Source organism: Tachyglossus aculeatus, chromosome 11, assembly GCF_015852505.1.
Source record: "Tachyglossus aculeatus isolate mTacAcu1 chromosome 11, mTacAcu1.pri, whole genome shotgun sequence".
In the NCBI taxonomy this organism is placed as follows: Eukaryota; Metazoa; Chordata; class Mammalia; order Monotremata; family Tachyglossidae; genus Tachyglossus; species Tachyglossus aculeatus.
The window spans coordinates 26,572,356-26,714,901 of record NC_052076.1 but is presented as its reverse complement, the minus strand read 5'-3'; the positions used below and the strand labels follow the sequence as shown (position 1 = coordinate 26,714,901).

The 142,546-nt window shown below is 50.7% G+C and overlaps 3 protein-coding genes across 5 annotated transcripts; 2 read left to right on the top strand and 1 right to left on the bottom strand.

The window, feature by feature from the left end:
* The first annotated feature begins 46,861 nt into the window (after positions 1–46,861).
* Positions 46,862–91,807, top strand: ITGA3 (integrin subunit alpha 3). 2 transcript variants are annotated; one of them, XM_038753353.1, is made up of 26 exons: positions 46,862–47,090; positions 68,332–68,459; positions 68,718–68,797; positions 69,466–69,715; positions 71,345–71,428; positions 71,609–71,816; positions 72,873–73,066; positions 75,208–75,296; positions 75,565–75,701; positions 76,044–76,130; positions 76,832–76,899; positions 76,989–77,125; positions 78,012–78,158; positions 78,260–78,357; positions 79,528–79,693; positions 80,037–80,105; positions 81,312–81,391; positions 81,534–81,611; positions 83,065–83,167; positions 83,258–83,434; positions 84,402–84,518; positions 85,701–85,814; positions 86,038–86,136; positions 86,532–86,657; positions 88,510–88,656; positions 90,141–90,216. In XM_038753353.1, exons 1-25 carry the CDS (start codon positions 46,903–46,905, stop codon positions 88,618–88,620), a joined length of 3,135 nt encoding a protein of 1,044 aa, XP_038609281.1. In that variant the 5' UTR covers positions 46,862–46,902; the 3' UTR covers positions 88,621–88,656; positions 90,141–90,216. The 2 variants fall into 2 exon arrangements, with proteins under 2 accessions (XP_038609281.1, XP_038609280.1); XM_038753352.1 differs by lacking the exon at positions 88,510–88,656 and having other exon boundaries at positions 46,903–47,090; positions 90,141–91,807.
* A 10,758-nt stretch (positions 91,808–102,565) lies between these two features.
* On the top strand, positions 102,566–120,552 carry PDK2 (pyruvate dehydrogenase kinase 2). 2 transcript variants are annotated; one of them, XM_038753354.1, is made up of 11 exons: positions 102,570–102,736; positions 105,980–106,121; positions 115,328–115,399; positions 115,501–115,685; positions 115,965–116,054; positions 116,604–116,681; positions 117,482–117,558; positions 117,691–117,789; positions 117,971–118,078; positions 118,375–118,488; positions 119,732–120,552. In XM_038753354.1, exons 1-11 carry the CDS (start codon positions 102,619–102,621, stop codon positions 119,870–119,872), a joined length of 1,224 nt encoding a protein of 407 aa, XP_038609282.1. In that variant the 5' UTR covers positions 102,570–102,618; the 3' UTR covers positions 119,873–120,552. The 2 variants fall into 2 exon arrangements, with proteins under 2 accessions (XP_038609283.1, XP_038609282.1); XM_038753355.1 differs by lacking the exon at positions 119,732–120,552 and having other exon boundaries at positions 102,566–102,736; positions 118,345–118,434.
* A 515-nt stretch (positions 120,553–121,067) lies between these two features.
* Positions 121,068–135,957, bottom strand: SAMD14 (sterile alpha motif domain containing 14). Its single transcript, XM_038753588.1, has 10 exons — positions 135,776–135,957; positions 132,055–132,106; positions 127,575–127,732; positions 126,426–126,768; positions 124,176–124,263; positions 123,871–123,945; positions 123,165–123,324; positions 122,839–122,952; positions 122,395–122,556; positions 121,068–121,479 (listed from the first exon to the last, which is right to left on the bottom strand). The coding sequence occupies exons 2-10, from the start codon at positions 132,092–132,094 to the stop codon at positions 121,324–121,326; spliced, it is 1,296 nt and encodes a 431-aa protein (XP_038609516.1). The 5' UTR covers positions 132,095–132,106; positions 135,776–135,957; the 3' UTR covers positions 121,068–121,323.
* Positions 135,958–142,546: the final 6,589 nt, after the last annotated feature.

The window sequence follows — 142,546 nt, the reverse complement described above, 5'->3', positions numbered from 1 at the left end:
TCCACTGAGCAACACTGCTTCTCATCTGTGAGGGTCTGCTGGTTGTGTGTACGATTGAATGGATATGTGTGAGTCTGTATGTTTGATGCATATATGCATATACATATATACACAGACACACATACAACAAATATTATATATATAATGGCATTCATATTTTGAATATGTGTGTTTGTGAGGGTCTGTGCTTTTGGTATGTGTATGTATAAGTGTGTTTGTGGTTATGTATGACTGTGTATGTTTGCTGTGCTTGTTTCTATGTGTGTTTGTGTGGGGCTGTATTTTTGGTATTATGTGTGGGTGCATGTTTGTGGTTCTGTATGTCTGTGTCTGCTGTAGCATGTGTCTATTTGTGAAATTTTTTTCCATGTGTTTGGTATGTATGTGTGGGAGTGTGTGTGTCTGTGTGTCTACTATGCATAAGCATATTTGTAGATTTGTGCATTTGGCAAGTATGTGTGGGAGTGTGTTTTTAGGCCCATGTCTGTTATGCATATATCTATCTGTGGATTTGTGTGTTTGTTTTGGTCTGTGTGTTTGGCATGTATGTATGAGTGTTTGTGAGTCCGTGTGTATGCATGGATACTGCACATATACCTATTTGTGGGTTTGTGTGAGTCTGTATGTTTGGTATGTATGTGTAGGGTTGTGTGTCCATGTGTATGGGTGCTATGCGTGTGTCTTTTTGTGGATTTGTGTGTTTGTGTGGGTCTGTGTGTTTGGTATGTATGTGTGAGAGTGTGTTTGTGGCTCTCTGTCTGAAAGTCTGTATCTGTATATGTCTGCTATGCACGCGCACGTGCATGTGTGTCTGTGAGAGAGAGAGAGAGAGAAGCCTGGATGGATTGATGGATTGATTGATTGCCAGAAATTTGAAAACATCCAGTTTTGGCAGGGGGAGGGGCAGCTGGGGGCACTGTGAGGTTAGGCCAGGGGATGGGGAGGGAGTGGGGTGACAGGATAACTTCTAAAGATTCCAACATGCAAGAGGTTAAACCTTCTTGGCCAGGGCAGGAGGTCCTAGGGGCTTTAAAGCCCAGATGAAGCCCCGGTCCTTGGGATCTTTCGGGCATAGATCTGAGACCAGAGGGGCACAGCTGTGCCAGGATGAGCCCTGGTCACTGCCAACTCCAGACCTCTATAGAACTCTGGGCCTTGGGGAGCTTGGCCACCACCTGTGTCAGCTGCCCAGCTTCAAGCCAGGCCCGGGGGCACCTGGAGCCATCTCAAGGTAACCAGGAATGGGGCGGAGGGTAGGAAGAGAGCAGGAGGTCCAGCTGGCATCCAAGTGGGCATGTTGGGACCGGAGAGCAGGAGCTGCTGGCTCTTGTGTAGAGCTTGTTTGAGCAGGACCCTGGGAGAGGCTGGTTGTCCAGAGCCGGCCAGGTCTTCTGGGGCAAGGCTGACAGGCCATCCAGGCCTGGCACCGCCAACACCATCGGCCCCGCAGCAGGGCACCTCACCCTGGTCCAGCCTGCTGAGCCGGTTCCGGGCCCACGGTCCTGCCCGGCCCTCCAGGGGCCTGAGGGAGGGAGGGTTTGAGGGACGGGGCCGGCAGTGGGGGGCCAGGGTGCCCAAGTGAAGAGGCTCCAGTCTGGGGAGCTTGAGTGAGATGGGTATCAACAGAGTGGGAGGCGGGAGGCCGGAAGGGAGGGGAGGAGGGAGGACTTGGATGGGAGGGGAGGAGGGAGGACTTGGACTGAGAACACTGGATGGTCTGAGGAGGCTGAGCAGGTTGTGGAGGCGGGGTGGGCTGAGGAGGTCCAGAGCGCTGAGGAGGCCAGGTGGACTGTGGAGGCGGGGTGGACTGAGGAGACCTGGCGGACTGTGGAAGTTGGGTGGGCTGTGAAGGCCAGTTGGCTGAGGAGGCCAGGTGGCTGTAGTGGCTTGGCTGGGCCGTGGAAGCCAGTGGGCTGTAGAGGCTGGAGGGCTGAGGAGGTCAAGAGGACTGTTTTGTTTTGTTGTCTGTCTCCCCCATCTAGACTGTGAGCCCATTGTTGGGTAGGGACCGTCTCCATATGTTGCCAACTTGTACTTCCCAATCGCTTAGTACAATGCTCTGCACACAGTAAGCACTCAATAAATATGATTGAAAGAATGAATGACTGTGAAGGCTCAGTGAGCTGTAGAGACTGTAATAATAATAATAGTAATGGTATTTGTTAAGCACTAATGTGTCAAGCACTGTTAATAATAATAATAATAATAATAATTATGGTGGTATTAAGTGCTTACTATGTGCCGAGCACTGTTCTAAGCGTTGGGATAGATACAAGGTGATTAGGTTGTCCCACGTGGGGCTCACAGTCTTAATCCCCAATTTCACAGATGAGGAAACTGAGGCACAGAGAAGCTCAGTGACTTGTCCAAAGTCACACAGCTGACAAGTGACTGTTGTAAAGCTCTGGGATAGGTACAAGCTAATCGGTTTGGACACAGTCCCTTGTGACACACCGGGCTTACAGGCTAGGTAGGCCGGGGAGGCTGGGGAGGCCAGGTGGGCTGACGTCGATCGGGCCTGGTGAGAGAGGAGCTGGAAAAGGTTAAGGCCAGACCCAGCTCCAGCTCCACCCCTGCGGGCACAGGTGCCAGCAGCCGTTAGAAATAATAATAATAATGATAGCTTTTGTTAAGCACTTACTGTGTGCAAAGCACTGTTTTAGGTGCTGGGGAGGTTACAAGGCGATTAAATTGTCCCACGTGGGGCTCACAGTCTTTATCTCCCATTTTACAGATGAGGCAACTGAGGACCAGAGAAGTTCAGTGACTTGCCCAAAGTCACACAGCAGACAATTGGCGGAGCTGGGATTTGAACCCATGACCTCTGACTCCCAAGTCCGTGCTCTTTGAATTGAGCCCAGAACTCACCCCAGCCCTGCAGGGGGGCCCAGGGGAGGAAATGGCTCATCTCCTGGCCTCCTCGGGTGCCCTGCTAGAGGACGGGGCATCGTGCCACCCGTGCAAGGCTGGGCCCAGCTCCTGTGGGCACTGCAGCTCCGAGGAGGCGAGGCGGTGCAGTCCCCGGGTGTCACCAGCAGCACAGGTGACCTAGTTTGGGACAAGACGCCCAGGGCCCTTTCCTGCTGAGGGCTGGGAAGGAGGTCCAGGAAGCTGGACAGCTCAGCCTTGCCCAGCCCGGCCTGGCCACCTGCCACCCGTTGTTGGGTAGGGACCGTCTCCATATGTTGCCGACCATTTCCAGCTCCTCCCTCCCCAGGCCCAGCGGTTAGAACAGTGCTTTGCACATAGTAAGTGCTTAACAACTACCATCATCATTATTATCATTATTATTGATACGATGAGCCCACTGTTGGGTAGGGACTGTCTCTATATGTTGCCAATTTGTACTTCCCAAGCGCTTAGTACAGTGCTCTGCACACAGTAAGCGCTCAATAAATACGGTTGATTGATTGATTGATTGACCAGCCTGGGCACGGTTGGCAAGGCTGAGGCCTGGGGCTGCAGTGCCACCTGCTGGGAGCGCGGGGGACGGCGCCCTCATTCATTCATTCATTCATTCATTCATTCATTCATTCGTATTTATTGAGCGCTTACTGTGTGCAGAGTACTGTACTAAGCGCTTGGGAAGTACAAGTCGGCAACATATAGAGACGGTCCCTACCCAACAACGGGCTCATCGTATTAATAATAATAGTAATAATAATGATGATGCTAGTTGTTAAGCACTTACTATGTGCAAAGCACTGTTCTAACCGCTGGGCCTGGGGAGGAAGGAGCTGGAAATGGTCGGCACCATATAGAGACGGTCCCTACCCAACAACGGGCTCATCGTATTAATAATAATAATGATGATGATGATGGTAGTTGTTAAGCATTTACTATGTGCAAAGCACTGTTCTAACCGCTGGGGAGGTTACAAGGTGATCAGGTTGTCCCACGGGAGGCTCACAATCTTAATCCCCATTTCACAGATAAGGTAACTGAGGCCCAGAGAAGTTAAGTGACTTACCCAAAGTCATACAGCTGACAGTTAGTGGAGCTGGGATTTGAACCCATGACCTCTGACTCTAAAGTCCTTACTCTTTCCACTGAGCCACGCTGCTTCTCTAATTAATTATAATTATAATTATAATTATGAATCGTATTTATGGAGAGCTTACTGTGTGCAAAGCAATGAACGCTTACCGCGAGCAGAGCACTATACTAAGTGCTTAGTAAAGTACACTATAACAATAAACAGAAGAAGCAGAGTGGTCTAGTGGAAAGAGTCAGAGGAGGTGGGTTCTAAACCCAACTTCACCACTGGGACAACCTGATTACCTTGTATCTACCCCTGTGCTTAGAACAGTGCTTGGCACATAGTAAGAGCTTAACAAATACCATAATTGTTTATTTTTTATTTATTCCCTGCCCACAATGAACTTACCGGGGTTGTTGAGACTTTCACATGCTTCTGGGCAGCAGAGACCTTGAGGGGTCATTTTATCCTCCCCATCCCCCACCCCAACTCCAGATTGGACTTTCCCCGTTGCCCATCGACCAGACAATCAATCAATCAATTGTATTTATTGAGCACTTATTGTGTGCAGAGCACTGTACTAAGCGCTTGGGAAGTACAAGTTGGCAACATATAAAGACAGTCCCTACCCAACAGTGGGCTCACAGTCTAGAAGGGGGAGACAGAGAACAAAACCAAACATATTAACAAAATCAAACAATCAATCAAACAATCAAACAATCAACAATCAAACAATCAATGGTATTTATTGAGTGTTTACTATGTGCAGAGCACTGTAGATTTTGACTGGAAGCTCATTTTGGGCAGGGAATTCATCCAACCATATTTATTAAGCACTTCCTATGTGCAAAGCACTGTGCTAAGCATTTGAGAGAGTACAATACAACAATAAACAGACACATTCCCTGCCCACAATGAGCTTACAGTCTAGAGAACGTGTCTACCAACTCTGTTGTACTATACTCCCCCAAGTGCTTAGTACAATGATCTGCACACAATAAGCACTCAATAAATACGATTGATTTGTTGATTGACTGTATTAAGCGTTTGGGAAAGTACAACTGAATTAACAGACATGTTCCCTGCCCCTAATGATATTACAGTCTAGAGGGGGAGAGAGACATTAATATGAATAAGTAATTTTTAATACAGAGTTTAAAGATATGTGCAAAAGTGCTGTGGGGTTGGGAGTGGGGCGAATATCAACTGTCCAAAGATCATAGATCTAAGTGCAATGGTGTCCCTTTCCTGGAAATCTACCAAAGGAAACTGTTAGCACCTCTTAGACCATTTTCAGGGCCCACCCTTCAACCCTGCCTCATGCTGTCTATCTTAAACACCTCCTGCTGCAGGAGCATTCACCTCTGCCAATCTAGGCCAGTCATGTGTCATGTTATGAAGCAGCATGGCTTAGAGGATAGACCACGGGCCTAGGAGTCAGAAGGACCTGGATTCTAATCCCGGCTCTGCCACATGAGAAGCAGCGTGTTTTAGTGGAAAGAGCACAGGTTTAGGAATCAGAGGTCGTGGGTTCTAATCCCTGCTGGCTCTGCCACTTGTCTGCTGTGTGGCCTTGGGCAAGTACCTTAACTTCTCTGTGACTCAGTTACTTCATCTGTAACATGGGGATTAAGACTGTGAGCCCCACATGGGACAACCTGATTACCTTGTATCTACCCCAACATTTAGAACAGTGCTTGGCACATAGTAAGTGCTTAACAAATACCATTATTATTATAATCGCTTAGTACAGTGCTCTGCACAAAGTAAGCGCTCTATAAATATGATTGAATGAATGATTGCTGTGTGACCTTGGACAAGTCACTTCACTTCTCTGGGCCTCAATTCCCTCAACTGTAAAATGGGGATTAAGAGTGTGAGCCCCGTGAAGGACAGGGACTGTGTCCAACCTGATTATCTTGTATCTACCCAGTTCTTAGTAAGCATTTAACAAATTCCATAATAATTATTAATTATTTATTATGTTGGGTTCTGGGTCTGGTGCATGTCCATGAGGAGGAGAAAATGGGTGTGGGCCTGGGGTTGGGTTGGAGGGTCCAGGAAGGGAGGGGAATCTAGGCTGATCTACAGAACCTCTTGGTCATAAACTATAGACTCGTCTCTAGACTGTAAACTCATTAAGAGCAGAGAGTGTGTCAGCTAATTCTGCTTTATTGTACTCTCCCAAAGCTTAGTACAGTGTTCTTCACATAGTAAGTTCTCAGTAAATACCACTGATCAATTGATTGATTCATAGGATCCCAGAAGCCCAGATTCCTGAAGAGTTCCATATTTTTCTGTAATTTATTTATTTTTTTCTATTAATGTCCATCTCCCCCTCTAGACAGTGAGCTTGTGGGCAGGGAATGTCTTTATTGTTATACTGTACTCTCCCAAGCGCTTAATACAGTGCTCTGCACACAGTAAGTGCTCAATAAATACAATCGAATAAATCTTCTAGACTGTGAGCCCATTGTTGGTTAGGGACTGTCTCTATATGTTACCGACTTGCGCTTCCCCAGCGCTTAGTACAGTGCTCTGCACTCAGTAAGCGCTCAATAAATATGATTGAATGAATGAGAGGTCTGAAAGGGCCCTCAGGATCATGTGGTCTGGCCTCCCCTTTTTTTAATGGTGTTTGTTAAGCACTTACTATGTGCCAGGCACTGTACTAAGTGCTGGGGTAGACACAAGCTAATCAAGTTGGACACAGCCCATGTCCCAGATGGGGCTCACAGTCATAATCCCCATTTTACAGATGCTTAGACTAGCGCCACTTGTGGGACAGGGACTGTGACCAATTTGTTTCATTCATTCATTCATTCATTCAATTGTATTTATTGAGCGCTTACTGTGTGCAGAGCACTGTACTAAGCGCTTGCGAAGTAAAAGTTGGCAACATATAGAGACGGTCCCCACCCAACAACAGGCTCACAGTCTAGAAGGGGGAGACTGTTTCTACCCCAATGCTTGGAGCAGTGCTTCACACATTAAGTGCTTAATAGTAATTATGGTATTTGTTAGGCACTTACTATGTGCCAAGTACTGCACTTAGATACAAGATAATCAGGTCCCACGTGGGGCTCACAGTAAAGCAGGAGAGAGACCAGGTATTGAATCCCCATTTTGCAGATGAGAGAACTAAGGTAGAGATAAATCAAGTGACTTGCATAGGGTCACTCAGCAGAAAAATGGAGGAGCTGGGATTAGAACCCAGGTGCTCTGATTCCCAGGCCTGTGCTCTTTCCACTAGGCCACATTGCTTTGTGCTTAACAAATACCATATTCATTCAGTCAGTTGTATTCATTGAGCACTTACTGTGTGCAGAGCATAATTATTATTAATGAGGATGATAGTGAATGCAGAGAACAGCAGGTCTGTGTCTTCATTCTATCGTATTTATTATGTGCTTACTTGGTGTCTTCCCCAAACAGACTTGAGGGTCCTGGGGAGGTTGAGCTTCCTGAGGACCCCCCTTTCCTGCACCCTGAGACGTCCCAGACTCATCCCCTCCCCAGCCAGGTTTGTCCAACACTGGATGGGCCTCAGGGAGGGCCAAACTACAGCTGGAGGAACTGAGGCTAGACTGCAAGCTCATTATGCAGTGTGGTTTAGTGGAAAGCGCCCTGGTTTGGGGGTCAGAGGTCGTGGGTTCTAATCCTGGCTCCTCCACTTGTCAGCTGTGTGACTTTGGGCAAGTCACTTAACTTCCCTGTGCCTCAGTTACCTCATCTCTAAATGGGGATTAAGACTGTAAGTCCCCTGTGGGACAACTTGATTACCTTGTATTTCCCCCAGTGTTTAGAACAGCACTTAACAAATACCATCATTATTATTGTGGACAGAGGATGGGTCTGTTATATTATACTCTCCCAAGCACTTAGTACAGTGCTCTGCATGCAGTAAGAGCTCAATAAATATGGTTGACCAACTCACTGACTGACCCTGTGTGTCCACCCTTCTCCCAGTGGACACAGGCTTCATGCCACTTGGTCATCTGAGCTGCTGGTGGCCCAGCTCGGGTCTCTCTGTTCCTTGGCCTCCTCGAGGGAGGAGGAAGTGACAGCCTATTCATTCATTCATATTTATTGAGCGCTTACTGTGTGCAGAGCACTGTACTAAGTGCTTGGGAAGTACAAGTTGGCGACATATAGAGACAGTCCCTACCCAGCAACTGGCTCACAGTCTAGAAGGGGGAGACAGACAACAAAACAAAACATGTAGACAGGTGACATGTAGACAACCTATTCATTCATTCAATCGTATTTATTGAGCACTTACTGTGTGTAGAGCACTGTACTAAGCGCTTGGGAAGTACAAGTTGGCAACATATAGAGATGGTCCCTACCCAACAATGGGCTCCCAGTCTAGAAGGGGAAGAGTATAACAAGAGAGTACTTATTATAATAAGTAACCAGGCTTTACTTATAAGTACCCGGGCTTTACTTATTATATTGATGTCTGTCTCCTCACCTCCAGACTGTAAACTCACTGAGGGCAGGGAATGTATCTGTTTATTATTGTATTGTCCTCTCCCAAGAGCTTAGTACAGTGTTCTGCACACAGTAAGCACTCAATAAATATGATTGAATGACTGACTGAATGACCGGCCAGTGGGTGACCAGGCGGGGAATATGGCTGTTAGATTGTTCTATTGTACTCTTCCAAGCACTCAGCACAGTGCTCTGCACAAAGTAAGTGCTCAGTAAATATGAATGAATGACTGACTGCAGGGTAGAACTTCCTAGCTGGGATGAGGGGTAACGGAATTCACAATGGGCGGACTCCTGGATTTATGGGTGGTTGACTCAGCCTGTCCCTGAATAAGGGGGCTGGGTGACATGACCCCTGGTAATCAATCAATTAATCAATTATATTTATTAAGTGCTTACTGTGTGCCGAGTACTGAACCAAGAAGCATGAACCAAGCAGTGTGGCTCAGTGGAAAGAGCACGGGCTTTGGAGTCAGAGGTCATGGGTTCAAATCCCAGCTCTGCCAATTGTCAGCTGTGTGACTTTGGGCAAGTCACTTAACTTCTCTGGGCCTCAGTTCCCTCATCTGTAAAATGGGGTCGGGATTAGAACTCATGACCTTCTGATTCCCAGGCCTGTGTTCTATCTGCTACCCCATGCTGCTTCCCGCTCCTACTGTTCATTCATAGATTCAATTGTATTTATTGAGTGCTTACTGTGTACAGAGCACTGTACTAAGCGCTTGGGATGTACAAGTTGATGACATCATCATCATCATCATCAATTGTATTTATTGAGTGCTCACTGTGTGCAGAGCACTGTACTAAGCACTTGGGAAGTACAAGTTGGTAACATATAGAGACAGTCTCCACCCAGCAGTGGGCTCACAGTCTAAAAGGGGGAGACAGAGAACAAAACCAAACATACTAACAAAATAAAATAAATAGAATAGATATGTACAAGTAAAATAAATAAATAAATAAATAGAGTAATAAATATGTACAAGCATATATACATATATACAGGTGCTGTGGGGAAGGGAAGGAGGTGAGATGGAGGGGATGGAGACGGTCCCTACCCAACAACGGGCTCACAGTCTAGAAGGGGGAGACAGACAACAAAACATGTGGACAGGTGTCAAGTTGTCAGAATAAATAGAATTAAAGCTATTAACAAAATAAGTAGGATAGTGATTTTGAGCCCCACGTGGGACAGGGACTGTTTCCAACCTAGTTATTTAATCGATACCCCAGAGCTTAGTACAGTCTTTGGAACGTAGTGCTTAACAAACACTATTTATTATTATTATTAGTAGTAGTAGTATATGCTGTCTCCTTACTTCCCCAATGCCTCCCTCTGATTTTTCTCTGCAGTTCCCCCTAAAGCCGCCAGGAGGAGGCATATACCCATTCCTAAGAAAGATAATCATAATAATTTTGATATTTGTTAAGTGCTTCCTATGTGCCAAGCACTGTTCTAAGCACTGGGGGAGATACAAGGTGATCAGGTTGTTCCACGTGGGGCTCACAGTCTACATCCCCATTTTACAGATGAGGTAACTGAGGTACAGAGAAGTGAAGTGACTTGACCAAAGTCACACCGCTGATAAGTGACAGAGCAGGGATTAGAACCCATGACCTCTGACTCCCAAGCCCGGGCTCTTCCCACTGAGATGGTGCGATGTGCGGGGCATGGGAGTCCGGCGGGGTTCAAGGTTTCTTCTAGATTGGAGGGGTGTCTGCAGAGACCTTGGCCATGCAGAGGAAGGGGCCAAAGAGGAGGAGAGATCTGAAGGATGCCTACCCACCCTGAGCTCGAAGGGTCCTTGAGAGGTCATTTTATCCATCCTCCTGCCTCTGCAGGGAACGTTTTTGGGATGGTTTTTTTGGTAGTATTTGTTAAACGCTTACTGTGTGCCAGACACTGTACTAAGCACTAGGGTAGGTATAAACTAATCAGGTTGGACATAGTCCCTGTCCCACAAGGGTCTCACAGTCTCAATCCCCATTTTACAGATGAGGCAACTGAGGCCCAGAGAAATGAAGTGACTTGCCCAAGGTCACGCAGAACACAAGTGGTGGAATCAGGATTAGAACTCAGGTCCTGCTGACTCTCAGGCCCATGTTCTACCCATTAGGCCATGCTGCTTCTCAACTTCACGATCTTTCTTGGTTCCTGGGCCCAGGGGACCTGCTGTCTTACTGCAATCCTTCCTACTGTGAGCTGTAAGCCCTTATCTTTTGAGAAGTCAGGGTGTGGACAGCCCCACTGTGGCACTGTATATTGTTATATAGGGGAAGCAGTGTCACGCAGTGGATAGGGCATGTGCCCTGAAGTCAGAAAGACTGCCTTCTAATCCCAACTCCGCTACTTGTCTAGTGTGTGGCCTTGGGCAAGACACTTCAGTGGGCCTCAGCTACCTCATCTGTCAAATGGGGATTAAGACTGTGAGCCCCACGTGGGACAGGAACTGTGTACTACCTGATTGACTTGTATCTCCTTCTCGGGGGGGATGGCCACAGGGACAGGTCACCTGGGCGGTCAATCCAAAGTTGCAGTGGAGACTGTGTAGGAGAGGGGACACTTGGGACAGGGGCACTGGGCGGCCAGTCTAGCTGACCCGGTACGTAGAGGTGTTCTTGGGCTCTGTGCTGGGCACACACCAGTCACCTTCCTCCTGGATTGCCTGGCAATGGCGCCAGGCGGACCTTGTTGTACACGGGCAGTCGCTCCACTGAGTCTGTGGACAGGGCCTGAGGGGGTGGCATGAGGGGAACAAATGGGGGACCGGCTTCGGTCCCGTGGTCCCTGCCCCCAGCCTCCCCTCCACCACGTCCCTCCAGCCTCCAGCCTCTGCTCCAGCATGGCTTAGTAGATAGAACATGGGCCTGGGAGTCCAAGAGATGTGGGTTCTAGTCCCGGCTCTGCCATATGTCTGCTGTGTGACCTTGGGAAAGTCACTTCACATCTCTGGGACTCAGTTGCCTCATCTATAAAATGGGGATTGAGACTGTGAGCCCTGTGCAGGACAGGGACTGTGTCCAACACAATTACCTTGTATCTACCCTAGCACTTGAAACAGAGCTTGGCACATAGTAAGTGCTTAACAAGTACCATAATTATTATTAATAATTATTTTGTGCATATTTGTTGTTATAATGTACTCTCCCAAGTGCTTAGTACAGTGATTTGCACACAGTAAGTACTCAATAAATACAATTCAATGAACAGTGCCTGCCACATAGTAAGTTGCCAACTTGTACTTCCCAAGCACTTAGTACAGTGCTCTGCACACAGTAAGTGCTCAATAAATATGATTGAATGAAAGAATGAATACGATTGAATGAATGAATACCCCCAATGATTTTACAACCCTTCAGAGTCCCACCCCTGGATAGTCCACTCCCAGACTCCCCTGAACCCCATTCCTTCAGAGACCCACCCCCAGACTCCCCAGAGCCACAACCCCTCAGAGCTCCAACCCTTCAGAGCATCACTCCTTTGGGGCAAGGGTTAGGAGAAGCAGCATGGGCTTTGGAGTCAGAGGTCATGGGTTCAAATTCCGGCTCTGCCACTTTCCAACTGTGTGACTTTGGGCAAGTCACTTCACTTCTCTGGGCCTCAGTTCCCTCATCTGTAAAATGGGGATGAAGACTGTGAGCTCCATGTGGGACAACCTGAACACCTTGTAACCTCCCTGGCGCTTAGAACAGTGCTTTGCACATAGTAAGCACTTAATAAATGCCATTATTATTATAGTAAGTGCTTAACAAGTACTATAATTATTATTAATAATTTTGTGCACATTTGCTGTTATATTGTACTCTCCCAAGCACTTAGTACAATGCTTTGCACACAGTACGTGCTCAATATATACAATTGAATAAACAGTGTTTGCCACATAGTAAGCTCTTAACAAGTACCATAATTATTTTTATTATTATTGTATTGTTCTCTCTCAAGCACTTAGTACATGCTGTGCACACAGTAAGTGCTCCTGTAGATGGTGAGCTTGCTGTGGGCAGGGATTGTTACTCTTTATTGTTGTATTGTACTTTCCCAAGTGCTTAGTACAGTGCTCTGCACACAGTAAGCTCTTAATAAATATGGTTGAATGAGTAAATATGATTGATCGATTGGCATTCCACCAGGAAATCCCGCTAGCAGTGTGGCTCCGTGGAAAGAGTCCAGGCTTGGGAGTCAGAGGTCATGGGTTCTAATCCCAGATCCGCCACATCAGCTGTGTGACTTTGGTCAAGTCACTTAATGTTAGTATGTTTGGTTTTGTTCTCTGTCTCCCCCTTTTAGACTGTGAGCCCACTGTTGGGTAGGGACTGTCTCTATATGCTGCCAACTTGTACTTCCCAAGCGCTTAGTACAGTGCTCTGCACACAGTAAGCGCTCAATAAATATGATTGATTGATTAACTTCTCTGGGCCTCAGTTACCTCATCTGTAAACTGGGGATTAAGACTGTGAGCCCCACGTGGGACAACTGGATCACCTTGTATCCCCCCAGTGCTTAGAACAGTGCTCTGCACATAGCAAGTGCTTAACAAATACCAGTATTATTATTATATTTCTTTCAGAGCTCAGGCATCTGAACAAGGACAGGGGAGGGCCGGACTGCTGTGTGGCGTGGGACAGGACCCCTCCCACGGAGGGGTTTCGTGGGGTGGCAGCTTCCCCAGCGGTGAAGGAAGGAAGATTCCACCTTGGGGGATCCCCCCTCAACCGCTGCGGCCCCTAACCAGTCCCAGGGGATGGCAAATACTCTTCCCTCTTTCACCACTTCTCCGGCAATTAGCAGAAGAGGATCCAGTTTTTCTAACCTCAAACCACCAGCCTCCCCTTCCCCTCCCCCGTCGCCCTCTCAGGGCCTTGCTCAGCAGGGGCCTGCAGCTGCCCACGTTTGGTCGAGGGGCCTGGCAGAAGGACTCCAGACCCCCCAGGAGTCGCTCCCACCTCCCACCCCGTCCTGTCCCTGTCCTGCACAGGGCCCACAGTCTCAATCCCCATTTTACAGATGAGGCAACTGAGATGAAGTACCTTTCCCAAGGTCACATAGTGGGTGGCAGGTGGGCAAGTGGGCCCCTGAGATAAATGAGATTGGCTCCGCTTGGCACTTTGAGATCTGCTCACCTCCTCCAAGAGGTCTTCTCAGACTGAGCCCCCTTTTTCCTCTCCTCCTCCCCATCCCCCCACCCTACCTCCTTCCCCTCCCCACAGCACCTGTATATATGTTTGAACAGATTTATTACTCTATTTATTTTACTTGTACAAATTTACTATTCTATTTATTTTGTTGATGTGCATCTAGCTTTACTTCTATTTATTCTGATGACTTGACACCTGTCCACATGTTTTGTTTTGTTGTCTGTCTCTCCCTTCTAGACTGTGAGCCCGTTGTTGGGTAGGGACCGTCTCTATATGTTGCCAGCTTGTACTTCCCAAGCGCTTAGTACAGTGCCCTGCACACAGTAAACGCTCAATAAATATGATTGAATGAATGAATCCGTGGGGGCCAGGCCCTGGAGGGCGCCTTGAGCGCTGAGACCACCCCTCTGCTCCCTTCTCCCCCTACCCTCCACCCAGACCTGCCCCCTGGTCACCACCTGGGTGGATGTCCTGGGGCACAGAAGTGATGCCATTATGGGTTGAAGCTGGCACATTGTAAGTACTTAAACAATACCACACACACAGAGAAAAGCTGGAGGGAAACAGGGCAGACTAAGCCTCAGACTGGCGGTTGGCATACTCAGTAGAGGGTGCTTCTCTCATGCTGCCAGCCCAGCTGGTACCTCTCTCTTATCTCTCTGGAGGGGGCCCCCGCAGGGGTTCAGGTTAGCTTGGGCCCCTTCCCATTATGAGTCTGATTCCTCCCCCTCTTGGTCCAACTCACCCCTCCCACCTGCTCTGGCCCCCTGACTCACTGGCCTGCTCACCCACATGGCATGTGCCACTTGGGTCATGCCCGCCAGCCTGGGCAAACTGCCCATCTTCCCGGGGAGACGGGGGGAGAATCTCCCTGCCCACCAGACTGGACCTGGCTTGGAGTCCCTCCTCCTGCCTCTCTCCAAGACTCCAGAGTGGGGCTTTCCCCAGGACCCTGCCTCTGGGAGCTAGGGACCCCCCTTCCTTCCTGCCCCCTTCCCTCTGCCTAGGTGGGTGGTAGAGACCAGGATCTTATCAGCTCATCACATTCCCAGCATTCCAGCCCTGCTGAGGGGGAGAGATGTGGGGAGGCTGCTAACTTCTAGTATACTGTGTGTGCCACTCTGGCCCCTCCCATGCACCCCACTCCCGGCCTCCCACCTCCTTTCTCCGCTTTCTCTCACTCTGAGACCTTTTCCTCCTCTGTTTGCCTCTGTCTGCCTCTTCTGCCTTCCCCTCGTTACTCCTCTGCCTCCCAGACAGGGAGCACTGTAAATCAAGCAGTCTTGACTGAGCCAAAGCCCTAGGACCTGTCCCTGGGGAGAATAATAATAATAATAACAATAGCTATTATTGTGGTATTTGTTAAGCACTTACTATGTATCAGGCACTGTACTAAGCACTGGGGTGGATCTGAGCAAATCGGGTTGGACACGGTCCCTGTCCCATGTGGGGCTCACAGTCTCAATCCCCATTTTACAGATGAGGTAACTGAAGTACAGAGAATAACAGTAATGGTATTTGTTATGCATTTACTATGTGCCAACCACTATTCTAAGCACTGGGTAGGTACAAGGTAATCAGATTGATCCACGTTGGGCTCACAGTCTTAATCCCCATTTGGCAGATGAGGTAACTGAGGCACAGAGAAGTTAAGTGGCTTGCCCAAAGTCACACAGCAGACAAGTGGAGGAGCCAGGATTAGAACCCTTGACCTTCTAAATCACAGGCCAGTGCTCTGAGTTGGCCTCAGAGAACTACCTCTCTGAACAGGGTTGGGGGAGGGCCCGACCCACCCACAGACATGAATGATAGTAATAATGATGGCATTTGTTAAGTGCTTACTATGTGTGCACCACTATTCTAAGCACTGGGATAGATACAAGGTTATCAGATTGGACTCAGACAATGTCCCACGTGGGGGTCACAGTCTTAATCTCCATTTTACATATGACAGAACTGAGGCAAAGAAGAAGTAAAGTGATTTGCTCGAGGTCACACAGCAGACAAGAGGTAGAGCAGGGATTAGAACCCGGCTCCTTCTGGCTTCCAGGCCTGGGCTTTATCCACTATGCTACTATCCCAGGACTGGCAGGTTGAGTTTCCAAGTTGGAGATTTGGGAAGGCTTCCTGGAGGAGGAAATCTTGAAGGAGGCAGTGGCACAAGGCCGCCGGGCTGGTGTGGGGCTGGAACTGGGGTTAGGAGTTGGGGGCTCTTTGAGGGCAGGGATTGTCACTCATTGTTGTATTGTACTTTCCCAAGTGCTTATTACAGTGCCTCCAGGAGGCCTTCCCAGACTGAACTCCCCCTTTTCCTCTCCTCCTCCTCCCCTCCCCCCCGCCCTACCCCTTTCCCCTCCCCACAGCACTTGTGTACATTTGTACATATTTGTTACTCTATTTTATTAATGATGTGTATATAGCTATAATTCTATTTATTCTGATGGTATTGACACCTGTCTACTTGTTTTGTTTTGTTGTCTTTCTCCCTCTTCTAGACTGTGAGCCCATTGTTGGGTAGGGACTGTCTCTATTCATTGATACGTACAATTCATATGATTGATGATTGTCGATTTGTACTTCCCAAGTGCTTAGTACAGTGCTCTGCACACAGTAAGTGCTCAATAAATACGATTGAATGAATGAATGAATGGCGGAGGGGGATGGGGGTTTGGGAGAGCCAGCCAGAAGGGTGGGAGCTTAAGGTCTGGGGGTCTTGGGCACTTCTGTCTCTGTCCTGTCCTGTCTTTGTCTCTGTCCTGAGGCTGAGGCTGTCCTGGGCCACAGAGAAGAAACCCACTTGGAATGGGTTTCTCCAGTTTTTTTTATGGCATTTATTAAGCACTTACTATGTGCAAAGCACTGTTCTAAGTGCTGGGGAGGTTACAAGGTAATCAGGTTACCCCACATGGGGCTCACAGTCTTAATCCCCATTTTATAGATGAGGTAACTGAGGCCCAGAGAAGCTGACAATTGGAAGAGCCGGGATACGAACCCATGACCTCTGACTCCAAAGCCCGTGCTCTTTCCACTGTGCCATGCTGCTTCTCTACTTCCTGCCCTGTCCTGTAGTCTTGATTTCCTGCCCTGGCTTCCCAACGCCTCAGGTCTTTCTGTAGACCTTAGGTGGTGGGAAGCAGCATGTTGTAGTGGAAAAAGCACAGGCCTGGGAGTCAAAAGGTTGTGGGTTCTAATCCTGGTTCCTCCACCTGTCTGCTGTGTGACCTTGGGTAAGCCACTTCACTTCTCTGGGCCTCAGTGACCTCATCTGTAAAATGAGGATTGAGACTGTGAGCCCCATGCGGGACAGGGACTGTGTCCAACCGGATTTGCTTGTATTCACTCCAGTGCTTAGTGCAGTGCCTAGCACACAGTAAGCACTAATAATTAATAATAATAATAATAATAATAATGGCATTTGTTAAGTGCTTACTATGTGCAAAGCACTGTTCTAAACGCTGGGGGATACAAGGTGATCAGGTTGTCCCACGTGGGGCTCACAGTCTTCATCCCCATTTTACAGATGAGGTAACTGAGGCTCAGGGAAGTGAAGTGACTTGCCCAAGGTCACACAGCAGACAAGTGGCGGAGCTGGGATTCGAACCCATGACCTCTGACTGCAAAGCCCGTGCTCTTTCCCCTGAGCCATGCTGCTTCTCAGCAGCGCTTAGAGCAGAGCTTGACGCATAGTAAGCACTTAACAAGTACCATAATTATTATTATTATCTAGTCCAGGGCTCTCTTCCCACCCCCTCACCACTAGAGGTGGTGCCCATTCTGGCTCTGCCCACCTCCCACTTAGAATCCGCTGTCCCCTGCCATGGCCTCCATTAGCTAGGGGCTTCCCTTGTCCTTCACCTGGTGCAGTCAGAAGGACCTGGGTTCTAAACCCGCCTCCTCCAAATGCCTGCTGGGTGACCTTGGTCAAGTCATTTCACTTCTCTGGGCCTCAATTCCCTCATCTGTAAAATGGGGATTAAGAGTGTGAGCCCTATGTGGGACAGGGACTGTGTCCAACCTGATTAACTTGTATCTACCCCAGCGCTTAGAATAGAGATTGCCACACAGTAAGCACTTAACAAGTACTATAATTATTATTATTATCTTGTCCAGGACTCTCTTGCCACCCCCTCCCGGTGCTTGTCCTGGGGGCAGGTTTACACAGTAGGAAGAAATCTGAAAGAGCCTTGAGGGAGGACATTTTAACCAAATTCCTAGCCCAGCCCCAACCCTACCCACTCTCACTTCCAGGCCCAGCCCAGGCCAGCTCAGCCCCAGCCCATTCTCAGTCCAGTCCAGGTCTTGCCAGTCCCAGTATGAGGGCTGGACAAGGTGAGGCTGAGGTGGGTTTAGGTCTGTCTGCCTGCCTGTCTGTCTGTCTAAGAGCCTGGAGGAGAGAGGGAGAATGGGGCAAGGGGACCACTCACCAGACCCTCATGTTGCTCTTCTGGTTTCCACCCTTTGCTGCCCTTTGCCAACCTCAGTCTCCTCTCCTCCAAATTCCCTTCTTTTTCCCCCCTTCTCCTCCTGCCATGCCCACTGCCAACTGCTTTTGCCCTCCTTCTCCTGAGCTAATTTTCCCCCTCTCTTTTCCCCCTTCCTTCCACGATCCCCTGTGTGCCTTCAATGGACCTCTGGGACCCTCTCCTGAGGGTTAGAGCCAAACCCTGGGGCCCCAGTTTCCCATATCTCCCACCCGAGAGCCCCCCTGCCCTCACCGTCTCCACCAGCCTTGGCAGGTCCCATTTCCAGATGGACAGCCTGAGACCCAGATAAGTTTAGTGCCTTACCCAAGTCCACATAGCGATTCAACTCGAATCCAGCCGGAACCCAAACACGGGGTGGTAGAGCCCAGAGGGGCTGCCCTGCTGCGGACCCCGGGGAGGGGGAGAAAGCTAACTAGGGAGAAGCTAAGGGGAAACTCCGGCCCTGGAGGCCCTAGGAAGCCAGGCTAGATTTGGACCGGAGGGGCCATGGTACTGCTCTGTGGTCTGGGCCGGGGTAGGAGTCTGCGATCTGTTTACCTGGGGGCTGGAGAGGGGCTGGACCAGTCCCAACTTTGGCTTCTTAAACAAAGCAAAGGGCCCTTGTTTGCTGGAACTCCTTCCTCCCAAACCACCCAGGACGCCGGCTAGAGGGGCCTAGGGAAGGGGAGGCATGGGACTTGGGGGAGGGACATGCACTGTGACATGGAACAGTTGGGGGATTCCGCCCCAACTTCTTGACCTCAGCTCCCTCCCACCCATTCCAGAGAGCTCTCCCCACCCCGCCTTCACATCCCCACCCCTACTTCTGAGCCCGTCTCCCAGTCTGCCCCTGCCTCTACTTGTCTCTGCCTAGGCTTGCTCCTGGAGGGGAGGAGGAAAGGAAAAAGGGAGGAGGGGAGCAGGCTGCTTCTCAGGAATGTGTGTGTGTTTGTATGTGTGTATGTGGTGTGTGTGTGTGTCTGTGTGTTGGGAGGGGGTTCTGCAGCTGTTTAACTCCCTGGATCCCAGGCAGCAATCTAGTACCCTCCCACCACTGCCCTACCCTCAGCCCACTTTCTCCCATTTACCCCAGGACCCTAGGACAGGCCCCTAGGACTGACCCGGCTCTTGGAATGATAATAATGATGGTATCTGTTAAGTGTTTACTATGTGCAAAGCACTGTTCTAAGAGCTGGGGAGGTTACAAGGTAATCAGGTTGTCCCAAGGGGGGCTCACAGTTTTAATCCCCATTTTACAGATGAGGTAACTGAGGTACCTTGCCCAAAGTCACACAGCTGACAGTTGGTGGAGCCGGAATTTGAACCCATGACCTCTGACTCCAAAGCCCATGCTCTTTCCACTGAGCCATGCTGCTTCTCTTGGAAGCTGAGGGTGGAGAGGGTGGGAGTGTTGGTAGGAGAGAAGCCCAGGACCCACCCTCTCCTGTTCTCTCTGATGGGATGAGGAGCAGCATGGTGTATTGGATAGCACATGGGCCTGGGAGTCAGAATCAATCAGTCAATCAATCAATCGTATTTATTGAGCGCTTAATGTGTGCAGAGCACTGTACCAAGCGCTTGGGAAGTGCAAGTTGGCAACATATAGGGATGTTGCCATATAGGAAGGTCATGGGATCTAATCCCGGCTCCACCACTTATCTGCTGTGTGAACTTGGGCAAGTCACTTCACTTCTCTGGGCCTCAGTTACCTCATCTGGGAAATGGGGATTGAGAATGTGAGCCCCACGTGGGACAGAGACTGCGTCCAACCTGATTTGCTTGGCTCTACCCTAGTTCAGTTCCTGGCACATAGTAAGCGCTTAACAAATGCCGCAATTATTATTGTTATTACTAAGTGCTTGGAAGAGTGCAATATGACAATATAACAGAGTTGGTAGACACATTCCCTACCCACAGTCTGGATGGGGAAAACACTGCCAGGCATTGTAATTAATTAATTAATTGTGATATTTGCTAAACACTTACTATGTGCCAGGCACTGTATTAAGTGCTGGGGTAGATACAAGCAAATTGGGTTAGATACAGTCCCTATCCCACATGGGGCTCACAGTCTCATTCCCCATTTTACCAAAGAGGTATCTGAGGCCCAGAGAAGTTAAGTGACTTGCCCAAGGTCACACAGTAGACAAGTGGCAGAGCCGGGATTACTAAACCCTGGGGTAGATACAAGCTAATCAGGACGGACATGGTCCATGTTCCACATGGAGCTCACAGTCTTAATTCATCTTTCCCAGATGAGGGAACTGAGGCACTGAGAAGTTAAGTGTTTTAATGACAATAATAATTGTAGTATTCGTTAAGTGCTTACTATGTGCCAGGCACTGTACTAAGTGCTGGGTGGATGTGACCAAATGTGGTGGACACAGTCCCTCTCCCACGTGGATCTCACAGTCTTAATCATTCATTCATTCAATCGTATTTATTGAGCACTTACTATGTATAGAGCACTGTACTAAGCGCTTGGGAAGTACAAGTTGGCAACATATAAAGATGGTGCCTACCCAAGAATGGGCTCACAGTCTAGAAGGGGGAGACAGACAACAAAACAAAACATGTGGACAGGTGTCAAGTCGTCAGAACATTTTCCAGATAAGGGAACTGAGGCACAGAGGAAGTGAAGTGACTTGCCCAAGGTCACACAACAGACAAGTGGCAGAGACTGGATTAGAACCCAAGTCCTTCTGACTCCGAGGACGATGCTCTATCCACTAGGCATTTGTGGATGCCAGCTGTGCTACCTTTCTAGGAAGTGGTGGCAGGGGTTTATATGGAAGTAGAGGCCGGGGATAATAATAATGGCATTTGTTAAGCACTTACAATGTGTCAGGCACTATACTAAGTGCTGGGGTGGATACAAACAAATCAGGTTGGACATGGTCCCTGTCCCTTACAGCGTTCACAGTCTTAATCCCCATTTCATAGAAGAGGTAACTGAGGCACAGAGAAGTGAAGTGACTTGTCCAAGGCCACACAGCAGACTAGTAGCGGAGCAGGGATTAGAACCCATGACCTTCTGGCTCCCAGGCCGTGCTCTATCCACTACACCATGCTGAGAGAGGTGTGGGTGGGTGTGTATGAGTTTACAATCTGTTAGGTTGTAAACTTAATGAAGCCAGGGAATGTATCTATCAACTCTTTTGTGTTGCATTCTCCCAAATGCTTAGCCCAGTGCTCTGCACACAGTAAATGCTCAATAAATGCCATTGATTGATTGATTGATTAATCAGAGGGACTATGTGAAGGTGCATGGAACTGAGTGGGAGTTTGGTTCTCTGTACGAGGATCTGTAGGAGTGTGTGATGGCCTCCGTGTATGTGTGTGAGCGTGTGGGGTTGTTTGTGTTGTTTTGGACTGTTTATTCAAGTGGGTAATTGCATGGATATGAGACTGGACAACTGAGTGACTTTTTGTGCACGTACGGATGTGATTCTGAGTGTCTGCCTGTGTGTGAATGAGGGTCAATGTCATGGTGTGTGGGAGCGTGAGTCTAATGTGTGACTGTGAGTGCCTGTGTGTATGTGCGGCATGTAGTGGGGTGTGTGTGTGAGATTACATGTGTGAGAGTGGGTGAGTTAGTGTGCAATTGTGGGTGCAAGTGCCAAAGACTGGTTGTATGTGCACTGGGTTGTATGAGTATGAGTTATAATAATGATGGTATTTGTTAAGCGCTTACTATGTGCAAAGCACTGTTCTAAGTGCTGGGGAGGTTACAAGGTGATCAGGTTGTTCCACGGGGGGCTCACAGTTTTAATCCCCATTTTATAGATGAGGTAACTGAGGCCCAGAGAAGTGAAGTGACTTGCCCAAAGTCACACAGCTGACAATTGGCGGAACCAGGATTTGAACCCCTGACCTCTGACTCCAAAGCCCGTGCTCTTTACACTGAGCCACGCTGCTATGAGAGCAGCAGCATGGTATAGTGGCCACAGCATGGGCCTGGGAGTCAGAAGGTCATGGATTCTAATCCTTACTCCACCATTTGTCTGTTGTGTAGCCTCGGGCAAGTTACTTCATTCTCTGGGTCTCAGTTCCCTCATCTGCAAAATGGGGATTGAGACTGTGAGCCCCACGTGGGACAGGGACTGTGTCCAAACCGATTTGCTTGTATCCACCCCAGCGCTTAGTACAGTGCCTGTCATATAGTAAATGCTTAACAAATACCATAATTATTATTATTGTGTGTGTGAGAGTGGGTGAATGTGTGTGCAAGTACCAGAGACTGTGTGTGTGTAATAAGTTATGTGAGTGTGAGTGGGTGAGTGTATGTGCAATTATGTGCGTGAGTGCTAGAGACTGTGTGTGTGTGTGTGTGTGTGTGTGTGCATGTGTGTTTGTGTGTATGTGCACGCACAGACCCACAGGAGGTGGCTGTCAGGCTGAGGCAATGCAGAACTGGTTCTCGGCAGGCCTGATGAGGTTTTCTTTCCTTTTGGTCCTGTCTTCCAGAGTCATCCCATTGGACACAAACCAGGTGACCAGAAGCCCATCTCCCAGCAGTCGGCCCCCAGTGCCCTGCCCTGGGTCCCCAGCCATTGGTCACCAGGTACCGGCCCCCGGCCCTCGCCCCTCAGCGATCTCTCCCAGGCTCGGATCAGGGCTGTGACCTCCCTCGGGCCCCTGGTAAATACCGGTGATTGATTGAGCACACCTGGCCCCCTGCCCACAGGGAGCTCTCCAGTCCGATGGGGGAGACAGGATGGACCCACGGCCGGGCCCCGGCTCTCCCACTTGTCTGCTGCGTGACCTTGGGCAAGCCACTTAATTTCTTCCTCATCTGTAAAATGGGAATTAAGACTGTGAGCCCCACGTGGGACAACTGGATTACCTTGTATCTTCCCGGTGCTTAGAACAGTGCTTGGCACATAGTAAGTGCTTAACAAATACCATTATTATTATTATTATTGTTATTATTATTATTATTATTATTATTATTATTATCGTGGAGGAGCAGCGTGGCTCAGTGGAAAGACCCCAGGCTTTGGAGTCAGAGGGCATGGGTTCAAATCCCGGCTCCCCCACTCATCAGCTGTGTGACTTTGGGCAAGTCACTTAACTTCTCTGCGCCTCAGTTACCTCATCTGTAAAATGGGGATTAATCAATCAATCAATCAATCGTATTTATTGAGCGCTTACTATGTGCAGAGCACTGTACTAAGCGATTAAGACTGTGAGCCCCCCATGGGACAAACTGATCACCTTGTAACTTCCCCAGTGCTTAGAACAGTGCTTTGCACATAGTAAGCACTTAATAAATGCTATCATTATTATTATTATATCCCCACAGATGGACATGGTCAGGGTGGTGGGGGGAGAAGGCGGTGGGGATGAGCTACTAGGGGTCAGGGTGAATCCAGGAGGTCTTCCTAGAGGGGTGATACTGAGCTGGGGTGTATAGGAGGGGAGGGAGGATGGTTCCAGGTAAGAGAGGACCAGGAAGAAAAGGCTAGAAGCCGGGCTGGGGGTGATCCAGGTGTGGGAGGGGGCTCTGGCTGAGCCAGGTCTGGGAAGGGACTGGAAATCTGGCTTCAGGGAGCCTGTTTCTGGAAGGAGTTGTAGTCTGAGGCAGATGGTTGAGGGGGGCCTCCTTCTTCCCTCTGGGTTCTCTTTGGAGGATGGTGGCCCAGAGACAGGGTTACTCACCTTATGTCACACAGCACTTCAAGAGAAACAGCGTGGCCAAGTGAATAAAGAACTGGCCTGGGAGTCAGAAGGAGCTAGGTTCTAATCCTGGATCCACCACTTGTCTGCTGTGTGACCTTGGGCATGCCAATTAAATTATCTGGGCTTCAGTTACCTCATCTGTAAAATGGGGACTAAGAGGGTGAGCTCCATGCGGAACTGGGATTGTGTCCAGTCTGATTAGCTTGTATCAATCCCAGGATTTAGTACAGTGCCTGGCACATAGTAAGTGCTTAACAAATACCACAGGTATTATTATTAGAAGCAGACCCAGGCTAGAACTCAGAAGTCCTATCTTCCGGCCCAGGTCCCACTGCTGGTTTCCTGCCCACCATCAGCACCTTCCCATATGAGCCCCTACCCCTTTATCCCCTCCCCCCCAGAGCCAGCTGGACCTAAAGGACCCCTGGGCCCCAGCCCACCTCTCCCTGGAGACAGGACTGGGTCCCGGACAGCACCTCCATACCCCTATCGTCTTCCTCATCATCCAGTCACATTTACTGAGGGTCATTTTGTCCATCCCCCTGCCTCAAGGCAAGATTTCCACCAGGCAGTCCCAGTCTCCGGAAGCCTCCTGTACTCTTATGACACTGGGGAGATTGAGAAGCAGCGTGGCTCAGTGGAAAGAGCATGGGCTTTGGAATCAGAGGTCATGGGTTCTAATCCTGGCTCTGCTAATTGTCTGCTGTGTGACTTTGGGCAAGTCACTTAACTTCTCTGTACCTCAGTTCCCTCATCTGTAAAATGGGGATTAAGACTGTGAGCCCCCCATGGGACAACCTGATCACCTTGTATCCTCCCCAGCACTTAGAACAGTGCTTTGCACGTAGTAAGCACTTAATAAATGCCATTATTAATTAACCTGGGTTCTAATCCCAGCTCTGCCACTTGTCTGCTGTGTGACCCTGGACAGCAAGTCACTTAGCTTCTCTGGGCCTCAGGGACCTCATCTGTAAAATGGGGATTAAGAGTGTGAGTCCCACCTGAGACAGGGACTGTGTTCAACCTGATGACCTTGTATTTACAGAGAAGCAGCGTGGCTCAGTGGAAAGAGCACGGGCTTGGGAGTGAGAGATCGTGGGCTCTAATCCCACTTCTGCCACTTGTCTGCTGTGTGACTTTGGGCAAGTCACTTAACTTCTCTGTGCCTCAGTTACTTCATCTGTAAAATGGGGATTAAGACTGAGCCCCATGTGGGACAACCTGATTACCTTGTATCTACCCCAGTGCTTAGAACAGTGCTTGGCACATAGTAAGCACTTAACAAGTACCACTACTATTATTATTATTATTATTATTTACCCCAGTGCCTAGAACAGTGCTTGGCCTATAGCACTGTGCCAACACTTAACAAATACCATCATCATCATCATATTATTATTATCATTATCATTATTTTCAGGACTCAGTTCAGCCACCCAGGCCAGCTACCTTTCAGACAGAGGTCAGGAAAGTGAGGAGGTTCTGCCCTGAGACAGGGAGCAGGACAAGATAGTAATAATAATAATGATAATACTAATAATAATAATAGTATTTATTAAGCACTTACTATGTGCCAGACACTGTACTAAGCACTGGGTAGATACAAGTTAATCAGGTTGGACACAGTCCCTGTCCTATGCAGGGCTCACAGTCTCAATCTCCATTTTACAGATGAGGGAACTGAGGCACAGAGAAATTAAGTGGCTTGCCCAAGGTCACGCAGCAGACAAGTGGCGGAGCCAGGATTAGAACCCATGACCTTCTGACTCCCAGGCCCGTGCTCTGCCCACTATGCCACACTGCCTCTCAAGATGACCTGACCTCGGCCAGGCAGGGGGGCGGTTGGGGTCCTGTTTCCAGACAGGCCGCTCTGTCACGTCCCCTCCCCCATCCCGCCCCAACTCCCCCCACCCCCTCTGCCCATGGCTAGTGGTCAACCAGTTAGGACACCTGCCACAGATAACGAATTTCTGGCCTCTTGACCTTTCCACCCTCCCGAGTGTCTGTTCGTTCCTTCCCGGCCAGGCCCTTCCGCCCGCCTCCTCCATCCTGTGCCTCCCAGGATCCAGGAAAAGCCGTCTAAACACAGCTGGCCTACGTTGTACACCATCTCCTCTCCGGTTGCTTCCTGCAAAGGCGGGGTCCCCGCCCCTGAGGCCCCCCCCCCAACACACACACATACACACTGTGCTCTCCCCCGACTGGCTACTGGCTCATCTCCAGGCCTGGCCCAGGGGCCCCTCTCCCCTTTAGTCAATCAATTAATAGTATTGACTGTGCTCCTACTTTCATTCAATTGTACTTATTAAGCACTTACAGTGTGCAGAGCACTGTACTAAGTGCTTAGTTTACTTGTTTTGATGTGTCTACATTTATAATTCTATTTATTTATATTTATGCCTGTTGGCTTGCTTTGATGTCATCTCCCCCATTCTAGACTGTAAGGCCAGTGTGGTCAGGGATAGTCTCTCTTTATTGCTGAATTGTACTTTCCCAGCACTTAGTACAGGGCTCTGCACAGAGTAAGCACTCAATAAATACAATTGAATGAATGAATGAATACCATACAACAATAAATAGTGACCATCCCTGCCCACAACCAGCTCACAGTCTAGAGGGGGGAGACAGACATCAATACAAATAAAAAGACATCAATATATACCTATGTGTTGTGGGGCTGGGAAGCGGGGAAGAGCAAAGGGAGCAAGTCAGGGCTAAGCAGAAGGGAGGGGGAGATGAGGAAAAGTGGGGCTTAGTCTGGGAAGGCAATTGAGCCCTGTGCTAAGTGGTTGGGCGAGTGCAATGGAGAAAATAACAGTAATAATAATAACGTTGGTATTTGTTTAGCGCTTACTATGTGCCAAGCACTGTTCTAAGCACTGGGGGGAAACAAGGTGATCAGGTTGTCCCACGTGGGGCTCACAGTCTTCATCCCCATTTTACAGATGAGGGAACTGAGTCCCAGAGAAGTCAAGTGACTTGCCCAAAGTCACACAGCTGACAAGTGGTGGAGCCGGGATTAGAACCCAGACCTCTGACTCCCAAGCCTGGGCTCTTTCCTCTATGCCACGCTGCGAGTGCAATATAGTTGATGAGATCTCTGCCCTTAAAGAGCTTACGGTCCCCTGGCTAATAATAATCAATCAATCAATCAATCAATCAATCGTATTTTTTGAGCGCTTACTATGTGCAGAGCACTGTACTAAGCGCTTGGGAAGTACAAATTGGCAACACATAGAGACAGTCCCTACCCAACAGTGGGCTCACAGTCTAAAAGGGGGAGACAGAGAACAGAACCAAACATACCAACAAAATTAAATAAATAGGATAGAAATGTACAAGTAAAATAAATAAATAAATGAATAAATAGAGTAATAAATATGTACAACCATATATACATATATACAGGTGCTGTGGGGAAGGGAAGGAGGTAAGATGGGGGGATGGAGAGGGGGACGAGGGGGAGAGGAAGGAAGGGGCTCAGTCTGGGAAGGCCTCCTGGAGGAGGTGAGCTCTCAGCAGGGCCTTGAAGGGAGGAAGAGAGCTAGCTTGGCGGAGGGGCAGAGGGAGGGCATTCCAGGCCCAGGGGATGACGTGGGCCGGGGGTCGACGGTGGGACAGGCGAGAACGAGGTACAGTGAGGAGATTAGCGGCAGAGGAGCGGAGGGTGCGGGCTGGGCAGTAGAAGGAGAGAAGGGAGGTGAGGTAGGAGGGGGCGAGGTGATGGAGAGCCTTGAAGCCCAGGGTGAGGAGTTTCTGCCTGATGCGCAGATTGATTGGTAGCCACTGGAGATTTTTGAGGAGGGGAGTAATATGCTCAGAGCGTTTCTGGACAAAGATAATCCGGGCAGCAGCATGAAGTATGGATTGAAGTGGAGAGAGACACGAGGATGGGAGATCAGAGAGAAGGCTGGTGCAGTAGTCCAGACGGGATAGGATGAGAGCTTGAATGAGCAGGGTAGCGGTTTGGATGGAGAGGAAAGGGTGGATCTTGGCAATGTTGCGGAGCTGAAACCGGCAGGTTTTGGTGACGGCTTGGATGTGAGGGGTGAATGAGAGAGCGGAGTCGAGGATGACACCAAGGTTGCGGGCTTGTGAGACGGGAAGGATGGTAGTGCCATCAACAGAGATGGGAAAGTCAGGGAGAGGACAAGGTTTGGGAGGGAAGACAAGGAGCTCAGTCTTCGACATGTTGAGCTTTAGGTGGCGGGCGGACATCCAGATGGAGATGTCCTGAAGGCAGGAGGAGATGCGAGCCTGGAGGGAGGGGGAGAGAGCAGGGGCAGAGATTTAGATCTGGGTGTCATCAGCGTAGAGATGATAGTTGAAGCCGTGGGAGCGAATGAGGTCACCAAGGGAGTGAGTGTAGATTGAGAACAAAAGGGGACCAAGCACTGAACCTTGGGGAACCCCCACAGTAAGAGGATGGGAGGGGGAGGAGGAGCCTGCAAAAGAGACTGAGAAAGAATGACCGGAGAGATAAGAGGAGAACCAGGAGAGGACGGAGTCTGTGAAGCCAAGGTCAGATAGCGTGTTGAGGAGAAGGGGGTGGTCCACAGTGTCAAAGGCAGCTGAGAGGTCGAGGAGGATTAGGACAGAATATGAGCCGTTGGATTTGGCAAGCTGGAGGTCATTGGTGACCTTTGAGAGGGCAGTTTCCGTGGAATGAAGGGGACGGAAGCCAGACTGGAGGGGGTCGAGGAGAGAGTTGTTGTTGAGGAATTCTAGGCAGCGCGTGTAGACAACTCGTTCAAGGAGTTTGGAAAGGAATGGTAGGAGGGATATGGGACGATAACTAGAAGGTGAGGTGGGGTCAAGAGAGGGTTTTTTTAGGATGGGAGAGACATGGGCATGTTTGAAGGCAGAGGGGAAGGAACCAGTGGAGAGTGAGCGGTTGAAGATGGAAGTTAATAATAGCAATAATGGTACTTAAGCACTTACTGTGTGCCAAGCACTGTTCTAAGCACTGAGGTAGATACAAATTAATCAATTTGGACACTCCCTGTCCCACGTGGGGCTCACAGTCTTAATCCCCATTTTACAGATTCGGCAACTGACGCACAGAGAAGCGAGGTGGCTTGCCCAAGGTCTCACAGCAGACAAGTGGCAGAGCCAGGATTAGAACCCAGGTCCTTCTGACTGCCAGGCCCATGCTCTACCAAAAGTCCATGCTGCTTCTTCAATAATTGTGGTATTTGTTAAACGCTTACTATGTGTCAGGAACGGTACTAAGCACTGGTGTAGACACAAGTTTATCAGGTTGGACAAAGTCCCTGTCCCACATGGGGCATACAGTCCCAATCCTCCTTTTACAGATGAGGTTACTGAGGCACAGAGGAGTGAAATAACTTGCCCAGGGTCACATAGCAGACAAGTGGTGGAGTCAGGATTGGAACCCATGACCTTCTGACTCCCTAGCCCCTGCTCTGTCCACTACACTGTGCTTCCTACCCTCAAGGAATTTACAGTCTCTGGATACTGAGTTATGTAGTGAGCACTTGGAAGACAGCAATAGAATCAGTAGATGTAGTTTCTGTCCTCAAGGAGCTGGCAATCTCTTCCATGCAGAACACTGTACTAAGCAGTCAGGAGAGTACAATATAGTGGGTAGACACGATCCTTGCCCTCAAAGAATTTACCGTGTAGCAAAGCAGACAGACACTAAAATAAGTTACAGATGGGAGGAAGGAATAGAGCTTTAAGAAACACCTCTAACTGCTCCCATGGGTTGTGAGCACTTAAGTGCTTAGGAGGCATGGAAGTGCTCAAGTGGTGCCTGGGAGAGATGGGGTGGAAGATTATAAATCCTCCCGGGAAGGCCTCCTGAAGATGGGAGAAGGGTTTAGGTTTAGCAGGGGTCTGCAGGTTGGAAAAGGGGGAAGGGGCTTTGGGCAAGAGGGTCAGGGGAGGTAAGCGAGAGGGGGGTAACACTGTTCTCTGCCTCCAGGGGGCTTGAGGTGGGCAAGATTTGGGGCCTGCCGGAGTCCTGGGGAGAGAAAGAATGGCTCTTAGTCGTTGGCTTCATTCATTCATACGTTCATTCAATCATATTTATTAAGAACTTACTGTGTGCAGAGCACTGTACTAAGCGCTTGGGGGCATCTCCCTGGCAGGTGGTGGTTGGGCAGGAAGGTGGGTGGGGTAGGGTCAGGTGTGAGAAGGTGTGCAGGGGCTTAGTGGGATGGGGTTGTGTACTGTGTGTGCCTCATTGCAATATGGCAAAGTGGTTAGAGCCCAGGCCTGGGAGTCAGAAGGTCATGGATTCTAATCCCGGCTCTGTCACTTGTCTGCTGTGTGACCTTGGACAACTCACTTTGCTTCTCTGTGCCTCAGTTACCTCATTTGAAAAATGGGGATTAGGAGTGGGAGTCCCATGTGGGACAGGGATTGTGTCTGACCTGATTAGCTTGCATTTACCCTAGTGCTTAGAACAGTGGTTGACACATAGTAAGCACTTAATGAATACCATTATTATTATTATTAGTTGTATGGAAGTTTATCTGTGTGTACATGTGTTCCCGTATGTGTCTGGGGGTTGGTAGATGTTGATTCATTCATTTAATTGAATTTTTGAGCGCTCAACAGTAGGAATATGTCTGTATGCAAATGAGCCTTGGGATGTGTCAGGAGAGTATGTCAATATGTGTGAATGTGTGCAGGGTTAGGTGTACAGGAATGTGTATGAGGCTGTGTGGGGGAAGAGTGTGGGTTAATAATAATAATAATGATGGCATTTGTTAAGTGCTTCCTATGTGCCAAGCACTGTTCTAAGCACTTGGGGGATACAAGGTGATCAGGTTGTCCCATGTGGGCTCACAGTCTTAATTCCCGTTTTACAGATGAGGTAACTGAAGCTCAGAGAAGTTAAGTGACTTGCCCAAAGTCACACAACTGACAAGTGGCAGAGCCAGGATTAGAACCCATGACCTCTGACTCCGAAGCCCGGGCTCTTTCCACTGAGCCATGCTGCTTCTCTGTGCAGGGCTGAGGAAAGAGCACAGGCCTAGGAGTCAGAGAACTTGGGTTCTAATCCTGGCTCTGCCGTGTAATGATAATTATAATTATGGTATTTGTCAAGCGTTTACTATATGCCAGGCACTGCTCCAAGCATTGGGGTGGATGCAAGCAAATTGGGCTAGACACAGTCCCTGTCCCACGGGGGGCTCACAGTCTCAATCCCATTTTACAGATGAGGTCACTGAGGCACAGAGAAGTGAAGTGATTTGCCCAAGGTCACAGAACAGACAAGGGACGGAGGTGGGATTAATAATGATAATAATGATGGCATTTGTTAAGTGCATACTATATGCAAAGCACTGTTCTAAGCACTGGGGGGATACAAGGTGATCAGGTCGTCACACATGGGACTCACAGTCTTAATCCACATTTAACAGATGAGGTAACTGAGACTCAGAAGAGTTAAGTGACTTGCCCAAAGTCACACAGCTGACAAGTGGCAGAGCCGGGATTAGAACCCGAGACCTTCTGACTCCCAGGCCCGGGCTCTAGCTACTAGGCCATGCTGCTTCTACCTGCTGTGTGACCTTGGACAAGTCAGTTAAGTTCTCTGTGCCTCAGTTCCCTCATCTGCAGACTGGAGATTCAATACTTGTTATCCCTTTTGTGAGCCCCGTGAGGGAACCGATTATTTTGGATCTACCCCAGCGCTTGTGCTTGGTACAGAGTAAGAGCTTGACAAATGCCATAGTTACTATTATTATTATTGTTATTATAACGATTATTATTATGTGTGCAGGTGTGTGTATGTTTGTATGTGCAGGTGTGTGTGTGTTTGGTTCTTAGTGTTGAGGGGGAAAGGGTGTGTGAGGGGGTTCTGGCTCAGAAAGTGTTTTGATTGGGGGGTGCTGAGGTCAGAGTGCAGATGGGGTGGGTGCTCTCTGGTGAATGTGGGGTCAAGGGCCAGAGGTCATTGGGTCATGGAGGGTCATCCCCAACTCCACGACCCACCAGTGGCTGCTGGACTTAATGTGTTCCTGTTCCGAACCCAGGGGGTATGTGCCCCCCCACAATCCCTCTCTCCCAATCAAGCAATGATATTTATTAAGCACTTACTGTGTGCAGAGCACTGTACTAAGCACTTTAATAGACTGCATCCCTGCCCTTAATAAGCAGGATGGCCTAGTGGATAGAGCATGGCCCGGGTCTAGGAATCAGAGGACCCAGATTCTCATCCCGGCTCAAGTACCTGTTGGGTAACCTTGGGCAAATCACTTCACTTCTCTGCGCCTCAGTTACCTCATTTGTAAAATGGAGATAAAATACCTGTTATCCCTCCCTGTCATCCCCAGGCGGGACAAGGACTATGTCAATTTGCTTATATTGTAACAATCTCAGAGTTTAGCACAGTGCTTGGCACATAGGAAGCTCTTAACAAATACAATTATTATTACAAACAACCTCTAACTTCTAGTCAATCCTGGGGCAGCCATCAGGTGAGGACACCCAGATAATTATAATAATAATTGTGGTATTTGTTAGGCATTTACTATATGCCAGGCACTGTACTAAGCGCTGGAGTAGATAATAATAATAATGGCATTTATTAAGCGCTTACTATGTGCAAAGTTCTGTTCTAAGCGCTGGGGAGGTTACAAGGTAATCAGGTTGTCCCACAAGGAGCTCCCAATCTTAATCCCCATTTTACAGATGAGGTAACTGAGGCACAGAGAAGTTAAGTGACTTGCCCAAAGTCACACAGCTGACAAGTGGCGGAGCTGGGATTTGAACCCATGACCTCTGACTCCAAAGCCCAAGCTCTTTTCACTGAGCCATGCTGCTTCTCCAAGATTCGAGGTAATCATGTTGGACACAGTCCCTGTCCCACATAGGGCTTACAGTCTTAATCCCCATTTTACAGATGAGGGAACTGAGCCCCAGAGAAGTGAAATGACTTGCCCAAGGTCACACAGCAGACAAGTAGTGGATCTGGGATTAGAACCCAGGTCCTTCTGACTCCCAGCCCCATGCTCTATCCACTAGGCCATGTTGCTTCTCAGGTTTGGAGGCTGAAGGGGCATGGGGGTCCCCCTTCTTTCCCATAAGATTCCCACTCCCACAACCCCTCTCCTTCGTGCCCACCAAGGCCACCGGGACTGCTCCCCTAAATCCATATTCCGTGTGCCCCCTTGGGCTCAACCCGCCTCTGCTCGTGTGCACCTCCCCAGGGGAAGCCAGCTGGGTGGGGCAGAGAGGGAGAAGAATTTGTTTTGGGGGGTTGGCGCTGGGTGGAGAGCCGGGGGAGAGGGAGGGGGCAGTCACCATTACTCATGGGCATGTCGGCTCGCGAAGGGGTGGGGCCGGGGCATGGTAGAAGGAAGTGAGTCAAGGGCTTGAAAGGAATGGCTAGTTCCCAATGCAACTTTCCTTTTCCAAATCGGCCAACGGGGCCAGGAAATGACCTCGGGCCGGATGGGGAAAGGGCGGGAAAGGGAGGGTGGGGGCCGGATATGAGAGACATACAGGGTCTGGGCTGCCCCTTGCCCACCTCGGGCAGAGCTGGCACCAAGCCCTGCTATGGGGTCTGCCCAGACAATTGTGGTACTTGTTAAGGTCTTACTATGTGCCAAGCACTGTTCTAAGCTCCGGGGTAGATACAAGTTAATCAGGTTGGACGCAGTCCCTGTACCACATGGGGCTCACAGTCTTCACCCCCATTTTACAGATGGGGGAACTGAGGCCCAGAGAAGTTAAGTGACTTGCTCACTGTCACACAGAAGATATGCGGCAGAGCTGGGATTAGAACCCAGGTCCTTCTGACTCCCAAGGCTATGCTCTATCCACTAAGCCACATTGCTGGCTGAAGGAGAAGGTGTTGTGGGGGGAGGGGAATGATGGATAAGGGGTCCCAGCCTGGACTCAGGAGCTAGCAGTGGGGGGTGGGGGTCTGAGCAAGGCAGGGAGTGAGGACTTGGGGGGTGATCAGAGTTGCGGGGGGAGGTGAGGCAGGAGGGCTGACTGGATCCAGCCGGAGGAGGCTGCTCCTTGGGACCCAGAGGGAACTTCACTTCTCTGTGCCTCAGTTCCCTCATATGTAAAATGTGGATTAAGACTGGAAGCCCTATGTGGGACAGGGACTGTGTCCAACCCGATTATCTTATATCTACTCCGGCGCTTAGAACTGTGCCTGGCACATAGTAAGCACTTAACAAATACTGCAATTATTATTATCATTATTAACTACAGAAGAACTGGCTTCCCCTGGTTCCTCTGTAGCCCCCTCCAGACTGACCAGACTCCTGGTAGAGGCAGGAGGGGCCTAAGGTGATCACAAAACCAGGGTAGCTGGGGTGGGAGGAAACTGAGATACTGATTGGGGTCTTCCCTGAGGGAGAGAGAGCTGGGGTCCTCCATCAGCCCAGGATCAGGGGTAAGAGCGACCAGCAGCACCGATCTACAGGATGACTTTCCTTCAAGGAAGTCGACGAGCCTCAATAGCGGACCAGTCCAGGAAGGGGCCACTTACTCCACCCCGCTGCCTTCCACGGAGTCAGACCCACTGCCCCAGCCCCACATACTTCACTCCTCTAATGCCAACCTTCTCAATGTCCCTCGATCTCGTCTATCTCGCTGCCCAACCCTCGCCACATCTTCCCTCTGGTCTGAAACGTCCTCCTTCCTCATATCCAGCAGATAATTCCTCTCCCCTCATTCAAAGCCTTATTGAAGGCCCATCTCCTCCAGGAGGCCTTCCCTAAGACCCTCTTTTCCTCTTCTCCCCCTCCCTTCTGCGTCACCCTGACTTGCTCCCTTTATTCATCTGCTGTCCCAGACCCACAGATCTTATGTCCATATCTGTCATTTATTTATTGATATTAATGTCTGTCTCCCTCTCTAGACTGTAAACTCAATGTGGGCAGGGAATATGTCTGTTATGTTGTTATATTGTACTCTCCCAAGTGCTTCATACAGTGCTCTGCACACAGTAAGTGCTCAATAAATACAGTTGACTGTCTGGCTGACCCTGGCTCCTGGAGTCCAGCCAAGCAGAAGGTCAGGAAAGGCAGATCCTGGAATGCAAAGCCCTGGGAATTTTGGAGGTTCAGGCTGGAGGGCACCTGCAGGGGCAGAGATCTTTCATCCAGTGACCTTGGGGAGAACCACATAACCTTATCTCATCAAACCACCTGCCTCCAAGCAGGTAACAATAACAGTGGTATTTGTTAAGTGCTTACTATGTGCCAAGTGCTGTGCTGAGTGGGGGTGATACAAAATGATTAGTTCAGCCACAACCTCCATCTCAACATGGCACTTTCCATCTAGACTGTAAGATCACTGTGGGCAGGGAATGTGTCTGTTTATTATTGTTTCGTACCCTCACAAGCTCTTAGTACTGTGCTCTGCACACAGTAAGCGCTCAAGAATTACGATTGAATGAACCATCTAAAGGGGAGGGAGAACAGGTATTAAATTTCCATTTGACAGATGAGGAAACTGAACCACAGAGAAGCGAAATCACTTAACTTTTCTGAGCCTCAGTGATTTCATCTGGAAAACGGGGATTAAGACTGTGAGCCCCATGTGGGACATGGATTGGGTCCAACCTGATTAAGTTGCATCCACCCCAGTGCTTAGAATAGTGCCTTGCAGGCAGTAAATAGTAATAATTATGTTATTTGTTAAGCACTTACTATGTGCCAAGCACTGTTCTAAGTGCTGGGGTAGATACAGGGTAATCAGGTTGTCCCACATGAGGCTCACTCTTTTAATCCCCACTTTACAGATGAGGTAACTGAGGCACACAGAAGTTAAGTGACTTGCCCATGGTCACACAGCAGACAAGTGGGGTAGCCGGGATTAGAACCCACATCTGCCAACCCCCAGTCCTGGGGTCTTCCCACTGGTCCAATCTGCTTCCAAGCAGATAATATCACACACTTCCAGGGCAGGAGGGCATCTGTCCTGGATTCCAACAACTCCAACGGCAGAAATTCCTTGCTCTAGGGCTTCTGTCAATCAATCAGTCAACCAATCAATTGTATTAATTGAGCACTTACTGTGTGTAAAGCACTGTACTAAGTGCTAGGTAGAGTGTAATATAACAATCCAACAGACACTTTCCCTGCCCACAACTAACTTACAGTCTAGAAGGTGACAGACATTAATACCAATAAATAAAATTACAGATACAGACATAAATGCCAAGGGGCTGGGGGGTGGTGAATAATGGGAGCACGCCAGGGTGACACAGAAGGTAGTGGGAGAAGAGGAAAGGAGGGCTTAATCAGGGAAGGCCTCTTGGAGGAGATAGGCTTTGAAGCAGTGGAAGAGTAATTGTCTGTTGGATATGAGGAGGAAGGGTGCTGCAGGCCAGAAGCAGGATGAGGGTGAGAGGTCTGCGGAGAGACAGATGAGATCGAGGTATATTGAGAAGGTTAGCATTAGAGGAGCGAAGTGTTTCGGCTGGGTTGTAGTAGGAGAGTAGTGAGGTGAGGTAGGAGGGGGCAAGGGGATCGAGTGTTTTAAAGCCAATGGTGGGGAGTTTCTGTTGGCTGCGGAGGTGAATGGGCAACTGCTGGAGTTACTTGAGGAGTGGGGAAACGTGGCCTGAACATTTCTGTAGAAAAATGAGCCGGGAGGCAGAGTGAAATATGGGCTGGAGTGGGGAGAGACCGGAGGATGGCAGGTCAGCAAGGAGGCAGATCCAGTAATAAAGGAGGGATAGGATGAGTGATTGGATTAACATGGTAAGAGTTTGGATGGAGAGGAAAGGGAATATTTTACTTTTACTTCTGTTATATGTTTCCAAGATCCCAGAATGGTGCTAAGTACACAGTAGGTGTCTAGTACAGTGGTTCTGGACATCTAAAATGCAGAGCCCTGTACCGAGTGTCTCCTGAGAACATCATCATAATAATAATTCATTCAATAATAATATTAATGATGGCATTTGTTGAGCACTTACATTGTGCCAGGCCCTGTACTAAGCACTGGGGTGGATACAAGCAAATTGGGTTGGACACAGTCTCTGTCCCACGTGGGACTCACATTCTCAATCCCTATTTTTATAAACAAGGTAACTGAGGCACAGAGAACTGAAATGACTTACCCAAGGTCACACAGCAGACTAGTGGAGCTGGGTTTAGAACCCATAGCCTTCTGACTCCAGGCCCATGCTCTATCTACTACACCATGCTGCTTCTCCCAATACAGTGCTTTACCTCCAGTAGACACTCAGTACAGTGCTTTGTACAGAGTCAGTGCCAAGTTCAATACTCTTGCCCACAGTAGGAACCCTTTATAGTCCTCTGTCCCAGTACAGTGTTCTACACCCAGTAGGTGACCAGTACAGTGCTCTGCATATAGTAGGAGTCCAGTACAGTGCATCGCAAACAATAGATGCCCTGTGCAGTGTTCTGCACTAAGTAGGTGCCTAGCAGAGTTCCCTGCAGCCAGATGGTGTCCAGTACAGTACAGGATGAGAAGCAGCATGGCATAGTGGATAAAGCATGGGCCTAGGTGGCAGAAGGTCATGGGTTCTAATCCCAGATCTGCCACTTTTCTGCTGGGTGACCTTGGGCAAGTCACTTTACTTCTCTGTGTCTCAGTTCCCTCATCTGTAAGATGACGATTGAGACTATGAGCCCCACGTGGGACAGGGACTGTGTCCAACCGATTGCTTGTACCCACCCCAGTGCTTCATACAGTGTCTGGCATATAGTAAGTGCTTAACAAATACCATAATAATTATTATTAATTATTAGGAAGGGTGGGGAGATGTGTGCCTACCCCCAAAGCACTTATGTCCATATCTGTAATTTATTTATTTATATCAATGTCTGTCTCCTCCTCTAGATTGTAACTCCTTGTGGGTAGTGAATGTGCCTGTTTATTGTTGTGTTGCTCTCTCCCAAGTGCTTAGTATAGTGCTCTGCACACAGTAAGCACTCAATAAATATGAAAAAATGAATGAATGGACATCTACTCTAGTGTACTCTCCCAAAGGCTTAGTACCATGCTCTGCTCACAGTCAGTGGTCAATATGTGAGGGTAATTGATTAATTGGGATTGAGCAGGTGATTGATTCAATCCATCATATGAAAAGCAGCACGGCTCAGTGGAAAGAGCCCGGGCTTGGGAGTCAGAGGTTGTGAGTTCTAATCCCATCTCTTCCACTTGTCTGCTGTGTGACTTTGGGTAAGTCACTTAACTTTTCTGTGCCTCAGTTACCTCATCTGTAAAATGGGGATTAAGACTGTGAGCCCCACATGGACAACCTGATTACCTTGTATCCACCCCAGTGCTTAGAACAGTGCTTGGCACATAGTAAGCACTTAACAAATACCATCATTATTATTATTATAAATACCATCATTATTGTTATTATTTATTGAGTGCTTCTTGTGTGCAGAGCACTGTATACTAAGCACTTGGGAGAGTACAATAGGATTGGGAGCAGGGAGGCAGGCGTTCAGCCCTCCTGGGAAAAGAGGAGACGAGTGTTTGAGTGTGAACTTCCTTCCAGGAGACAGCTGGGCCGGAGGGGAGAAGAACAGGGGACTGGTCAGTTGGAGAATCAGAATAGCGAATAGGAGAGGAGGTGCTGACATCCCTCACTCAAGCCGGTGGGCTTCCCTGGGTGGGTAAGTCCTGGTCGGGCAGGCTTGGAGCTTATCTGCAAGGCTGCTTTCCCTTCACCCCACTTGGCCATTTGTCTGCTGTGTGACCTTGGGCAAGTCACTTCACTTCTCCAGGCCTCAGTTACCTCATTGTAAAATGAAGATTAAGACTGTGAGCCCTACATGGGATAATCTGATTACCTTGTATCCTCCCACCGTTTAGAGCAGTGCTTGGCACATAGTAAGCGCTTAACAAATACCATTATTATTATTATTCTCTGTGCCTCAGTTACCTCAGCTGTAAAATGGGGATTAAGACTGTGAGCCCCACTTGGGACAACCTGATTACCTTGTATCCCCCTATTGCTTAGAACAGTGCTTGGCACATAGTAAGTCCTTAACAAATACCATTATTATCATTATTATTCTCTGTGCCTCAGTTACCTCATCTGTAAAATGGGGATTAAGACTGTGAGCCCCACGTGGGACAACCTGATTACCTTGTATTCCCCCACCACTTAGAACAGTGCTTGGCACATAGTAAGTCCTTAACAAATACCATAATTATTTATTATTATTATTATTTGCCCTGCTTCCGTCTGGCCTGGTGGTGGACTCCTCTCCTGTGATGAGAAGCTTCCCGACACCCCTTCCTGCTTCGGGGGGGCTCATAGGGATGCGGATGTGGCAAACATTCTTACCTCACATGGTGAGAGAGAGAGAGATAACCTGGGTTAGGGGTGGGGCTCTGCCCCTTCCCGCTGCCCCCCACCCCTCATTCTTCACTTCAGGGGTCGGACCAACTCTCAGCAATCCTAGCCTGGAAGTTATCATCTACACCCAGGGTCGGGGGCAGGGGGACGATGAGGTGGGATGGAGCAGGGGTCTCCCTCCCATCTGCCTGTGGTGGCCTGGGGCTACAGCCTTGACCCGACCAGCCAAGGCCAAGGGGTTTTTATGATGGCACTGTAGCAGCATCCACTGCGAGCAGAGGCAGAGCTGGACACTCGGAGAGCCTTGGTCCCTGTCCTCGAGGGGCTGCCAGTCTTTGGGGGAGACAGGGCAGACACACACACGATGGGAGGGACAGAGGAAGGAGGAGACATAATCCCTGCCCCTAAGGGGCTACCAGTCTGAGGAGGAGACAGGACAGATTCAGACACCTAGAAGTGAATATATCACAGATGCAAAAATCTAGACACATAAGGACATGCAGGATGAGGAAGTAATTACCTCGAGGATTTGGAGTGAGCAGCACTGGCGGGGAGGTTAACCTAGGAAGGCTCCTTGGAGAAGAAGGATTATGGTAGAGTTTTGGAGGGAGAGAAGAGGAGGAGGAAGGGCATCCCAAATGGTGGGATGGCTTGGGGACCAGTGGGTGAGGATCCTGGCTTGGCCGAAAGCGTGAAGCGTGATGCTTCCTCCGGAAGCATGAAGACCAGCACAGGTACGGGTGTGGGGGTAGGGGTGAGTTCAAATCATTTTTCTAAAAAAAGTTCAGTCCACATCTCCATACTCCTTAAGAACCTCCAGGGGTTGCCCATCCACCTCTGCATCAAACAGAAACACCTTATCACTGGTTTTAAAGCACTCAATCACCTTGCCCCCTCCTACCTTGCCTCCCTGATTTTCTACTACAACCCAGCCTGCACACTACATTCCTCTAATGCCAACCTACTCACTGTTCCTAGATCTCATCTATCTCACAGCTGACCCCTTGTCCAAGTCCTGCCCCTGGCCTGGAACTTCCTCCCCCTTCAAATAAGTTGGACCATCACCCTCCCCACCTTCAAAGCCTTATTCAAATCACATCTCCTCCAAGAGGTCTTCCCAAACTAAGACCTCATTTTCCTAACTTCTTCTCCCTTCTGTGTCCCCTTTGCACTTGGATTTATATTCTTGAATCAATCAATCAATCAATCAATCATATTTATTGAGCGCTTACTGTGTGCAGAGCACTGTACTAAGCGCTTGGGAAGTACAAGTTGGCAAAATATACAGTCCCTACCCAACAGTGGGCTCACAGTCTAGAAGAATCCCTTGATAGTCACCCCACCATCAGCCTCAGAGCATTTATGAAAAGCAGTGCGGCCTAGTGGATAGAGCACAGGTCTGGGAGTCATTCATTCATTCATTCATTCAAATCAGAAGGACTTGGGTTCCAATCCTGGCTCCGCCACTTGTCTGCCATGAGACATTGGGCAAGTAACTTACCTTCTCTGTGCCTCAATTCCCTCATCTGTAAAATGGGGATTAAGACTGTGAGCCCCACGTGGGAAAGGGACTGTGTCCAACCTTGCATCTACTCTAGCGCTTAGTTCAGTGCCTGGCACATAGTAAGCACTGAACAAATACCACAATTACTATTACAAATCCGTAATTAATTTAGATGTCTGTCTCCCCCTCTAGACTACAAGCTCCTTCTGGGCAGGGAACATGTTCACCAAGTCTATTGTATCGTATTCTCCCAAATGCTTAGTATAGTGCTCTGCACACAGGAAGGACTCAACAAATATGATTGATTGATTAATTGATTGTGGTGGATGGAGCCTGGAAGTCTGAGGCTAGCTTGTCCATTGGAGCAGCCCCCAGAACTAATAATAATAATAATAATAATAATTATGGTATTTAAGTGGTTACTGTGTGCCAAGCACTTTTCTAAGCCCTGGGCTAGATACAGGGTAATCTGGTTGTCCCATGTGGGGCTCACAGTCTTAATCCTCATTTTACAGATGAGGTAACTGAGGCACAGAGAAGTAAAGTGACTTGCCCAAGGTCACTCAGCAGATGAGGTGGAGGCGGGATTAGAACCCACGTCTTCTGACTCCCAAGCCTGTGCTCTTGCCACTAGACCACGCTGCTTCTCCGCATGCTAAGCTAAGCAAACCTGAAGCATGCTAAGAAGCAGTGTGGTCCAGTGGATAGAGCACAGGCCTGGGAAACTGAAGGACCTGGGTTCTAATTCATGTTCCGCCACTTGTCTGTTGTGAGACCTTGAGCAAGTCATTTAACTTTGGGTCTCAGTTCCCTCATCTGTAAAATGGGAATTAAAGTGTGAGTCCCATGTGAGAAGTGGACTGTGTCCAACCCGATTTTCTTGTATCTATCCCAGCGCTTAATACAGTTCCTAGCACATAGTAAGCACTTAAGAAATACCATAAAAAGAGAAAAAAGAACAGAGGGCCTGGGACAAGATGAGGTGTGCCAAGCACTGTTCTAAGAGCTGGAGTGGATACAAACAAGTCAGGTTGAACACATTCACTGTCCTACATGGGGCTCACAATCTTAATCCCCATTTTACAGATGAGGTAACAGGCACGAAGAAGCAAAGTGATTAGCCCAAGATCACACAGCAGACACATGATGGAGCCAGGATTAGAACCCAGATCCTTCTGACTCCCCAGCCTGCGTACTATCCACTAAGCCACACTGCTTCTCTATTTCTCTCATCTCCTAATACTATATCCTCTTACTGTCTCTTCAGAATTCCTATGCCACTTAAGCACTTGAGTGCTCAGACTGCCCTCTCCATCACTTATGTGCAAATCTTTATGCTTTATTGTTTGGTCCCCACTGTAATCTATTTTACCCCATTAACTCTATTGTACTATCCCAAGCACTTAGTTCAGTGCTCTGCACCAGGTAGGCACCCAATAAATACTTTAGATTGGTGGACTGATTGATAGTCCCTGACTGAGGCTTCAGGACTCATTCCAGGAGCTGAATCCAACTGGAATTCCTTCCTCCTTAGGCAGATAATAATAATAATAACAATAATACTAGTATTTGTTAAGTACTTACTATGTGCCAAGCACTGTTCTAAGCACTGGGGTAGATACAAGGTAAACAGATTGTCCCACAGGGGCTCGCAGTCTTAATCCCCATTTTACAGTTGAGGTAACTGAAGCCCAGAGGAGTTAAGTGACTTGCCCAAAGTCACACGGCTGATAAGTGGCGGAGCTGGGATTAGAACCCACGACCTCTGACTCCCAAACCCACACTTTTCCCACTAATCCATGCTGCTTCTCAAATGAGGAAAGAGAAACAGCGATGTGCTGGAAGAAGCATGGCCTAGTGGATAGATCCCAAACCTGGGAGTCGGAAGGACCTGGGTTCATTCATTCATTCATTCGTATTTATTGAGTGCTTATTCACTCATTCAATTGTATTTATTGAGTGCTTACTGTATGCAGAGCACTGTACTAAGCGCTTGGGAAGTACAAGCCGGCAACATATAGAGACGGTCCCTACCCAACAATGGGTTCACAGTCTAGAAGGGGGAGACAGACAACAAAACAAAACATGTGGACAGTGTCAAGTCGTCAGAACTAATAGAATTAAAGCTAAATGCACATCATTAATGGCCCTGCTGAGAGCTCATCTCCTCCAGGAGGCCTTCCCAGACTGAGCCCCTTCCTTCCTCTCCCCCTCGTCCCCCTCTCCATCCCCCCCATCTTACCTCCTTCCCTTCCCCACAGCACCTGTATATATGTATATATGTTTGTACATATTTTTTACTCTATTTATTTTATTTGTACATATCTATTCTATTTATTTTATTTTGTTAGTATGTTTGGTTTTGTTCTCTGTCTTCCCCTTTTAGACTGTGAGCCCACTGTTGGGTAGGGACTGTCTCTAGATGTTGCCAATTTGTACTTCCCAAGCACTTAGTACAGTGCTCTGCACATAGTAAGCGCTCAATAAATACGATTGATGATGATCATTAACAAAATAAATAGAATAGTAATCCTGACTCCATCACGTGTCTACTGTGTGACCTTGGGCAAGTCACTTCACTTCTCTGGGCCTCAGTTATCTCATCTGTAAAATGGGGGTTAAGACTGTGACCCCCACGTGGGACAGGGACTGTGTTCAACCTGATTAGCTTGAATCTATTCCAGAGCTTAGTGCAGTGCTTGGCACACAGTAAGCACTTAACAACTAACATAAATAATTTGGGGATTATCATTATAATCAGTGGTATTTACTGAGCACTTACTGTGTGCAGAGCACTATACTAAGCACCTGGGAGAGCAAGATACAACAGAGTTGGTAGACACACTCCCTGCTCAGCATTAATTTACAGTCTAGAGGGCAGATGAGGAACAAAATAAGACAGTATTGATGGGTCAACTCTGTGATCAATTGATCGATTGATTACCCCAACCCTTCTCTCCCTTCTAGGTCACCTGGACCAGGGTCTCACAGCCTGATGGGAAATTCTTCCTGCTGTCTAATTTAAGTATCTCCTAACACAGACCAAGCCTACTTCTTCTTGGGCAATCCTCTGTAGAATGGGAGACCAGCCAATGGCCTCTGCCATGTAATAGGCCTTCAGGGATTTAAATATCTTTTCCATCCCAGGAGTCCCATCCTCAGCTTTGCCTTGAAACAGAAAAGAATAGGTATCTGAGTGAGTGTGAAGAAGACAAGAGAAGGATAATAATAATTATGGTACTTGCTAAGTGCTGTGTGCCAAGCACTGTTCTTAGTGCTAAGGTACCTACAAGTCAATCAGGTTGGGCGCAGTCCCTGTCCCACATGGGACTCACACTCTTAATCCCCATTTAAAGATGAGGTGACAGAGGCCCAGAGAAGTTAAATGACTTGCCCAAGGTCACGCAGCAGGCACACGGCAGAGCGGGGATTAGAACCCAGGTCCTTCTGACTCACAGGCCCGAGCCCTATCCACTAAGCCACGCTGCTTCTCATAAATGGGACAGACCCATTTTCCTTGAAATGTTATTTGAGATTCTGTTTGGAGTCCAGGGTTTTAGTGGAAGTACTAGCATTTATCAAGGACCTGTTGCGCAAAAAGCTGTGTACTAAGTGCTATGGAAAACTGCACAAACCTCCCCCCCCTCCACCATGATGGGTTTTTAAACCTGATCTAAGAGGCCTTTGCTAAGCACTTTGGAGTTCACATGTCCTCAACCAAGGGCAGGGGTGGGTGAGCCTGTTCCGGAGAGACCAGAGAGGGACAGTGGCCCCGAGGTTCACACAGCCATATGCCCGAGCCCGGGAGCCACAGACCCAGGCACCTTGGGAGGGCAGAGAAGAAAGTCAAAGTGGAAAGCCACCGTCCAGATCCAGAGAGATTTTTCGACGGTATTTGTTAAGCACTTACTTCATGCCAAGCATTGTTCTAAGCTCTGGGGTAGATACAAGGTGATCAGGTTGTCCCACGTGAGGCTCACAGTCTTCATTCCCCTTTTACAGATGAGGTCCAGAGAAGCAATGTGCCTTAGTGGAGAGAGCCTGGCCTAGGAATCAGAAGGATCTGGGTTCTAATTCCGACTGTGCCACATGTCTGCTGTGTGACCTTGGACAAGTCACTTTATTCTCTGTGTCTCATCTTTATCTCATTTGTACAATTACCTCATCTGTAAAATGGGGATTAAGACTGTGAGCCCCCAGTGGGACAACCTGATGTCCTTGTAATAATAATAATAATAATGGTATTTGTTAAGCACTTACTATGTGCCAAGCACTGTTCTAAGCACTGGGGTAGGTACAAGGTGATCAGGTTGTCCCAAGTGGGGCTCACAGTCTTACTCCCCATTTTACAGATGAGGTCACTGAGGCCCAGATAAATTGTATCTACTGTAATGCTTAGAACACTGCTTGGCACATAGTAAGCGCTTAACAAATTGTATTTGTATTTGTAATAACTATTATTAAGTGAAGTGACTTACCCCAGTAGACAAGTGGCAGAGCCAGGATTAGAACCCACGTCTTCTGCCTGCCAAGCCTGGGCGTGTGCCACTAGGCCATGCTGCTGCTGCTTTAATAATAATAATAATGGTATTTGTTAAGCTCCTACTAATAATAATGGCATTTATTAAGCGCTTACTATGTGGCAAGCACTGTTCTAAGTGCTGGGGAGGTTACAAGGTGATCAGGTTGTTCCACGTGGGGCTCCCAGTCGTCATCCCCATCTTACAGATGAGGGAATTGAGGCATAGAGAAGTGTAGTGTCATGTCCAGAGTCACACAGCTGACAAGTGGCAGACCCGGGATTTGAACCCATGACCTCTGACTCCAAAGCCAGGGCTTTTTCCACCAAGCCACGCTGCTTCTCTAACTAAGCTGCTTCTGCTTACTATGTGCCAAGCACTGTTCTAAGCGCTGGGGTGGATACAAGCTAATCAGGTTGTCCCATGTGGGGCTCACAGTCCTCATCCCCATTTTAGAGATGAGGTAACTGAGGCCCAGAGAAGTGAAGTGGCTTGCTCAAGGTCACACAACAGACAAGTGGCGGGGCTGGGATTAGAACCCATGTCATCTGGCTCCCAAGCCCGGGCTCTTTCCACTAGGCCATGCTGCTGCTTTAAATAATAATTAAAATGGCATTTGTTAAGCGCTTACTATGTGCCAAGCACTGTTCTGAGCACCAGGGTGGATACAAGGTAATCAGGTGGTCTCAAGTGGGATTCACAGTCTCCATCCCCATTTTCCAGATGAGGTCACTGAGGCCCAGAGAAGTGACGTGACTTGCCTAAGGTGACACAGCAGACAAGTGGCGGTGGCAGGATTAGAACCCACGTCCTCTGTCTGACAAGTCCGGGCTCTTTCCACTAAGCCATGCTGCTGCTGCTTTAAATAATAATAGTTAAGCACTCACTATATGCCAAGCACTGTTCTAAGCGCCGGGGTGCATACAAGGTAATTCATTCATTCATTCAATCATATTTATTGAGCGCTTACTGTGTGCAGAGCACTGTACTAAGCGCTTGGGAGGTTCAAGTTGGCAACATATAATAATAATGGCATTTATTAAGCGCTTACTATGTGCAAAGCACTGTTCTAAGCGCTAGGGAGGTTACAAGGTGATCAGGTTGTCCCAAAGGGGGCTCACAGTCTTAATCCTCATTTTACAGATGAGGTAACGGAGGCCCAGAGAAATGAAGTGACTTGCCCAAAGTCACACAGCTGACAATTGGCAGAGCCGGGATTTGAACCCATGAACCTCTGACTCCAAAGCCCGGGCTCTTTCCACTGAGCCACGCTGCTTCTCTCTAACATATAGAGACGGTCCCTACTCAACAGCGGGCTCACAGTCAGGAAGGGGGAGACAGACAATAAAACAAAACATATTAACAAAATAAAATAAATACGTACAAGTAAAATAGAGTAATAAATATGTACAAACATATATACAGGTGCTGTGGGGAGGGGAAGGAGGTAAGGCGGGGGGCAATCAGGTGGACCCACGTGGGGCTCACAGTTTCCATCCCCACTTTCCAGATGAGGTCACTGAGGCCCAGAGGAGTGACGTGACTTGCCCAAGGTGACACAGCAGACAAGTGGGGGAGGCGGGATTAGAACCCACGCCCCCCGGTTCCCCAGCCCGGGCATTTTCCACTCAGGCCCGCTGCCTCGTAGCCGGCGGCTCCGGCGATGGGCGGGTGGGTGGGCGGGGGGCGGTCCCGGGCCCGGGCCCTTTAAGAGCCGCCAGCCGCCCCCCGCCCCTTTTCCCCGGAAGAGCCGCAAGGTGGAGAGGCGGGGTCCCCGGGTCCAGCGGGGGTCGGTCCGGAGCCGGGCCGGGGGGCGGGTGGCACCGGCCCGCAGCATGGCAGCCCGCGCCCCTGCCCTTCGCGCTTGGCACCTGGTGGTCTGCGCCGCCCTGGGCACGGCCGCCGCCTCCGCCTTCAACCTGGACACCCGGCTCCTGGTGCTGAAGGAGGGCCGGGCGGCCGCCGGCCTCTTCGGGTACTCCGTGGCCCTCCACCGGCAGACCCAACGACGGGCCCGCTACCTGTGAGTGGGGCGGGGGGCACCACTCCCGCAATCCCACCCACCCTTCGCCAGGACTCAGTTTAGGCCCCCCCCCCGTGGGACCCTGGATTCCATTAGCGCGGCCGGTCCTTTCTATCCTGAGACCCAGGGTGGGTGGGGATCGCGGGAGACCCTCCACCTCGCATCCCGGCCTCCCCCCACTTTCGACAGATTCAGTTTAGGCTTCCCTTCCCCCCACCCTTGTGGAATCCTGGATTCCATTAGCGCGGCCGGTCCTTTCTATCCTGAGACCTAGGGTGAGTGGGGGTCGCGGGAGACCCCCCCCACACACTTTCCACAGACTCAGTTTAGGCTTCCCTACCCCCTCCCGTGGGACCCTGGATCGCATTAACGCGATAGGTCCTTCCTATCCTGACCCCCTCCCCTATTGTGAGTGGGGGGTCGCGGGGGACCCCCCTGCATCCCGGCCCTTCCCTCACTTTCCACAGACTCAGTTTAGGCTTCCCTCCCCCGCACCCCCCACCCCCGCCGTGGGTCCCTGGATCCCATTACCGCGACAGTTCCTTCCTTTCTTGAGCCCCTCCCTCATATGGGTGGGGGTCGTGGGGGACCCCTCCCCCCCGAATCCCGGCCTCCCCAATGTCTCCCGCAGGCTCAGGTTTGGGCTTCCCTCCCACCCACCCCCATCCCCCGTGGGACTCTGGATCCCATTAACGCGACAGGTCCTTCTTATCCTGAGCCCCTCCCCAATGTGGGTGGGGGTCGCGGGGGCAGGGAGTTGAGGGATGTGCTGCAGAGATGGGGAGCGGGGGTGGATAGGGGAGAATGAATAAACCCAAACCTAAGCTGGTCAGCTGCAGGGTGACCGGTGTGCGCGAAATCCGCTGCCCCCCAATGCGGGAGGGCAAGGTGGGGGCACCCACCCACCCCCACACGCTCTTCAGCCACCTGCGCCCCGAGCCTGGGACCCCCCCCCCCACCTACCACCGCCCCCTCCTGCCCCTCGGGGTCCGGGTGGGTATTATACAGCACAGGCCCAGACCTGAACCTGTTGAGCCTTGACCGGCGGGCCGTGGGCCGGCGGTTGCTGCCCCCAAATCATGGATTAATCCCCCGCATCTCCCTCCGGCAGGTCCAGACCGACCCCGCCCCTCTCATCCTGCCAGCCCGGGCTTCTGTCACACACACACACACACACACCCAGCTTCCCCCGACCCCCTTCCCACCCCCGCATTCCTCGGATTCATTTGGAAAACGCAGGATGGAGCGGGTTTGTTTGGTTAGAGCCTGGTGGAAGGGTGGCTCCGCCTGCCTCCAAGTCTTTTGGGGTCTTCGAACCCCCCCAACGGGAGGGGGTTTCCAACCGCCCACCCCTTTTACCTCCACCCCACTGGACATAGGGACGAACCCGCCCTGCCAGCCGCCCGCAGGTCCAGCTGAGAGGGGATAATAATAATAATTATGGTATTTAAGTGCTTTCTATGTGCCAGACACCGAACTAAGCGTTGGAGTGGTTAAAAGCAAATCATGTTGGACACAGTCCCTGTCTCATGTGGGGCTCACAGTCTTAATTCCCATTTTATAGATGAGGTTATTGAGGCACAGAGAAGTGAAGTGACTTGCCTAAGGTCACACAGCAGGCAAGTGGCAGAGCAGGGATTAGAACCCAGGACCTTCTGACGCCCAGGCTCTATCAATTATGCCAGGAAGCCATCCATTATCCATTATGGGGGAAGCCAGGCGTGGGGACCATGGAGGTTGCCCAGGCTCCTATCCCTGCTGAGGGTACAAGGTCTTGGGAACCCTCCAGGGCTCTGGGCGGTCAGCATAAGGTGCCAAGGGGAAACTCTCGGACAGCCAGTAACAAAGGACACCGAACACCCCAATACCACCAGAAACCCAGATTTGTTTATTGCCAAGTGTCAGTGCCATTTCTGTTGGGGTCGGGATATGGGAGCGCTTAGCCCACCCCCATGCCCCTTGGGGACATCTGTGCCCCTCTGCCTCTCTGGCCCTCTCTCATTCTGCCCCCTAAAGGAAGACACTAGCCTGGCACAGGGTTTGGAACCAGTTGCTAGCCAGGGCAGATGGGTGGTCCCTCTACTCAGATAAGAATTATTATGGTCTTTGTTAAGCACTTAGTACAGTGCCTGGCACCAAGTAAGTGCTGGGAGGGGCGGTACAACCAAATTGGGTTGGACACAGTCCCTGTTCCCCATGGGGCTCACAGTCTCTTAAACCTCATTTTAGAGTTGAGGGAACCAAGGCCCAGAGAAGTTGCTTGCCCAAGGTCACCCAGCAGACAAGTGGTGGAGCCGGGAGTAGAGCCCGGGTTCTTCTGACTCCCAGGCCTGTGCTGTATTAAAAAAAATAATAATAATGATGGTTTTTAAGCGCTTACTATGTGCCAAGCACTGTTGTAAGTGCTGGGGTAGATCTAAGGTTATCAGGTTGTCCCACCTGGGGCTCACAGTCTTAATCCCCATTTTACAGATGAGGTAACTGAGGCCCAGAGAAGGTAAGTGACTTGCCCAAAGTCACATAGCTGACAAGTGGCAGAACTGGGATTAGAACCCAAGACCTCTGACTCCCAAGCCTGTGCTCATTCCACTAAGCCACGCTGCTTCTCAAGGAGGAGTGAGTATGAGGCCCAGGGAGAAGGAGAGGCCAAAGCCCGGCCCCCACCCCAGAGATGGGCTTTGCCCTCCTTTCCCCGCTCCGGGCCTCATATCCACCACTTTCTTATCCTGGCTGATGTCTTCCTTCAGTCAGACAGTCGCATTTATTGAGCACTTATTGTGTGCAGACCACTGTACTAAGGGCTTGGGAGAGTACAGTACAACAAGTATATTCCCTGCCCAGAGTCAGACTGAGAGAGGGCTTGACAAGGCAGAGGTGCATAGCTGCCCTGGAGGCTGGGGTAGGGGTGGGGGGAAGGGGAAAGGAAACTGAGCTCTGCCCTCCCAATACCCCCCAGGAATAGTAGCTGGAGAAATGGCCCCGAAGCTTTGCGACGAACAAACCTGGGGTTCTGGTGCCCTCGGGGTGTTTCTTTTTATCATTTTGTTGAAATGGTATTTAAGCAGTAGTGCCAGTCACTGTACTAAGCACCAGGGAAGATACAAGCTAACCAGGTTGGATATAGTCCATGTCCCACATGGGGCTCGCAGTCTTAATCCCCGTTTTACAGATGAGAGAACTGAGGAGAGAATAATAATAACAATAACTGTGGTATTTGTTTAGTGCTTACTATGTTTCAGGCCCTGTTCTAAGCACAGGGGTGGATACATGTGGGGCGCACAGTCATTTTACAGATGAGGGCATTGAGGTACAGAGCAGTGAAATGATTTGCCCAAGGTCACATGGCAGACATGTGGCAGAGCGGGGATTAGAACCCATGTCCTCTGACTGCCAGGTCCGGACTCTTTCCACTAGCCACCTGTTTGAGGGTGGGGCCGAGCCCTTGGAAATGAGGTAGACTCCATGCTGCTTGTCCCCCTACCCAGTCAGTGCTCTATAATACTGCTGGGCCCAGGATTTAACCCTAACTCCGTACCTCCCCCGGCCCATGTTTTGAGGATGATTTGGTGGGGGGGGGTCGTGACTGAAACATCACTGCCCCCACCCCCCAAAACCACCCTACTTGGGCAGCCACCATTCACCCTCTGTGGGAAGCTCCTTTGAGCGGATGACTGGGCCCTCTCCTTTCCCCATCCCAGCAGTGACTGCTCTCCTCTCCCCTCAGGGTAGACGTCCAACCTCTGCCCCCCTACTCCCTCCAATCCAGCAGTGACTGGTCTTTATCCTCCTGACTCCCTCTCTCCTCTCTCCTCTCTCCTCCCTCCTAGTGCTGATATCCAGCCCCTGACTCCTTCCCCAACCCAGCAGTGACTGGTCCTTAATCCTACTGACCTCCCTCCCAGCAGTGACTGGTCCTTGGCCCCCTGACCCCTCTCCCCCCATTGCTAACATCCAGCCTCTGCACGTCTGCCTCCCCTCCCACTTCCTCCCAGTGGGTGGGGTCTCTGAAGGGAGGGCACTGTCTTCAAGACTGGGGCTTGCCTAGGGAAGGCTAACTTCCCCCAGGAATCCAGGAGGAGACCAGTTCGCCCCCACCCTAGCCATCCAGCCTGGAAGGCAGAACACCTGGGTTCCGAGCCCAGTTCTTCCTCCCATCCCAATGAGATACTTCTGACCTCATGTTGACAGAGCCACCACCATTCTACAGCTGGGGAAACTGAGTCCTGGGGCAAGGCCTGTGGGAAGGCTGACAGTCCGAGGGTGAATGGGAAGACCATGAGCTCATGGACCTTGGGTTGCTGCTGAGATATTCTTGGACCCTGGTCTTCACTCCGGGCCCCTTGTCTCGTGAGGGCATATGCTTCAGCCTCTGGGCTGGCCAATGCTTCTAATCAGAACTAATGCATGACTCTTTTGCTTAAGAGCCAGTCTGGCATGGTTTCCCCTTCCCCCCTCTTAGCACCCCTCTTTCCCCGCCTTTCCCCTTCTCTCCCCACCATTTCTTCCCCTCTTTTCCCCCTCTTTCCCCCTCCCTTTTTTTTAATTTGTATTCAGCACTTACTATGTGCCAGGCACTGGGATAGATACAAAGTAATCAGGTTGGACACGTCCATATCCCATATCTTAATCTAGACTGTAAGCCTGTTGTGGACAGGGACTGTCTCTATTGCTGAATTGTACTTTCCAAGTACTTAGTACAGTAAGTGCTCAATAAATATGACTGAATGAATGAATCCCCATTTTACAGATGAAGTAACTGTGGCATAGGGAAGTGAAGTGACTTGCCAGAGGTCACACAATAGACAAGTGGCAGAGCCACGATTAAAACCCATATGCTTCTGATGCCTAGGCCTGTGCTCTATCCACTAGGCCGCGCTGCTTTTCCACTCCTTTTCTCTCCCACTCCCAAGTCTCTGGACCTGCTGCTATTCCTGTGTCCTGTAGTCTGTCAATGGGGGTCTGCTGCAGATTTCCGCCCAGATTTGTATAAATAATGTCATTTGTGAATTGCTTACTGTCAATCATATTTATTGAGTGCTTACAATGTGTAGAGCACTGCACTACTCTCTGGGAGAGTACAGTATAACGATTAGGCATGTTCCCTGCCCATAAGGAGCTTAGACTCTAGAGGGGGAGACGGGCATTAATATAAATACATTACAGAGATGTACATAAGTGCTGTGGGATTGAGGGCGGGGTGAACAAAGAGTGCCAATCCAAGAGTAAAAGCATCGCAGAAGGGAGTGAGAGAAGAGGAAATGAGGGAAGGCCTCTTGAAGGAGATGAGTTATGTTATGCTCTGACACTTTTAAGTACCAGAGTATAAACAATCAGGTCAGAAATCCCTGACCCACATGGTGGGTCATGGTCTTAAGGGGAAAGAGAAAGGCAGCATGGCCTAGTGGATAGAGCACAGGCCTGGGGGTCAGAAGGATCTGGGTTCAAATCCTAGCTCTGCCACATGTTTACTGTGTGACCTTGGGCAAGTCACTTCACTTCTCTGGGCCTCGGTTCCCTCATCTGTAAAATGGCGATGAAGACTGGGAGCCCCATGTGTTACAGGGACTGTGTCCAAGCTGATTAGCTTGTATCTACCCCAGAGCTTGGTACATAGTAAGTGCTTAACAAATGCCATAAAAAGTGTTTTATTTACATATGAGGAAGCTGCATTGCAGAGAAGTGAAGTGACTTGTCCATGGTCATGCAGCAAGTGGCAGAGACATTAGAATCCAGTTGTATATTGTGCTCCAAGCCTGACCTCCTGGCTGTTGTAAGCAGAGTTGGGTGGTGTCTGGGAAGGTGAACCCCGAAGTTGGGTCTTGGAGACTTGAATCAATAAACATGATTGATTGATTGAGCCCAGAAACCAACATTGGGAAACTGCAGAGGGATTCCCAAGGCCCGCTGTCTCTCTGCAACTGGGAGGAGCAGAGAAGGCAGGCCTAGATTCCCAGCTCCTTCCCAGTGTCTTCCTCCGGAAGCCCCTCCCCCATTCCTCCTCTTTGGGTGCTGTCCCAACCCCGTGGAGAGGGAGAGAGAACTTGAACCAGGAAGCAGTTGTGGAGGGAAGGGTGGCTGACTCCAGCCCTGGGGGAAAAATACCTGCTAGGTGTCACCACCCCTGCCCCCCTTTTCTCTCCCACTTCCGGTAAACCTCCTCTGGTGTGCTGTCTGGACCTTGAGCTCGTTCACATAGTCACCTCTGAGGCCATTCACACCGTCAGCCAGATGGTGAGATAATGATTGGGATATTCGTTAAGTGCTTACTATGTGCCCAGCACTATTCTAAGTGCTGGGGTGGATCCAAGAAGATTGGGTTGGACACAGTCTCTGTCCCACGTGGGGCTCATAGTCTCAATCCCCATTTTGCAGATGAGAACTGAGGCACAGAGAGGTGAAGTGATTTGCCCACGGTCACACAACAGATGTGTGGCGGAGCCGGGATATAGAGTTGGGGTTGTTTTGTGCCTGGAGAGAAGGAGCTGGGGGAAACAAACTGAATCACCAACTTTCAGTCTCTAGAGTTCTTGTGTGTGACATCAGGGATCTGCTGCTTTCTATTTCCACCCTTGCAGCTGGAGGATTCAAGTCACACCTCAGGAAAGATTTCCTGATTGTATAGCCCTGGGAAAGGGCGGAGTGTGGTGTTCAGATTTGCTTCTTTGGAGGCCTTTCAGTCAGTTAATCATATTTATTGAGTGCTTACTGTGTGCAGAGCACTGTATTAAGCCCTGGGGAGAGTAGACTATAGCAGACACATTCCCTGCCCAAAGTGAGCTTACAGTCTAGAGGTGGAGGCAGATATAAACAGAAATAAATAAATGACAGATATGGACATAAGTGCTGTGGGGCAGGGAGGGGGGAATGAATGAAGGGAGCAAGTCAGGGCGACTCCTCTCCTATTTTGTCTGATTTGTCAGAGGTCAGGGGGTGGGCAGAATGACTTTTTTGTGGTATTCAGCTTTTACTATGTAAGCACTGGGGTAGATACAGGCTAATAAGGTTGGACGTAGTCCATGTCGCATGTGGGGCTCACAGTTTTAATTCCCATTTTACAGAGGAAGTAACTGAGGAGAAGTCAATCTCCAGAGGCTACCAGTCAACCTACACATCAGGCAAAAACTCCTCACCCTCGGCTTCAAGGCTCTCCATCACCTCGCCCCCTCCTACCTCACCTCCCTTCCCTCCTTCTACAGCCCAGCCCACACCCTCCGCTCCTCTGCCGCTAATCTCCTCACTGTGCCTCATTCTCGCCTGTCCCACTGTCGACCCCTGGCCTGGAATGCCCTCCCTCTGCACATCCACCAAGCTAGCTCTCTTCCTCCCTTCAAAGCCCTACTGAGAGCTCACCTCCTCCAAGAGGCCTTCCCAGACTGAGCCCCCTCCTTCCTCTCCCCCTCCTCCCCCTCCCAATCCCCCCCACCTTACCTCCTTCCCCTCCCCACAGCACCTATATATATGTATATATGTTTTGTACATATTTATTACTCTACTTTATTTGTGCATATTTATTCTATTTATTTTATTTTGTTAATATGTTTTGTTTTGTTCTGTCTCCTCCTTCTAGACTGTGAGCCTGCTGTTGGGTAGGGACCATCTCTATATGTTGCCAGCTTGTACTTCCCAAGTGGTTAGTACAGTGCTCTGCACACAGTAAGTGCTCAATAAATATGATTGAATGAATGAATGAAGGTCACAGCAAACAAGTGGCAAAGCTGGGATTAGAACCCAGCTCCTCCTGACTCCCAGGCCCGGGCTGTATCCACTAGGCTTCCTCTGTGTCCTCCACCGTCCTTTCATTCATGGACGTAGATTCTAATCCCAGCTCTGCCACTTGTCTGCTGTGTGCCTTTGGGCAAACCACTCAGTTTCTCTGTGCCTTAGTTTCCTCATCTGTAAAATGGAGATGAAGACTGTGAGCCCCACGTGGGACAACCTGATCACCTTGTAACCTCCCCAGCACTTAGAGCAGTGCTTTGCACATAGTAAGCACTTAATAAGTGCCATTATTATTACTATTATGAATACAAATAATCAATGGTATTTATTGAGCACTTACTATGCGCAGAACACTGTACTAAGTGCTGGCATAGATACAGCCTAATCTGTTTGGACACAATCCATGTCCCACATGGGGCTCACAGTCCCTGTCCCACATGGGGATAACAGTCTTAATCCCCATTTTACAGACGAGATCATTGAGGCACAGAGAAGTCAACTGAGTTGCCCACACAAATAAATTACAGTCCTGTCACCCTCCCTTCCATGGGCCCGAGAAACCAAGAGCCCAATCCATCTAGCCCGTTCCAGTCCCAAACGTCTGTCCCCGATCCACCCCCACGAGGAGGCCAAGTCATAGAGACTCGGAGGAGAGGGAGAGCCAGTGCCTGTTCGCTGCTGCTGCAGGGTTTTGAGTTTATGGCTGAAACAGGAGCTGATGGTTCTTCTCTGCACCCCCACCCCCAATCCCCCAGAGAGAAGACTAATTCAGGAAATGCAGGCAGCTTGCAAGAAGCCAGAATCCACGTGGTGAACTGCACCCTTTCGGACCACCCCTGCCCCCCTCCCTGCCTTCCCAGAGTCGGGACTCTGGCTTTCAATCAGTGCGGGTGTCAGGGGCTTTATTTATTTATTTATTTTTGTGTGGGGGCATCCATCGGTTTAGACGAGCTATTGATTCCTTTTTTGAATCAGTGGGGGTTTGATTTTTAGGACATCAAAGGACCTGGGTGAGGCAGCTGAGGGGGAGACTCAGAGGCAGGGGCTGATGGGAGGCCTGGCGTTTTATTAACAACGATAATCATTCCTTGCGCTCAGACGGGGCTTTTATTTCCTCAAAGTGCTTCCATATCAATGATCTCATTTCATCCTTACAAACAGCCCTGAGAGACAGGGAGAGACAGGTTTTATTACCCCTATTTTACAGAGGAGGAAAGTAAGATCCAGAGAGAGGTTGAGGCAGAGAAGTGGCCTCTACTACAACCCAGCCCACACACTTCATTCCTCTAATGCTAACCTTCTCACTGTACTTGGATCATGTGTATCTCACCACAGACCTCTCACCCACCTTGTGCCTCTGGCTTGGAACGCCCTCCCTCCTCATATCAGACAGATAATAGGTGCTGAATGTGGCTGTCTCAGGAGAAGTTCGTACCTGAGAGGTCTCAGAGAAGTGAAGTGATTTGCCCAAGGGCACACAGCAGACAAGCGGCGGAACTGTGATTAGAACTCATAACCTTCTGACTCCTAGGCTGGTGCTTTATCCACTAGGCTATGCTACTTTTCAAATTCACTGTTCTCAAAACATCATTGTGGAAGTGGAGATTGATTACAGGGTGCACCAGTTTTGTTCTTCAATTTGAAATATTATTTTGAAATTTGGTTATTTGACCCAGAAACATGGTGCAGAATAGGCTTTCTCTGGAGATACTAAAAAATGCTCTTTAAATGAAAGGTCTTAAGAAGTAGTGTTGGACTGGACGACACATAATTCTGCTCTAACCTAATTCACTCTTGCTGCAGCCTAAACCCTTGTTCGTTCCTGATGGCATAGTGGAGGTGGAGAGTAGCCACGTCTCATCCCCTGAGCACCAAGCTCATGAACCAAGCAGCATGGCTCAGTGGAAAGAGGATGGGCTTTGGAGTCAGAGGTCATGGGTTCAAATCCCGGCTCCGCCAATTGTCAGCTGTGTGACTTTGGGCAAGTCACTCAATTTCTCTGGGCCTCAGCTCCCTCATCTGTAAAGTGGGGGTGAAGACTGTGAGCCCCCCCGTGGGACAACCTGATCACCTTGTAACCTCCCCAGCGCTTAGAACAGTGCTTTGCACATAGTAAGCACTTAATAAATGCCATTATTATTATTATTATTATTATCTATGTTGTATTGTTCTTGCCCAAGAGCTTAGTACAATGCTCTGCACACAGTAAGAGCTCAATAAATGACTGATTGACTCTTACACTGTTCCCCTGGCTTGGAACTCCCTCCCTCTCCACATCAGACTGTGAACTCACTGTAGACAGGGAACATGTCTATCAACTCTGTTCTATTGTACTCTTCCAAGCACTTAGTACAACACACTACACACAGTAAGTGCTCAATAAATATGCTTGATTTTGATTGCTCAGACAGACCCTCCTGGAAAATTGCCTCCACCAGCATGCCTTCCCTGATATATTCCCCCTCTAGACTATAAACTCATTTGGGGCAGGGGACGCGTCTACGAACTCTGTTGTATTCTCCCAAGCTCTTAGTACACTACTCTACACATGGTAGGTGCTCAATAAATACACTTGATGATGAATAATGATTCCCAGCATCCCGAGTCATGTAAGTTTATCAGCCACTCTTAATCCAGTCTCAGCATTTGTTTATATGTTTATTCGATTGTACCTTGAAATACTTATTTTGGTTTGTACAATCTCTTTTGTCCATTGCCCTCCATTAGAGAGAACAACTGGAGAAGCAGCATGGTGTAGTGGGCAGAGCACGGGCCTGGGAGTTTGAAGGTCTTGGGTCCTAATTCCAGGTCCACGACTTGTCTGCTGTGGGACCTTAACTTCTCTGTGCCTCAGTTACCTCATCTGTAAAAAATAGGGATTGAGAGTGTGAGTTCAATGTGGGACAGGGACTGTTTCCAACCTGAATAACTTCTATTTATCCCAGTGCTTAGAACAGTGCTTGGCACATAGTACGAGTTCAACAAGTACCATCATTATTATTAAAGGGGAAGCTCCTTGTGGGCAGGGAATGTGTCATGTGCTTGTTTTGTTCTTCCCAGGCACTTAGCACAGGGCACTGTATCCAGTGGATACTCGATAAATACCTTTATTACTATTACTGTGCCTGCCTAGCATTCCTCCAGAGGAATAAGAGGTTTAATCTCCTCTCAATCTTCACGTCCCCACACTGAAAAAGCTCACTGCCCATCCCCCAGCCTCCTCACCTCTTCCATTACCTATTGCCTTCCAAAATAATAATAGTGATATTTGTTAAGCGCTTACTGTGTGCTAAATGCTAGGCCAGACACAGGTTAATCAGAGACTGTCCCAATCTAAAGAGAAGGGCGAGTAGTTATTTAATCCCCACTTTATAGATGAGGAAACTGGGCCAGAGAAGTTAAGTGATTTGCCTAAGGTCACATGGAGTAGCGGATAGCGCACAGGCCTGGGAGTCAGAAGGTCATGAGTTCTAATCCTGCCTCCACCGCTTGTCTGCTGTGTGACCTTGGGGCAAGTCACTTCACTTCTCTGGGCCTCTGTTTCCTCATCTGTAAAATGGGAATTGAGACTGTGAGCCCACGTGGGACAGGGACTGTGTCCAGCCCGATTTGTATCCACCCCAGCGCTTAGTACAGTGCCTGGCACATAGTACGTGCTTAACAAGTGCCATTATTATTATTATTATTATTATTATTATTAGGTAAGTGACTGAGTTGAGATTAAAACCCGCAGGCAGCTGCAGCCAGCCCAGTGAATGATCTGGTGAGGCAAAAAGACCCCAACTTGGTCCAAGATGGGAGGGGCCTTGAGGTTGCTCTCCCCCATTTCAAAGCCCTGTTGAAGGTATATCTCCTCCAAGAAGCCTTCCTTTACTAACCCCTACTTTCCTCTTTGCTCACTCCCTTCTGTGCTGCTCTTACTTGCTCCTTCATTCTCCCTCCCATCCCCACAGCACACATGTATGTATTGTTATTTATTTATCTATTTATTTATTTATAGTAATACTTGTCTCCCCCTCTAGACTGTGAGCCAGTTGTAGGCAGGAATGTGCCTATTATATTACCCTCTCCCAAGCGCTTAGTCCAGTGCTTTGCACACAGCAAGCACTCAATAAATATGATTGAATGAATGAATGGATGAAAGGTCATTTGGGCCATCCTTTGCCTCCCAACCACAAAAGACTCTTTTCTGTCAAGTACCTCTAAGGGTGCTTCACCCCCTCACTTAGTCCATTATCTGTTGAGAATGCTTCCCCTGTTCTAACCCCTGTCCCTCCTGCTGCATCTTGAAGCCAGCTCAGGGCACCCAGGGATTGAGGGAGACCCTTTCTTCCCAGGCATGGCCCTGCCAGTGGGAGCTAAAGACAGGCTGCTCCTGTTCTAGTGCCAACCTTCTCCCTGTACTTCTATCCCTCTGCAACCTCTCACCGATGTCCTGCCTCTGGCCTGGAATGCTACCCTCCCCATATCCAACAGACTCTCCTCACTTCCCTTCAAAGCCTTATTTTGAAGGTGTATCTCCTCCAAGAAGTCTTCCCTGACTAAACCCTCCTTGTTTCTTCTCTCACTTCCTTCTGCATCACCCTGACTTGCTCCCTCTATTCTTTCTCCCCTCCCAGCCCCACAGCACTTATTTACAAATCTGTAATTTATTTCTGTTAATATCCATCTCCCGCCCTAGATTGTAAACCCATTATGGGCAGGGAATGTGTTGGTTATATTGTTATTCTGTACTCTCCCAAGTGTTTAGTAGAGTGCTCTGCACACAGTAAGCACTCAATAAATATGACTGACTGACTTTTTTTAAAAAATGGTATTTGTTAAGCACTTACTATGTGTTAGGCACTGTTCTAAGCGCTGGGGTAGATACAAGCTAATCAGGTTGGACACAGTCCCTGTCCCACATAGGACTCACAGTCGTAATTTCCATTTTACAGGTGAGGTAACTGAGGCACAGAGAAGTTAGGTGATTTTTAGACTGTGAGCCCACTGTTGGGTAGAGACTGTCACTATATGTTGCCAACTTGTACTTCCCAAGCGTTTAGTACAGTGCTTTGCACACAGTAAGCGCTCAATAAATATGATTGATTGATTTGCCCAAGATCACACAGCACACAGGTGACTGTTCCGTTCTCATCAACGGTGACCCTTCTGATCGTCCCCTGCCATGCCTGGTCCAGTCTGGCCTCTCCCCATCTGATGTGGGAGCTGGGCTCCTAATAATCCTGGTATTTGTCAAGTGCTTACTATGTGCCAGGCACTATACCAAGCACTTGGGTGAATACAAGCAAATCAGGGTGGACACAGTCCCTGTCCCACGTGGGGCTCATGGCCCAGGGGTGCTGCCTCTGGGTGGAGAACGTGGGGAATCTAATTCCCAGCCTGTGGGTTGGTCCCACCCTTCACGGCACACAGATTCCAACCGGATACGGGGCTCAGTGGCTTCCCCTTTGGCTCTGCTACTTCCCTCCTGGGCAAGTGGTGATATTGGGTAGGGGCGGGGGCATCTGGGAGCACTGGCATTATTGGAGGGGGTGGCAGTGCCTCTCGGACAGACTAGCTTCTTTCCTCCTGACTTGCAGGGCCCTCTAGGGGTCATCTCATCCAACCCCCTGCCTCCAGGGGGATGCCTTCTAATGAGGTTTTTTTTAAATTACTTTTGTGGTATTTAATAATGATGGAATTTAAGTGCTTACTATGTGCAGAGCATTCATTTATTCAGTCAGTCATATTTATTGAGCGCTTACTGTGTGCAGAGCACTGTACTAAGCGCTTGGGAAGTACAAGTTGGCAACATATAGAGACAGTCCCTACCCAACAACGGGCTCACAGAAGGGGGAGACAGACAACAAAACAAAACATGTGGACAGGTGTCGTCATCAGAATAAATAAAAATAAAGCTAGATGCACATCATTAACAAAATAAATAGAATAGTAAATATGTAAACTGTTCTAAGCGCTGGTTTTCTGAGCTCTAAGTGCTTAGCATGGCATAGTGGATAGAGTATGTGCCTGGAAGTCAGAAGGTCATGGGTTCTAATACCGACTCTGCCACTTGCCTGTTGTGTGACCTTGGGTATGTCCCCTAACTTCTCTGGGCCTCAGTGACCTCATCTGTAAAATGGGGATCGAGACTGTGAACCCCATGTGGGACAGGGAAAGAACCCAACCCAATTTGCTTGTATCCACCCCTGTGCTTAGTACAGTACCTGGCACATAGTAAGCGCTTAACAAATACCACAGTTATTATTATTACTATGTGCCAGGCACCGTTCTAAGTGCCGGGGTAGATACAAGATACAGTTTGGACACAGTCCATGTCCTGCATGGGGCTCTCAGTTGTAATCCCCATTTTACTGGTGAGGTAACTGAGGCCCAGAGAAGTGAAGCGACTTGCCCAAGGTCACGCAGCAGACATGCGGTGGAACTGGGATTAGAACCCAAGTCCTTCGGACACCCAGGCCTGTGCTCTATCCACTGTCACGCTGCTTCCTTCCTCCCAACTTGCAGGACCCTCCATCCCCCTGCCTCCAGGGGATGTCTTCCAACCTGTTCTTGAAATGTTGTGGTCATGACCCTGAGTCTGCTCTTCTGTCCATGTTCCTGTGCTAAACTGTAAGCTTGTTGTGGGCAGGGAATGTGTCTATTGTTGTACTCTCCCCAGCGCTTAGTAAAGTGCTTGGCACACAGTAAGCTCTCAATAAATAGAAGCAGCATGGCTTAGTGGCAAGAGCACAGGGTTGGGAGTCAGAGGTCCTGGGTTCTAATCCCAGCTCCACTACTTGTCTGCTCTGTGACCTTGGGCAAGTCACTTAGCTTCCCTGTGCCTCAGTTACCTCATCTGGAAAATGGGGATTAAGAGTGTTAGCCTCATGTAGGACAGGGACTGTGTCCAAACTGATTACCTTGTATCTATCCCAGTGCTTAGAACAGTGCTTGACTTTAGTAAGCCCTTAACAAGTACCATAAATATTATTTATTATTATAATTATTAATAAATATGGTTGAATGAATGGAGGGCTGAGGCGGTGTATGCTGGGTGCCTGCTGGGAGAAGCTGGATTCTTTGAGCCTAGATTGGAGGGGAGCAAGATGGGTCGACTTCTCTCTGGCCCTGGAGATTTGGGGTGCCCCATAGGGGATAGGAGAGAGGACACACGTGCAGAACCAGAAACCAGGACCCTACCTGATCCCTGACCTCCCTCTCTCCTCCCCAGGAACCCCTGTCCCCCGCACTCTCCCTAGCAGCATAGCCTAGTGGAAATAATAATAATAATTGTGGTATTTGTTAAGCGCTTAGTGCATACCGGTCACTGTACTAAGCATTGGGTGGATACAAGCAAATTGGGTTGGACACAGTCCCTGTCCCACATGGGGCTCACAGTCTCAATCCCCATTTTACGGATGAGGGAACTGAGGCCCAGAGAAGCGAGAGGATTTGCCCAAGGTCCCACAGCAGACAAGCGGCAGAGCCGGGATTAGGATCCATGACCTTCTGACTTCCAGGCCCGTGCGGCTTCTCAAGAGCCCTGGCCTGGGAGTCTGAGGACCTGAGTTTTAATCCTGGCTCTGCCTCTTGCTTGCTGTGTGACCTTGGGCAAGTCACTTAACTTCTCTGTGCCTTAGTTTCCACATCTGTAAAATGGGGATTAAATCCTACCCCCTCCTACTTGGACTGTGAGCCCCATGGTCGACATGGACTGCGTCCAACCTGATAAGTGTATATCTACCCCAGCACTTAGAACAGTGCTCTACACATAGTAAGAGCTTAAAGGAATACCATAAACTCCTTGTCCTGAACTCCTTGTCTTCCCTCCCAAACCCTGCCCACTCCCTGACTTTCCCATCACTGTTGACGGCATTACCATCCTTCCCTTCTCACAAGCCCGCAACCTTGGTGTCATCCTCGACTCCGCTGTCTCGTTCACCCCTCACATCCAAGCCGTCACCAAAACCTGCCGGTCTCAGCTCCGCAACATTGCCAAGATCCGCCCTTTCCTCTCCATCCAAACCGCTACCCTGTTCGTTCAAGCTCTCATCCTATCCCGTCTGGACTACTGCATCAGCCTTCTCTCTGATCTCCCATCCTTATGTCTCTCCCCACTTCAATCCATACTTCATGCTGCTGCCCAGATTGTCTTTGTCCAGAAATGCTCTGGGCATGTTACTCCCTTCCTCAAAAATCTCCAGTGGCTACCAATCAATCTGTGCATCAGGCAGCAACCCCTCACCCTCGGCTTTAAGGCTGTCCATCACCTTGCCCCCTCCTACCTCACCTCCCTTCTCTCCTTCTACAGCCCAGCCCGCACCCTCTGCTCCTCTGCCGCTAATCTCCTCACCGTGCCTTGTTCTTGCCCGTCCCACCATCGACCCCTGGCCCACGTCCTCCCCCTGACCTGGAATGCCCTCCCTCTGCCCATCCGCCAAGCTAGCTCTCTTCCTCCCTTCAAGGCCCTACTGAGAGCTCAGAGCTCACCTCCTCCAGGAGGCCTTCCCAGACTGAGCCCCCTCCTTCCTCTCCCCCTCGTCCCTCTCTCCATCCCCTCGTCTTACCTCCTTCCCTTCCCCACAGCACCTGAATATATGTATATATGTTTGTACATATTTATTACTCTATTTATTTATTTTACTTGTACATATCTATCCTATTTATTTTATTTTGTTAATATGTTTGGTTTTGTTCTCTGTCTCCCCCTTCTAGACTGTGAGCCCGCTGTTGGGTAGGGACTGTCTCTATATGTTGCCAACTTGTACTTCCCAAGCGCTTAGTACAGTGCTCTGCACACAGTAAGCGCTCAATAAATACAATTGATTGATAAAACAAACTAACTCCTGTCTCCTGGCTTCCCCAGTGCTTCAGGGAAGAATGGGTTTATGACAGGATGGAGAGAGAGAGCTCATTTACCTTGCCCCCTCCTATCTCACCTCGCTACTCTCCTGCTACAACCCAGCCCACACACTCCGCTCCTCTAATACTAACCTTCTCCCTGGGCCTCCATCTCGCCTATTTCGCCGCTGACCCCTGGCCCATGTCCTGCTTCTGGCCTGAAATGCCCTCCCTCCCCAGATCCGACAGACAATGACTCTCTCCCCCTTCAAAGCCTCATTGAAGGCACATCTCTCCAAGAGGCCTTCCCTGACTAAGGCCCCCTTTCCTCTTCTCCCACTCCCTTCTGCGTCACCCTGACTTGCTCCCTTCATTCATCCCCCCTCCCAACCCCACACCACTTATGTCCATATCTGTCATTTATTTATTTGCTTTAATGTCTGTCTACCCCTCTAGACTTTAAGCTCATTGTGTGCAGGGAATGTGTCTGTTTATTGTTCTATTGAACTCCCCCAAGTACAGTGCTCCTCACACAGTAAGTGCTCAATCAATACGATTGAATGAATTTACAGGTTGTTAGCCCCTGACCCTCCTCAGGGCCCCTGCCCACTTCCCCCACGCAGAATCCCTCGCTCTGGGTGACGGGGGAGAATGGTGAGGGAGCAGGGATAGAACGGGCCCACCCTGAGAAATCAGCTGGATGGCTGATCCCCTGGGATCCCAGATTCAGGGACGCTGTGCCCCCCACCCCCGCCTCCCCCTGCTCAAGGCTCTGACGCTGCCATCATCATCTGGAGGTTGGGCCCTGGCCAGAGTCTTTGGCGGCTCTGCGTGGCAAGGCTGGATGCTAAAAATACCAGCCCCAGGGGAGAGGCAGAGGCCGAATGGGAGGGATCCCGAAAGAGGTGGAGGGAGCCCAGCTGGAGGGGCTGAGCAGGCTGGGGCATGCCTCACCTGGGAGAGGAATAGGCTGCCCCAGGCGGGAAAGCTGGGCAGGGAGAGTCTCCCCACAGGAAAATTCATCCTGAGCCTCTCCCTATGCTGCCTGCCCAGCCCCCACTCCGGGACTGTCTTAGTGGATAGAGCTCATGCCTGGAAGTCAAGAAGGACCTGGGTTCTAATCCAGGCTCCGCCAATTGTCAGCTGTGTGACCTTGGGCAAGTCGCTTCACTTTTCTGGGCCTCAGTTACCTCATCTGGGAAATGGGGATTAAGACTGGAGCGCTGTGTGGGAGAGGGACTGTGTCCAACCCAATAATTACCTTGTATTTACCCAAGTGCTTAGTATAGTGTCTTGCACATAGTAAGCATTTAACAAATACCCCAATTATTATTATTATTGTTATTATTATTATTGATGTGACCTCGGTAATCTGAGCTGGCCTCTGGGGCAGGGGCGGGGTTCCTGGTGTGTGCATCCACCACAGCCCAGATCTTAGGTCACAGGATTTTTGGTTTGGTAGGTTGCTCCTGGGGTTCTCCTTTCCATCCCCCAGCCTCTGGAGCCTGGGCTGTTTTTCTGCGCTACCAGGCTGGCTTTTGTAAGGAACTCTGGGGCCTTACGGGAAGGGCCTTGTTGAGCCCCAAGGTCTTCCGGGGTTTGGAGTTGGGCAGGGTTTCCTGTTGTCTCACCACCATCTCCTGCTGCAGTTTCGGCCTGCATCCTCCTGCAGTGTCCCCAGGGGATAAGGAGATAGTTTGCCCCCCCTTTTCCCCCACCCCATGCCATTCTGTGATCCTCTCTCTACACCCTCTCCACAATCCCTCCAGACGGGGCTTGAGGCCCGAGTGTGGGTGACGTGAGATGAGCAGAGCCGGGCCCTGAGGAGACCACCCCCAGCGGAGACATAGTCCTCCTGGTACCTGGCACTGCCAGTGAGGAAGGTGGCAGGGCTGGCATAAACCCCCACCCCCTCCCTGGCCTCCTCAGCCTCAGAGATGGACGGCATCCAGAGCTCTGAGCTGGGCATGACGCCAGTGCTGGCATCATAAGCCCCCGGGGAAAGGGGCGAGGCCCCCAAGATGCCGGGAAGAGGGGGCAGGGAGAGAAGGGGAAGGCATCCATGACAGCCGCCTTCTGCTTGGTGGGGGGTGTGGAGAGCTTGGGGACAGAGCTTGGCATGAGTCTGGCTCTGGGGTGTGTGATAATAATAATAATAATAATAATAATAATAATAATAATAATAATAATGATGGCATTTATTAAGTGCTTACTATGTGCAAAGCACTGTTCTAAGCGCCGGGGAGGTTACAAAGTGATCAGGTTGTCCCACATGGAGCTCACAGTCTTCATCCCCATTTTACAGATGAGGGAACTGAGGCCCAGAGAAGTGAAGTGACTTGCCCAAAGTTACACAGCTGGCAAGTGGCAGAGCTGGAATTTGAACCCATGACCTCTGACTCCAAAGCCCATGCTCTTTCCACTGAGCCATGCTGCTTCTCCTAACCCTTGCCCCCGAAGGAGTGATGCTCTGAAGAGTTGGAGCTCTGAGGGGTTGTGGCTCTGGGGAGTCTGGGGGTGGGTCTCTGAAGGAATGGGGCTCAAGGGGAGTCTGGGAGTGGACTATCCAGGGGTGGGACTCTGAAGGGTTGTAAATTCATTGGGGGCATTCATTCATTCAATCGTATTTATTGAACGCTTACTATGTGCAGAGCACTGTACTAAGCGCTTGGGAAGTACAAGTTGGCAACATATAGAGACGGTCCCTCCCCAACAACGGGCTCACAATCTAGAAGGGGGAGACAACAAAACAAAACTTGGACAGGTATCAAGTCATCAGAATAAATAGAAATAAAGCTAGATGCACATCATTAACAAAATAGAATAGTAAATATGTACAAGTAAAATAGAGTAATACATCTGTACAAACATATATACAGGTGCTGTGGGGAGGGGAAGGAGGTAGGGCCAGGGGGGATGGGGAGGAGGAGAGGAAAAAGGGGAATGTGTCTGCTATATTGTTGTGTTGTAGTTTCCCAAGCGCTTAATACAGTGCTCTGCACACAGCAAGCACTCTGACCTCGGGCGAGTCACTGCACTTCTCTGGGCCTCAGTTATCCCATCTGTAAAATGGGGATTGAGATTGTGAGCCCCATGTGGGGCAAGGGACTGTGTCCAACCCAACTAGCTTGTATCCATCCCAGCACTTAGTACAGTGCCTGGCACGTAGTAAGCACTTAACAAATACTATAATAATAATAATTAGTGTTAGCAATAATAATAATAATAAATATGATTAGATTGATAGACACTCTGATGGGGCCTGGTTCTGTGGAAGTGTGGCTCTGAGGGGGTGTGACTTGGAGAGGTCTAAGGTGGGCTATGTGAGGGTGGGGCCCTGAAGGGGCATGGCTAAGTGGAGGTATTGCTCTCTGGGAGTTGGGCTCTGAGGAGGTGTGACTTTAGGGGATTCTGGGGGTGAGCTATGCGGGAGTGGGGCACTGAGGGGGCATGGCTATGTGGAGGTGTGGCTTTGAGGGAGTTGGGCTCTGAGGGGATGTGTCTTTGGGGGTCCTTGGGGTTGGGCTATGAGGAGGGGGGGCTCTGAGGGGGTGTGGCTACGTGGAGGTTTGAGCACTTGGTATTCACCCCACCTTAAATCCCACTGCATTTATGTCCATATCTGTAATTTATTGATATTAATGTCTGTCTCCCTCACTAGACTGTAAGCTCTTTGTGGGCAGGGAATGTGTCTACCAACTCTTGTATTGTACTCTCCCAAACGCTTAGGACAGTGCTCTTTACACAGTAAGCAATACGTGCCACTGATTATGGTTCGGGGTGGGAGGGGGGCTCTGAAGGGGTGGGGTTCTTGGGGTGGGCTGTGTGGAGGAATAGCTCTGAGGGGCGTGGCTTCCAGAAGCAGAAGCCTCCACACCCCTAAGTCGGCTTTCAAAAAGCCCTTGGCTGGCCCAGGTAGGGGAGAACCAAGCTGGTCAGGATTTTTTTTTCTCTCAGAGTCCTTCAGAAAATGGGTTGCCTTGCCTGGGGCCTTGGGGCGAGGAGCCTCTGTCCTGGCCCCGAAACCCCAGTGGAGGGGAGCCCTCCAGGCTGCTGGACTGGGCCAGGGTTGACTTTAGGGGAAACAGAACATGGCGGGCAGAACATGGCGGGGCCTAGAGCCAGAAGCAGTCAGGGTGGAAGGGGAAGGGCACTTACCCTCTGATCCCACCAGCCTCCACCCTAGCCACAGAAGTGCCCATGCTGCTCCCAAAGCTGGCTTTGTGGGGGCAGAGCCATCACTTCTTGCCTTCTCAGGGCTGACCCGTTGGGGCAGACCCCGGCCTGCGGACCTGGGTCTCGGAGACAGGAGAGGGCAGGTGAATGCACTGTCCACCCAGATGGCCGGTCGCCAGGGGTCACAGAACAATTATGCACTGGGCTGGGGCGACATCCGTGGGCACATCTTGCTGTGGCAGATCACCATGGTAACCAGCTAGCTGCTGCCAGGGGAAGCTTCCCGGGAGCCAGAGGAGGGACTTAATCTGGCCACTCTGGAGTGGCCGGGGTTCTGAAGCATCCACTGGCCTTGGGGCAGATGGGGAGGGAAACAGGCACTGCAGGGGGGGACTCCAGGCCCATTGGGGTGTCCTTAGCAGGGCCAGGGCCTCTGTTCTCCCCGGTCACATGAAAGACTCAGGTTCCCCCCTCTGCCTCCTCTGCTCTGCCCCCCTTTGCCCCCTGCTGACCCATCCAGGCTTTTAGCTGGTGCTCCCCAAGACCTAGCACCCCCCGATGGAAACACCAACCGCACGGGAGCCGTCTACCTCTGCCCCCTCAGCTCCAGGACGGATGACTGCGAGCGTGTGGACATTCATGAGATCAGTGAGAGCTGGGAGGCAGGGAGGGGACAGGGATGTTAGATGGGCAGGGGGGTAGGGATGCAGAACCAACGGAAGGGAGGGAGGAGGGATATTAATTTGAGGAAGAATCTGTCATCTCTCTGTTGCTGCCATCATTATCGTTACCAGGTCTGGGCCGTCCTGCTTGGGCGGAGGGGCAGGCCATGGGTCAGATCGAGCCAGGGGTGTCGGGCACTTGGGGTGTCCACCAAGACTTAGGCTCCTTGCCCCATGCCCACAGGTGACCCCCAGCAGCACATCATTGAGGACATGTGGTTGGGGGTGACAGTGGCCAGTCAGGGCCCCGCCGGACGAGTGTTGGTGAGTCGGCATCCCCTGCCCTGGGCGTATCCTGCTCTGCCCTAGATCCGGGTCTGGTGCCAGGGGGCGGAAGAGAAGCCAGAGCTGAGATCCAGCCCCCAGCCCCAGGGGCTTCTGCTAGTGTGGCTGGAACTTCGGACCCCTGGGGATGGTTCTGGATGTGTGTTAGCGTGTGTTTGCATGTCCATGTCCAGCAGACAGATAAATTGGATGAGGTTCTATCTCTGCCCATTCAGGGAAAAATAAGCCCCTTGGCCTTGGGATGACTTTCTGTCTCTGCCGTCAGCAGGAGGTGGAACATCCCGGGGAGCAGCCTCTGTCCCCTGGACCCTCCCTTCCCCAAATTCTCCAGGGATCCCCCTCCAAAGCCTTCTCCACATCCCCCTTTCCCCACCCACTTTGTCCCAGAGGTCTTGCTGCAGCCCCACAAGCAGGGTGAGCGGAGAGAGCGGGCTAGTGGGCGGTGGAAGAGAGGGTGCCTGGGCCAGCCGACCGTGGGGGTGGAGGCCCAGGCCGGAGATGGGCAGTGGTGGTTCGGCGATCAGGGGAGGTCCGGGCCAACAAAGAAGTGGATGGGAAGCAGGCCCTGGAGTCCCAGGTGGCCACAGCTGGGTGGGGCCCTGGGGCTCCCCTAGCCTGGGCCCTGATGCGAGGGCACTGTCGGCCAGGTCTGTGCCCACCGGTATACCAAGGTGCTGTGGTCCGGCACGGAGGACCAGCGCCGCATGGTGGGCAAGTGCTACGTGCGGGGCAACGATCTGGGGCTGGACCCAAGTGACGAGTGGCAGACGTACCACAACGAGATGTGCAACAGCAACACCGACTACTTGGATACGGGCATGTGCCAGCTGGGCACCAGCGGAGGCTTCACCGAGAACTCCGTGTACTTTGGGGCCCCAGGCGCCTACAACTGGCAAGGTAAGGTGTTGGGAGGGGATGGCATCCAGTTCTCCCGTCTCCTGGGGATTAGGGTATTAAGGCCTGTGCAAAGTGCTGGGGTCGACACAAGGTAATCAGGCCCAACACAGTCCTTGTTCTATAGAGAAGCAGTGTGGCTCAGTAGAAAGAGCCTGGGCTTTGGAGTCAGGTCATGGGTTCAAATCCTGGCTCCGCCGATTGTCAGCTGTGTGACTTTGGGCAAGTCGCTTAACTTCTCTGGGCCTCAGTTCCCTCATCTGTAAAATGGGGTTTAAGACTGTGAGCCCCCTGTGGGACAACCTGATCACCTTGTACCTCCCCAGTGCTTAGAACAGTGCTTGGCACATAGTAAGTGCTTAATAAATGCTATTATTATTATTATTACTATAATAATAATAATAATAACAGTGTAAGGGGGAGAGAGAAATAGTATCAAATCCCTGTTTTACAGATGAGGAAATTGAGGCACAGAGAAGTGACGAGACTCGTCCAAAGTCATACAATCAATCAGTTAATCAACCAAGGGTATTTATGGATGACTTACTGTGGGCGGAGTAGTGTACTAAGCGTTCAAGAGAATCCAATACAGTTGGCAGACCTGAACCCTTTCCTCAAGGAATTTACAGTCCAACAGGAGGAACTTGGTTTTTTTAGCTCGTCTCTAGACTGTAAGCTCATTATGGGCAGGGAGCGTCTCTGCTAATTCTGTTGTATTGTACTCTCCCAAGTGCTTCATACACTACTCTGCACATAGTAAGCGCTCAATAAATGCGATTGATTGATTACAGGCAAATGGTGAAGCCAGGATTAGATACTAGGTCCCCTGACTCCTAGGTCCTTGCTCTTCCCACTAGGCTACCCTGCTTCTCAGTTTGATGACAGAAGACAGCTCCCCCCCACTTCTCCCTCCCCACTTTGCCCCTCCCTCTGCTCTGCCCCTCCTTTACTTGAACCCACAGGGCTGGATTCATCTACCCTGGTTTAGCTACAGGCAGATTTATCAAGAACAGCCAGATTTCCTGTCCTCTCCCACTGGCTGTGGCAGGGAGCAGGATCTCCAGTTCTAGTTCCTCCTGACCTTGGTATCCCTGGCTCTGTCCTCCTCCTCCCCCTCCTCCTCAGTCAGCCAGTCAATCATATTTATTGAGCACTTACTGTGTGCAGAGTACTGTACTAAGTGCTTGGGAGAGTACAATATAACAATGAAACACATTCCCTGCCTATAACAAGCTTACAGTCTAGAGGGGGAGACAGACATTAATATAAATAAATAAATTCCTCCTCCACCTCCCAGCAAACCTAGGCAGCGAGCGGAGCTTACCTCACCCATCAGTCATCTGTGGCAACTGGGAGACCCTGGCCGTCTACCACAGAGAGACACCCCCATTGCCAGGGCGGGTGGCCCTTCTGGAGGGCAAAGAAGAGGCAGCCGCCCTTAAGCCAAGCGGCAGTGGGTCATGAGTTCGAATTTGGACCCCAAGGCCTCATCGGCGGCTGGAGTTGCTTTCTGGTCGTAGGCTGGATGGCACTGTATTCTTCCCAGCAGGGGCCAGCAGGCTGAGGGAGAAGCTGGAGGGCAGAGGTGCCAAGTGGATCCAGAAGCTAATATGTCCCATTCTGCCCATCTAGGAACAAATTACATGATCCAGAGGAAAGACTGGGATCTGTCTGAAGCCAGCTACGCGAATGAAAAAGAGGGCAACATCTATATTGGTAAGGCTGGGCATGAAGGGGGAGAGGGGGCTCTGCCCCTGGCTTGCTCACTCTCCCCATAGGCCCGTGAGACTTAGGGGTGGGCCAGGAGCCCAAATCATGCCAATGGGATCTGCAGGGGGAGGCAAGGTGCACCCCCCAACCCTAGGTGATGCCCACCACCTCCACCCCCCTCACCAGGGTACTCGGTGCAGATGGGCAGTGCCATCCTGCACCCCCAGGACCTCACCATCGTGTCAGGAGCCCCCCGCCACCACCACGCAGGAGCTGTCTTCCTGATGAGCCATGGGGCAGGCAAGGACCTAGAGAGGAGGCAGGTCCTGGAAGGGAAGCAGGTCGGGGCTTACTTTGGCAGCTCCATTGCCCTGACGGACCTCAACAATGATGGGTGAGCATGCTGGGGTAAGGGCAGCGCTGGGGCGGCGGGTGGGCTTGAGAGTTCCCCGCTTCTAGCCTAGGAGAGTGGGCAGAGGCGTTGAGATTCAGAGGACCCCGGTTCTAGTGCACCTTCCCTCCCAGCTCTACCCCTGGCCCTCTGCTTGGCCTGGGCTAAGTCTCTTAACTTCGGTGGGCTTCAGTTTCTTAATCTGGAGGATGGAGAGATTAATCCTGCCCTGGAAAGATGTAGACTGTCAGCTTGTTGTGGGCAGGGAATGTGTCTGCTTATCGTTCTATTGTACTGGAAGCAGCGTGGTGTAGTGAATAGAGCATGGGCCTGGGATTCAGAAGGTCATGGGTTCTAATTCCGGTTCTGACACTTGTCTGCTGTGTGACCTTGGACAAGTCTCTTCAGTTCTCTGGCCTCAGTTATCTCATCTGTAAAATGGGGATTGAGATTGTGAGCCCCACATGGGACAGGGACTGTGTCCAACCTGATTTGCTTGTATCCATCCCAGCGCTTGGCAGTACAGTGCTTGGCACATAGTAAGTGCTTTACAAATACTACAATTATTATTATAAATACAATTGGATGGATGAACGAATGAATGCATAATGAGGACAGGAGGAGGTAAGGAGCTTGGCAGCTCCACAGTTTCTCTCTAAATCTGGTCCTGCACTTGTGGGCGAAATGGGCAGCAATATGCAAATTCATGCACCTCTGCCCACTCACTCTCCACCCATTGCATGGTAGGCTTGAAATGCTATTAGGAAGGGTCAAGGTCTAGAGCACAGCTCTGGAAGTCAGGTCATGGGTTCTAATCCCAGCTCCCCTACTTGTCTGCTGTGTGACCTTGGGCAAGTCACGTCACTTCTCTGTGCCTCAGTTTCCTCATCTGTAAAATGGGGATTAAGACTGTGAACCCTATGTGGGACAGGGACTGGGTCCAACCCGATTATCTTGTATCTACCCCAGCACTTAGCACAGTGGCCTGGCACACAGTAAGCGCTTAACAAATGCTATAATTATTATTATTTTGCATAACTATAGCTGCCATCCCTACAGGTGGCAGGACCTCGTGATTGGAGCCCCCTACTACTTTGAGCGAAAGAAGGAGGAGGGCGGAGCCATCTACGTCTTCACGAATGAGGGGGGCACCTTTGCCCCAGAGCCCACCCAGACCCTGCATGGCCCCAGCGGTTCCGCCTTTGGTTTCGCCGTGGCCAGCATTGGGGACGTCAACCAAGATGGCTTCCAGGGTAGGGTTCCGGGGACTGGTGTGCCCCATTCATTCATTCAATCCTATTAAATGGTTACTATGTGCAGAGCATTATACTAAGCATTTGCGAAAGTACAAAATAACAATAAATAGACACATTCCTTGCCCACACCAGTCGTCTGGGCCTTGCCTCCCAAAGTGCATTGCCTCCCAGAGTCTCCAGCCCCATCCCCTGCACATTTAGGCTCCTCCCCCTGGGCTGTCAGTCCCTGCTTTGCAGTCCTATTCCAACAGATCAATCAATCTGTGCCTTGTCCATATAGCTGTTTGATCCTCCCCAAGTGCCCAGAGGCACCAGGCAGTCCTCCAGTAGTTTCCATGAGAAGCAGCTTGGCCTAATGGCTAGAGTGCAGTCCTAGAAGTCAGAAGGACCTGGGTTCTAATTCCAACTCCACCCCTTGTCTGCTGTGAGGCCCTGGGCAAGTCACTTAACTTCCCTGTGTCTCAGTTTCCTCATCTGTAAAATGGGGATTAAGACTATGAGCCCCATGTGGAACATGAACTGTGTCCAACCTGGTTAGTTTGTATCTATCCCAGCGCTTAGTACAGCACCTGGCACATAGTAATCACTTAAGGACTACCAAAAAAAGTCCAGCTCTGGGAATCAGGAGACTTGGGTTCCAGTCCTGGGTTCCAGTCCCCGCTCCTCTTGCTGGGGCTGGGCAATCAACAGGGCGGGTTTCAGGTGTTCTGCGAGGTGGACGGGTCTGGCAGGAATCCTGGGGCCTAGCTGACCAACGCAGGCAGCAGAGACCACAGTGGCTACTGAGCCCATCCCCCCGCCGGATCACGGGGCGTTGGCCCCGGGCCGCAGTCCCTGCACCTCAAACCCCTCCAAGGACACTTCATCACTATCACTCATCAACAGTACTTAATAATAATAATGGCATTTATTAAGTGCTTACTATGTGCAAAGCACTGTTGTAAGTGCTGGGGAGGTTGCAAGGTGATCAGGTTATCCCACTTGGAGCTTACAGTCTTAATCCCTATTTTACAGATGAGGTAACAGGCATAGAGAAATTAAGTGACTTGCTCAAAGTCACACAGCTGACAAGTGGCGGAGGCCTCAGGATCTCTGACTCAAAAGCCTGTGCTCTTTCCACTGAGCCACGCTGCTTCTTTTATTGAGTGCTTACTGGGTGCAGAGCACTGAACTAAACATTTGGGAAAGTAGAATACAACAGACTTGGTAGATACATTCCCTGCCCATTACGAGCTCATAGTCATAGCACACACTTCGCCATGTGCTGCGTCCCTGCCCATCTCCTCTCTTTCTGCCCTCCAGGCCCTGGTGGGAAAACAACGGGCACAGATGAGAAAACACTTACGACACTGGGCAAAAATTGGGAAGCAACAAGTCCTAGTTGGTAGTCAGGGGTCCTGGGTTCTAATGCCGCCTCTGCCACTTACCTGCTGTGTGACCCTGGGTTTGTCACTTAACTCTGTTCCTCAGTTTTCTCATCTGCAAAGTGGGGATTCTATACCTGTTCTCTATCCTACTTACTTTGTGAGCTCCATGTGGGAGCTGGTTATTCTTTATCTCCCCTAGCACTTAAAACAGTCCTTGGCATATACTAAGCACTTAACAAATGCCACAAGTGTTATTATTATTGTTATTGTTATTATTAATAATAATAATACTTGTGACATTTCCTGAGTACTTATTACTGCTACTAATAATGATGATAATAATTCCTCCCCTCAGGAACTCGTTCTGAAGTCTCAAGACCCATCACCCAACTTCACCTCCTCCCTTTCCAATCTTTTCCCAGAAGGCCCCACCCCCAGCTTCCCTCCACTTGCCCAGTAGTAGGAGTATTTATTGAATGCCCATTTGGAGGAGTGCTCTATACTAGGCACTTGGATAGTAGAGAATGAAGAAGTGACCCGTTTCCTGCCCTCAAGCAGCTTCTACTCTCCCAGGGGAGACAGACTGGGTGGATGGACTTTCATTCATTCATTCAGTTGAATGTATTGATTGCTTACTGTGTGCAGAGCACTGAACTAAGCGCTTGGGAGGACTGGGCTCCCCAGCCAGATGAGGTGAGGTGTGGAGGGCTGAGGGCAGGGTAATGTGCGCTGGAAGCTGCAGTCCTGCTTCTGCCCCTTCTCTGCTTCCAGACATCGCCGTGGGTGCCCCTTTTGAAGGCTCTGGTCGTGTGTACATCTTCCACAGCAGTTCCACCGGCCTTTCCCGGAAGGCCCAGCAGGTCGGGGGTCCGGGCAGGGAGCCCGTCTGCCTGAATGTCTGACCGTCTGCCCCTCTGTCTGCCTTGTCCCCTCCTCCCCAACGTGTCTCTCACCCGTCCACTCGTCCATCTGTCCACCGTGCCCGTCCGGTCCTGCCCCCATCCGTATCCCTACCTCCACCCCCTGCCACTCTGGGTCCCTGGGCCTGGGGTGAAACCCACCCCCGGCTGCCCTTGAGATGGGTTGGTCCCCTCACCCACCCACCCCCTGCCATGCCCCCATCCCCAGGTGATCAGCGGGGAGGAGCTGGGGGTCCCGGGTCTCTCCACTTTCGGCTACTCCCTGAGCGGGCAGCTAGATGTGGACGACAACTCATACCCGGACCTGCTAGTAGGCAGCCTGGCCGAGAGGATCGTGCTACTGCGGTGAGGGGGAGGGGGATAGGGTAGGGGTGGGGAGAGGGGAGTCCCCCTGTGTGCCTGCCCCCCCCCCCAGCCCCCAAGGATTCCTAATGATTCCCAACTATCTCCCTATCCTGGTCTTTCTGCCTCCTGCAAGGGCTGACCGCCTCTCTCTGTCGCCATCTTCCTGCCTTTCCATCTCTGTCCCTTTCTGGCCATCTCTGTCGTCATCTGGTTGTCTCTCAGTCTCTGTCCCCGTCTGGCTTTGTTTTAGCCCCCCTGCTGGGTGCCCCCATTGGCCTAAGACCCCAAGGTCTGCCCAGTGGGTGCTGCCACTGGAGCCCGCACCCCCTCTCCACCACACAGGGCCCGCCCCGTCATCAACATCCTGAACAAGACCCTGACGGTGAAGCCCACCCTCCTGGACCCTGCCAGGTGCACCCCCACCTCTTGGTGAGCAGCCCATTCACTAGTCAGTCAGTCATATTTACTGTGTACTTCCTTGGTCCAGAGTAGTGGACTAAGCATTTGGGAGAGTACTATGTAACAGACACATTCCCTGCCCACAACGAACAAAGGGAGACAGACGTTAATGTGAACAAATAAAATGACATATATAGACGTAATTGCTGTGGGCCTGGGAGGGGGGATGAATAAAGGGAGCAAATCAAGGTGGTGCAGAGGGAGAGGGAGAAGAGGAAAGGAGGGCTTAATCAGGGAAGACCTCTTGGAGGGGGTTGCACTGTACTGAACTCCTCTATGTGCAGAGTACTGTACTGAGTGCTTGGGAAAGTGCAATAGAATTATTATTCATTTATTTATTGAGCACTTGGTGTGTGCATAGCACTGCTCTAGGCATTTGGGAGAGTACACTATAACATCAAACATATTCCCTGCCCATGAGCTCTCAGTCTAGAGGGAATTAGTTAGCCTAATCGCTACCCTCAGGGAGTTTTTATAATCTAGCCAGGGTCTAGTCTACCCTTAAGAAAATGGCAGACCGGAAAAAGGGATAACATGTAGAGAGGTGTACATATGTGCCCTGGGACTTAGGAGCTGGGGTTCAGGGCTCCTGGCTCCTTTTTTGCAGGGGTGGGAGGCAGCAGGCCACCCCTGACCCCCTTCTCGGTCCCTGTGTCCCCCTACCACTCCAGCCTGCAGGTAGAGCTGTGCTTCTCCTACAACCAGAGTGCAGGGAGCTCCGGCTACCGACGGAACATCAGTGAGTGCCGTGGGGGCAGTGAGAGATGGGATCAGGGCCGGGGGGCAGGGGCTGGTCCCCTCTCTGACCCCTAGCCACCTTTCCCCCAGCCCTAGCTTACACCCTGGAGGCGGATCGAGACCGCCGGCCCACCCGGGTCCGCTTTGCCCAGAGCCTCTCCGCCGTCCAGCACGGCTTCTTCTCAATGCCCGAGAGCCGCTGTCACAATCTGCACCTCCTGTTGGTGGTGAGTCGGGGGCCCAGAGGCCACCCCCCGGTGGGTTGATTCCGGCAGCTTGGGGTTGAGGGGAGGACCCCAGGACAGGGAGGGGTGAAGGGTGGGCCTCGGAGAGAGACAGAGGAGGGAGGGAACTTGGGAGGTGAAAGTGAAGGACAGGATGGGACCCTGGTATGATGGGGAGGGGGCTCAGAGGAGGGTGGCACTTGGGAGGGAGGGGGTAGAACTTGGGGGGAAAGGGAGGGATTGAGGAGGACAGACCCAAGAGAGAGGAAGGGAGGGGGATGGGACCCCATTTGGGTGGGAAGTCGGGGGAACAGAACTCAGGAGAGATCTTGTCTGTTATGTGGCCTTTGGCAAGTCACTTCACTGCAACTGTTCCCTCATCTGTAAAATGGGATTAAGACTGTGAGCCCTGCGTGGAACAGGGACTGTATCCAACCCCATTATCTTGTATCTACCCCAGTGCTTAGACAGTAAGCGCTCAATAAATGAGATTGAATGAATGAATGAATGAACAGTGCCTGGCACATAGTAAGCACTTAACAAATTATTATTATATCATATTATTATATATTGCTATATATTAACATTAATAATTGGCAATATTACTGTTATGTATAATATAATAATTATATGATTATTATTATATGATTGTTATTGTTATTATTAAGGAGAGAGGAAGGGAGAGGGACGGGGCCCAGCAGAGATGGTGGGGGGGACCCCAGGGAGGGGTGGGGAGGGGATGGGACTCCAGTGGGGGGGATGGAGAGGGGTGGGACCCAGAAGAGAACGAGGGAGGGAGGGGGATGGGATTCAGGGGTCTAAGGGGCTCCTCGGTTCGGGCCCCATTCCTCCCTTCCTCCCCTTCCCCTTCCCCATCCCCACCGCCCAGGACAACATCCGCGACAAGCTCCACCCCATCACGCTGTCCATGAACTACTCTCTGCTGGAGCGGGACATGAAGCCCAGGCTGGGACCCCGCTCCCTGGACCCTTACCCTGTCCTCAACCAGGCCCAGCCCCGCGAGAACCACACTGAGGTGACAGGGGTGGGGGGCTGAGGGGTTGTGGGGGGTGAGAGGAGACCCAAACAGGCTACAGCTGAGCCTGGAGACCCCCCCTCCTGCCCCCCACCCTTCAGATTCAATTCCAGAAGGAGTGTGGGCTGGACAACATCTGCAAAAGCAACTTACAGCTCAAGGCGGCCTTCGTCACGGAGCACATGCAGCCACTGGCCAGGTGCCGTAGGGGCGAGGAGGAAGGGACCTGGGTGACTGGGTGGGGCTGGGGTCTTGGTGGGGGATTGGGGGCGGGGCCTGTGGAGGGGGGTGGGGGGTGGCCAAGTGAATTTCGGGGGCAGGTCCCCTGTGGCTAGGTGAGACTGGGGGCTAGGCCTGTGTGGTTGGACAAGGATTGGGGGTGTGATCTGTGTGGGCAGGGGGCATGGATTATGTGGCCAGCTGAGGTTGGGAGGGGTGACCAGTGAGGTTGGGATGGTGCCTGTGTGGCCAGGTGAGGGGGGTGGGGCCTGTGTGGCTGGGCAAGGGCCCGGGGGCATGGCCCATGGGGCAGCTGGGGCTCATTCATTCAATCATATTTATTGAGTGCTTCCTGTGTGCAGAGCACTGTTTTGAGCACTTGGGAGAGTACTATATAACAAGAAGCGACACAGTCTCTGCCGTCAGTGAGCTTACAGTCTAGAGGGGGAGGGGGAGGGGTGTGGCTTATGTCTCCAGCTGAAGTAGAGGGAGCAAGACCTTTGTGCCCAGTTCATTCATTCATTCATTCAATCGTATTTATTGAGCACTTACTGTGTGCAGAGCACTGTACTAAGCGCTTGGGAAGTACAGGTTGGCAAAATATAGAGACGGTCCCTACCCAACAACGGGCTCACAGTCTAGAAGAGTTGAGGTTGGGCGCAGGGCCTGCATGGCCGGGCTTGGGCTGAGGGGATGAGGCTGAGCTGTTTGGGTGAGCATCCCCCGCACCAACCTCCACCCCATCGTGCCGCTCCCCTGGGCAGGAATGTATCTGTTTATTGTTGTATTGTATGCTCCCAAGCACTTAATACAGTGCTCTGAACACAGTAATAATAATAATAATAATAATGGCATTTGTTAAGCACTTACTATGTGCAAAGCACTGTTCTAAGTGCTGGGGAGGATACAAGGTGATCAGGTTGTCCCACGTGGGGCTCACAGTCTTAATCCCCATTTTACAGATGAGGGAACTGAGACTCAGAGATGTTAAGTGACTTGCCCAAAGTCACACAGCTGACAATTGGTGGAGCCAGGATTTGAACTCATGACCTCTGACTCCCAAACCTGTGCTCTTTCCATTGAGCCACGCAGCTTCTCAGTAAGCGCACAATAAATACAGCTGAATGAATAAATGAATGTTCTGACCCAGGATCGGTGGGATCCAGGTGTTCCAGTACAGCCGGGACGTGAGGAAGCTGTTCATGAGCATCAACGTCACTAACGAGCCCAGCACTGCACACAACGGGGAAGATGCCCATGAGGCCCTGCTCAACCTCACCGTCCCTTCCGCTCTGCTGCTCTCCTCTGTGCGCCCTGTAAGCACTAGCCCCCCACCCACCCCCCATCTCCACTACCCTTCAAGTCAGTCCCCTGCCGCACCCCCTCCTCGGGGACCACCCCCCTGCTGCACCCCAGCCTCCCACCCTAGAGGCCTTTCCCCTACTGCAGCCGCCCCTAACCCGAGATCCTTCTCCCTGCTGCAGCCCCCAAGTGGGATCCCCCAAACCCTGCCCCTCTCCCCCTGCACCTCCTGAGTTTTCTCCCCAGGGAAGGGGGAGCCTGTCTGAGCCCCCCTATTGGGAGATTGGGGTAGGGGCCAAGTTTGGGTTGCGGGGGAGTTAGTAGAGGGGTGTCTCACTATGTTCCCCTCAATCCCAGGCTGGTGCCTGCCATGCCAATGAGACAATCTTGTGTGAGCTGGGAAACCCCTTGAAGAGGAAACAGAAGGTGAGATGGGGAGTCTATTGTGACGTGGGTGGAGTGAGGGCGTTCCCCTAAAGGATCCACAACAAACCCTTGGGGTGTCCCCGAGAGAGGGACCACCCCTTTGGCATTTGGGAGATGGACTGTGTCCAACCTGATTAGCTTGTATCTACCCCAATGATTAATTCAGTTACTGGCACGTAGTGAACTCTTCACAAATACCATAATAATAATAATCAATAACACATAATTAATTATTAATAATAATATTAATTATAATAATATTATTATTATGGTATTTAAGTACTTACTATGTGCCAACCACTGTTATAAGTTCTGGGGTGGATACAAGGTTATCAGGTTGTCCCAGGTGGGGCTCACACTTTTAATCCTCATTTTACAGTTGAGGTAACTGAGGCACAAAGAAGTTTAGTGACGTCACACAGCAAACAACTGTGTGACTTTGGGCAAGTCACTTAACTTCTCTGTGCCCCAGTTACCTCATCTGTAAAATGGGGATTAAGACTGTGAACCCCTGTGGGACAACCTGATCACCTTGTAACCTCCCCAGCACTTAGAACAGTGTTTTGCACATAGTAAGTGCTTAATAAATGTTATCATTATTATTATTATTATTATTATTAGGCAAGTGGCGGAGCTGGGATTAGAACCTACGTCCTCTGACTCCCAAGTCTCTGCTCTTTCCACTAAGCCATGCTGCTTCTCTAAACCCCCCCGCTCACACTGAGATACAAGATCATTTGGTCCCATGCAGGGCTCACAGTAAAAGTAGGAGGGAGAGCAGGTATTGAATCCTCATTTTGCAGATATGGGAACTAAGGTACAGAGAAGTTGTGACTTGCCCTAGGTCACAAAGCAGGTCCATGGCAGGGCCGGGATTAGAACCCTGGTTCTCTGACACCTAGGTTTGGGATCTTTCCATTAGACCACCCTGCTCTCCCAAATACTTAGAACATCAGCATTCTCTAGACTGTAAGTTCATCCTCTGGACTGTAAACTTGTTGTGGGCAGGGAACTGTAATGTTGTTCTATTGTACTCTCCCAAGCACTTAGTACAGTGCTGTACACACAGTAGGTGTTCAATAAATACTATTGATTGCTTGACTGATCAGCACACAGTAGGCGGTCAGTCGGTATTCTCGGTCGATTGGTGATTGATTGGGTCTCTCTGTCCGTCTGTCCGTCTGGTTCTCCACCCCCTGTCCACAGATGGAGCTGCTGATTGCCTTTGAGGTGGTGGGGATCACTCTGCACACCCGGGATATTGTGACCCAGCTGCAGCTGTCCACGTAGGTACCCGCAGTGGGGTTGGGGAGGGAGGAGGGAGATCCGCCCTTTCCCGGCCTCTTCCGCTTTGCTCCTCTGCCATCATCCCACTCACTGGTGCGAGAGCCTTCTCCTCTGCAGCCCCTGACAGTTTCTTCCCCACAGTTCCAGCTACCAGGAGGACCTCTCCCCCGTGACGGTGACCCTGCAAGTGGACTATACCCTCCAAGCCTCACTCAGCATGTGGGTGACTGCCCCCGTGGGAAATTCCTGCCCCTGACCCACCTTGCTCCTTTTCTGGCCCTGACGGTCCCTTCCCTTACCCCTGGTGCCCATTCATTCATTCATCCAGTCGTATTTATTGAGCACTTACTCTGTGCAAAGCACTGTGCTAAGCTCTTGGGAGAGCGCTGTGGCTCAGTGGATAGAGCACGGGCCTGGAAATCAGAAGGTCATGGGGTCTAATCCTGGCTCTGCCACTTGTCTGCTGTGTGACCTTGGGCAAGTCACTTCACTTCTCTGGGCCTCAGTTACCTCATCTGTAAAATGGGATTGAGACTCTGAGCCCACGTGGAACAGGGACTGTATCCAACCCGATTTGCTGATATCTACCCCAGTGCTTAGTACAGTGTCTTGCGCATAGTAAGCACTTAATGAATACCATTATAATAATAATAATAATTATTATTACAGTATAATAATAAACAGACACATTTCCTGCCCACAGCGAGATTTTCACCCAGATACAGATTCAGCACTCATTGGCCATAGACTCCCTCCTCCTCATAATAGTAATGATAATTATGGTACTTGTTAAGCACTTACTGTGTGCCACGCACTACTATGTGCTGGGGTGGAGATAAGTAAATCAGGATGGACACAGTCCCTGTTCCACCTGGGGCTCACAGTCCCAAGCCCCATTTTACAGATGAGGTAACTGAGGCACAAATCAATCAATCAATCGTATTTATTGAGCGCTTACTATGTGCAGAGCACTGTACTAAGCGCTTGGGAAGTACAAATTGGCAACACATAGAGACAGTCCCTACCCAACAGTGGGCTCACAAAGAAGTGAAGTGACTTGCCCAAGGTTACACAGCAGACATAGTGGCAGAGCTGGGATTGATAGCCCCAGGCCGGGCAATTGGGGTGGCTCTTGAAGTCTGGGTATAGCCAGACTAGCTTCGTGGGAAGCAGGAAGGAAGCCATGCCCATCAGTGGCCCTGATGTGCCTGAGGCCTTGGGAGACTGGCCATTTCCAGCCTCCCAGCCAGCCTGGAACCTAGCATTCTCTAGGGACATAGGCCTGGGAAGGGCTTGAGGTCAGGAGACAGGTCAGTTCCTTGCAGAATGAAGAGGCTAGAATTGGCCTGTCTCTGGTTCTTCTTTCCCACATGGAATGTGCCATTCCCCTGGGGACAGGGGACCGGGAGGGGCCTGGGCCAGTTCTGACTGGTCCCCTCCTCCTCACCCCTCCCCACCATGGACTGGTTCAGCAATCCCTTAGGGCATCAGCCCTGGCTGGCCTTGGGGCTTTCCAGAGGGATGCTGGCTGCTCAGTTCACTGCTGGGGGGTGGGGTGGGGACATGACACTCCTGGGAGCCTCCCCCCATCCTTTGCCACCTTTCTCCTCCCTCCCTTAACCTGTTCCAACCCGTACCACCCTTCACCGTGCCCACTCCCCTCCTGGCCTAGGACCACCTACCGGCTGCAGAGCTATTTTGGCGGGACGGTGATGGGGGAAGCAGCCATGCGGAACGTGATGGATGTGGGGAGCCCCCTGAAGTTGGAGTTCCAGGTGAGGGGTAGGAATGGGGGGAAGCGTGCCAGGGCTGGGTGAGGGGGGCAGTGTGGGTGGCGCCCTTAACTCCTACCTATGCGTCTATAGGTGGGCCCGGCCGGAGAGGGCCTGGCTGCTCTGGGCAGCCTGGTGCTGGGCTGGGAGTGGCCTTACGAGGTGGCCAATGGAAAATGGCTCCTGTACCCCACGGCGATCACTGTCCGCGGCAACGGGAGCCTTCAGTGCCACCCTCCGGGCAACCTCATCAACCCCCTCAACCTCACCGTAAGGACCCGGTGACCCCTCTCGTGCCCTCCATCCCTCGGTTCCTCCATCCTCTGGGCCCTTCTCAGCCCCGTGTTCATTTGCATGTGCTTAAGTGACTAGTGGACTAAACTGCCACTCCCCTCCCCCCACCCCCTCCCCATTGGTTCTGCTTATTCTGAAAGGCACCCCCCATCCTGTGGGCTGGCCCAAACCCCCCAGGAAGAGCAAGGACCCCCATCAATCTATCAATTCTATTTGTTGAGCGCTTACTATGTACAATATAACTTTATATTAATGTTTGTCTCCCCTTCTAGACTGTAAGCTCGTTGTGAGCAGGGAATGCATCTGTTATAATAATAATAATGATGGCATTTATTAAACACGTACTATGTGCAAAGCACTGTTCTAAACGCTGGGGAGGTTACAAGGCGATCAGGTTGTCCCACAGGGGGCTCACATTCTTAATCCACATTTTACAGATGAGGTAACTGAGGCACAGAGAAGTCAAGTCACTTGCCCAAAGTCACACAGCTGACAATTGGCGGAGCTGGGATTTTAACCCATGACCTCTGACTCCAAAGCCCGTGCTCTTTCCACTCAGCCACGCTGTTCTATTGTATTCTCCCAAATGCTTAGTACAGTGCTCTGCACACAGTAAGCACTCAATAAATGTGATTGACTGACTGACTAAATAAATAAATTACAGATCTGAACAGAAGTGCCGTGGGCTGAGGGAGTGGTGAGTAAAGGGAGCAAAGCAGAAGGGAGTGGGGGAAGAGGATAGGAAGGCTTAGTCAGGGAAGGCCTCTTGGAGGGGATGAGACTTCAGTAAGGCTTTGAAGGTGTCAGAACTGGGCCCCCTCCCTCTTTCCCTTCCCACCTCCCTCCGGGCTTTCCAGCCTTGCAAGGGGTCTCCCAGTGCAGGGACTGCCGCCCGCAGCCTGCCCGCTCCTCTCTTTTTTTCCCCTTTTGGTGCCTGGCTCAGTTCCCCGGAGCTGCCTTGAACCATCGCCGAAACCGGAGGGAGCTGGAGCCTGGGGGACTGAGCCCTCCTGCCATCACTCTGGCCGCCGCCAAGAAAGCCAAGTCTGAAACCCTGCTGGTAAGTGACCGGATTTGCAGCATGGCTTAGTGGCAAGTGCCCGGGCTTGGGAGTCAGAGGTCGTGGGTTCTAATCCCAGCTCCGCCACTTGTCAGCTGTGTGACTTCGGGTATGTCACTTAACTTCTCTGGGCCTCAGTTCCCTTGTCTGTAAAATGAGGATTAAGACTATGAGCCCCACGTGGGACAATCTGATAACCTTGTATCTAACCCAGCGCTTAGAACAGTGCTTGGCACAAAGTAAGCACTTAACAAAAATCATCATTATTATTATTATTCATTCAATCATATTTATTGAGTGCTTACTGTGTTCAGAGCACTGTACTAAGTGCTTGGAAAGTAAAATTCGGCAAAATATAGAGACAGTCTCTACCCAACAACGGGATGGGGGTGCCCTGGGGAGGGGGCATGGTGAAGGGTGGGCAGCAAGAAGCAGCATGGCCTAGTGAATAGAGCCCGACCCTGGGAGTAAGAAGGATCTGGGTTCTAATCCCAGCTCCGCCACATGTCTGCTGGGTGACCTTGGGCAAGTCACTTTACTTCTCTGGCCCTCAGTTATCTCATCTCTAAAATGGGGATTGAGACTGTGAACCCCACATGGGACAGGCACTGTGTCCAACATAATTTGCTTGCATCCACCCCAGTGCTTAGTACAGTGCCTGGAACATAGTACTTAGCAAATACTATTATTATTTTCTACCCCAGTGCGTAGTAGGGTGCTGGGAACATCATAGTAAGTGCTTAATGAGTACCAGGGACAAATATGTGCCCTGCACAAAGGAAGCACTCAATAAATACGATTGAATGAATGAAGGAATTGTATTTATTGAGTGCTTCCTGTTTGCAGAGCTCTGTACTAAGCACTTAGATGAATAAATGAATAAAATAATAATAATAATGGCATTTATTAAGTGCTTGCTATGTGCAAAGCACTGTTCTAAGTGCTGGGGAGGCTACAGGGTGATCAGGTTGTCCCACCTGGGACTCACAGTCTTAATCCCCGTTTTACATATGAGGTAACTGAGCCCAGCGAAGTTAAGTGACTTGCCCAAAGTCACACAGCTGACAGTTGGTGGAGCCGGGATTTGAACCCATGACCTCTGACTCCAAAGCCTGTGCTCTTTGCACTGAGCCAGGCTGCTTCTCTGAATGAATGAGTCTCCTGCCTTCCTGTCCCATGCAGACGTGTGCCAATGGCCTTGCCCGCTGCGTCTGGTTCGAGTGCCCCATTCCGGATGCATGGGTCCTGTCCAACGTGACCGTGTCGGCCCGGGTTTGGAACAGCACCTTCATTGAGGTCTGGCCTGCGGTGTCCTGCGGGGAGGGGATGGGTGGGGAGGTGGGCTGAATTCCCTCTGGGAAAGGGTCAGTGGTCCGGCTGGGGCCCTGAGGGAAAGCCACTGTGATCGATGAGGTTACAAGGGCATACATCTCTGCCGCTCCTTGGCCCAGGGTTTGGAGAGGGGAGGTACTGGGGAGGGGGATCTAACCCCAACTTTTGCCTTCCCTCTCGTCCCCAGGATTACAGTGACTTTGATCGGGTCAGGGTAGAGGGCTGGGCCACCTTGTACCTGCGGAGCAGTGTCCCCTCCATCAACATGGACAACAAGACTGTCCGAGTGCGTGGCCGGGCTCGGGGTTGGGGGGGCGGATCGTGGCTGGGGCAGTGGGCAGGGGACCAGAGCAAGCAGGTTAAACCATAGCAGGATGGATTTGGGCTAGACCTAAGAAGGATTTCTGTGCCAAGAGGAGTGTGAGGGGCTTCCGTGGGTGGCCAAGGGAGGCAGGGGAGTGGCGTGGGGCCAGGGAGAGGGGGTTTGTCTTCTAGGAATTTGAGACGCTGAGCTCTGAGCTGGTCACCGAATGACTTGACGGTTGAAAATGGGGATTTCCTCTGCTTTTGGCTCTCTGTGTGCCTGCTTGCTTGGGAGAAGTGGGAATGCAGGGCCACCGTCCCTCGAGTCACCCCCTGGCATCCTGTTCCCCCCACCCCGCCCCTGCTCTCCCGCCCCAGTTCTCTGTGGACATTGACTCGGAGCTGACTGAGGAGTTGCCGGCCGAGATTGACCTGTGGCTGGTGCTCGTGGCCGTGGGGGCTGGTCTACTGCTCCTGGGCCTCATCGTCCTTCTGCTTTGGAAGGTCAGTCTCCCTTCCCCGTGCTCCTCTAATAATAATAATAATAATTGTGGTATTTGTTAAGCACTTACTACGTGCCAGCTACTGTACCAAGCGCTGGGGTGGACACGAGCAAATTGGGTTGGACACAGTCCCTGTCCTACGTGGGGCTTCCAGTCTCAATCCCCATTTTTCGGATGATGTAACTGAGGCACAGAGAATAATAATGATGGCATTTGTTAAGCGCTTACTATGTGCAAAGCACTGTTCTAAGCGTTGGGGAGGATACAAGGTGATCAGGTTGTCCCCCGTGCGGCTCACAGTCTTCATCCCCATTTTCCAGATGAGGTCACTGAGACACAGAGAAGTGAAGTGACTTGCTCAAAGTCACCCAGCAGACGAGTGGCGGAGTCAGGATTAGAACCAATGACCAATTGACTCCCAGGCCCATGCTGTATTCACTAGTCCATGCTACTTCACCTCTCCCCCACTTTGCCCCCTCCCTGTGCTCCTCCCCCTCACTCCTCCCTCATCCCCATGCCTTGCCATGCCCTTCCCCACTCCACTCCACCCTCACCCTTCCCCTGCTCCTCCCTTCCCCCTTCCTCCCCACTACCCTCCCCCTTCCTATCCCTTCTCCCACATTCCTGCTCTCCCCATCATTCCCGGCTTCCTCACCCTCATGCCCCCAGAGTCATTGCTCCCTGCCCTTCCTCCACCTGCCTCAGCCCCAGCCAGTGAAGACAGGCACTGTAGCCACACTGATGGCCCCAAGAAGGAGAAACAGTTCCCATCCAGGAATCCAGGGTCCTGGCCTTCCCATCCAAGAGTCCAGGTGTCCTGGCCTCCCTACCTAAACTTCCCAGGACAGGTTTCGAACCCAAGCATCCTGGTCTCTAGCCCTGAGACCCTTCTAGATGGAATTGGGACCCAGGTGTCCTGATCTCCAGCACTGAGATCCTCTTTGGACAGGGTTGGGATCTAGGTATCCTCATCTCCAGTCCTGAAACTTCCCAGGATAGGATTCGAACCAAAGCGTCCTGGTCTCTAGCCCCGAGATCCTTTTGGACAGAATTGGACAGCCTTGAGACCAGCCCACCTCTTCGATGAAACAATCTGTCTGTGATATTTACTTGGCACCTACTGAGAGCAAAGTGTTGAACTAAACACTTGGGAGAGGACATCAAAAGCAAAGACACAGGTTCCCTGCCTTTAAGGAGCCTTTTCTTATGGTATTTGTCAAGTGCTTACTATGTGCCAGGCACTGTATTAAACGCTGGGGTAGAATCTAAGTTAATCAGGTTGGGCACCGTCCATGTCCCACAGGGGCTCAGTTACCATTTTACAGATGAGGTAACTGAGGCCCAGAGAAGTGAAGTGGTTTGCTCAAGGTCATACAGCAGCCGAGTGGCAAAACTGGGATTAGAACCCAGGTCCTTCTGCCTGCCAGGCCCGTGCTCTATCCACTAGGCCATGCTGCTTCTCCCACCTCGGGCGGGACCCAGATGTCCTGGTCCCCGTCCCGAAATCCACCCCCTTCTCAGGTCCCCAGCACAGAACCTGTGCTCTAGTTTCTAGTTTTCCCAGCACAGAACCCAGGCATCCTTGTTTCCAGTCTCCCAGATCAAGGATTAGGATTCCTGGTCTCCAGTCCCCCAATACAGGTCCCAAGCATGCAGGTCTCCAGTCCTCCCAGCACCGGACCAAGGTGTCCTGGTCTCCAGGCCTTCCAGTGCAGGACTCAGGCATCCTGGTCTCCTGTCCTCCCAGCACAGGACCCAGGCGTCCTAGTTCCCAGCCCCAAACTCCCTCCCTGGCCCCCCAGTCTCCCTCCGCTCTGGCTCAGGATGTGTCTCCCTCCACTCCGTCCCCGCAGTGTGGCTTCTTCAAGCGAGCCAGCACCCGGGCCCTGTACGAGGCCAAGGGCCAGCGAGCAGAGATGAGGAGCCAGCCATCTGAGACAGAGCGGCTGACCGATGACTACTAGCCACCTGGCCCGAATCCCCTCCCACCCCCACCCCGGGTAACGACTACTGCGGGGAGCCCCTCCGGCCCTCGCCTCTCACCTGTTCTGTCCTGCTCTGTCTCCCTCCAGCCTCTCTTCTCTGCCACAGACCTTGCTCCCTCAGCCCCCCGTTGTGCTCACTGGAGACGGGACCCAGGTGTCCCGGTCTCCCACCGGCCCCATCCCGCCTCCTGGACGGGTCTGCCTCTGCAGGCATTTGGCTGAGGAGGGTCCAATCCCTCCAACAGCTGCAGAGTCTTTGCTCTGTAGCTCTCTGACTATTTGGGGGCTTCTTTCCTCTCTGCCCCAAGTGTCTTCTCCCTCTCTCCAGAAGGAAGAATGGGGTGATTCTCTCTCTTTGATAGAAGGGGAAATCGAGGCCCAGAGAGGATAAATTATTCCCTTAAGATTACATCTTATGTTGTCCTGAGGGCTTCCCTGAGTGGACCATGGCTAACTTCTTCTAATAATTGTGGTTAAGTGCTTACTATGTGCCAAACACTGTGTTAAGTGCTGGGGTTGGTAAGTTATAACCAAACCGGACACAACCCCTGTCCTAAATTGGGCTCATAATCCAAAAGGGGGAGAGAGAGCAGGTATTTAAATCCCATTTTGCATGAGGAAACTGCAGCCCAGAGAAGTGAAGTGACTGCTTGTCCAAGCTCACACAGTAGGCAAATGGCAGAGTAAGGATTAGAACTCAGGTCTCTCCTGACTCCCAGTCCTGGGCTCTTTCCACTAGTGAGTCAGTCAGCCAGGTGTATTTATTGAGTGCTTACTGTTTGCAGAGCACTGTGTTAAGTGCTTGGGAGAGTACAATATAACAGGCACATTCCCTACCCACAATGAGCTTACAGTCTAGAGGGGAAGATCGGCCATACTGATTCTCTTGCCCCTGAGTCTCCCCTTCTTTCTTACGGGGAAAAGGCACTCCCACAGCAGTCAGAGTCCCTAGGCATTCTGGACATGCAGGGTGGCAGTGCCCAATCCCACCCTGCTCCCTGACACCTCCCATGGTCATCCAGAAGGGCAAAGAAGATGAGAGACTGGTCAGCTGCCCCTGTGTCTGACCTCTCCCTCACATTCCTTTCTCCTCCTCCTGCTTCTCCTCCTTTTCACTTTTCTGCTTCTCATCCTTCTCTTCCTCCTTTTCCCTCTCCTGCCTCTCCTCCTCCTCTTCCCTCTCCTGGTTCTCCTTTTGCTTTTTCTCCTCCCTCTCCTTACTTTTGTGTCTGCCTGCGGTTGTGGCGGGACAAGCTACTGGGGAGTCTCCATCTGTGGAGGGCTGGGCTGTGGAGGGTCCCCCGGTTCTTGTTGTGGGACTCTGGCCCCAGGGACTGAGGAGGGGTAGAAGCTGGACATCGCTGGACACTGCTGGACAGCCCTGGCAACGAGGGCCTAGGCATCAGTTGGGTGGGAGATGGGCAGGGGTGGGCACAACTCTCTGGGTGGCGGCAGGGTGACTGGGTAGCTCGTGCTGACTGTCACCCCCGCACCTGCAGTTCAACTTCTTCAAGAGGACCCAGTATTACCGCATCATGCCCAAGTACCATGCAGTGCGTATCCGTGAGGAGGAGCGGTACCGGCCCCCAAGGGGGCCGCCCCCCAACAAGAGACAGTGGGTCACAAACTGGCAGGATCCGGGTCGATACTACTGATGCCCCCAGCGCCCCTTGGGCCCCCAGCGCCCCTGTGCCCCCTTTATTTATCGTAAGTTATGCCTCCCGCTGTCTGGATCCCCAGGTGGCACTGGTGTGGACCTGTGCCCACCGGCTCAGCTGAGCATCTGGAACCTTGCTCCGGTGCCCCCCCCCCCCCCCCATCTTTCTGCTCTCAGTGGGCAGGAACACGAGGAGCCAGGCATCTGCAGGGCTTGGGATTGAGTGCATGTGCACACACACCCACACACACCCACACACACCAAACACACACTCACACAACCTGTCCCCTCCTCACTTGTAACTGTGGAGGTGTGGGTTGACTCCAGAGCCGGCTGTACCCACACATGTGACTTCACACTCTTCCTACACCGATTCCACTTGTGTCCACCCAGGCTGCTCGCTCACACAGTCACTTAGAGACAACAACCCCTCCCCCTGTAAATATACAGAGCCTGGCACTCCTGGCATCCCCTCCCCCTTAGTGTGTTCTGTTTTCTGCCCTCACACAACCAGATTCTGCCTCTGCCTCTCACCTCCCGGGTGTGTGGAGGAGGCACAAGGCCTACGGCACCCCCAGTGCCCCCAATCCTGATCTCTGGATGCCCGCCCCCTCCACTGGCCCTCTGACTAAAAGGACAGAGGGAAGGGCTACCCCGAGGCTTGGCATTGGCCCACTGGCCCCTGTCTCGTGGCTGGAACTTCAGGTCTGGTGGAGCGATGGGTTTCTCTGTCCGCAGCTGTGCCGCTGACGGACCAAAGCGGCCACTGACGCTGGAGACGGCACCGCCCAGACATCCTCTGGGACTGTGGGCCAGAAGGCCTGCAGCCTGCAGCCAGCGCCAGCCTGGGGCCTCTGCCAGCCTGGGGCCTCCCCACCCTGGTGGCAGGGAGCATATCCGGGAGTGGGGAGGAGTCCTGGCTGGATGCCTGTAGGAACAGCCACCTCCACCTCAGCCCAGCGCAGAAGGCCGCAGGAGCTTGGTTAGACTCCCCAACCAGGGAGCAGGACTGGGCGGTGGTGAAGGTGGATGAAGAGGAGGGACGTTTGTTGCGGAAGGGTAGGGCTGCCCTGAGGAAGGGGGATGGCTGAAATGGCCCTTTCCTTCCTCTTGCCTGACCCCCTCCCCACACAACTTGAGTCCATGGGGACAGACCTGGGGAAGGAGGCGGTGATGGAGCGGGGGCAGCTCTCTTCCCCTCCCTCCAGCAGCAGCAGCCTGGACCCCTGCAGCTCTCTGACTAGCCTACCCACCCCCAGCCCCTTTCCAGGGCATCCACACACTACACTTGTGCCAACAAGTGCCTCCCCCCCTTCATGTGCCAAGGGGGTTGGCCGAGAATTCCCCCTGCCCTTCCATTGCCAGCCCCCAGGCCCCTCTCCGCCCCCCATCCCCCAAGGTATTGTATCAGGAGAGTCGTCCCCATCTTCCCACCACCCCCTCTACCCCGCCGGGCCTTCACTGGATGGGGCTTCAGCTTGGGGTCAATAAACCTGTCTGTGGTTTGTACTTGTGTCCCCTCCTCCACCTTCTTCTCGTCTGTTTCCCCTGCCCAAAGGGGAAGGCTAGGGGATGAGGGAGGGGGATGGGCTGGGGTCGGGTCAGCTCTTCATGGGCGGAGAACCAGTCCTGATCGTATTAGCGTCCTCCTTTACCAAGCGCATAGTACTCTGTAACAATAATGACAATAATTGTGGTATTTGTTCAGCACTTACTGTGTGCCAGGCACTGTACTAAGCACTGGAGTAGATACAAGATAATTGGTTTGGACACGTTCCCCACAGGGAGCACCCGATAAATAGCATTTGGGCTTTTATAAGGAGTCTGGCACCTGGGAGGGTAAAAAATGATAACTGATATTTGTCAAGCACTAACTATGTGACAAAGACTGGGCTAATGCTATTATTATTATTACCGTAATATATTACCATATCCATGGTATATTACCATATCCATTATCATATCCATAAAGTCAGATCACACCCAGGCCCTGTCTCCCACTGGGCTCAGAGCCTAGTTGTTGGGTAGGGACCGTCTCTATAAGTTGCCAACTTGTACTTCCCAAGTGCTTAGTACAGTGCTCTGCACACAGTAAGCGCTCAATAAATATGATTGAATGAATCAATGAATGAAAGAGAGAACAGGTGTTTAACCCCTATTTTACAGGTGAAGAAACTGAGACACTGAGCAGTTAAGTGAGCCCAAGGTCACCCAAAAGGCAAGTAGATTAGAACCTAGATAATAATATTTTTTAAACACTGTACTAAACACTGGAGCAGATACAAGATAATAAAGTCAGACATGGTCCCTGTCCCATCTGGGCCTCACAGGTAGGACAAAGGACTGTGTAAAAAAGAGAACAGGTATTGAATCCCCATGTATAGATGAGGAAACTGAGACTCAGAGCAGTTAAGTGACTTGTCCAGGGTCACCCAGCAGGCAAGTGGCAGAGCAGGAATTATAACTCAGGTTTTCAGACTCCTAGGGCTGTGCTCTTTCCACTAATTATGTTGCTTCCCTTGCTTCTGATCTGTGCTCAACCCACTAGGCTATGTTGCTTCCCTGAGTACTAGTGGTAATAATAATTATGGTACTTGTTAAGCCCTTACTTTGTACCAAGCACTAGGGTAGATACAAGTTAATCAGGTTGGACGCAACCCCTGTCCCATATGGGCCTCGCAGACTTAATACCCATTTTATAGATGAGGGAACTGAGGACCAGAGAATAATAATAATAATTGTGGTATTTGTTAAGTGCTTAGTAGGTGCCAGAGGATGGGGTAGATGCAAGTTAATTAGGTTGGACACAGTCCCTGTCCCACACTGGACTCACACACTTAATCCCCATTTTACAGATGAGGGAACTGAGGCCCAGGGAAGTGAAATGACTTGGTTACAGATCCGACATGGCTTAGTGGAAAGAGCATGGGCTTCGGAGTCAGAGGTCGTGGGTTCTAATCCCAGCTCTGCCACTTATCAACTCTGTGACTTTGGGCAAGTCACTTAATTTCTCTGTGCCTCAGGTACCTCATCTGTAAAATGGGGAATGAGACTGTGAGCCCCACGTGGGACCATCTGATTACCTTGTATCTACCCCAGCGCTTAGAACAGTTCTCGGCACATAGTAAGCACTTAACAAATGCCATCATTATTATCATTATTATTATTATTACCTCATCTGTAAAATTAGGATTAAGACTGTGAGCCCCACGTGGGACAACCTGATTACCTTGTATCTACCTCAGTGCTTAGAACAGTGCTTGGCACATAGTAAGCACTTAACAAATACTATTATTATTATTATTATTATTATTATTATTATTATTATGTGGCAGAGCTAGGATTAGAACCCAGGTCCTTCTGACTCCCAGGCCTGGGCACTATCCACTGAATCATGCTGATGCTTTTTCACCCCTTGTCCCTCTTTTTGTCCTTTCCCCTCAGCTTTATGAGCCTAATGAGAGAAAAGTGAAAAATCCCAAGAGAAGGGGCAGTGCCCAGGGGGCTTCCCGGGGCCAAAGACTCATCCCTCCCTGTGGCCCCCTCACCCCACAGAGCAGTATTAGGCATTTATTATGTACTTCACTCTGCGCCATACTAGCCAAATTATAGTGATGATAATAATTGCATTTTTAGGCCCTTATTATGTGCCAAGTACTGTGCTGACTACTGGAGTAGATACCGGTTAATTAAGTCATTCTGGTTATTAACTTAAAATATTGTGATATTTGTTAAGTGCTTACTTATGTGCCAGGCGCTGAACTCTGCGCTTGGGGTAGACACAAGGTGATTGGGCTCCACACAGTCCCTGTCCCACACTAGGCTCACAGTCTAAATCCCCATTGTACAGATGGGGTAACTGAGGCCCAGAGAAGTGAAGTGGCTTGCCCAAGGTCACACAACAGACGAGTGGCAAAGCCAAGATTAAGAACCCAGATCCTTCTGACTTCCAGGCCCATGCTCTATCTATTAGGCTATGCTGTTTCACTTATCCCCCACTACTGCTTCACCGCCTACAAGCACTGCTTTCTCCTCATGACTCCTCTGCCCAACATTGGCAAGCCCAACAAGTGGGCAGTCCAGGCTTGGGTGGACGTCATGGCCACCCAACGGATGAAGCTGTTGGGTGGCCGATGGCTCGTGGAGACGGAGTCTGGAGGCCCCTTGTCTTGGAACAGTGGCTGTCAGGAAGTGGCTTTGCAGTGGATCAGTTGCTGAGATCAAATCTTCAAATCTGCCCAGAGGTGACGATTCTGTAAGAATAATAATAATAATGGTACTCGTTAAGCACTTATTGTGGGCAGGGAATGTGTCTGTTTATTGTTATATTGTACTCTTCCAAGCACTTAGTACAGTGCTCTGCACACAGCTCTCAGTAAATATGATTGAATGAATGAAGCACCATTCTAAGCGCTGGGGTAGAAACAAGTTTATCAGGTTGGACATAGTCCGTGTCCTACAAGGGACTCACAGTATTAATCCTCATTTTACAGATGAGGAAACTGAGGCACAGAGAAGGGAAGTGGCTTACCCAAGGCCACACAGCAGAGCAGTGGTGGAGCCAGGATTAGAACCCAGGTTCTCTGACTCTCAAGCCTGTGCTCTTTCCACTCGGCTACACTGTTTTCTTTACTTCTGTTCTGTTGTTCTAACTGCTTGACTCTATTTCTTCCCTGAGCGTTAGTGGTAGCAGTGTTCAGCATTTATTGTGTACCTCATTCTGCACCATAAATGCACCATAAATAACCATCCTGTCTTCCCATGGCCTGCCCTGATGCTCTGGCTTGTTTCCAGCTCCCGTCTTGATGCTGTGTAAGGAACATGTTGCTATTATGGTTCTTCGGTTCTTCGCTTCTGGCTTTTGCAAGAAAAAAAAGATTCCCTCCGCACTCCCTCCCTGTAGCCACCTCCCACCAGTTCTAAGTTACTTGAGTATCATCCGAATGTGACTGTTGCTGTATTGTCCTCTCCCAAGCGCTTAGTACAGTACTCTGCACAAGTAAGCACTCAATACGATTGAATGAATGAATGAATGAACAATGAATGTAACAGCATAGCCTAGTGGATAGAGCACAGGCCTGGGAGTCGGAAAGATACGGGTTCTAATCCCAGCTCCGCTACTTGTCTGCTCTGTGACCTTGGGTAAGTCACTTCACTTCTCTGTGCTTCAGTTCCTTCATCTGGAAAATGGGGATCAAGACTGTGAGCCTCACGTGGGCCATAGACTGTGTCCAACCTGAATAACTTGTTTCTACCCCAAAGCTTAGTACAGTGCCTGGCTCAGAGTAAACATGTAACAAAAACTTTTTTTTTTAAAGTGGCTTATCAACCCAGGGGGGAATTGTGGTGACTACTGCTGTTGAGGTCTCAGAGACATTCTGTTCTGTGAACTCACTCTGCACCCGTTCTCTGTGCCAACCGATTCCCTGGGCTGGGAGCAGGGTGACTGGGTGAGAGAGTGGATGGCTTCCATGCGAATCACCACTGCTGCAATAATGAGTCCTGAGCACACCCTGGTGGCAAAAAGAGTAATAATAATAATAATAATAATAGTGATAATGGTATTTATTAAGCACTTACTATGTGCCAGACACTGTACTAAGCTCTAGGGTGGATACAAACAAATCCAGTTGGACACAGTCCATGTCCCACCAACGGCATACATTCTTCATCCCCATTTTACAGATGAGGGAACTGAGAAGTGGTGCAGCTCGCCCAAGGCCACCCAGCAGACAAATCACAGAGCCAGGATTAGAACCCATTACCTCCTGACTCCCAGGCCCATGCTCTATCTACTTGTTAAGCACTTACTATGTGCCAAGCACTGTTTTAAGCACTGGGGTAGATAATGATAATAGTAATAATGATTATGGTACTTGTCAAGCGTTTACTATGTGGCCAGCACTGTTCTAAGCCCTGGAGTAGATGCACAGTCCCTGTCCCATAAAGCGCTCAAACTCTTAATCTCCATTTTACAGATGAGGTAACGGAGGCCCAAAGAAATGAAATGACTTGCCCAAGGTCACACAGCAGATCTCTCTAGCCTGTAAGCTTGTTGTGGGCAGGGAATATGTCTGTTTATTGTTGTACTCTCCCAAGAGCTTAGTACTAGCAGTCTGCACCCAGAAAGTGCTCGATAAATATGGTTGCATAAATGAATGAATATGGTGGAGCCTGGATTAGAACCCAGGTCCTCTGACTGAGCCAGATGGAGGACAAGGGAAGGCTGCAGCGAAGGGAGTCCAAACAAGTTTATCAGGCCAAATTCAGTCCCTGTCCGTATGAGGCTCACACTCTTAATCCTCCTTTTACAGATAAGGTAACTGAGGCCCAGAGAAGTGAAGTGAAATGACTTGTCCAAGGTCACACAGCAGACAAGTGGCAGAGCCAGGACTAGAAGCCAAGTCCTTCCAACTCCCAGGCCCATGCTCTATCAACTAAGTCTTCCCTCTCAGCATCAGTGGGATCTAAGCAATGCCCACTCTAATGGTAATATACCGGAGAAGGTGGTATTTGCAAGGACCAAGTGAATATGACATTCTGTCATTCAATCAATCAATAAATAAATTGTATTCATTGAGCACTTAGTGTGTGCAGAGCACTGTACTAAGTGCTCGGGAGAGGATGAAGTAATAATATAACAGACACATTCCCTGCCCACAACGACCTTGGGAGAGTACAAAATAACAGAATTGGTAGACATATTTCCTACCCATCATCCTCATCATCATCAGTATTTATTGAATGTGTGAAGAACACTATACTAAGGTCTTGAGAGAGTACAATAGAACAGGGTTGTTACACCCTGTCCACAAAGGGCGTACGGTTTAGAGGGGGAGACAGACATTAAAAATCATTAGGGCCGTGGACCTTAGGGTGGGTTGGAAAAAGGGTACAAATCCAGGTACAAAGATAATAATAATAATAATAATAATAATGGCATTTATTAAGCACTTACTATGTGCAAAGCACTGTTCTAAGTGCTGGGGAGGTCACAAGGTGATCAGGTTGTCCCATGGGGGGCTCACAGTCTTAATCCCCATTTTACAGATGAGATAACTGAGGCCCAGAGAAGTTGTGACTTGCCCAAAGTCACACAGCTGACAAGTGGCGAAGCCAAGATTCGATCCATGACCAAAAATGACGCAGAAGGGAGAAGCAGTAGGAGAAATGAGGGCTTAGTCGGGAAAGGCCTCTTGGAGGAGAAGTGATTTTAATAGGGCCTTGAAGCGGGTGAGAGTGATCATCTATCAGATGTGAAGGATATGAAGTATCTCCAAGATACTGACACAGAGATATGCAGTCTCACCACTGGCAGCGTCTACTACTACTGTGTGCCAAGCTCTGGTTCAGACCCAAGGTCATCAAATTTAACCCAGTCCCTAACACACAGACTCAGCCTAAAAGCATGGAAAGCAGTTATTTTATCCCCATTTTACAGATGAGGAAACAAGCCCTGAATGGTTAAAGGAATTGCCCAGGATTTTTTGCTTTTTTAAAATGGTATTTGTTAAGCAATTACTTTGTGCCAGACACTGTCCTTAGTACTAGGGTAGATGCAAAGTGGTCAGGTTGGACACATCCCCTGTCCCACATGGGGCTTACAGTCTTAATCCCCATTTTACAAATGAGGTAATTTAGGCAGAGACTTGCCAAGGTCACACAGCAGACAAGTGGCTGAGCTGGGATTTGGATTCCCAGGCCCATGCATTATCCCCTAGGCCACACTGCTTCACGTAGCAGGCCAGTGACAGAGTCAGGGCTAGAGCCCACATCTTCTGACTTTTTTTATGGTATTTGTTAAGCACTCACTATGTGCCAGGAACTGTACCAAGCACTGGGGTAGACACAAGCTGATAATAATTGTGGTATTTGTTAAGGACTTATGATGTTCCAGGTACTGTACTAAGCGCTGGGGTGGATAAAAGCAAATCAGGTTGGACACAGACCCTGTCCCACGTGGGACTCACAGTCTTAATCCTCACTTTTCAGATGAGGTAACTGAGGCACCGAGAAGTGAAGTGACTTGCCCAAGGTCACCCAGCAGACAAATGGCAGAGCTAGGATTAGAACCCAGGTCCTTCTGCCTCCCAGGCCTGTGCTGTATCCACTAGGCCACGCTGTTTATGATAGGACTCCCACTCCCATGCCCTTTTCATAAGGCCATGCTGCTTCCCAAAATGGAAACAACTCAGAGAAACCTCATGGCAGCCACCCAAGAATCTTGAGGGAACTCAAAGGGGAAGTTGCTAAATTCCTAACAGCGCTAGGAAACCTATCGTTACAAAATGTCCCTGTACCACAACTGGGTGTCAAGAGAGTGTCTAATCTCAGTTCTCCCAATGACCTGCTGTGTGGCCTTGTCATTTTTATGTACATAGCTATAAAGCACATATTATGTACATAGCTATAAGTTATATATTATTTCAGTTATTCATTCATTCAATCGAATTTCTTGAGCACTTCCTGTGTGCAGACCGCTGTACTAAGCGCTTGGGAAGTACAAGTTGGCAACATATTTATTAATCATATTTATATTGAGAAGCAGAGTGGTTTAGTGGAAAGAGCATGGGCTTGGGAGTGAGCTGTCATGGGTTCTAATGCCGCCTCTGCCACTTGTCAGCTATGTGACTTTGGTCAAGTCACTTAATTTCTCTGTGCCTCCATTACCTCATCTGTAAAATGGGGATTAAGACTGTGAGCCCTACGTGGGACAACCTGATTACCTTGTATAAACCCCAATGCACAGAACAGTGCTTGGCACATAGCGCTTAACAAATGCCATCATTATTATTATTTATATTAATGTCTGTCTCCCCCTCTAGAATGTAAGCGTACTAGGAGCAGGGAATATGCCTACCAACTCTGTTCTCTTGAATTCTCTCAAGTGCTTAGTACAGTGCTGTAAATATAGTAAGTGCTCAATAAACCCCACTGACTAATTAATTTATTAACCCCTCTGAGCCTCTGTTTCCTCATCATAAAAATGGGAATAAAATACCTGTTCTCTCTTCCTCTTAGATTATGAGCCCTGTTTAGGACAGAAGACTATGTCTAATCTGATTATCTTTATCCCAGCACAGTGCTTGGCAAACAGCAAGTGCTTAATAAATACCAAAATAAGTATTATTCTCATCATTATTATTAGCAGAGGTTTTTTTTTATTGTATCTATTAAGTGTTTACTATGTGTGAAGCACTGGGGTAGATACAAGATAATCAAGTTAGACTCCATCCCTGTCCCACAATCAATCAGTCAATCAATCATATTTATTGAGCGCTTACTGTGTGCAGAGCACTGTACTAAGCACTTGGGAAGTACAAGTTGGCAACATATAGAGACAATCCCTACCCAACAGTGGGCTCACAGTCTAAATAGGAGGGAGAACAGGTACTGAATCCATATTTTGCAGGTTAGGTAACTGAGGCACAGAGAAGTTAAGTATTTTACCCAAGGTTACACATCAGACAAGTGGTGGAGCAGAATTAGAACCCAGGTCCTCTGACTCCCAGGCCTGTGCTCTTTCCACAAGGCCACAAAGCTTCTCAATAATAATTATGGTATTTGTTAACCGCTTACTGTGTGGCAAGTACTGTTCTAAGCACTGGAGTAGGTATGAGATAATCAGGTTGGACACAGTCCCTTTCCCATATGGGGCTCATAGTCCTAATCCCTGTTGTACAGATAAGGTAACCAAGGCACAGAGAAGTGAAGTGACTTTCCCATGATCACACAGCAGGTAAGTGACTTCCAGATTCGTGCACTATCCACTAGGCCATGCTGCTTCTCAGAAATCCTGAGCTGCAGGTTACAAGAACCCAATGGATACAGACACTTGCCTATCTCCCTTTCTCATCTTCTTCCCACTCTCTCCCCTATGCACCTCTTCCCTCCTGGGGAGCAGCTGAGAAGCAGTATGGCCTAGTGGAAAGAGCATTGGATAGGAAGTCAGGGGACTTGAGTTCTAATCTTCGCTCTACTGCTTGCCTGCTTTGTGACTAAGGCAAGCCACTTCACTTCTCTGTGCCTCAGTTCCCTCATCTGTAAAATGGGAATTAAATGACCATTCTCCTTCTTATTTGGACTGTGAGCCCTAAGTGGGACAGGGACTGTGTCTGACCTGATTATCTTGTATCAATCCTTGCTCTTAGAATAGTGTTTGGCACAGAGTGCAAGTTTAACAATCAGTTGTACTTATTGAGTGCTTACTATGTGCAGAGCACTGTAGTGAGTGCTTGGTAGAGTACAATACAACAGAATTAGTGGACGCATTCCCTACCCATAACGAGATTACAGTCTAGAGGACAATTAATTAATTGTCACAATTAATATTGAGGATGAGGATGGGGTCAGGAGCGTGCGTGGCCTAGTGGATAAAGCAAGGGCCTGGGAATCAGAAAGTCATGGGTTCTAATCCCAGCTCTGCCACTTGCCTGCTGGGTGACCCTGGGCAAGTCACTTCACTTCTCTGAGCCTCCGTTACCTCATCTGAAAATATGGCGATTAGGACTTTGAGCTCCTTGTGGGACAGGGATTCTGTCCAACCTGTTTAGCTTGTATCTACTCCAGTGGTTAATACAGTTACTGGCACATTGTAAGTGCTCAGCAAATACCTTTTAAAAAAAACAAACCCAAAAAACAAAACATGTACTCTGATGCCCTAGGCCGAGAGAGAGAGAGAGAGAGAGAGAGAGAGAGAGAGAGAGAGAGAGAGAGAGAGAGAGAGAGAGAGAGAGAGAGAACCTGTGTGTATTTATGTTATGTGGATAGGACTTGGGAGGGGCGAGATGACATTTGAATTGAGAAACCTGAGGGGAGGCAGGGCTAGGGAAAGGAGGGTTAATGCGACCACCCCTGGTGTGGGCAGGACTTTATGGAGAATATGACATATTCAAGGTTTAATGTTGGGGTTCTGGGGGTGGGTAGAGCATATGGCTGTGGCAGGGAGTTACCTAGAAATATCGAATTCGGGGCTGGGCCGGCTAAGCAGCATGGCCTAGAAGTCAGAGCACAGCCCAGGAGTCAGAAGGTCATAGGTTCTAATGCTGACTCCTCGATTTATCTGCTGTGTGACCTTGGGTAAGTCACTTCACTCCTCTGTGCCTCAGTTTCCTCCTCTGTAAAATGGGGATTGAGACTGTGAGCCCCATGTGGAACAGGGACTGTATCGAACCCACTCGTCTTGTACTACCCCAGTGCTGAGAACAGTGCCTGGCACATAGAGAAGCAGCGTGGCTCAGTGGAAAGAGCACGGGCTTGGGAGTCAGAGGTCATGGGGTTCTAATCCCAGCTCCACCGCTTGTCACCTGTGTGACTTTGGACAAGTCACTTAACTTCTCTGTGCCTCAGTTCCCTCATCTGTAAAATGGTGATGAAGACTGTGAGCCCCACTTGGGACAACCTGATCACCTTGTATCCCCCCCCAGCGTTTAGAACAGTGCTTTGCACACAGCAAGTGCTTACCGCATGCCATCATTAGTATTATTATTATTATAGTAAGTCCTTAACAAATACCATCATTATAATAACATATAACATATTATATATCATATTATTATAATATATAGTGTAATACATATAAATAATACAATATACGATATTATTGTGATATATAATACATTACATAATATATACAATGTAATGTGATAAATAATAATGATAATGACGATGATGATAACATACATAAAACAATATATATTGTGAACATGCATTATATGCAATATATTATAGTACAATATATAATTATGGTGTTAATAATAATGATAATGATGACCATATACATAATATCAATCAATCAATCGTATTTATTGAGCGCTTACTGTGTGCAGAGCACTGTACTAAGCGCTTGGGAAGTACAAGTCGGCAACATAATATTATGACAATATTATTGTAAAATATATATTGCAATATGTAATTATAATATAAGTAATAATAATAATGATAATGACAATGATAATAATGAGGAGGAGGAGAGGAAGGTGGTCTAGGGAGCACCGTATCGGATGGGGTTAAAAGGGCGGGAGCTCAGAAAAGCCACGTGCAAGAGCGGCCTTTGATTGGCTAGCGAGAAGTTGTTTGTGAGAGGCGATTGGCTGCGGTCGGACGGAGCGGGGCGGCGATTGGCTGAGAGGGAAGGGTGGCTCGGGACGGACAGGGCGAGCGGAGTCGGCTGGACCGGCGGACGGCGATTGGCTGCGGTCGGACGGAGCGGGGCGGCGATTGGCTGAGAGGGAAGGGTGGCTCGGGACGGACAGGGCGAGCGGAGTCGGCTGGACCGGCGGACGGGCCGAGCCTCCATCGAGGCCGCCGCCGTCGTCGTCATGCGCTGGGTCCGGGCGTTATGGAAGAACGCCACCCTGGCCGGGGCGCCCACCTACATCGAGCATTTTAGCAAGTTCTCTCCGTCCCCACTGTCCATGAAGCAGTTCCTGGACTTCGGTACTGGGCTTTGGGAAGGAGGGTCCGGGAGAGCCGGGAAGGGAGGGGTTAATGCGGAGGGGCCCAAAGAGGGGCCGGGTAGGGGGCCAAAGGCTGGGCATCGGATCTAGAAGGGCTATTGGGTGGGTCCGGTTAGGGAAGGGTTAATAGGGAGGGGACACACACATATGTAGGAGGTGGTGGGGAGTGGGGGGGTGTAGATATCAGGGGGGGCAGCATAGCACATTATGGGGAGGGAGGGGGTGAAAGAGGGAGGAGACAATTGGAGACAAACTTTGAGAAGGAAGGGGTTAATGGGTGTGCCACCCCGGGAGGGGCACGGGCCAGAAATGGGACTTGGGAAAGGAAGGGTTAATGAGAATTTGGGGAGACAAGAGGGGGCGGGGGAGGGCAGGTCTCAGCGGGTGGGGGGATACTGGTTGTATCCATCCCAGCGCTTCGGACAGTGACTGGCACATAGTAAGCGCTTCACAAATAGCATCGTTAGTGGGGTTGGAGAGCAGGGACGAGAAGGGGAGGGGGGAATTATTCACTAAGGGAGGAGGGGGAGACGATTGGGATGGGAGGGAGATAATAATGGTGATGATGGTATTTGTTAAGCGCTTACTGTGTGCCAATCACTGTCCTAAGCGCTGGGGTAGATACGAGGTATAATCAGGTTGGCCCACGTAGGGCTCACAGTCTTAATCCCCATTTTACAGATGAGGTAACTGAAGCACAGAGAAGTGAAGTGACTTGCCCAGGTGTGGGGGAGGAGAGGTGCCAGTCCTGCCCCTTTCCCTCCTTAATCCTTCCCTAAACCGCTCCTAGGGAGCAAGGACACCTGAAGATCAAATCTCCCCCCTTCACAGGCACTGACTCCCAGACTTCCCTTTTGCAGCCTGGCAGACCTCCCTGCGGGGCGGAGAGAGCCAGAGGAAGACCTTAAAGGAGCCTTGTACCCCTGTGCCCTCGGCCCCCATGCCCGCGGATCACCCAGCCCCAGCAGGGTCCTGCTTCGGGCTGGCCTACGTGGCACCAGGCACTGGGCATGAAAGTGGCATTGTGCAGGCTTGTTGTCGGGAGTCCGCACCTGTTGGGTCCGCTCAGCGTCCCAACACCCACCTCCCCGGCAGGGCTCAGCAGCTGGTGAGCCTGGCACGGTGCCACCCCCGGGGCCTTTGTAGCTCTGCTATCTCTCCTGACTCAGGAAGGCCCCAGGAGGGGGAGGTGAAAGCAGGGTAGGGTAGGGGTCTTCTCTCCAGGAGCTTCTAGGACCCTGGGCCTTGGACTTCTTGAGCTCACCTCCTCCAGGAGGCCTTCCCAGACTGAGCCCCCTCCTTCCTCTCCCCCTCCTCTCCCTCCCCATCCCCCGCCTTACCTCCTTCCTTCCCCTCCCTTCCCCTCCCCACAGCACCTGTATATATGTTTGTACGTATTTATTACTCTATTTATTCTATTTGTACATATTCTATTTATTTTATTTTTTTTGTTATTATGTTTTGTTCTCTGTCTGCCCCTTCTAGACTGTGAGCCCGCTGTTGGGTAGGAACCGTCTCTATATGTTGCCAACTTGTACTTCCCAAGCGCCTAGTACAGTGCTCTGCACACAGTAAGCGCTCAATAAATACGATTGAATGAATGAATGAATGAATTCATCCGGGCAAGGCTACATCTAAACCGTTATGCTGAAATCGGGGCAAATCACTTCACTTCTCTGGGCCTCAGTGACTTCATCTGTAAAATGGGGAGTAAGACTGTGAGCCCCATGGGGGACATGGACTGTGTCCAACCTGATTAGCCTGTGTCTACCTCAGTGCTTAGTAAAAGGTCTGGCACATAGTAAGGGCTTAAGAAATGACATTAAATTAAAAAAAGAAAATCTCCCTCCACTAAAGTCCAGTCCGAGCTGGGCACCATGGGCGAGTTACCTGCTGGGGGTGGGGAGAGCTGAGCCTCTGAACTTCCTGGAAGCTGGACTCTTCTCGGCAGTGGCATCTGTGCCAGGCCATGCCTGCCCTGCCATATGGAGCAGAGGATGGGCACAGTTGGCCTGCGATGATCAGACAGCACGTCTCCAGATCCCACAGATTGAGGGATTTGGGAACCGGGCAGCTTCCTGTCCAGCATTACTGCTTCCTTCTCCTCCATCACCTCCTCTCCATCTGTCTCTGCCTCTACCCTCGGGGCTGGGCCAGGACCTGGCTCTGAGCTCAAGGAAGATAATACCATGAATAATAATAGCCATAATAATAAAATTAATAATAGCTCTTGTTAGGTGCTTATTGTGTATCAAGCTTTTTCTAAGCACTGGGGTATATTCAAGATAATCAGATGGGCCGGGTACCCTCCACGGGGCTTCCCTGGCATGGAGCAACAACATGCTTAGAGATCCTAGCTTCTTGCAAGGTGGCTTAGTGGATAGAGCCCAGGCCTGGGAGTCAGAAGAACCTGGGTTCTAATCCTGCCTCTGCTTTTTCTCAGCTGGGTAACCTTAGGAAAGTCACTTCATTTCCCTGTGCCCCAATTTCCTCTTCTGTATAATGGTAATTAAGACTGTGAGCCCCACGTGGGCCATGGACTATGTCCGATCTGATTACCTTGTATCTACCCCTGCACTTAGGACAGTGCCTGACACATAGTAATCGCTTAACAAATTCCACTACTATTATTAATATTATTATTATCCCTATTATTACTGGGCCAAGGGTCTCCACCAGACCCCACCCTTCCAGCCAACAGTGAGAAAAAGAAATAATAATGATGGTATTTAAGGACTTTTTAAAATGGCATTTATTAAGCACTTACTATGTTCAAAGCACTGTTCTAAGCGCTGGGGAGGTTATAAGGTGATCAGGTTGTCCCACGGAGGGCTCACAGTCTTAATCCCCATTTTCCAGATGAGGTAACTGAGGCACAGAGAAGTTAAGTGACTTTCCCAAAGTCACACAGCTGACAATTGGTGAAGCTGGGATTTGAACCCATGATCTATGACTCCAAGCCTGGGCTCTTTCCACTGAGCCACGCTGCTTCTCATAGCACTTACTATGTGCCAGGCACTGTATTAAGCCATGGGAACTGTACTAAGTGCTGGATGATTTGTGATCCCCGTTCATCTGGTCCGGATTGCTGTTCTCTGTAGGGAAATTGACTAGTAGGGGAGAGGCTGCCCCAGGTGCGTCGGTAGAGATGGGACGGGACTTTGGGGAGGTGTCCTGGGCTGATGGCGGTCTCCCTTCCACCCCCTGTCCCTCCCTCTCCCAGGCTCCAGCAATGCCTGCGAGAAAACATCCTTCACCTTCCTGCGCCAGGAGCTCCCTGTACGCCTCGCCAACATCATGAAGGAGATTAACCTGCTGCCGGATCGGGTGCTGGGGACGCCCTCCGTGCAGCTGGTGCAGAGCTGGTCAGTGCCCCCTTGGCCAAGCCCACCTCCTCAGCCCCGCCACCGAGCCACGCCACCTCAACCTCTTTCCACCGAGCCACGCTGCTTCTCAATAATAATGATTATCCCACATGGGGCTCACTGTCTTAATCCCCATTTTACAGATGAGGTAACTGAGGCACAGAGAAGTTAAGTGACTTGCCCAAAGTCATACAGCTGACAGGTGGCAGAGGTGGGATTAGAACCCATGACCTCTGACTCCCAAGCCCATGCTCTTTCCACTAAGCCATGCTGCTTCCCCAGCGCTTAGTACAGTGTCAGGCACATAGTAAGAGCTTAACAAATACCACAATCATCATCATCATCATCAGTCGTATTTATTGAGCGCTTACTGTGTGCAGAGCATTGTACTAAGTGCTTGGGAAGTACAAGTTGGCAACATAAGAGACAGTCCCTACCCAACAGTGGGCTCACAGTCTAAAAGGGGGAGACAGAGAACAAAACCAAACATACTAACAAAATAAAATAAATAGAATAGATATGTACAAGTAAAATAAATAAATTATTCCTAAGTGCTTGGGAGAGTACAATATAGCACTATAGCAGACATGTTCTCTGCCCACAGTGAGCTCACAGTCTAGAGGGGAAGAGACAAGAAATTAATAGAAATAAATAAATGACAGCTATGGACAACAAGTGTTGTGGGGCTGGGAGCTGGGGATGAATAAAGGGAGCAAGTCAAGGTGACACAGAAGGGAGAGGGAGAAGAGGAAAGGAGAGCTTAGGGAAGACCTCTTGGAGGAGATGGGCCTTCAATAAGGCTTTGAAGGTGGGGAGAGTTGTCCATCTGATACAAGGAGGGAGGGCGTTTCAGGGCAGAAGCAGGACGTGGATGAGAGGTTGGCGATGAGATGGACGAGATCGAGGTGCAGTGAGAAGGCTGGCAGTAGAGGAGCAAAGTGTGTGGGCTGAGTTGTAGTAGGAGAGTAAGAACTTAGAGCAGTGTTTGTTACATTGTAAGCACTTAACAAGTACCGTAAAACAAACAAAAAAAAACCAGGCTAAATAAGAACAAAATGATGATGGCTATGCTAAGTGCTTAGAGCAATGCCTGGCACAAAGTAAGCGCTTAGCAAATGCCATTATTATTATTATCCCGGCTCCGCCACTTGTCAGCTGTGTGACTTTGGGCAAGTCACTTCACTTCTCCATGCCTGTTACCTCATCTGTAAAATGGGGATTAAGACTGTGAACCCCATGTTGGATAACCTGATCACCTTGTATCTACTCCAGTGCTTAGAACAGTGCTTGGCACATAGTAAGCACTTAACAAATACCATTATTATTATTGTAATGCGTTTTCTATGTGTTAAGCACTGTGCTGGGCACTGGGACAGATGCAACATAATAATCGTATTGAGCGCTTACTGTGTGCAGAGCACTGTACTAAGCGCTTGGGAAGTACAAGATGGCAACATATAATAATCGGACACAATCCCTGTCTCACTCACCAGTGAGCCTTCACTAATTCTGGGACCCAGCCATGAGCATCTAGACAAGAGGGTGTGCAAATAATAATGATAATAATAATAATAGCATTTGTTAAGCACTTACTATGAGCCAAGCCCTGTCCTAAGCACTGGGGTGGATACAAGCAAGTCGGGTTGGACACAGTCTCTGTCCCACATAGGGCTCACAATCTTAATCCCCATTTTACAGATGAGGTAACTGAGGCACAGAGGAATGAAGGGACTTACCCAAGGTCGCACAGCAGACAAGGTGACAGAGCCGGAATCAGAACCCAGGTCCTTCTGAGTCCCAGGCCCGTGCTCCGTCCACTAGGCCACAGTGCCTCTCAGCTCCAAATCAGATTTCCCTCTGGACCAGGGATGAAGGGGAGATGGGAGGTGGGGTATGAGGGCATCTGGAGATGGTGGCATTGGGTGTACTTGATCACACCATCCATCCCAGCAGCAGTCAATCAACCAATCAATTATATTACTGGCAGTGGAACCACAGATCTCCCAGCACAGGGACGGAGCAGGGCAGGACCCAGCGACAGCCCTGGAAGCTTTACATAATCCTGGCTTCACTCTGTCCATCCCTCTGCCTCCAGGCCAGGACCACCCCCAACCAGATTGGTCACTGTTATCTGGGGCCTCTCTTGGGCACCAGTTCTTGATCTCTCCACTCTTCCACAATATTGTACTCTCCCAAGCACTTAGTACAGTGCTCTGCACACAATAAGCGCTCAATAAATACTTTTGATTGATTGATTACAGATAGTTGGAGAAGAAGGAAGAGCCAGGAGAGAACAAATAGTAGCCAGAGGTGTAGCCATCTGTACAAATATGTCAGGATCGCAATAGCTGAATGAATGTTGATTATATCCATGAAAATACCTGAGTGCCTAATTACAGAGGATAGGAATACATTCTCCATTTAGGTCCATTACCCAACTTCTTTGAGGGCTAATTTCTCTTAGTGCTTAGCTAATTAGTAGTAGTAATAGCATTTAAGGTCTTATTGTATGCAGAGCACTGTTCTGAGCACTGTTCTAAGTACTAAGATGGGATTTAAACACAGTTCCTCTTACTCATGGGGCTCATAATCTGAGCCCTGTTGCCCGAGTTTCTTTAGGGTGACTGATTTCAACCATGAGGGACCCATGGTCATTTTCCCACTGCCTGCCTTGTGGATAGGGCTAGCTGATAATAATAGTAACAGTGACAGTATTTGCCAAGCACTGACCCTTTACCAAGAACTAAGCTGAGGGATGAAGCAGATGGGAGATCACCAGGTGGACCACACTCCTCCCCCAACACAGGACTCAACATCTAAGAGGGAGAGCTGCGAAAATAATAATAATAATGGCATTCATTCATTCAATCGTATTTACTGAGCACTTACTGCATGCAGAGCACTGTACTAAGTGCTTAGAGCGCTTACTATGTACAAAGCACTGTTCTAAGCACTGGGGAGGTTACAAAGTGATCAGGTTGTCCCACATGAGGCTCACAGTCTTAATCCCCATTTTACAGATGAGGTAACTGAGGCACAGAGAAATTAAGTAACTTGCCCAAAGTCACACAGCTGACAATTGATGGAGCCGGGATTTTAACCCGTGACCTCTGACTCCAAAGCCTGTGCTCTTTCCTCTGAGCCACACTGCTTCTATGCGATCTTATGCCTATTTGAAAGGTGGGGAAACTTAGGCCCAGAGTGGTTAAGTGACTTGCCCAAGGTCACACAGCAGGCCAGGGGTAGAGCTCTCTCTACTCCTTGCCCCAGCTCCTCCCGCTAGGCCGTTCATTCATTCATTCAGTCGTAGTTATTGAGTGCTTACTGTGTGCAGAGAACTGTACTAAGCACATGGAAAAGTACAATACAACAATAAACAGTGATAATCCCTACCCACAATGAGCTCACAGTCGGCAGGGGGGCGGCGGGGCAGGGAGACAGACATCAATACAAATAAACAGATATCAGTACAATAATTAAAATTATAGATATATACATATTGCCATGGATAGCAGATTTTTGGGCCTGGCCTGAGAAGTTTTATATTTGTTTTGTTTTTTATGGTATTTTTTAAGCATTTATTATGTGTCAAGAACTGTTCTAAGCACTGGGGTAGATACAAGTTCATTCATTCATTCAATCATATTTATTGAGCACTTACTGTGTGCAAAGCACTGTACTAAGCGCTCGGGAGAGTACAATGCAACAGTAAACCCACACATTCCGTCCTACAACGAGCTGACAGTCTAGAGAGGATCTATCGCAATGCCCAGCCTAGGGCTTTACGGGCTTCACCCCTTGTACACTGGGTTCGTTAATAATAATGATAATAATGATGCTATTTGTTAAGCACTTAGCAGATTGAACTGTCCCTGTCCCAAATGGAGCTCACAGTCTAAATTGGAAAGAGGAGGATTTAATCCCCATTTTGCAGATGAATAATAATAATTATGGTATTTGTTAAGTGCTTACTAAGCGCTGGTGTAGATACGAGGTAACCAGGTTGTCCCATGTGGGGCTCACAATCTTAATCCCCATTTTACAGATGACGTAACTGAAGCACAGAGAAGTTAAGTGACTTGCCCAGAGTCACAAAGCAGACAAGTGATGGGGCTGGGATTAGAACCCAAGTCCTCTGACTTCTAAGCCTGTGTTCTTGCCACTAGGCCATGCTGTGTCTGGCCATGGCCATGCTGAGGCCATATGCCTCAGATGAAGTAATTGAGGCACAGAGGATGTAAAGTGACATGCCTAACGTCACACAGCACACAGTTGGTGCAGGCGTGATGAGACGGGTCAACAACCCACAGTGCTTTTTACAGATGAAAAGGTTAGAGGTTGATCCTTCAAACCAGGTGCATTTGGGCCCCCGAGGCTTATGGTGGTTAGAGCATAAGCTTGGGAATCCGAAGGACCTAGGTTCTCATCCTGGCACTGCCACTTGTCTGTTGTGTGACCCTGGGCAAGTCACTTCACTTATTTGTGCCTCAGTCCCCTCATCTGTAATATGGGAATTAAGACTGAATCCCATGTGGGACAGGGACTGTGTCCAATCTGATTAACTTGTATCTACCCCAGCTGTTAGAGCAGTGCCTGGCACCAAGTAAGTGTTCAACCACAACACCATAAACAAACAAAACTACCTGAGGTGGAGGCTTTGGAAACTTCTCTTCCAGAGCTCAGTTGTTTCCGCATGTCTGCCCTCTGGGAAGACCAGGAAGGCAGCATGATTTGGTGGAAAAGCATTGTCCATAAGCAATTATAAAAGGGCCACAGAGCCACGGTGCTGGCCACCCTTGTGAGAAGCATCATGGCCTAGTGGATAGAGCGGCCTGGGACTCCGGAGGTCCTGGATTCTCATCCTCGCTCCACCTTGCCCTTTGGCAAGTGACCTTGGGCAAGTCACTTCAATTCTCTGGGCCTCAGTTAACTCCTCTGGAAAATGGGGATTAAAAGTGTGAGCCCCATGTGGGCCAGGGGCTAGGTCCAACTTGATTATCTTTTATTTCCCCAGATGTTTAACAAATATGATTGTAAAAACAAAAACCTTCTCTAAGGCTATGAGTACAGGGGAATGGACAAGTTGACTTCTCAAGGGCACTTCCTGCCTCAGGAGTCCAGGTTATATATTTACCTCCCCATGTGTCCAATCTTTAGCCAATGACCCAACTTTATGGGTTCTTCCCTGCCTCCCTCACTAGAATCTACGGTCAATGAACAGGTCCTAGACCCTGGTGTCCAGTCCACAGTTCTACGGCGTGTGGACTTATGTAAGTGAATGACCACAAGGGTCACTGCTTACCAGTTGATTTGTTGGCCAGCCAGATGGTGAGGAGAAAGAAGGAGATCTGATCTTCCAAGTCCTCCACTCAACCAATCAATTAATGGAATTACTGTGAACTTAAAATGCATAAGCACTGTACTAAGCACTTGGGAGAATACAATAGAACAGAGTTAGCAAACACATTCCCTACCCACAATTAACATACAATCTAGAGGGGGAGACAAACATAAATAATTTATTGATATTCATTCAATTGTATTTATTGAGCACTTACTGTATGCAGAGCACTGTACTGAGCACTTGGGAGAATACAATACAACAATAAACAGACATATTCCCTGCCCATAATGAGTTTACAATCTGGGAGGGCTATGTAATAATAATTATGGTATTTGTTAAGCGCTTACTATGTGCCAAGCACTGTTCTAAGCACTAAGGTAGATACAAGGTTATCAGGTTGTCCCACGTGGGTCTCACAGTCCTAATGCCCGTTTTACAGATGAGGTCACTGAGGGCACAGAGAAGTTAAGTGACTTGCCCAAAGTCACATAGCTGACAAGTGGCAGAGCTGGGATTAGAACTCATGACTTCTGACTCCCAAGACCATTCTCTTTCCACTAAGCCACACTGCTCCTCTGTGCACGTAAGTGCTCAGGGGTTGAGGGCGGGGTAAATATCAAATGTGTGGCTCAGTGGGAAGAGCATAGGCTTTGGAATCAGAGGTCATGGGTTTGAATTCCGGCTCTGCCAATTGTCAGCTGTGTGACTTTGGGCAAGTCACTTAACTTCTCTGTGCCGCAGTTAACCTCATCTGTAAAATAGGGATTAAGACTGTGAGCCCCACGTGGGACAACCTGATCACCTTGTAACCTCCCCAGTGCTTAGAACAGTGCTTTGCACATAGTAAGCGCTTAATAAATGCTATCATTATCATCATTATTATTATTATTAAATGTCCCAAGTTCACAGAGCCAAGTGCAATAGAAGATGTAGAAGGGAGAGGGAGCTAGCTGCCCTACCACCAGACAGCTTTGGCTGTGTGACCCCACAGTAACCACTTACCCTCTCTGGTGATGTTCCACCAGCTGTGTCTTGTGGTAGTGGGTAGTGGCTTAATAGGATGGGCAAGAATATGGGTTTAAGTGCCATAGGGCTTTGTGTGTACTTTTAAGAGCTTAGGTGGCATGGATGTGCTGAGGAGGCAGTAATGGGAGGTTTAAGGTGGGGGGATGGGAAATTAATGAGGGAAGGCCAACTGGTGGAGGTGAAATTTCAAAAAGTAGGAAAGAGCCGTGATCTGGCAGATGTAAAGTGGGAGGAAGTTGCCAGGTATAGGGAGAGCACAGGCAAGAGAGTGGTGGTGGGAGAGACAAGAATGAGGCACAGTGAGTAGGTTAGCTAGAGCAGAGCAAAGAGTCTGAGCTGGAGTGTAGTGGGAAGAGAATGAGGAGAGTGCTGATGGAGTGCTTTTTAAAGTTAGCCTTCCTAGAATCCCCTTCCACTTGATCAGCTGCCAAAGAGAGGGGAAGCAGTATTTTTTTTATGATATTTAAGCGCTGACTATATTCTAATGCTGGGGTAGATACAAGTTTATCAGGTTGGACACAGTCCCTTTCCCACGTGAGGCTCACAGTCTAAACTAGAGGGAGGATTAAATCCCCATGTTACAAAAGAGGTAACTGAGGCCCAGAGAAGTTAAGTGACTTGTCCAATGTCACACAGCAGACAGTGGCAGAGCTAGGATCAGAAACCAGGTCTTCTGATTCCCAGACCTGTGCTCTCTCCACTAGGCAGCATGGTTCAATTTAAAAAAGCACAGGCTTGGGAGTCAGAGGATGTGGGTTCTAATCCTGACTCTGCCACTTGCCTGCTCTGTGACCTTGGGCAAGCTGCTTAACTTCTCTGTGCCTCAGTTACCTCATCTTTAAAATGGGGATAAAGACTGTGAGCCCCACGTGGGACAACCTGATTACCATGTATCTACCCCAGTGCTTTGAACAGTGCTTGGCACAAAGTAAGCGCTTAACAAATACCATTATTATTATTATTATTATTATTATTATTATTATTATTATTATTATTATGCCACGCTGTTTCTTTGTGTAGTTCTTTTCAAGCCAACCCAGCAGGCAGTTCCTCCTCCCCAGGACAAGTGAAACACCTTGATCTCTGGAGTTGTGGCCCCCCAACCTAGAAGGGACAGGTGGTTTACATCGATTGCCCTAATAGGCTGACTGTGCCCAGTGAGTGATGAGCAACGAGCTGTTTGATTGGCCCCATAATAATAGTTATGGTATTTGTTAAGCGCTTACTATGTGCCAAGCACTCTTCTAAGTGCTGGAGTAGATACAAGGCAATCAGGTTGGATACAGTCCCTGTCCTCCCACATGGAGCTCACAGTCTTCACCCCCGTTTTATAGATGAGGGAACTGAGGAACAGAGAAGAAAAATGACTTGCCCGAGATCACACAGCAGACAAGTGGCAGAGCCGGGTTGCCATGGCCCACACCAGCCTGTGCAGACGTAGCTCAGTGGAAAGAGCATGGGCTTTGGATTCAGTGGTCATGGGTTCAAGTCCTGGCTCCGCCACTTGTCAGCTGTGTGACTTTGAGCCAGTCACTTAACTTCTCTGGGCCTCAGGTACCTCATCTGTAAAATGGGGATTGACTGTGAGCCCTCCGTAGGACAACCTGATCACTCTGTAGCCTCCCCAGAGCTTAGAACAGTGCTTTGCACATAGTAAGTGTTTAATAAATGTTATTATTAGTATTATTAGTATTATTAGTATTATTAGTATTTATTGGGGACTGCATAACCTGGATCTGCCTAGGGCCAGGGCAGAGACCTCCTGCCCACACAGGACGGGGAACCCCGGAAAGGGATTGCCTTTTTGGTGTACACCCTAGCCACTATCCTCTAGACTGTGAGGTCGTTGTGAGCAAGGAATGTGTCAGTTTGTACTCTCCCAAGTGCTTAGTACAGTGCTCTGCACCCAGTGAGCACTCAGTAAATACGATCACATGAATGAATATCCCAAGCAGGATTACATCCATCCTGGGAGGACAGAGCTGAGTGAGGAGCACGGAAGTCACTGGCCCTATAAGAGCCAGGGGGCCAACTGGCTGGCACCCGGGAGCTCCAGGAACTTTGCTCCGCTTCAGTGCCCACGTGATGGGCATAATCCTTGCTAACCCGGCCTGGAGCCAAGGAGCTTGGGAAGTCCAGCCTGCAGTCTCTGAGGGCTTGGGGCCAAGCTGGAGCGATTCTGCGCCCATCCTCCTCAGCGTCCCCCAGTTCCAGATGGAGAGAGCTCTGATCCAGCCGTCCCTGGGTGACCCCCTGGCTGACCCGCACTGGCCCATCCTTGGGTCTGGTGTTGAGGAGAGGGTGCCAGGGAGGCTCGCCGACCCACCACCCCACCCCGTGACAGAGCTCTGTCAGTCACCTCCCCACTCAACCGTGCCAGGGCAGGGGGTAGAGCCTCGATTTCATCCAAAACCAGCCCCTCCCTGAGCCCCAGCTAATCCAGCTGTTGGCGGCTGTTTACTGCCCACCCCCCTCCCAGTGCCCTGCCAAGGTTGATTGTTGATCGAAGTAGAGGAGAGGGGTGGCGTGCTGGTGGGGGCAGGAAAGGGGTGAGGCCACAGAGCCTCTATCTGATTTGGCTGCGGAGCCAAGGGACGGGGAGGGAGCTGGCTTCTCGCGTTAGCTCAGACTGGTAGGGGTGTGAACTCAGGCAGAGGGTGTCCCCTGGGCACTGGAGGCCAATAATGGGCATCCTTTGGCTACCTAGGAGCGCCCCAACTTATTCCCCCAGCTGCCCCAAGTCTGGCTCCATGCCCCCTAGCCCCTGGGGGTCCTGCCGTGGGCCCCTGGAGCAGGAGACTGGGAGGGACAAAGTCAACCCGAGCTGTCCCTACAGGTATGTTCAGAGCCTGCTGGACATCATGGAGTTCTTGGACAAAGACCCCGAGGAGCACCGCACTCTCAGCCAGTGAGTAGGGCAGGCATTAGGAGTCAGAGGGTCCCCGCTGAGCCTGGGGGGAGCCCAGACCCCCATTAATGTCTATTAATGTTGCCCTCCCCATCCCCCAGGTTCACAGATGCCCTGGTGACCATCCGCAACCGGCACAATGACGTGGTGCCCACCATGGCCCAGGGTGTCCTGGAGTACAAGGAGGCCTACGGGGATGACCCTGTCTCCAACCAAAACATCCAGTACTTCCTGGACCGCTTCTACCTGAGTCGTATATCCATCCGCATGCTCATCAACCAGCACAGTGAGCCCCCTCCCACTGCCCCCGACCCCCCACAAGGAGCGGGGCCGAGGAGCAGGATGGGCAGGGTGGGAATGGACCATGGGAGGAGGAGGGTGGGTGAAAGATGGCGGGGTCTAGGGGCTCAGGAGCAGGCCAGGGAGCCAGGTTGGGGGAGAGGGGGCATTGGTGGGGTTGGGGATGAACCTGGGGGGCAGGGACTGGGTGGAAACGGGATGGGGGTGGGTCAGGGGTCGGAGTCAGGAGCTGGCCAGACTCCACCTGCACCCCTATCCCCGACAGCCCTGATCTTTGATGGCAGCACCAATCCTGCCCATCCCAAACACATTGGCAGCATTGACCCAAACTGCGACGTCTCTGAGGTGGTGAAAGGTGGGTGGGAGTTGGGTGGGAAAGGACAGGTGGAGTGGAGGGTGGGGGGTGGAGTTGGGGGGACAGGGGTGAGGCCTCAGAGCCTTCATTCTGATTGGCTGCTAAACCAAGGGGTCCAACAGAAAGGGCTCAGACTGGTCTCATCCTCAGTGCACCCCCCCCCCCCCCCCGCAATTTGTACCTCCTGGGGTCCTCCAGATGAGCCTCAAGCCTGAAAGCTGAAACAGTGGGCCCAGCTAGATGCCACCCTGAGGAGTGTGCGCCCCTGATCCGGTCTGCTCTGGGAGGCCACGGGTTCAGCCTTGGCTCCCAGCAGACCCCACCTTGCCCGTGTAGCAGAGGTAGGCCTAGTGCTGGCCTGGCATCCCTTTGTGAGCACCCCCTTTCCACCCCCTCCCTGTGCAGGTGCACCCTCTGTGGCAAACGGGTCATATGTAAGTCCACCCTTCACCCTGGCAGTGCCCCTGGTTTGGGCCCTGGTGACCCAGGCACCCAGGGGAGACTGTATGTCCCTGCCTCTGTCTGTCTGTCTGTCTGTCTGTTCCTCAGATGCCTATGACATGTCTAAGCTCCTGTGTGATAAATACTACATGGCCTCCCCCGAGCTACAGATCCAGGAGGTCAATGGTGAGTTTGGGGACTCTGGGAGATCATCATCATCCTCATCTTTCTTCTTCTTATTATTATTGTATTTGCTAATCGCTTGCTATGTCCCAGGAAGTGTTCTAAGCACTGAGGTAGATAAGAGATAATTGGGTTGGACACAGTCCCTGTCCACATGGGGCCTACGATCTTAATCCCCATTTTACTGGAGGGAATTGAGGCCCAGAGAAGTGAACTGATTTGCCCAAGGTCATAGAACAGACAAGTGGCTGAGCTGGAATTAGAACCCATGACCTTCTGACTCCCAGGCCCATGCTCTATCCGGTAGGCCAAGCTGCTTCTCAACACTCACACATACACACTCTCACTCTCTCTGTCTCTCTCTCTCTCCCTTTATTCATCCCCCTCCCAGCCCCACAGCACTTTCATTCATTCAGTTGTATCTGTTGAGCACTTACTGCATGCAGAGCACTGTACTAAGCGCTTGGGAGAGTACAACAATAAACAGACCCACTCCCTGCCCAAAACGAGCTTACAGTCTAGAGCAGGGAAGACAGACTTTAATAGAAATAAATAAATTACAGCTATGGACATAAGTGCTGCGGGACTGGCAGGGGGGAAGAACAATGGGAGCAAGTCAGGGTGTTGCAGAAGGGAATAGGAGAAGAGGAAAGGAGGGTTTAGTCAGAGAAGGCCACTTGGAGGAGATGGGCCTTCAGTAAGGCTTTGAAGGAGGGGAGAGTCATTGTCTAGGTACATAGATACACTTAGATATCTTAGAAAGCCAGGGCTCTCTAACCCTTGACTTTTCTCTCCCCCTGCAGCCTCCAGCCCCAAGCAGCCCATCCACATGGTGTATGTCCCCTCCCACCTCTATCACATGCTGTTTGAGCTCTTTAAGGTGAGTCCCCTGTAACTGTCTAACGGTGACCAGGACCAGCCCCGACCCAGGTGGGGTGGGGAGGGACAAGGCAGGGGCATGGGGAATCTTGGCTGCCCATGCTGCCCACCCTCCTTTCCCCTCCCGCCACAGAATGCCATGCGGGCAACGGTGGAGATGCATGATTCCAGCCCCACCCTTCCACCCATCAAAGTGATGGTGGCCCTGGGTGAGGAAGACCTGTCCATCAAAGTAGGTGACCCGGGCAGAGAGATCCGTCAATCGGTCAATAGTATTGACTGATTGAGTTGGAGCTGAGGGAGCAAGGGGCCGGGAGGTGGGTCGCCTGTGTTTGGGGGATGGGGGACTGCCAGGAGGAGGCTCCAGAGGAGACTGACTGGCTTCTCCCCCACCCCACCAAATCTTGCATCAGATGAGCGACCGGGGGGGCGGAGTTCCCCTGCGGAAGATTGACCGGCTTTTCAGCTACATGTACTCGACAGCCCCCACACCCCATCCAGGCACCGGCGGGACCCCCCTGGTGAGTCAGGCAATCCCCACGAACCTCCCACCCCTTTCCCATTCCACATCTCCAGATCCCAGGGTCTCTGAGTATCTCTGCATCTCTCTCCGGCTCTTTCCTGTCCCTATTGGTCTCTGTATCTCAGCATCTCCCTTCCCCACATCCCCAACCTTGGGGGGGTCTTGCCCCTCCCCCTTCCCAGATACCCCTCAACACCCTGAAAACCCTCAGGCCCCCTGCCCAGCCTCCCCCAGCCCCTGTCTACCTGTCCGTGTCTTGCCCAGTCCTCCCGTTAACCAGCTGCCCACCCCCAGGCTGGCTTTGGCTATGGCCTCCCCATCTCCCGCCTCTACGCCAAGTACTTTCAAGGGGATCTGCAGCTCTTCTCCATGGAGGGCTTCGGCACAGATGCTGTCATCTACCTGAAGGTGAGTGGGACCCCCGAGGAGCTTGAGGCGGGTGGCGTTACTGGGGCAACCATACTGGATGAACTTGCTGCTGTCTGGCCCCTGGGCTTCCTGGTTGGACTGTGGGGGCAGGTTAATAGTACCGGCATATTGGGACAAGGGCCGGTGCCCTCCAGGTGCCTGTTGGGTACTCCCAGCCCCACCCTTCTGGGGTACCCCACTGTGTGGATATTAGGAGGTGCCCAGAAGATGCCTGCCGGTAGGTTATCAGGAGACCGAAGCTTGCTCCTCTGCCCTCCGCTTGACTTGTCCTGAGTACCCCATCTCTGTCAGTGCCCCGAGGTCCCAGGTGGAGGGAGCAGGTAAGACCCCCAGTGTTAGCAATCAGGAGTGAAGTAGCATAGCCTAATGGATAAAGCCCAGGTCTGGGAGTCTGAAGATCATGGGTTCTAATCCTGGTTCTATCACTTGTGTGCAGTCACTTGTCTGCAATGTGACACTTCACTTCTCTGTGCCTCATTTCCTCATCTGTAAAATGGGGATAGAGACTGCAAGCCCCATGTGAGGCAGGGCCTGGACCCGACCTGATTTACTTGTAACCACCCCAGCACTTAGTACATTGTCTGGCGCATAGTAAGTGCTTAACAAATGCCACAGTTATTATTATTATTATTATTATTATTATTATTAAGTGCTTCCTGCCAGGGAACAGACTGGTGACACTTCCCAGAGACATTTGGGGTCATGCTTGTGGCCCCGTAACTGGTGTAGATATTCATTCATTCATTCATTCAGTTGTATTTATTGAGCACTTACTGTGTGCAAAGCTCTATACTAAGCACTTGGGAGAGTACAGTATAACAACAAACGCACACAAAATAATTATTAATAATAATTATAGTACTTGTTAAGCACTTACTATGTGACAAGCACTGTTCTATGCGCTGGAGTAGATACAAGATAATTGGGTTGGACGCAGTCCCTGTCCCACATAGGGCTCAGAGTCTTAATCCCCATTTTACAGATGAGGTAACTTAGGCACAGAGAAGTGAGGTGACTTGCCTAAGGTCATACAGCAGACATGTGGCAGAGCCGGGACTAGAACCCACATCTCTTAGACTCCCTGACCCGTGCTCTGTCCACTAAGCCATGCTGGAGCAGAGGCTAGGGGCTGTAGCGGGGGGTGGTGGAGGGGAGGCCGGGGGCAGGGACCGGGGGACCTGAAGCCAGACCCCTATTTGTTCCCCTCATGCCACCCCCTCAGGCCCTGTCCACAGACTCAGTGGAGCGACTGCCCGTGTACAACAAGTCCGCCTGGCGCCATTACCAGACAATCCAGGAGGCGGGTGACTGGTGTGTGCCCAGCACAGAGCCCAAGAACACCTCTACGTACCGGGTCAGCTAGACGGGCCGTCCAGTGCCCCCGTCCCAGGTGTCCACTCTCCTGCAGTCTCCATTGCGACTTTGGATTGACCACCCAGGTGACCTGTCCCTGTGGCCATCCCCCGGGGGAGGGAAGGTCTCACCAGAGACCGGTCACCCTGGCAACCAGAATCCATTCCCCTTTGTGGTACCCACGGGTTGTGGTTGGTGGGGGGGATCTTCTGCCTGCTGCCCTCCCCCTCTGTTCATACACTCCTCTCTTGCCTGCCTGGGTCCCATCGGCTGAATTCTCCATTTCTCCCTCACCAGTGCCCCCCCCAACACACACTCATCTTGAGGGGGTTCAGGCTGCTGGGGAAGGAGAAGAAAGAGGGAGTTGAGGGCCTGATTGCCCCTCCCCCTGCAGCCAGGTCAGTATTGGGGTCTCCAGCCCTCCACCCCCAAGAGAAGGGGCTGGAGAGAACCGTGTTGGTGGCCTTTCCCTTGACTCTTACACCAACCCCGGGGTGGCTCCCCTGCCCTCCTGCCCCCCAGCCTGTTTTCTCAGGCCCCTGACACCTCCTTGGTCCCACCCCACACACACGTGTGTTTGGCGTGACTTGCTCTCCTGGCTTCTGTATGTCCAGATCGGGGTCCTGGGCTGTGAGGTCCCAAGGCTGGCAATAAAGAGGTGGAAGAGGCACATATGGTGGCTTGGCTGGACTGGTGTGGTGGTGTTCCCTTTGAAACAATTCCCACCTCTGCCCCGATGGATGTGGTGCTGCCTTCTTCTGGCCAATCCCTGCCTCTACCCCCCACTCTGGTCCCAGCCTCAGAGTTTAGGAATGGGAGCTCAGGTCATCCTGACAGAGGTGGGATGCGGGGCAGTGCCCACACTAAAAAAGTCAGCCGGGGGATCCCTCATTTCCAGATTTTCCCAGCGGGTCACCTCCCCCCCCACCCCCTTGAAGTCAGAGCAGCCCAGAGCAGGGGATAGGAGGAAGGAAAGACCATCCCCCGTTGCCCCCCCCCCCCCAAAAAAACCCAGGACATGATGAGGCCCAGAGTTTCTTGCAGTGGAATTTATTGTTCCCCTCAGGGTGGGGTTGCTGTGCCCACCCGGTCTCGTGGGGAGAACCGCCAGCGGGCAGCCCTGGCTGGGCAGGGGGCGTGGTGGGGGGGGTGGGGGGGCCATGCCCACCCTCTCTCATGGGGAGGGCCACCGAGGAGCAGCCCTATTAGAGCAGTGGGTGTGGAGGTGGCGGGGAGGGGGTGCTGGGTCCCACACTCCTTGCTAGGACTGCCAGGACTGCCCAGGGTGGGGGCAGGACAGGCTCCCATACCAGTCCATGTGCCCCGCCCAGTGCCCCAATCAGTGCCTCAGACCCTTTCTGCGTCCATGTGATGCCCCCGCTGGGAGGGGCAAACCCCAGGGCTGGGCCGGGCAAGGTGGTGGAGGAGGGGCCGGGATCGGTGACGAGGGGGGCTGCTCCCCTAGTTCCGGTGGGGCTCCATCTCCTTGCGCTTGTGTTTCTCTCGCTGCCGCTCTGCCTTCTCCTGCGCCTTGCGTTCCTTGGCTGCCGCGGCGCTGAGCTCCTTCAGCTTCCGCTTGACCAGGGCCCGGTCGTGGGAGCTGCTGAGCCCCAGGCTCTGGGGCGGGGGGCAGAGTGGGGGATTGGAGGAGCTCCACCCCAGCGGCCATCCCGGGCAGCCCCCTGCCTCTAGGCCCAGCCACAGCAGAGTTTCTCCAGGGAAAATCCCCCAAGTAGTTGTCCCTCTGCCACCCCCAACCCCTGCATTCTCCCCAGCCTATCCCCTGGTGGGAGGGAGCTTCCTCAGTACCCTCTGTCCACCCCAGGGGCAGATCTCAAAGGATTTGGGGGCTGTAGGGGTTGGCTGTATGGTCCTAGAAGTAGTCGTGGCTCAGTGGAAAGAGCCCAGGCTTTGGAGGCAAAGGTCATGGGTTCAAATCCCAGCTCTGCCAGTTGTCAGCTGTGTGATTTTGGGCAAGTCACTTAACTTCTCTGGGCCTCAGTTACCTCATCTGTAAAATGGGGATTAAGACAGAGAGCCCCCCGTGGGACAACCTGATCACCTTGTAACCTCCCCAGTGCTTAGAACAGTGCTTTGCACATAGTAAGTGCTTAATAAATGCCATTATTATTATTAGTGGATAGAGCGTGAGCCTGGGAATCAGAAGGACCTGGGTTCTAATCCCAGCCTCACCACGTGTCTGCTGTGTGAACTTGGGCAAGTCACTTCACTTCTCTGGGCCTCAGTTGCCTCCTCTGTCCAATGGGGTTGAAGACTGCGAGCCCCATGCGGGACAGGGACTGTATCCAATCTGATTACCTTGTATTTACCCCGGTGCTAAAAACAGCGCTTGGCACATAGTAAGCACTTAACAAGTATCCTAATTATTATTAGTAGTATTCTAGGCTCAGAACTTTCTGAGGGACCCCTGGGTCTAAGATCAGAGGTCGCAGAGACCCTCTTGGCCCCAGGGCCATGTTTGGAGTCCTGAGGGCATGACCCTGCAGGACACACACACAAACTCACACTTACCTTCAGTTTGCCACCGTCCAGCTGTAGAAGCTGCTGCCCGTCCACCCGGCGGGCAGCAAACTCGGCCACGTGCTGCTCCAGGCGCAAGCTCTCCAGCCACTGACCCACCTGCTGGCTGGTCCAGTGAGTGGCTGTGGGGAGGGGAGGGGGCTCCTCCAAGAACTGTGGGGGGGGGGAGAGACGGGGGCAGGGTGAGGGAGTGGGATGGGGGGAGGGAGTCACCTGTTGGAGCAGAGGCGGCTCAGGCCCCCACCCAGACCCCACAGCCTTCAGCCTCCGGTCTTCAGTCAGTCAGTTGTATTTATTGAGCACTTACTGTATGCCAAGCACTGTACTAAGCCCTTGGGAGAGTATAATACAACAATAAACAGACACATCCCCCGCCCATAACGAGCTTACAGTCTAGAGGTCTTGGCCTTGGCCGGAGGTGGCCATTACACTCACCTCATCAGAGGACTGAGACAGCGTGTGGTAGGGGTACGAACACTTGGGCCGGGCACTGCTGGGGAGGCGGGGGCTGCTGCTGGGGGGTGTCGAGTTGTCGCTCAAAGTGGACTCCTGTGGGGATATTTTTGTATTGTACTCTCCTAAGCGCTTAGTACAGTACTCTGCATGCAATAAGCGCTCCAGAAATATGAATGAATGGGTAGGCAAAGGGGCCAAGGTCCCACCCCACCTCCATGCCCACCCGTCCCCCCCGAGGGAGGGAGGTCAAAGGGCATCCCAATCTTGGAGGGAGGCCCACAGGTCATAGGATCAGCGGCACTGACCTGCGATGCGGACTTCTTGGGGCTGATGCCCTCATGCTTGGGGGAGCAGGCGGGGGAGGCCGTGCTGCCCGAGGATGTGGAGGTCTTGCCGCTGTCCGTGAACCAGGAGAAGGGCAGAAACGGGGAGCTGCCCCCTCGGGATGAGCCCTCCACAGACTCCCTGCCAAGACAGCACCGGGGGTGTGGGCAGGTAGCCGCAAGAAGGTGGAGCTGAGGGTGTGGCAAGGGAGGCATTCATTCATTCTATCGTATTTACTGAGTGCTTACTGTGTGTGGATCACAGTACTGAGCGCTTAGGAGAAGATGCATTCCCTACCCGCAACAAGCTTACAGTCTAGAAGCAGAGACAGACGTGAATAGAAATAAATTACAGATATGGACTTTATGGCTGTGGGGCTGGGAGGGAGGTTGAATAAAGGGAGCAAGTCAGGGAGATGCAGAAGGGAGTGGGAGAAGAGGAACGGAGGGCTTAGGGAAAGCCTCCTGGAGGAGATGGGCCTTCCATAAGGCTTTGAAGGAGGAGAGAGGAATTGTCTGTCGGATATAAGGAGGGAGGGAGTTCCAGACCGGAGGTAGGACGTGGACAAAGGGTCGGTGGAGAGATAGATGAGATTGAGGAATAGCAAGAAGGCCTCAAAGCTGGCTCCTGGGCTTCCCAGGGGACAGGGGTGTGATACAGACAGGCAGGGGGGTAGGAAGCTGGTACCTGCTGCCCATGGACAGGCGGCTGCCACCTTTATCTTTCCGACTTTTTCCTGTTGAGGCCCGGCGCAGGGTGACCCTGAGGGAGGAGGTAGTGGCAGAATGAGAGGCCACGGAGGCAGGGGTCTGGACCCAGAGATGGAGTGGGAGTCCTGGAGATAGAGGCCTGGACCCCTGCCCCTCCCCACTGCCCACCTGGCATCACGTAACACATGTCCCCTTCCCCAAACTGGATATTCAAACCCCCAGATCCACCCTCTGCCCCCCCTGCCACCTCTGGTCCTCCCGCAGGGGCTGCCTGCAACTCACCCCAGGTCCAGGAACTTGTGTCTCGTCTTCTTGTCCAGGCCGATGGTGGGGCTGGCGAGCTCGGGGGGGCTGGCATCTCGGCAGTCATCTGGGAGGGCAGTAGGCCTGTCCTCACGCCTTTCCCCCAGGTACCCCTGCTGATTCCTCCCTACCCTCCCTCACCCTGGGGGCCTCCTCCAACAGGGACACTATGCTCAATCAGTGGCATTTATTGAGCACTTACTATGTGCAGAAAGCACTTAGCAATCCAAACCCAAAAAGAACATTTGCCCAACAGGTGGGGAGAGGGGGCGTGGTGGGCCTGCAGTATCACTTCTGACCAGCAAGGGGTAGTCCCTGCAACCGCCAAATAATAATTAATAATTATGGTATTTGTTAAATGCTTTACTATGTGCCAAGCACTGTTCTAAGCGCTAAGGTAAATACAAGGTAATCAGGTTGTCCCATACTGGGCTCACACTTTTAATCCCCATTTTACAGATGAGGTAGCTGAAGCACAGAGAAGTTAAGTGACTTGCCCAAGATCTCAGAGCAGACAAGTGGAAGAGGGGGGATTAGAACTCATGTCCTCTAACTCCCAAGTCTGTGCTCTTTCCACTAGGCCACGCCTAAAGCTGATATTAATGTCTGTCTCCCCTTCTAGACTGTAAACTCATTGGGGGCAGCGAATGTTAGAATTGCCTCATGGCAAGAGAGTGGGCTTGGAAGTCAGAGGGCATGGGTTCTAATCCCTGCTCCGCCACTCATCTGCTGTGTGTCCTTGGACAAGTCACTTAACTTCTCTGTGCCTCAGTTACTTCATCTGTAAAAGGGGGATTAAGACACATGGGACAATTTGACTACCTTGTATCTACCCCAGTGCTTAGAACAGTCTTGGCACTTAGCACTTAACAAATACCATAATAGCAATTATTATTATTATTATTATTATTATTATTATATTTTACTCTCCCAAGCACTCAGGGCAGTGCTCTGCACACTGTAAGCACTCAATAGATACGAATGAATGATTGAATGGATGATGACACTCTCCCAAGCCGAGTACAGTACTTGCCATACAGTAAGCCCTCAATCAATACAAATGAATGAAAATGAATGAGACTGTGAGCTGGTTGTGGGCAGGGAATGTCACCAGTTATTGTTATATTGTACTTTCTCAAGCGCACAGTAACCACACAGTGAGCACTTAATAAATACGATTGAATGAGTGAGTGAATGAATGAATGAATTCCATTTATTTCATTAATAAAATATAACTATATATCTATATCTATAATTCTATTTACTTTGATATGGATGACTGTCTACTTGTTTGGCTTTGTTGTCTGTCCCCCCTTCTAATAATAATAATGATGATGGTATTTGTTAAGCGCTTACTATGTGCAAAGCACTGTTCTAAGCATTGGGGGGATACAAGATGATCAGGTTGTCCTGCGTGGGGCGCACAGTCTTAATCTCCATTTTACAGATGAGGTAACTGAGGCCAAGAGAAGTTAAGTGACTTGCCCAAAGTCACACAGCTGACAATTGGCAGAACCGGGATTTGAACTCATGACCTCTGACTCCAAAGCCCAGGCTCTTTCCACTGAGCCACGCTGCTTCTCTAGACTGTGAGCCTGTTGTTGGGTAGGGGTTGTCTCTATCTGTTGCTGAATTGTACTTTCCAAGAGCTTTGTAGAGGGATCTGCACACAGAGAAGCAGCGTGGCTCAGTGGAAAGAGCACGGGCTTTGGAGTCAGAGGTCATGGGTTCGAATCCCGGCTCCACCAATTGTCAGCTGTGTGACTTTGGGCAAGTCACTTGACTTCTCTGGGCCCCAGTTACCTCATCTGTAAAATGGGGATTAAGACTGTGAGCCCCATGTGGGAAAACCTGATCACCTTGTAACCTCCCCAGCGCTTAGAACAGTGCTTTGCACATAGTAAGCGCTCAATAAATGCCATTATTATTGTTATTATTATAGTAAGCGCTCAATAAATACGAATGAATGAATGGATGAATGCTCGAGCCCCCGGGCCTGTCATTCCTTCCCTGAACACGAGAGGGCACTGTGGGTCAAGGAGCTGCAAGTTCCCTGCAGCTGCAATCCCGGTTCTGCCCACTGGGGGGCGGGTGCATTGGCCTGGAGGATTTCCGAGTCGGGGACGTTGAAGAGTGATTCAATTCAATCGTATTTATTAAGCGGTTACTGTGTGCAAAACACTGTGCTAAACGCTGAAGAGGCGACCGGGAGGGGGCGCCCCGACTCACCTTCGCTGTGCCGCTCGGCCCTGGGGTCCCGGCGCACGTAGACGGGGGAGCTGTCTGAGCTGTGGCCGGACTTAGGAGGCGAGGAGGCCAGTGGAGAGGCCAAGGCTTCGTGGGAAGAGGTGTTGTGCAGTGGGCGGTAGCGGGCCAGAGGGGAGGCGGGGGTCTCATCCTCCTCCGGACCCCCACGGCGCAGGCCAGCCGCCTCAAAGGAGAATTCGGAGCCTCGGGAGAAGGGGCTGGAGCTGGCCAGGCCTGCGGAGGGCGGTAGGCCGGACCCCAGCCCAGGCAGGGCTGAGTGCAACGGGGAACGTAGCCGGTGCAGGGGGCTGCCGGCACCATCGGCCTGCGGATGGGAGGAGACCATGAGGCCCACCTTGGGTTGGCCCTCTGAGTCCAGCCACAGGAGCTGGGCCACCCCGGACACATGCTGGGCCTGACCACAGTGTCTGAGCTGGGGGGTCTGGTTCCAGCCGCACTGTGCGAGGGGCCTGGTTCCCAGTTAGTGTTCGTACTTTGGGAGGGCCACAGCAGGGGCTGGTCACACCAGAGAAGCAGCATGGCATAGTGGCTCTAGCCTAATGGGTTCTAATTCCAGCTCTGCCCACTTGTCTGCTGCGAGTCCCTGGACAAGTTGCTTCACTTCTCTGGGCCTCAGTGACCTCTTGTGGAAAAGGGGGATTGAGAATGTGAGCCCCATGTGGGACAGGGACAGTGTTCAACCTGATTTGCTTGCCATCTACCCCAGCGCTTAGTAATAATAATAATAATGGCATTTATTAAGCGCTTACTATGCACAAAGCACTGTTCTAAGGGCTGGGGAGGATACAAGGTGATCAGGTTGTCCCACGGAGGGCTGGCTCACAGACTTCATCCCCATTTTACAGATGAGGGAACTGAGGCACAGAGAAGTTGCCCAAAGTCACACAGCAGACAATTGGCGGAACTGGGATTTGAACCCATGACCTCTGACTCCAGAGCCTGTGATCTTTCCACTGAGCCACACTGCTTCTCTGCTGCTTCAGGCTTAGTACGGTGCCTGGCACATAGTAAGCATTTAATTATTATTACTATTATTATTGTCAGGTGCAGCTTGATCCCCAATGGGGCCGGGTGTTCTACCCACAGGGGGTTCCTCCCCAACCCTCTCACCTTGTGCTCAGGACCCTCGTCGCCCTCAGTGGAGCTAGCGCTATCCCGCAGGCGGGAGCGAGATGGCCGGTGTCGTCTACCCTTGGCGAGCAGCTGAGCCCGCGCCTTGTGCAGGCTGCTGTCCAGCCGGGCTGTTTCCGGGACCACGTCATCCAGGTCTAGATAGAGGAGACACAAAGATGGTCAGAGATAGTGAAAGAGATAATAATAATGATGGTATTTGTTAAGCACTTACTATGTGCTATAATAATAATAATGGTATTTGTTAAGCACTTACTATGTGCAAAGCACTGTTCTAAGCACTGGGGGGGATAAAAGGTGATCAGGTTGTCCCACGTGGGGCTCACAGTCTTCATCCCCATTTTACAGATAATGGAACTGAGGCCCAGAGAAATGAAATGAAGTGACTTGCCCAAAGTCACACAGCTGACAAGTGGCGGAGCCGGGATTAGAACCCATGACCTCTGGCTCCCAAGCCCAGGCTCTTTCCACTGAGCCACGCTGCTTCCTGTTAGCAAGATAGCAAGAGATGCAGAAGCAGTAAGCAGTAGTAATGATGAGGAGACACGGAGATGGTCAGAAATAGTGAAAGAGGTAGTAAGAGATGCAGAAGCAGTAAGAGATGAAGAGGTGGTGAGGCAGGTGGTAAAACAGCCCCCCCTCGTCATCCATTCCTACTCTATCCCCCCTGACTCTGTCAATCATATTTATTTAGTGCTTCCTGTGTGCAGAGCACTGAACTAAGCGCTTGAGAGAGTACAGTATAACAATACAACAGACAGATCCCCTGCCCACAACGAGCTTACAGTTTAGAGGAGGAGACAGACATTAATATAAAAAAAATTACAGACATGTACTTAAGTGCTATGGGGCTGGGCGGGGGGTTTGAATCAATAAGTCACTATCTGCATTAACAACTTCATTTACAGTGATATCTTCATTAACCTCTAGTAAGCTCACTGTGGGCAGGGAATGTACCCACAAACTCTGTTATATAGTACTCGCCCAAGTGTGCTCTCCCAGTACTAAATAATTAGTTGGGTAGGGACCGTCTCTATATGCTGCCAACTTGTACTTCCCAAGTGCTTAGTACAGTGCTCTGCACACAGTAAGCACTCAATAAAAACGATTGAATGAATGAATGAATTGAGAGCTTGTCCTCAAGTATTGGGCTGCATGTGCTGCCCCTAAAATAATAATAGTAATAATGGTATTTGTTAAGTGCTTATTACATACCAGACACTATACTAAGCACTGGGGAGGATACAAGCAAATCGGGTTGGACACAGTCCTTGTCCAACATGGGGCTCATGGTCTTAATCCCCATTTTACAGATGAGGGAACTGAGGCACTGAGAAGTTAAGTGACTTGCCCTAGATCATACAGCAGGCATGTGGCAGAGCCAGGATTAGAACACAGGACCCCTGACTCCCAGGCCCGTGCTCTTTCCACTAGACCATGTTGCTACTAACACGCCTGGGCAACCTGGCATGATGTGCAAACACACTCAAATGCACGCACATGCTCATTCACTCATTCATTCAATCAATCATATTTATTAAGCGCTCACTGTGTGCAGGGCACTGTACTAAGCACTTGGGAAAGTATAATGCAACAATAAAGAGTGACAATCCCTGCCCACAACCAGCTCACCTCGGGGTCTCTGCCCACATGGCTCTTCCCAGCAGGTGATTTATTTAGTTATATTCATGTCTCTCTCTCCCTCTAGACTGTAAGCTCGTTGTGGGTAGGGAATGTGTCTGTTTATTGTTATATTATCCTCTCCCAAGTGCTTGGCATAGTGCTTTGCACAGGGTAAGTGCTTAATAAATACGATTGAATGGATAAATGAATGAATGAGTTAACCTAACACTGACTTCCCAGGGTGTCAGCTAGGCTCACTCCCCTGCTTCCCACCCACGGACCCCTGCATGCAAGCTCTCTTCCAATCAATCAGTGATATTTATTAAGTGCTTACTATGTGCAGAGTACTGCACTAAGCGCTTGGGAGGGTACAACACCCTGCTGCCCACACCCCACGCCCCTATATTCCCACACAGGTATGTCCACTCTGCCTCCAAACACATGTAACACTACCAGCCTTTGAACACTACATGCCAAGCAACCCCAGCTTGGTCTGCCCAGGCCCGGGGCGTGTCACTAGAGGAAGATCATGGTACAATTTGGGAGTGATACAGGATGATCAGGTTATATCCACAGCAGACCTGATTGATGCCGTGTACATATGTACATATTTATAATTCTGTTTTATATTTATAATTTTATTTATTTATATTAATGTATATAGCTATAATTCTATTTATTTATATTGATGCTATTGTTGCCTATTTACTTGTTTTGATGCCTGTCTCCCCCCTTCTAGACTGTGAGCCTGTAGTGGACAGGGATTGTCTCTACTTGTTGCTGAATTGTACTTTCCAAGCGCTTAATTCAGTGCTCTGCCCACAGTAAGCACTCAATAAATACAAATGAACGAATTAATGCCATATGTTCATTGATTCAATCATTTATTGAGCATTTACTGTGTGAGGAGCACTGTACTAAGCGCTTGGGAGAGTACAATAGAACAATAAACAGACACATTCCCCGTCCACAACGAGCTTACAGTCTAGAGGGGTAGACAAACATCAATATCAATAAATAAATTATAGATATGTACGTAAGTACTGTGGGACTGGGCGGGGGGGCGGGGATGGACAAAGGGAGCAAGTCAGGGTGACGCAGAAGGGAATGGGAGAAGAGGAAAGGGGGGGCTTAGTCAAGGAAGGCCTTTGGGAGAGATGGGCCTTCAATAAGGCTTTGAAACAGGGGAGAGTCATTGTCTATAGGATTTGAGGAGAGAGGGCCATCCAGGACAGAGGCAGGACGTGGGTAAGGGGTCGGCAGGGAGATGGAAGTACAGTGATATGAGAACACTGTACGATATGAGCGATATGAGAAGGGGCAGGCGAGAGTGCCAATCCCCTTACCTTGGCGGTGCCCCTCATCACTGCAGAGATTTCTGAACCGAATAGATGGGGCGGGGCCGGGGCCGGACGATGAGAAAAATCTCCCTTCTTCTAAACCCCTCGTTAGCGAGAGCTCAGCGTTCGGTCTGCGGGAGCTCATTAACATTTAATCAGACGGGGATGAGTTGGGGCGGAGTCTTCCTGGGAATTAGGGATCAAAATAAAACTCCAGCCGCCTTTGGGAGGCGAAGGAGAAGAGGAGACCGAGGCAGACTCTCATGTGCTTAGACACAACCTCTCTAAACCCCTTCATCATAATAATAAGAAGAGCAAAATGAGGATAATAATAATGCTGCGTGGCCTAATGGAAAGAGCAGGGGCCTGGGAGTCGGAGGACTTGGGTTCTAATCCCAGCTCTGTTGCTTGCTAGCTATGTAATCTTGGGCAAGTCACTAAACTCCTCAGGGCCTCGGTTTTCTCAACTGTATAAATAGGGATTCAGTACCTGCTCTCCTTCCTTCTTAAACTAGGAGTCCCATGTGGTACAGGGACTGTGTCCAATCTGTTTAACATATCTATCCCACCACTTAGAACTGTGTTTGACGCATAGTAAGCACTTAACCCATACCATTCAAAAATAAAATCATGGTATTTGTTAAAGCACTGTACTAAGAACTGGGGAAGATAACTACAGACACAATCCCTGTCTCACATGGGGCTCATAGGCTAAGGAGGACAGAGAACAGGTATTGAGTCCTCAGCTGAGTAAACTGAGACATATAGTCACACACACTACAATCTCGCACACAAAATACACGTCAAAGTGACTGAGGCAGAACTTGGATAGACAAGGACAAGGAGGAAGATCTTCACTCAGGTATTGGTCAGCTCTGGATTGGACCCCCCCTACCCACTTTAGGGAGGGTGGAAAAGAGAGATAAAGATAATGATGGTATATATGAAGTGCTTATTATGTGCTAGACACTGTACTAAGCATTGGTAAGGAGCCAGTGTTCAACCCATCCCTATCATCAGTTGGCTTTCTTTTTCCCTTGACAACCAGCCCCGCTAACACGTCACCTTATTCCCCTGCTTATGTGCCTGTTGGCCTCTGGCCCAGTCAGCCAGTCAATCATATTTTCTGAGCACTTACTGTGTGCAGAACACTGTACTCAGTGCTTGAGAGAGTACAATATAACGATATAACAGACAAATTCCCCACCCACAGTGAGCTTACAGTCTAGAGGAGGGAGGTGCCTTTCCTCCCCCAACCATGAGGGTCCTCTCAGTCATTCAATCAATTGTATTTATTGAGCACTCGCTGTGTGCAAAGCTTTGTACTAAGAGCTTGGGAGAGTACAATTCAACAATAAATAGATACATTCCCTTCCAGAGCCTCTCTCTCAGATGAAGCCTACCTCCCCATCCCAGGCCTCGAGAGGGACAGAGACCAGCAGATCCCCAACTTCTATGTAATAACTCTGCCCTCCCGGTAAGGGCAGGACACTTACCAAAAACCTCGTCTGTGTCTCGTAGCTTGGAGGAAGCCATGGTGAAGGAGAACTGGAGAAGGGGGAGAGAGAGAGAGAGAAAGAGAGAGATGAGTTGTTTCTTCCTCAGGCAGCTGCTGCCACCCCCTATACCCTTCATTCCAGCTCTGCCACTGACATGCTTTGTGGCCTTAGGTTAGTCTCTTCACCACTCTCAACCTCCACAGCCCAATAGTAACAGTAATAATATCAGTCATATTTAATGAGCACTTGGGAGAGTACAATATAACAGCTGTTAGACACATTCCCTGCTCAAAATGAGCTTACAGTCTGGAGGAATAATAATAATATAATAATAATTGTGACTCTAGTCGACTGCTTATTATTTGCTCAGAATGGGGTGAAAGGGAATGGGGCTGTGGTGGACCCCAGGTAAGGAAGCTTTGGATCAGGGAGTAGGATGCAAACAAGAGAATGATCCTCCCTCTTCCCCTCTGAGCCTGCCCCTCCTTGCATCACAGCTTTAATCAATCAATCAATTGTATGTATTGAGCACTGACTGTTTACAAAGCATTGTACTAAGCACTTGGGAGAGTATGACATCATAGGGTTAGTAGATACATTTCCTGCCCACAATGGTCTTAAAGTCTATAGTCTAGAGACACCTCCTCCAAGAGGCTTTCCTGGACTTCCCTCACCCATTCTCCATCCACCTAGCCTCTTCCTAGGCCTGTTCCACCAGATCCAGCACCATGCCGTAAGCAAGTTAAGTCTTCACTTTGGGGCGCCATATAGTGAGGGAGACTACAAGAGGCTTTCCAAAGATGGTGATGCCATCTTGGTTTTTTGTTTCTGCCTGGAGTCAGTGTCACTCAAGGTCTGAAGACAGCCCTGCCCTGTGCTAAGACCTTAGGTCATTCTTGGATGAGGAAAGGCAGCCCTTGACCAAGATAGCTGGACGATCGCCTGACCCACACAGACCTATGCATGTGAGGGCACATGTCCCCTAATAACACATGTGACCCTCTACAATCTGGTCTCTCATGCCCTGGCATCTGTCAGGAAATCTCTGACTTTGGAGCCACCTGAGGTGGTTGGGGGTCTTTTCTGACCCCATGACCGGGGTCGGGGGGTGCTTTGGGGAAATTCTTGCCCTCTACCCCCTGCCGCCCCCCTCTAATTTCTTGATGGTGGATGGAAGGAGTGGAACAAATCCCAACAGAGAGACAGAAAGGAGTTAACATGGGGCGGGGGAGGGGGAGGGAAGAAGAGCTGAAGGCAAATCCGGGGAGACCCCCTGTCCCGTTTTCCTATTCTAGGATCCGGCCCCACCTGCCTCTCACCATGCTTGTTCCAGAGGACCTGGAATATTGCCTCCTCCCCCGCCCCCCGTGGTGTTTTGCCCAACACTGGACTGGACCGACCGTCAGGGGCAGGGGGTGGGGTGGTCTGGGCAGGACAACAGAAAGTGTTCAGCTCGGGCTAACAGGTGGATTGGGGTCACTGACCCGGGGCCTGGACTCCAGAAAGCCGCTGGGGGAGGTACCTGGCCCATTCCAGCCTTCCCAAGCCTGGAAGTCTGCTTACCAATTCGTCCCACTCCTATTTGCTAAGAGCTTTGAGATCCTGGCACAGGACCCTCCGGCCCCAGGGATTGGGGGACGGGGCCGCCGGTTGTGATTGAGGTCGAGGGAGTCAAGAGGGGTTTTCAGGTGCCCTTCCCATCCCAGGGGGTCCGCGCAGCAGGTGCCCCTTGGGGGGCGCGACTCAACCCAGACAAACCCCCAGAGCCTTTGGCCCAGGAGGGGCCCGTCTGCTCGACTCCTCTCTCCCTCCCGGGAATTGGGCTTCGCTTCTTCTGGCAACGCCCCTCTTTGACTCAGCAGAAGTTAAGCCCCTTTGCGCCTCCCATCCACACCCCAGCCAAGCCCCCTCTCCTACTTAGAGACATGGAGGGAGGGGGTCCCTCGGCAGCTCAGCCCCTTGGCTCTAGACTCAGGTGTCCCCCCTCTCCATCTCCCGGAGAGTGGGTCTCCCCCCTCCCCCCGACCTGGGCATCCCCAAAACATGCTGCCTCGGGGCGAAGTGGGTCTGGGGAACTCAAACCCTTTCTTGGCCCCAGAAGAGCCTGGCACACTCCCCCCGCCCACGCCCCCCGGGCCAGAGACCAGTTCTGGTGAAGAGGAGGGGAGGGGAGAAGTGGGGAGAGGAATGAATGAATGAGACGGAGGGTAGGGAAGGGTGGAGAAGGATGGACAGGGGAGGGATGGAGAAAGGAGGGAGGAAGAGGCGAGCCAGAGGGAGCTTGAAAAGACCAGGGGAAGGCAGAGGAAGGAGACCCAGGACCATTTGTGGGCAGGGATATGTCTGTTATATTGTACTCTCCCAAGCGCTTAGCACAGTGCTTTGCACACAGTAAGCGCCCAATAAATACGATTGAATGAATGAATGAATGAAAGGGCAGCTTAGGGAAGGATGGAGGGAGAGGAGAAGGGCGGGGTGAAGTTGGATGCGAAGGCAGACAGGGCCGAGACCAGTAGAAGCCTCCCCCAGCCCCCAAGCCTCCGGAGAGGGTGGGGGGTCTCCCTCTGATGGAACTGGGATTCCACACACACACACACACACCCGCCCCCCAGAAGGAGAGGGGGCTCTGACGACCCCGTTGAGATGGACATGGAGCTACGGAATCTCCAAGCGGCCCTGCCTTCCCGGCTCCCCATCCCGCCGCCCTCGCTGGATTCTCTGAATCCTGGGGAGGGGGATGGGGGGGATACTGGACAGGGAGGGGTTAACCCCAGCGCTCGCGCCACCGTCCCCCCCACCTCCCAGCCCCTCCGCGGCGCTCTTTATTAATTTATCGATCGCAACAGGACGAGGAGAGCCGGGGGATTCGAGATTCAAACATCAAATTATCTTCTGCCGCCCCCTACCACGGCAGCGCCCACTCCCAGACCGGGCGGAGCCCCCTAGGCTTTGCCGGGGGTAGGAACCCAGCCCCCTCCCCAATGAGCCCCCCACCGCTCCGATCACAGCCCCCACCCTCAAGAAACCCCCTATAACCTCCCTGATCAGTCTGCCCCCCACCCCAATAGCCCCGTTCTCCAATTACAGCTCCCGACCTCCAGTCAGACCCCTACCTTAATAAACTCCCAATAACCCTCCTCCCCAACCATAGCCCCCGCCCCCAATAAACCCTCAATAACATCCTTCTCAGTCAGCCCTTCACTCCAATAAACCCCCCATAGCCCCTTTCCTCAATGACAGCTTCCCACCCCGCCAGAACCCCACCCCAATAAACGCAATAACCCTCCTCCCCAATCCCAGTTTATCACACCGTCAGACCCCTACCCCAACAAACCCCCAATAACCCCGTTCTCCAATCACAGCCTTCGCCCCCCATAAACCCCAATAACACCCCCTTTCATCCAGTCCCTCACCCCAACAAATCCCCAATAACCCCCGTCCCAAATCATAGCCCCCGGGCCCAATAAACCCCCCAATAATACCTCTGTTCAGCCAGTTTCCTCACCTCAATAACCCCCCACCCATCACAGCTCCCCTAACCCAGGCATCCCCCTCCCCCAATCACACTTCACTTCCCTCCCACCCCCATCTCCAGACCATTGGGTCTAAGGAGACCACGGAAGAGGAGGCGCTGGCGGGGGCGGGGGGGTACCCCAAGCTGCACAGAACCTCTCCCACCCCCCTTCCCAGGCTCAGCGCCTCGGCCGGGACTCCTTACCTCCAGGATCTGGCATCCTTAGCGTCTCACGGATCCAGCGTGCGGGGGAAGGGGCGGCGGGGCAGCGCTCCCCCCCCCCAGAACCCCCACTCCCTCACCCGGGAAAAGCCTCCTCCGGGAGGGCCTCCCTGACCTCCGTGGGGGCGGGGGGACGGCCGGGCGGAGCCGGCTGGGAGACAGAAGAGGAGGATGCGGTGTGGCAGTGTGTGCGTGCGTGAGTGTGTGTGTATGTGTGTATGTGCGCGCGCGCCTGTGTGTGTGTGTGTGTGTGTGTGTGTGTGTCTGCGTGCGTTTCTGTCCCTCCCTCCCCCCTCTACCGTTATGTCCCCTCTTTCCCTCTGCCCAATGTCCCCCCAGCCCCCCGGGTCGAGGCCCGCATCCTCAGCGTAGACAGGGCCGCGCATCCCGAGGGACTGGACCCTAGAGGCCCGGACGCCGGGGTCCGTTAGACAGGGCTGGGCCGAGGGGCGGAGAAGGCGACGGAAAGACAAAGGGGAGCGGAAAACCGGACGCGGGAGGGAGAATGCGGCTGCTTCTGGGGAGGGCCGGGACCGCCCCCCAGCCCCAGGACCAAGGACTTTTTTTTTTGAGGAGGGGGGCTACGACAGAGGACCCCCTCCCCACTTCTCTCGGCCCCCTGCCCTGGCAGGTTGCTGCGGATCTCTCCCCATCCCGCTCCGCGGGACCGGACGCTAGGGATGGGAGGGTAGGAGCCACCCCCACAATATCTGAATTTGGGGCAGGGGTCTGTAGCTCTCCCAATCCCAATCCCTGGGTCCCGCAATCTAAACGCGTAACATGGGGGGGGGGGGCTCCCCAATCCCGCCTCGGCGGTTTTAAAGGGGCTGATGGGGAGATGGGGAGGGGTGGTCGTGGGGGGTGGACAAGGGGAGGAGCAGGAGAAGCCCACCCAGAGGCCTAATCGGAGATTCCGACCGTACATCCCCCAGCAAACTATGCAGCAGCACATCTGATGTACGTACACACACACACACACACACACACACACACACACACACACACACACACACACACACCTTTCTCTCACAACCCACTCAGCAGGCCACAAAACGCTTACCCAGCACAACACACAACGTGGGCTGGACTCATTCCCGCAGACACATACACGTACACAGGCACAAGACCAGCACAACAGCCAGAAGGCCGGTTCTAAGCAGAATACGGGGAGCCCAACACATTGCCACATTATACACATCCCAGCAGGCATTCATTCATTCATTCATTCATTTGCAGTTATTGAGCGCCCACTGTGTGCAGAGCTCCGTAATAAGCCCTTTGGAGAGTACAATATAACAATAGTATCCAGATCATCTTTCTACAGAAACGATTAGGAACCCCCTCCTCAAAAATCTTCAGCGGTTGCCTGTTAACCTCTGTATCAAACAAAAACTCCTCACCATTGGCTTTAAAGCAGTCCATCACCTGGCCCCCTCTTACCTCACCCCGCTTCTCTCCTTCTACAGCCCAGCCTGCACACTTCGCTCCTCTGGTACCACTAACCTTCTCACTGGGCCTCCATCTCGGCTGTCTCACCGCTGACCCTTGCCTCTAGCCTGGAACAGGCTTCCTCCTCAAATCTGCCAGATTAGTCTCCCCACTTCAAAGCTTTACTGAAGGCACATCTCCTCCAAGAAGCCTTCCCAGACTAAGCCCCACTTTTCCTCATCTCCCACTCCCTTCTGCATCGCCCTGACTTGCTCCCTTTGCTCTTTGCTTCTCTCCCAGCCCCACAGCACTTATGTCTATATCTGTAATTTTATTTATTTGTACTGATGTCTGTCTCCCCACCTCTAGTCTGTGAGCTCATTGTGGGCAGGGATTGTCACTCTTTATTGTTGTATTGCACTTTCCCAAGTGCCTAGTACAATGCTCTGCACACAGTAAACGCTTAATAAATATGATTGAATGAAAGAACAGACACATTCCCTGCCCACAATAAGCTTACAGTCTAAGCTTACACCCTAGGAGGCAACGACACAAAACATACACTAGCATTGTACTTCCCAAGCGCTCAGTACAGTGCTCTGCACACAGTAAGCACTCAATAAATGCAATTGAATGAATACAGGCAAATTCAACACACTCCAACTTACTGCCACACAACACACATTCCTGTCTACAACTACACTACACATATACCATCACAAAGGCAAATCCCATGCACCCCAACACACAACACACACACCACCCACCCCCACACATCTTAGCATAGTCACACCACACACATATTAAGCTGCTGCCACAAAACACACAGTTCCAACAGAAAGCCACACCACGTACACATCAACATTATCTGCCACGCAATGCACAGTCCTGATCTGGAGCCCTGCACAGTGGGTAAAGCCTGGGCATCAGAAGATCGGGGTTCTAATCCCACTTCCACCACGTGTCTGTGGTGTGGCCGTGGGCAAGTTACTTCACTTCTCTGTGTCTCAGCTACTTCATCTGTAAAATGGGGATTGAGACTGTGAGCCCCAAGTGGAACAGGGACTGTGTCCAACCCGATTTGCTTGTATCCACCCCAGCGCTTAGAACTCTGTGTGTGTGTGTGTGTGTGTGTGTGTGTGGTGTGTGTGTGACTCTTGCCTCCCCTATTAAACTGTTAGTGCCTAAAGGGTGGGGACCTCTTCTCTCTAGTGACAATTACTGTGGTATTCGCTGAGCATCTACAATGAGCCAAGCACGTTGCTAGGCACTGGGATAGATACAGGATAATCAAATCATTTACATTCCCTGTCCCATATGAGGTCCCCAGACTGAGTGAATCTATCCCAGGGCTCTGCCCAGAGTGGCTTCCCCAACAGACAGGGACAGGTGGACGGATGCCCTGGAGACTTCTCCCAAGTGGCTGGGTAGTCAGACACTGTAAGCGCTCAATAAATATGATTGAATGAATTAATGAATATTAATCATTATGGTACTTGTTCAGCACTTACTATGTGCCAAACATTGTTCTAAGCACTGGGGTAGATAATAATAATAACAACTATGGTACCTTTTAAGCTCTTACTACCTGCCAAGCACTGTTCTAAGTGCTGGGGTAGGATAATAATAATTATGGTACTTGTTTAACCCTTACTATATGCCAAGCACTGTTCTAAGTGCTGGGGTAGATAAGAATAATAATAACAATAATAATTGTACTTGTTAAGCGACTACCATTTGCCAAGCACTGTTCTAAGCGCTGGGGTAGATAATAATAATAATTATTATTGTTAAGTGCTTACCATATACCAGATACTGTTCTAAGCACTGGGGTAGGTACAAGTTAAGCTAGTTGGACACAGTCCCTGTCCTACATATAATAATAATAGAATTTATTAAGCGCTTACTATGTGCAAAGCACTGTTCTAAGCGCTGGGGAAGTTACAAGGTGATCAGGTTGTCCCACCACGGGGGGCTCACGGTCTTCATCCCCATTTTACAGATGAGGTAACTGAGGCACACAGAAGTGAAGTGAGTTGCCCAAAGTCGCACACAGCTGACAATTGGCGGAGCCGGGATTTGAACCCATGAACTCTGACTCCAAAGCCTGTGCTCTTTTCACTGAGCCACACTGCTTCTTAATCCCCATTTTACAGATGAGGGCCAGAGAAGTGATATGAGTTGCCTAAGCAGAAATGTGGCAGAGTGGGAATTGGAACCCATTTCCTTCTGACTCCCGGGCCCGTACTCTAACCACTAAGCCACATTGTCAGAGCTGAGGGACTCCAGGCTGATCTGTCACAGATCCCTCTCTGGATTCCCTCAGGGCCAGGGACCGAGAGTTTAGCCTTTTCTTCTCCTTCCTGTCTCTCTCCTGGAGCCTCGCCCCAGCTCTCCCATCCCCCAGGGGGACCCTAGCTCCCCCCACTCTCGGCGCCACTGGTGCTGGAACCAGAGACCATCAGTATGAATTAGTAATCATACTTTCCTGCTAATGCCCAGTGGGGCAGGGTAGGGACGGGAGAAACAACATGGCCTAGTGGACAGAGAACAAGCCTGGGAGTCAGTAGGATCTGGGTTCTAATCCAGCTCTACCACTTGTCTGCGGTGTGACCTTGAGCAAGTCACTTAACTTGAGAAACAGCAGGGCAGAGTGGATAGGGTGTGGGCCTGAAAGTCAGAAGGTCATGAGTTCTAATTCTGGCTCCTCCACTTCTCTGCTGTGTGATCTTAGGCAAGTCACTTCACTTCTCTGGGCCTCAGTTACCTCATCTATAAAATGGGGATGGAGACTGTGCGCCCCACACGGGACGGGGACTGTGTCCAACCCGATTTGCTTGTATCCACCCCAGTGCTTAGTACAGTGCCTGGCACATAGTAAGCACTCAACAAATGCCGCGATTATTATTCTCTGTGCCTCAGTTACCTCATCTGTAAAATGGGGAAAAAGACTGTGAGCCCCATGTGGGATGGGGACTCTGTCCAACTTGATAAGTTTGTATTTATCCCAGCTATTTGTAAAGTGTCTGGTACACAGTAAGCACTTAACAAATTCCATTAAAAAAAAAAGATCTGAAAAGACACAGGTTCGGGGCATCCCACTGGGTCCCTGGAAATGGTCCTGGTGCCACGGCTCGGGCCTGCTGCAGCTGACCAGTCAAAGCCCGATGAAACCTGGTTTAGTCCAATGACCTTCTTTCTCTCCCAACTTCTTAAAACTGAGCCCCTCCAAGGTGGGGGGTGAGGGGCTACCCTTGCAGGGCCCTGTCCCCACCACTCAAAATTGCCTAGAGGAAAGAAGAAACAGTGTGCCCTAATAATAATAATGGCATTTGTTAAGAGCTTACTATGTGCAAAGCACTGTTCTAAGTGCTGGGGGGGGATACAAGGTAATCAGATTGCTCCATGTGGGGCTCACAGTCTCAATCCCCATTTTACAGATGAGGTCCTGAGGCACAGAGAAGTTAAATGACTTGCCCAAAGTCACACAGCTGATGTGGCAGAGCCGGGATTAGAACCCATGAACTCTGAGTCCCAAGCCCGGGCTCTTTCCACTGAGCCACGCTGCTTCTCTGGACGTCAGAAGGGCCTGGGTTCTAATCCTGACTCTGCCACTCATCTGCTGTGTGACCTTGGGCAAGTCACTTAACTGTTCCCTCACGTACAATGGGGATTAAAGACTGTTAGCCCCACCAGGAACATGGGCTGTGTGCAACCTGATTACCTTGGAACTACCCTAGCAATTAGTACAGTGCTTAGCACAGAGTAGTAAATGCTTAACAAATACCATACAAAATAGTAATTAGTATTATGGCATTTGTTAAGCAGTTGTGGGTTCTAATCCCTGCTCTACCACTTATCAGCTGTGTGGCTTTGGGCAAGTCATTTAACTTCTCTGTGCCTCAGTTACCTCATCTGTAACATGGGGATTTAGATGGTGAGCCCCATGTGGGACAACCTGATTACTTTGTAGCTACCCCAGCACTTAGAACAGTGCTTGGCACATAGTAAGCGCTTAACAAATACCATCACCATTATTATTATCATTATTATTCTAATGTAGAGCACTGTAGTAGACACAAGGTAACCAGGATGGACACAGGCCCTGTCCCATATGGAGTTCCCAGTCTAAGTAGGAGGGAGAATGGACACTGACTCCCCATTTTACAGATGTGGAAACTGAGGCATAGAGAAATTAGGTGACTTGCTCAAGGTCATCCAGCAGGCAACTGGCTGAGCCTGGACTAAAAATAATAATAATAATTGTGATATCTGTTAACGCTTACTGTGTGCCAGGCACTGTACTAAGCACTGGGGTGGATACAAGCAAACAAGAGTTGGATACAGTCCCTGTCCCATGTGGGGCTCACAGTCTCAATCCCCATTTTACAGGTGAGGGAACTGAGGCCCAGAGAAGTGAAGTGACTTGACCAAGGTCACATAGCAGACATATGGAGGAACCAGGATTAGAAATGACCTTCTGACTCCCAGGCCTGGCCTCTATCTACCATGTCAAGGTCCTCGGAATCCCAGGACCTTTCCATTGCCACACTACAGCCTGGCTGCTGAGACAGAAAAGAATTCAAAGTCCTGGACCCCCAGAGTCTCTCTGCCCTCCACAGCCCACCCTCCAATCTCATGCTTAGGCAAGGCACTTACTATGTGCCAGGCACTGTACTAAGTGCAGGGGTAGCACAAGCTAATCAGTTTGGACACAGTCCATGTTCTTTAATGGGCTTATGGCTTTACTCCTCATTTTACAGGGGAGGTAACTGAGGCACAGCCCACACTCCAATCTTATTCTTAAACAAGGCCTAGAACATTCCTAAATCCTCCAAAAAACAGGACTTCTCAGAACTCAACTCATCCAGCCCCTAGCTCCCAGGCCCCTCAGCACCACAGCAATCCCGGCTCTGCCACCTGTCAGCTGTGTGATCTTGGGCAAATAACTTCACTTCTCTGTGCCTTAGTTCTCTCCCTTGTAAAATGGGGAGCAAAACCATAAACACAATGAAGACCATGGGCCGTGTCCAAACTGATTAGCACGTGCTACCCCAGCACTTAGTACAGTGCCTGGCACATAGTAAACACTTAATCAAGTGCTTAATACAGTGCTTTACATGCAGAAATTGCTTAATAAATACAACTGAAAGAATGAACAAGTACCATTAAAAAAGACTGTTAGAGATCAAAAAGGTCTCCTAATAATGATAATAATAACTGTGGTATTTGTTAAGTGCTTACTAAGTGCCAAGCACTGTACCAAACACCGGGGTAGACACAAGATAATCAGGTCCCTTATGGAACTCACAGTCTAATAGGAGG

Bases quoted from the DNA above. Each gene is read 5' to 3' on its own strand.
- SAMD14 (XM_038753588.1), bottom strand. From the start codon at position 132,094: ATGGCTTCCTCCAAGCTACGAGACACAGACGAGGTTTTTG. The intron at 124,264-126,425 runs GTGAGTCGGGGC...CTGCCCTCCCAG, and splicing joins GGCCGAGCGGCACAGCGAAG to ATGACTGCCGAGATGCCAGC. The intron at 122,953-123,164 runs GTCAGTGCCGCT...ATATCCCCACAG, and splicing joins CCAAGAAGTCCGCATCGCAG to GAGTCCACTTTGAGCGACAA.
- ITGA3 (XM_038753352.1), top strand. From the start codon at position 46,903: ATGGCAGCCCGCGCCCCTGCCCTTCGCGCTTGGCACCTGGTGGTCTGC. The intron at 71,817-72,872 runs GTGAGCATGCTG...CCATCCCTACAG, and splicing joins ACGGACCTCAACAATGATGG to GTGGCAGGACCTCGTGATTG. The intron at 81,392-81,533 runs GTAGGTACCCGC...TCTTCCCCACAG, and splicing joins ACCCAGCTGCAGCTGTCCAC to TTCCAGCTACCAGGAGGACC.
- PDK2 (XM_038753354.1), top strand. From the start codon at position 102,619: ATGCGCTGGGTCCGGGCGTTATGGAAGAACGCCACCCTGGCCGGGGCG. The intron at 116,055-116,603 runs GTGGGTGGGAGT...TCTGTTCCTCAG, and splicing joins CGTCTCTGAGGTGGTGAAAG to ATGCCTATGACATGTCTAAG. The intron at 117,559-117,690 runs GTGAGTCCCCTG...CTCCCGCCACAG, and splicing joins TGCTGTTTGAGCTCTTTAAG to AATGCCATGCGGGCAACGGT.